Source organism: Phyllostomus hastatus, unplaced genomic scaffold, assembly GCF_019186645.2.
Source record: "Phyllostomus hastatus isolate PE091 unplaced genomic scaffold, TTU_PhHast_1.1 phas_contig_86, whole genome shotgun sequence".
NCBI lineage: Eukaryota > Metazoa > Chordata > Mammalia > Chiroptera > Phyllostomidae > Phyllostomus > Phyllostomus hastatus.
The window spans coordinates 43,696,535-43,840,713 of record NW_025333977.1 but is presented as its reverse complement, the minus strand read 5'-3'; the positions used below and the strand labels follow the sequence as shown (position 1 = coordinate 43,840,713).

At 35.1% G+C, this 144,179-nt stretch overlaps 1 pseudogene; it reads left to right on the top strand.

The window, feature by feature from the left end:
- The first annotated feature begins 97,420 nt into the window (after positions 1-97,420).
- LOC123827352 lies at positions 97,421-97,942 on the top strand (annotated as a pseudogene).
- The last annotated feature ends 46,237 nt before the right edge of the window (positions 97,943-144,179 follow it).

Sequence of the window (144,179 nt, the reverse complement as noted above, 5' to 3'; positions counted from 1 at the left end):
CTTATGTGTTCATGTGAATGCAATACTAGTTAATACAAAAATATGCTACAATCAATATTAATATTATAGTTTTTACAACAGTTTTCTAGTGTAAGATGTTTAACTGTTAACTGGTTTAAATAGTTCTTGTTTCACTTATGATGTTTAATACAGACAATGTGTTCTCAATTATCTGGGCAAATTTCCTAAATGTATGAGGAAATTAAGTGTATAACACTGAGGATTTTACCTAAAATTGCTTCTCTAATCTTTACTGAAGTATAGTGCTGTTCTATTGTGAACAGAAATTATATCAGAATATGAAGTTTTATTATCAGCACAACAAGTCGTTTCTCCTATATATATTGTCTGGAGAAAAAGGCTTCCATTTTAACCAATAAAATCTATAATGTAGTACTTTTAATTAACTGATGTGTGGGTCACAGGCCAGCAGTGATCACAGAATGCTGTGGATGTCTCGTCGAAATGCGAGAAAAAACATTCACAGAGACAGACTAGTTTCTGTGGAGAAGTAGAGATGGAATGGCCACCCCCTCTAGTGGGGAGTGCGCCGATTTACCATCCAAACCTGCTTTCATTGGGCTCGTTTTGCATAATAATTCAGGTAAAGTACAGTACTCCTTACGAGGAAATAAGGAACAATAGATAACAAGGAACTCTGCCCGTCTATTTTGAGTCAGGGTCAAAGAGCTGTAAGACTTTGAGGAACAAACTAACTTCCTCCTTGGACCCTTCTCATTCAACTGAGAGCATTCTAAACAAAGAAGGTTTCACAGGAATTTACATGTTCTTTCTTAGGCCTGATCACCCGGGAAATCCGCCCTTTTCAGCACAGAGCTGCACCACCCTGTCATTGTTTCAGACTTAGGTGGAGCAAGGGAACTAAGGCAACCAAGAGATAAGGAGATTTTCTCCCAGAGGATGAGGACTCAGGCTATATCAAAGCTGAGGAGCGAGGGCCCATCACCCCCTTTTGCTGTAGCCCCAAAAGTCCTTCTTTGGGGGCCTCCCAAGTGATCATGCCAGTCTTAGGTCGTTCCCCCTTTGGGAAATCTTACCCATCTTTGGCTAACCAACCAAGCTTTGGGGTTCAGTTATGAATGAAGCAGCAGAAGCAGTGCTCCTGCCAGGGAGATAAGCTTTTGTCTCCTTGCTGGCTTATGGTTCCAAGGGCATTCCCTTAGCCTTAGCCTAGGCAGGAGGTTACAGCTTCTGATACCAGGCAGGGTGGTTCCCAACAATTAACAACTCAAACACACATTGCATACAAGGCATTGTTTGGCCAAGCTCAACAAGAAAGGCTGGCGTCTCCCTAAATGGTCTGCCATAGATGTTGCATATGTCATTTAACCATGCTTAAGGTCTCCAAGCATGTGTTCCTGGATAACTAGAGTGCCACAATGGCAATTGCGCATTAGAAAAACCTAAGCTGTTTTACGGTATAATATAGACTTACACAGGATAGGTATGAGAAATACTTGTTTCCCTCTTTTCTAAAACTGCTTTTGAAGACACTCTTCGTGTTTGCTAATATTCTTTTGATAAGAAACAATATAATAAGCAATGGCATACATTTTGTTTAGAAGTGGAAAACATTTCCTAAAATTTAACTAATTTGTGCCATTTTCTGTATTGGTCAAATGAGTTGATGAGTCATTTTTGCCATAGCTACAATGAAGCTCAAATCTTTATTTCAGATACTAACATTATGAAACTGGTGCCTGGCAATATCTACTTCTTTTTTTTCCTTCCTTCCTCCTCCTCCACTCCTCCTATCAACTCCTATAGAACTCCTCCTTCCTTCCCTCCCTCCCTCCTACCTCCCCTCTCTTTTCATTTTTTCTTTCTTGCTTTTTTCCTACTGATACAGTAAATCTATAATTTCACAGGTATTAGTGATCTCATATATTAGTCAAATTTCTCAATATTACATTTAAAATGTTAGACAAACTCATAGATAGAGAGTGGGTTGACAGCTATGGGGTAGTTTAGGGGATGGAGGGATAGAGCAAAAAAGAAAAAGGGCTCATGGACATGGACAGCAGTGTGGTGGTTGTTGTGGGGAAGGAGGTATAAGGGAGATAAGTGGTCATGCAAAAATACAATAAATAAATAAATAAACAAACAAACAAATAAATAACAAAATAAAATGTTATATAAAATATGTAGTATTTTACAAGCACATGTATACTCCTTGTATAAACTAAATCATTACAGCTGAAGCTCATGAATCTACTGATCTCCTTGGCCTCCCCTCCTACCTCCTCCACTTCCCTTACTGGCTAGTAGTTATCAGACCAGTCATCATTATTCCATATTTCTATTGACTTCCCATATCTATTTTGCTTCAATACAAAATAGTAATTTTTGTGTGCATTTTAAATCATAAACATAAAAATACCATACATATAATTCTGTGAACTTTTAAAAGATCCAGTGTATCAGGAGAATCTTGCCATAAAAATCTATGCCACTATAAATCTCTCTAATAATATATAATATGAATATATAAGATTTGTTTGGCAGGATGATCCATGACCTGTTCAGCCATTATATTTTAAAGAGATTTAAATTGTTTTCAACTAAAAATATGTACAATAATACTCCTTCAATATAGGTGTAGATTTTCTCTATGAAAGATATTAAGCCATAAAATTTTGGGGTTATTGAATATTTATGTTTTAATTTCAATGAACTCTGTCAAATTTGTTTTTAAAGTCTGTAAAATTCATATCACCAGCTTGTATAAAATTGAAATTACCCATTTTACAATTCCATGAAACTCTGAGCTTAATTTTGTTTTAAAAATTTCATCAATCTAATGAGAAATCTATCATCTGTATATCTGTCTATAAACCTACATAACTAGAATCTTGATTGCTTCTCAAGATCATCTTCTTTTCAAATCATCATTGACTTTTTGTATTTTATTGTTTGTAAGTTGCCTATACATATCCCTTCACTGTGCATTATTATTTTGTGTAATTTGCAGCAATTGAATTTTTAATCAAGATATTAATCTTTAGTCTGTAATATTAATGTATTGTACACTTTCTTCATTGCTTTTGGGTCACCTCACACAAGTTTAAACATTTTAATTTAGCATGATGAAGATGTCCAATTATTTTGTTATGTGCTTTATTTGTCTTGCTTAAAAATACTTTCTGTTCTCCATAAATACATTATTATATATTTTTGGTAATATTTTATTGTCTTGTAGAATTCTTCATATTTTTGGCACATTAATATATATATCTTTTTTACCTGGCATGGTATAATACAGAAAATCTAATTATATTCTTTTAACTTGGATTTACCTTGCTTATGAAATATAAGTTTTCCCAACATGAGGATAAAACATGAAAATGTTAATATCCCATATATATATATATATACACATATCTATGTACATATATGTATCCCTAATTATATTTATTTTATTGTATTTTTATTGTTATTCTTCAAGCACATATAAAATGATTTATATATAATGTACAGTGCATTCTAAGAAAAGGGTTTAATATAATGGGAACTAAAATAAAAATTGATATTTTTCTTCCCACCTTCTAAATTCTTCTGTCTAGGCTATAAAATTAACAAACAGATCAATGGGAGAAAATAAAAGTTTAACACATGTACATGGGGAATTTGCATAGACATAATAATTTCATAAAAATCTAAAGACAGTGAGGCAATATTGGGTATATAAAACATTTTTGGAAAATGGAGAAAGAGAAAAATGGAGTATTAGATTTTAGAAGTGAGAATGGGCAATTTACAGATAGCTAAGGTAGAGTGGAACACACGTGTCAGGAAAATCTATGCCAGGTGACCCAGAAACAATGGAATGCAGTGGGGATACCTAGCTAACAGGCACCTGCCTGAAAGCCTCTTATTTACTGTACTTAATTTAGGCCAAAGCAAACATCCTAAAATTTCCTTCCTGAAGCAGATTTCTCTGAATCTGTTGGGCAAGAAAGGAGGCAGGGGCAATTTATTTCTGAATCTTTTGTGTTTTTTTTTTTTAAATAAATAGCTTATACTCAGTATCTCAGAAAAGCAATTTCAGGGTAGTAGAATTTCTGTCCCTTCAATATCATTATCCTATACATTTCTGACTAACATAGTTTTTTTTGGTAAGTGTGAAAAGTTTAATTAATGTTTAATTATGTCTTGTCTAACTTGCTGATGCATTTAAAATGAACAACTGGTGTGCAGCTTGAATTGTTTCCTTGGTTAGTGCTGACTCATCCTATATATGCCCTGGAATTAATAATTCTATGGCAACTGAAAAGAACTGGAATAGAGAGCAGCTGATTTTCAAAATTTAGTTTCCTGTTTGATAACCTCACCAGTATACCACCAGACTTTACAATAATTTTCTTCACTGAAGCAGCTGCAATTTTTATATGGAAAACCTAATTGGTCATCAAGAGGGCTATATTACTGTCAACTGCAAGAAAAGTTATTAAAATAGGATATAAGAACTAAATTATTTCTACATAAGGTCCCTAAGAAACTCTGAGCAGTCTTAATTGATTTGGAATGAACAAAGCAAAAAACAGCTAAACAAGTCCAAGGTTGTGTCTGTTCTTCATAGCGTGCCTTGTAAGAGTCAGTTGTGCTGCCAGTGGAAGTAGGGCTCTTTCACCATGTCACAAAGAGAGCATTCCAAGGACCTGTATAGAAGGCATGGTCTTGTGGTAAGGTTTATCGAAGTTGAAGTGAACACAAAGTGCTGTTCTGGCTTCAGCTCCAGATTCAGCTCTGTCTCGCTGTGTAGAGTCCAGCCTCCTCTCTATCAAGGGCAAAACAAAGGCCAGTATCCAGAGAGTCTGTGCCATATTAAAGTTTAGTCCAGTCCAGCATTTTTCATCATCCAGCTGGCTTAGCTTGTGTTCCCAGCTGCAGTCCATTACTGTACTGCCTTATCCAGGCTCCCACCTGAAGCCTATGTTTGGAACACATGCACACATTGGCCACATGGCTGCTAGGGACACATGGTTACGGAGAGACAATGTGTGCGAATGTATGGGGCAAGTGTGGATCATGGAGAGAAAGAGAACTTTTGTTTTCCTTGGGATCACACAACTTTGGGCTTGGAAAAGCCAAAGCAATTTTTCAAAATAAACAATCAACTTCCTAATCTTTCATGGCTTCTGGTATATCCACTCCCTAGCCAACTGATTTCTCTTTCAGTTTAGACTGATAGGCCTCTGTGGTCAAGCATCTCCCCCTGTGCCACTTTGACTTCCATTGTGCATGTGCTTATTTCCTTCTGCTTCCCACCACGGGTCTGGTACCAGAGAGGGGAAGGGAGGATGTTAATCCTTGGTGGGACAATGCTGTGATCCCCTGGATTGTGTAAATCTATAGCTTCCTGATGAAGCAAACAGGCTTATGCTCCCCAATTGATTATGCACAACAATATCCAATTCCCTTTGCTTCCTTCTTTATTAGTAATCAGTTAACTTCTATGGTAACAGTTGTAGCATAAATAGATTGTCCTGCAAAATATTTTGTAAATAGATTTTTGTCTATACAGATGTAACTATCTGTTGTTTCTAACAACATACTACATTTCTGGTTTACTGAAATGTATTCATGCTCTAAAAGTGAATATATGAAGCAATGAGATCAGTTAAGTTATAGAAGGTGTTAAAATTATTTATACCAAAGTTTATGCCTGTGCATTCTTTGTAAATAGGCTTCACATGTGTACAATCTAATCAAGGTTTAGGGGAAGCAGATTTAACAACATCTGAGACTTTCTTTTAAAATAAAAGACTATATTCAGCATTGAAAAAATACTTCCCATGTAAGTGTCCTGTAATATTTTCAATCCCAAGAAAATCAACTAGGATTTAAGTTGACAGATAGGTAGCAGAAATAATTTTTAGATAGAAAATAAAACAGAACAACTTAATATTTTCCCATACATGAAGGAAAAGTGATCATATTCTGCTTAAGTGATAAGTAGAAATCATCTATTGAAGTCAGTTTAAATATTTCCCCGAGAGACCTTACTAAAGGTATTTATTTAGCCATTATGACTTTTCATTGACTACATTGCTTGTAAAATGTTATTTATATGATCTTAAGAATGAAAATGAAACTTACAATGGACATTTATTTTATTTTTCCTAAGATCTAAAGAGATATTCTTTTGGAAAAAGCCATTTCAACTCTAGTAAACTTTGAATACCTGTCAGAGAAATTAACTAACAGAGATGGTTTCCCAAGATTTACTAGCCAAAGCAGAACATATCCTCCTTTCCACCTTCTTGTATTCTCTTTCAATTAAGGAATGCTTCATTCTCACACCTACCAGGTTCAGAAACTTGGATGTTGTGGTGATGATTTTCCCCACTACTTCAACTTCCCAACCAGTTAGGAACTGTTATTTCTATATATCCTATCATTTCCACATCTGCAGTTTCTATTACTGTAATTTATTTTCATCTGAGGTAAAACAGTAGAATACTAAACTGTTGATGTCCCAGTATTACTGGAAAAAATATGTTCTTCTGCCATGTCACAGGAAATAATTCAGGAACACTCACATAGGAAAAGTTTAAGTGGCAGTGGCAAGGTTTATTAAAGCAAAAAAAGGAAAAGTACACTCTCAGAGAGAGACAGAGAGCAGGCAGGCTGGAGAGAGCAACTGCCCTGAGGTCTTTGTTCAACTTTCTTATGTTTACCTAGGTTTGGGAAACAGCAGACTTTCTTTCAACCTATCCAATCTCTTTCCTGAATTTTCCCAGACCATTGCCCTTCCCCCTTTACAGTTGCCATTTTGGTCCCCTATTGTGCATGCCTCATAGTTCTGCTTCCTCATGTGGCTCCTGCTGTGCATGCAGTCAATGAAAGGAATTCCCTCTGTGACATTTTCTCCTGCCCTTTAATCAGGTAGACTCCCTGGGATTACTGAAAAGCTTTCTTTTCTACCTACTAGGATGTTTTGTTCCATTTGAAGGAACAATGTCTGTTACTCCCTAGGGTGATCGTAAAGCTGTTTTTTTTGTTTGTTGTTTGTTTGTTTTTTCCCCTACTTAATCAGATGCCTTGTTTCACTTGCTCCCTCTTTTTTTGTTAATATCTAACTAACTGCCAACTTAATACCAGTTAGAGTTCTATCTTCTAATTTAGACATATCATTTTAAAAGCACAGGCCACCACTAGCTTTTTAATATTTGCTTTAAAGCATTGGCTGTTAGTGGTGAAATGGTGCCAGATAGCCAGTTGTTAGACCTCGGTTCAGCAACCTCGGTATTTGAGTTTTAGCTAAGAAAGAATTCAGGGCCAACACAAAAACTATAAGAGAAAATTTATTTAGAAAGTCACAGAGGTAGAATACATGAGCTGTAGAAGACGTGGGCTTGGGAAATGAATAATAGAGGCAACAGAAGGGACTTTGGAGCTCAACAGGGGTGGAGGTGGGGGGGGGGCGAGAGAGAGATAGAGAGAGAGAGAGATGGATGCATCTTGAGAGACCAAAGTGGAATGAAGGTGCAAACGTGCTTGGAAAGATAGAGAGAGAGAGAGAGCACTCCCTGGGGAAAGATGGGAGTGGGAAAATGCATGAGAGTGACCCATAGAGAGAGCCATGCAGGGTCCTCCATCCTCAGGTCTCGTATCTGGATGTTTCAGGGGAGATACTAAAAAGACTATTCACCAGCTTCCCAGGTATGCTCCCTCGTGGTCTCCACTGATTGGTCAGCATATATCATTAGTCAATGTAGCTGGACTTGATGTTAGCCATAGCATTGCCCTGTCTGGTTTTACTGCTTCTCTGGGCCTGGACCTGAAACACAGCTGAGGCCTAGATGTCATCTCTATGGTATAATGCTTAAGAGAGTGGTCATGTAAGGGCTTGTAGTTTTGCTCATTGATAGGCAAATGATAGGCTCTCTACCCTGGTAACCCTCTGCACCTGGGCCTATTGTATCTACTCTTCTCATGCTTATCCAACTACCTACTACATAGTGATAGAAAATATTCCTTACCTAATAAAGGCACAAATACCATTTTAATTTCATTGAAATTGCTCCAAGTATATTCCCAATCTAGCTTTCTATACATAGTTTGCTTTATTGCTCTGCATGTCCACTATTGCCTTCACATTTGGACTATTATTCCTAAATTATCATTTATTTTTAACCCTCCTGATTTTGTGTATTCCCATTTTTCAGCTTAGAATTCTCTCCCACCACATTCTCTACTGTTATAAACTCTTCTTACTGCCCATTAAATTATTTCAGATGACATATCTATAGGTATACCTACTGACACACATACACAGTTAAAACCTGTCTTTAGTTTTGCTTCTTTCATAATATTTTTGGGGGGAATTTTGGTATAATCAAAAGCAAAAACCATTTTGAAACAGATACCTCTCTGTATATTTTAAAGATTTTGTCTCTTGCATGCCCCTACTGGGGACCTGGCCCACAACCCAGGCATCTGCCCTGACTAGGGAAAGCAAACTGGTGACCCTTTGGTTTGCAGGCCAACACTCAATCCACTGAGCCACACTAGCCAGGGCATACACCTCTCTGTTTTAACCTTTGAATTCTACTTATGAAATGTAAACAAAGCTCACCTTAAGTAAATATTTGCTGAAAGAATAATCATATAATTGCTGGTTAATAACAATGAATTACTTATTTAATTATGAAGATGAATAAACAGGACAAAAGATTAGTGTTCTTTACTTATAAAAATTACTATATAAATGCTAGGCTACTCAAAACAAAAATGAGGAGGCCACACACACAAGAAAAACATATCAGTAAAAAAGATCAATTTTAGCCCTGGCTAGTGTGGTTCATGGATTGAACTCTGACCTGCAAACCAAAAGGTCACCAGTTCCATTTCCAGTCAGGCACAAGCCTGGGTTGCAGGCCAGGTCCCCAGTTAGGGGCATGCAAGAGGCAACTGATCGATGTATATCTCACACATCAATGTTTCTCTCCCTCTTTTTCTCCCCTCCAAAAAAAGTATAAATGAAATCTTTTAAAAAATCAATTTTAATGTCAATGGAGAAAGTAGACATTTAATTCAATGATATAGAATATGTTATTTATCAAGTCTCAGAGCTCAGACAGCTTGGTGAGGGTGACAGAGTAAGCATTTTCACACACTGCTAGTAAGTTAGGTAAATTGGTACAACCTCTCTGGAAAGTTAGTTGGGAAGATATATGGAACCTTATAAGTAAGCATTTTTCTTTTTGCAGTAGTCTAACTTCAAGAATCCAGTTTTTGATATCTCCCTAGTTGCTGTCAAACATTTATGTATAAAAGTGCTCAATGTAGTTCTGAAATAATATCTACTTTTAAGAATGGTTATCTCCTGGTGTTACAACTAGAGATTACTTTTTAAATCTTCAAACTTTTTATGTATTTTCCATAATCCATCATTTAAATTTTATATTCAGAAAAATAGCCAAACAGCCAAACAGCCACTGTGGAAAACAGTATAAAATTTCCTCAAAAAGCTAAAAATGAAATCTTTTGATCCAGTAATTCCACTTCTGGGATTGTAACTTAAGAATCCTGAAACACCAATCCAAAAGAACTTACGCACCCCAATGTTCATAGCAGCACAATTTACAATAGCCAAGTGCCGGAAGCAGCCTAACTGCCCATCAATAAATGAGTGGATCAAAAAACGATGGTACATTTACACAATGAAATACTATGCAGCAGAAAGAAAGAAGGGGCTCCTGCCTTTCACAACAGCATGGATGGACCTGGAGAGCAGTATGCTAAGTGAAATAAGCCAGGAGATGAAAGACAAATACCATATGATCTCATCTATAAGTGGAGCCTAATCAACTAACCAAACAAGCAAGCAAAATATAACCAGAGACATTGAAATTAAGAGCAAACTGACAGTAGCTAGAGGGGAGATAGGGGGGATAATGGAGGGGAAAATGGTAATGGTTTTCAGGAACAACTATGAAGGATACATGGATAAAGCCAAAAGGGGGTAGGATTGAGGGCAAGAGGTGGGGGTGGGTGGGACAGGGGAAAGTGGTGGTGGGGAAATGGAAACAACTCTACTTGAACAACAATAAAAAACTAATAAAAAATAAATAGATATAAATTAAAAATGAGAAGTTTAATTCTTCCTTACTTTTAAAATAATGCAATAAAATAAAAATAAAATAATGCAAAGAACAGAGTAGCAAAAAAAGGAAGATAAAGCCAAATCTATTAACCAGCATGATAAAGTCTATTTAACATGTGAAATAGAAATAAAATTACTGATTCAGTATAAAATTCATACTTTAAAAGACTTTCCTCCTAAGTATATACATATTTAATTACTTGTGTGAAAATGAAGGTTGTAATTTTTATGTATAATGAATTTTATGTGACATATGTAATAAGTTGTTTTTCTTTAATAGGTCTGGATATAATTCTAAAATATTTCAGTAATGTCCACTTGGCCATAAAATAGTATTTGTAGTATTTCAATTTTATTAACATTGACATTTTTTATGCACATATTACATTAGAGACTCTGTAATTTAAATAAAAATAACACAATATTTAGCATTTTCCATTTCTAGGTGGTTATAAATCCTAGAGAATATCATTTAATAGCATTACTGTTCTCCATATGAAATGAATATGGATGTAAATTTCCTTCCCAGTGATGTAATTTCAGTTGATACTTTAATAGGATTAATGCTCTCCACATTAGCAAGTGAGGCTGCTTAAATAGTTGTTAAACATTAAATTTAGGTCTTGCTGAATAATGGGAGTTTTGAAAACATATGGCTTTATAAATATGCCCTGTATTTCATCAAAATTGCTAACTTTCTCTTTTTCTACAAAATATATTTAGATATCATCATATTTCTCAACAGCATTAAAGTAGTATTTAGAACTCAAAAATGGTGGTGTTTTTTGTGCTGGCAGGAGAGAATAAGTGGAAATGTCAGGGATAGTCATAAAAACATATAATACCTTACAGTTCTTACAAAAGAAGTCCATTTGCTATAATGGCCATATGTAAGATCAGGCTTGACCAGAATATGTGTTTAGCTAGGTCTACTATTAGTGTTTTTGCTGACAGTTAATTTATATGTAGTTATAAAAATTTTTTTTCAGAAAACACTGAACTCAAAGCTTGCTTATTTATTAGTTCCAAGAAAGGTCTGGAATGTTTTGGTCTTTTTTGTTGATGTTTTCCCTCATTGCTCTTTCCCCACCCCACCCACCCATCCCTGTTCCCACAGTCAGTACACACTCCACTGTCCATGGGTCATCCATACCCACTTGTTTGATTAGATCTTTCCCCTTCTTTCTTCTTCTATCTCTCCGCTTCCCTCTGCTCACTGTCAGTCCACCTGCAGTTATTTTGCTTGTTTGTTTTGTTCTTAGTTTACTCTTATTGGTAAGATCATACAATATTTCTCTTTCACTTCCAGGCTTATTTCAGTTGTCATAATGCTCTTTAATTCCATCCATGCTGTCTTGAAAGGTAGGAGTTCCTTCTTTTGGCTGCGTAGTATTCCATTGTGTAAATGTACCATAGTTTTTTAATCCACTCATTTATTGATGGGTATTTAAGTTGCTTCCAGCACTTGGCTATTGTAAATAATGCTGCTATGAACATAGGGGTGCATAAGTTCTTTTGAATTGGTGTTTCAGAATTATTAGGATATAGTCCCAGAAGCAAAATCATTGGGTCAAAAGGCAGTTCTCTTTTTAGTTTTTTATTTTTAAGGAAATTCCATATGGTTTTCCACAGTGGCTGCACCAGTCTGCATTCCCACTGACAGTGCACTAGGGTTCCATATTCTCCACATCCACACCAGCACTTGTTTTTTGTTAATTTGTTTATGATGGCCATTCTGGAAGGTATGAGGTGATATCTCAATGTGGCTTTAATTTGCATCTCTCCAATGGCTAGTAATGCTGAGCATCCTTTCATACATCTATGGGCCATCTGTATGTCCTCCCTGGAGAAGTGTCTGTTCAGGTCTTTCGCCCATTTTTATAATTGGATTGTTTTTCTTCCTGGTGTTGAGTCAAATGAGTTCTTTATATATTTTGGAGATCAAAGCCTTCACTGAGGTATCATTGGCAAATATGTTTTCCCATATGGTCATTTCCCTTTTCATTTTGCTGATGGTTTCTTTAGCCATGCAGAAACTTTTTAATTTAATGTAGTTTATGTCTTATAATTAAAGCACACCAAGTATTACATGTTTAAGTGTAGCAGTAAATCAGAGGCATAAATAATTTTTAAGAAAGGCAAGGTAGAACAAAGAGAGGAGGCATTTTCACCACTTTAAGTTTTTCTTCTATTTGGGGTCCAAAAGGAATTGTCCTCACTGTGATTCAGATGGAAGCATTTCCCATCAGAGAGCCTGCAGAAAATAAAATTACTGCAATGTTGTTGGCATCCTTGCCATTATCTAAAGTTCAGAGTGCAAAATGACACATCTTCCTATGGAGAGCATACAGTAAAACACTATAAAAATAAATTAGAAGTGTTCAATTTTAACAATGTCTGGAATACTATAGAAATTCCTGATAGATAAATGAAAGATGTCTCTGCAACTCTTTTTATCCAGGAGAATAAGATTCATCTTTGATTCTTAAATACTATCAAACCCATTCAAACTCAATTAGGTTATTTTACTTCCTTATTATATGATAAATTATAAATATATACGGTTCAATACTCATGGCTTTTGGCAACAACTATCAGTGAAACTGCTTTAGAAACTTTGTTAATTTATTACATTATTTAAATAGATGTTTCCAGAAATGCAGTACAGAGACAGCTGCAAAGTGGATTCTGAAGTAAATAGGTTAATTCAATAGAGCCTATTTTAATTTCCATAACCTATACACATCTATGGACTGGCATGGAGAATTTTTACCAGACATTTAAACCAACAAATGAGGCCTGTGCACTGGGTATAATAAACAAGGAATGAAGATGTCTCACTACTTGTCCCTCTGATGTCCCATCCCTAAACCCAGGACAAAGTAATCTGTTGTGATGGTGGCATACATCTGTTCAGACTGGGTGCAATGACTAGAATGCAGACTTAGACATTATTTTGACCACAATAACAAGACTTCTTCTAGAGTTAGTGAAAGGAATAGAGTTGTGTGTCATAGGATATTATTCAATCATTAAGTTATTCAAAGATTTTACCTTCTGCTTGCCATGAGCCAGGCTTGATTTGAGGGGGAGGTATAAATGAGTTGAAATGCTCTCTCAATGGTGGAAAGTCAGTCCTCTCATGGGCCCTGCAGCCTCTTTTTCACAGGTCACATATTGACATATTGTTCATGAAAAGTGGACTTGTTTTTTTATAGTCTTATTTTAAGGCTGTAATTTCAGCAGTGAAGGCTTAGGTTTCATCTAAGACTCATTTAAAAAAGAAGGGGGTTTTGAGTAATATACTGCAGTGGATAGGAACCTGTTTCTCATTATTGAAGAAGGGAATAATAAATTTGAAAAGCATGAAGGCTGGAAAATACTAATAATGCTCAGTTAAAATGGGATATTACTTTAGTACCACAGACAAGCCATTTAATCTGTCCATTCATTCATTTATTTATTTGTTTGTCCACTTATTTACTTAGTAAATACTTAGTGGTTACATACTGTGTGGCAGGCGCTGCTCTACGTGTTGGTATTCGGCAGTGAGCACAACATGCAAAGGGGTCTGCCTTTGTTTATCTTATAGAGTTGGGAAGATGCAAAATTAACAAGAATGTTAATTAAATGTAACTTGTGATAACTTCTTAGGAGAATAAAAGCAGGGTTGATCACGTGAAGTGTCAAGATGGGGTGAAATTTCAGATGAGATAGCCATTGAAAGCTTCACTGAGAAGGTTACTTTTGAGAAAAGACCTGAAGTAATTAATGATAAGTTCTAACAAGCATAATTCAGGGCTTGGCAAAAGTAAGTTTCCAGTTGTAAATACATGAAACACAGAGCTTATTCTTGTATTATTAGATATTAATTATTATATTATTTTCCATACAAACAACTGTAAACCTACTTTGCTCACCGCTGTACTTACATGTTGTAACACTCAGTTTCCTACATCTCATCAAGTCCTTCAAGAATTCAAAGAAATATGATTAACCCCATCAAAACTGAGACTTCTAGAAGTCGAGTATAATCTTGTAAAACCTAGAGCTGGATCATAATCATTTGCCATACTCTATGCCCTCTTCCCAAGAAGTGTTCTCTTAGGTCTCTGTGTACTGTTCAGAAAAGCACTTGCCAAATGAATTAATAAACACTATTCTATTTTCAGCACCTAAGTGGTCTTCTTCACCACCCCCTTGGTTGAACCTTTAGCAGTTTTTAAGTTGTCCAAGGCTACACAGTTGTATTATAATTGTTGTTCAATCTTTAGAGGAAGTCCTCAGGCTGAGGTACTTGAAGCCATTGATTCAATGCCTCTTTGAAAACAGTTTTGATTGCATTACCTCAATGTTTTTCAGGGAGAGGGTTTGTCCTTCAGTTCTTATCAACCTATCATGAATTCCTTCTAGAGTTTCAAAATCTCCAGATGTTTACAATGTACCATTCATTATTTTCCTTTAGAAGATAACTGTGATGCATGAAAAGAGTTTCAAACATTTTTATGTATGTGGGCAAGCCTATAGTATATTCTGAAACTTAACAGCCTAACTGCCCATCAGCAAATGAGTGGATCAAAAAACTATGGTACATTGACACAATGGAATACTATGCAGCAGAAAGAAAGAAGGAGCTTCTACCCTTCACAACAACATGGATGGATCTGGAAAGCATTATGCTAAGTGAAATAAGCCAGGCGATGAAAGAGAAATATCATATCATCTCACCTATAAGTAGAACCTAATCAACCAACCAAACAAGCAAGCAAAATATAACCAGAGACATTGAAATAAAGAACAAACTGACAGTAACCAGAGGAATGGGAGGAGGGCAATAGTGGGGGAAAGAAGAAGGGTCATCAAGGAACATGTATAAAGGACCTATGAACAAAACCAAAGGTGGGTAGGATTGAGAGTGGGAGGTGGGCATGGATGGGGACAGGGGAGAGTGGTGGGGGAAAAATGGAAACAATTGTACTTGAACAACAATAATAATAAAAAATTACCTCTAAGCTATCCTTGATGGGTGGTTTGGTTGGAGTGTTGAATCAAAGGTTGCAGGTTCAGTTCCCAGCTGGGGCACACACAGGAGGCAACTGATAAATGTTTGTCTCTATATAGATGTCTCTCTCTCTCTTTCTGTCTCTCTCTGTCTCACACTCTTCCTCTCTTTCTAAAATCAATAAATATATTCTAAGGTAAGGATTCAAAAAAAAATCTTCAGGCTTGATAAGCTTAATTTTTCCCCAATAATGAATCTAGCTCATATTATGATTTAAACTTATTATTAATTCCTTATTTTTCTCACTGTTATTCTAAAATAATAATGGGTTTTAAGCCAACGTGAATGATACATATTAGAAGTGATGTTTATTCCATATATTGTAATAAGTTGTAACATTTCCTCTATTTTTTGTTACTATTTTTTCCTTTACACGCTTTTTTTTAAAATACTGATTTTGGTACCTAAAAGTTCTCAGTAATTGTATTAACTTAAGGGCTATATATTCCATAAAAATATGTTATTTTTGTAATGCACTTCAGTGTCCCCACCCAAATCCTAACAATATGGATATATGTCTTTTTCTCCATTTATCTCTTCTGATGCATGCAATCTATTATATAAAATAACTCTTATCCTCTCAGCAGCTGAAAATATCATTTGTAAACCTCATAAACTATTATTAATCCTCTTCAAAATTGATGAGTAAAATAGTCTGTATACTCTCTTAACATTAATATATTTGCTAGTAAAAGCACTAACTGATTTACATAGAATGACAGATTATAACTAAAAATAAATATTTAAGTGATTATTAATTTGTTATTACAACCATAGTCCTTAATAAGCTAAGTTCCTGAGGTCACCTTATAAAAGGAGCAAAAAATCTAGTTTTCATTAGCAAAACTTTTGAATTTAACTTGCTTGATAATATAGTGGTAGCTGGACTTCTTTACTTATAGGATCAATGCCATTCCTTTATTTTTCTTGTTTAATATATTCATGGATTTTTTTTCCCATTAACATTTACACTGCCTTAACCACTACTCATTGGTTGGATTTCTTTGTCTCTTCATCCTCTGTAGGAGACCATTCTGCATGGAGCGGGCCCAGCTCCCAGTGGAAAGCAAGGTCCAATACACAGGACCCATGCCTATGAATAGGTTCTCCCATAGAGAACAAGGCCTGCATTGTACCTAGGCTGCTTTGAGACTTGCTTTTGCTAAAATTCCCTCGCCCTGAATTGAGACAGTAAATGCTTACTGTAACTTCCTAAAAATCTATGCTAAAACTCCCCAGTGTGGAGTGTAACCAGTTCAACCACTTTTCCCTCTGCATTTGCAAATATCCTTCTTCTATGATGTGATTAGCGACATTGGCTCCTTTGTTTTCTGTAAAAGGTAATCACCTAAAGCCAACCTGTGCATAGTAAATGAGGACCATCATGTAATGTGCCCAGAAAAACCTAATAAAGGCCTGTTACAGCAAGGGCTGAGGCTTTCCTCCTCTTGAGAGAAAAGCCATGCTGTCCCTTTTCCTCCACAGGACTCAGTAGTCCATGTGAATTTGTCTCATATCTCATCCACAATGTAGCGGACCCCACTAGCCGAGGTCCACATCAATCCTCTGTCCACACACTAGAAATGCATTGTTTTGTCAAAAAAAAAGCTTGTATACAATTCTGTCTGAATATTCTCAGTAGGATTGCCTTTATGATAGGTGCTACTGTTGGCTATATTCATAATTGTAAAATTTATCATTTCAACATTTGAAATGAAAAATGAATGTGCCCATTGTTATTCTTTTGGGGACATTATTTCAAAGAAAAATATAAAAATATTCCATGTATTTTCATCATTCAAATATGTGACAAAATTAACTTATCAAAGAAAACTAGAAACTAAAAAGCCCTAATTGCTCGGAGTTCTTATTAGTCATATGTTCTTTCTGCACAGGACGTGGAGTCAGATAGCTTTCTTGATTTGAAACTGAACTGTCAGACCCTACTAATATGTTAAACGTGCTTGTTACAGGGTGCAGCCAAGAGGGGGGACCCCAAATGGGCATTTGAAATGGGGTCCAGAACTTTAGGTGTCCAGGAGATTTTAAGATGTCTCCATCCCCCCAACCCAGGGTGTGGGTTGGGGGAAGGGACAAATGGAGCAAGGCCACTGAGATCTGTTTTGCATAGCAACAGCCTTGCAGCTACCCTCTGGTGTGGTCATTTAACATATCTATAGCCTTTGGCTGGTCGCGTAGATATGTTAAATAGCTGTGATCATCTCTGAGCCAGGGGAATGGAAGTAACTTCCCCACCAACACGTGACTGGGGGCAGATCCCCCAAGCTACAGCACCTGCGTGGGAGCTCGGAGAAGATTGGCTCCAGGACATGGGGCCACACCTGCCCAGACTCAAGATGGCAGCCCAGTAAAGCTGGAAGGATACGAGTTCCGGCAAGTGAAGCGGAGTGTGGGAGGAGTCGGAAATGAGGCTGCAGAGGAAGATTGGCCGAGGGGATTTAAAAACCCAGACTTGGTGGCCATAGGAAAGAGAACCGTGTGGCTGTGGAGGTGCAGAGAGGATCATGGCCATTGTGGAGAGAGACACACAGCTTTAGCAGAGTGGAGACTCCCGCATCCCTGAGAAGAGAGAACCACGCGGTTTTGACGGAGTGGAGACTCCTGCACCCAAGAGAGAACCATGCTGCTTTAGGAAGGAGAGCCATGCACAGCCCTGAGAAGGAGAGAACCACGTGGCCTGTGCCAGAGTGGGGACCCCCACAGCTTTAGAAGGGGGAACCACCACCTGGTTTTAGCAGAGATCCCGGCGACTCAGCCGAGGGTACCGGGAACCCAGGGAGGTCTCCCAGTCGAGATGGAGAACTAACTAAGAACCAGAGGACTGCCTGAGCCATGGACTTCGTTTTCCTTTCCTGAGATATGGTACTCTGGACTGGGCAAAGGGGGAAGGAAGGACTGTGACTGTGTTTGTGGGTGCTTTAAGGGACTTTAGGATTTTTGATAAAGACATTAGGTCATTACTTGAAGTTTGTATAGCATTAAATAAACATTTCCTTTCCTTTTCACGAATCTCTGGCATTGAGAGACGTCTTTCCTTGGGCGGCGGACATGACGGACCTGGGGGCCTTTTCAATAATAGTATATCGTCCCAGGCCCCCCTTGTTCTGTTCTGTAACATGCTGATATGTAAAATTCTACACGTAAGCATTTGCATTTTGATGGAAGTTTTCTGAAAATCTGGCATCTAACCGAAAGCTAGCCTTCAACTGTGAAATGTAACAAGCCAATAGGGGTAATATTGTGTAATAAGAAGCCAGATTATTTTTCTTTCTTTTCCTGTTCAAATCAAATCATTCTTTTGGCAATTTAACTCCATGTTGCAGTTTTGTTTTCAAACTGGGCAGAATTAGTGAAAAACAATCTAGTTCTAGATCATCCAGTTCAAGCACCTTCATTCAACACATAAAATATTCCATAAAATGCACTAGCCCCAGAATCATCAAATGCAATCTGGATTAATGAACTGCACTTGCTAAATCAAAATGATAATTCACCAAACCCAAAGATTAATTTTCACCTCTAATGTATGGTATATTTTGTTCACCCACACTGTCCCTATCAATTCCTCTTAGTACTCCAACGTCACCCCATACTGAACTATCAGTACTCATATTTCTGAATCACACTTTACTGATCTGTTGGGAACCGCCCTGACTGGTATCAGAAGCTGAAACCCCCACCTAGGCTAAGGTTAAGGGAATGCCCTTGGAACCGTAAGCCAGCAAGGAGACAAAAGCTTATCTCCCTGGCAGGAGCGCTGCTTCATTCATAACTGAACCCCAAAGCTTGGTTGGTTAGCCAAAGACGGGGAAGATTCCCCAAGGGGTAACGACCTAAGACTGGCACGATCACTTGGAGAGGCCCCCAAAAGAAGGACTTTGGGGGCTGCAGCAAAAGGAGGTGATGGACCCTCACTCCTCGGCTTTGACATAGCCTGAGTTCTCATCCTCTGGGAGAAAATCTCCTTATCTCTTGGTTGCCTTAGTTCCCTTGCTCCACCTAAGTCTGAAACAATGACAGGGTGGTGCAGCTCTGTGCTGAAAAGGGCGGATTTCCCGGGTGATCAGGCCTAAGAAAGAACATGTAAATTCCTGTGAAACCTTCTTTGTTTAGAATGCTCTCAGTTGAATGAGAAGGGTCCAAGGAGGAAGTTAGTTTGTTTCTCAAAGTCTTACAGCTCTTTGACCCCAACTCAAAATAGACCAGCAGAGTTCTTTGTTTTCTATGGTTCCTTACTTCCTCGTAATGAGTACTGTACTCGAATTATTATGCAAAATGAGCCCAATAAAAGCAGGTTTGGACGGTAAGTCGGCATACTCCCCACTAGAGGGGGTGGCCATTCCATCTCTACTTCTCCACAGAAACTAGTTTGTCTCTGTGCATGTTTTTTCTGGCGTGTTTTCGTCAAGCCATCCGCAGCGTTCCATGATCACTGCTGGCCAGTGACCCACGCATCACTGATCAATGTAAAATGTTGAGACATAATGACCAGATTCTCCTTGTTTACCTGTCTCAAGATTCAGCATAAAAAATGTATCATCTTAGTAATAATTTTTTTCTTATCACAGGATATAGTCTTCTGTGCCTATACATACATACATACATATATATATATATGTATAAAAGATAGAGTGTACTATATATATATATATATATATCCTGTATTTTATATAACACTTTTAATTGCATAGAACACTTGCTCCCCTAATAAATGGATACATTTGATAAAGCATAAAAGCATTTACCTAGAATGCAGCTTGGACTTTGACATGAGTGATCAGTAAGAGAGTAAGAATATTTAATTTCTCATTTAACATTCTTTACACCACATCTTGTATTTGTCTAAATCTCCCCAGCAAAAACAAAGTTGCAAACCTCATTCTAACCTCTTGGTTCATACAATAATCAGTTGCTAATCTCTGCCCTGAGCCTGTGCCCAGCAGCCCAAAACAGGACAGGCAAGTGCATTGGCTTTCCTCTCTGGTAGTAAGACCAGTGCCTCACTTCCCTTTACACAGTGACCTGCACATACACTTTTTTGTTTATTCATAAAAAATTATTCTGCATAAAGACATCCAGAAAATAAAGTTTCCATTGTGAAATGTGTTACTCTAGAAAGGCCCAGTTTGGGTTTGCAACCTTTTCTTGAAGGAAGCCCAAATCTTAAATAAGGTGTTACATTTTTGCTGAATGAAATCACTGATTTATATTCAGCAGGAAGGGGTGTCATCAAGGCAATCAAGTTCCTATGTGGTGTTGCCTCTAGAAACATATCAGGGGGCGGTAGCTCTTTACTTGTATAGCCTACTCCTTCTCACATTTCCTCGCCAGTGGGCCTGCTTGACATATGACAGGAAAGTTTGAACAATTTTCCTAATGATGTCTTCTAGTGATTAACTTACCTTTTACTGGTATAGCTAGGCTTTCTGGTATTAAACATTCCACACATAATCTAACCACTTTAACCTACACTTTTTCTGAAGGATAAAGTAACTCATTCAAAGGAATTACTGTGTTTAGTGGAGGTCTAGATTGGGAAGCTCAGTGTTCCTATTTCCTAGTACATAGGCTGTGTGAATTCTATGCCTTGGTTTTGATTGCTTATATTAAAAAATCTGAGGATTTTTTCCCTAATTTTCTATGGAATTTCACCTAAGGAATGCTGGAGAATGCTAGTCCAGCAAAAGGAAGCATGCTCAAGATAATTAATAACTCCCTTTGGAAGCAAGGCTTCCATTGATAGCAGTTACATAACTTTGCCTGTCATTTTTTGACAGATGGGGAACAGATGGTTATTAATTTCATGAAAATAAAAAGTGGTAGCATATAGTATTAAAATATTTATTGGGCTTCATACAAAATTCCAACACCATACATGTTACTAGTGAAGTTGTTTTGTTGCAGACATTGCACAGAGAGTCAGCCTCCTTAGCCAATGATGCTTCTGGCAAAGAAATATAAATGCTATTAATTTTTAAAGAGATGTTCTAGACTCAATTATAAACATAAAGCCATTAAAGTATTGTGCATGCTCACCTATGAAAAGAAACAATGTTTTCACCCTTCGGCAGGTTCAAATTTGTAAAACCATCTTCACTACATGATTCAGCAAGTGAGATTTAACAATTATACTTAGTCATAGTGCTTGTAGAGTTTTTTTAAAGAGATGATCTGTCTGACATGATATGTCCAAAGAATGTGCTTTACATGCCCTAGATAGGTTTGAACTCTAGTCAGTTGTTAATTTTTTGGCAAATTGTTTCCGCATGTATTCTAGACCATTTATATCTTTGATAGATTCTTTAATAAGTCTTATCTTTGGCAAATCAACTTATCATATATTTTTAATTTGTGTATTTGAGAAATACTTCAAATTTTTGTTTTCTTTATTTGTGAAGTCTTTAAACTGGTTACAATGGGGAGGTTACAAACACAATTCTCATATAACACACACCTTTCTACATCTTTGAGTAAAACCATTCAACAACAGACATTCTTTATTTATAGAGTTGATTTTGCATGAGCCCAACCAAAGGCTTCTACAGGAGCCTCCATTATTCACTGCCCAGCGTCTTATAAGCCACAAGAAAGCCTATTCCAGTGTCGAAGAGCTGTGTGCAGAGTTAACTGTGTGCATGTGTTATGCCAGCTTTAATTCTACCTGGTCTCTTGAACTTTCAAGATTACAGTTTATTCATCTGCAAGACTGGAAGCATTTCACTCAAAATTTTATTTGTTCTATTAAAAATATAACTTTTAATGTATTGAAAATGAGACTAGATAATCTTTGTTTTTAAAATATGAGGCCAAATCATAATAGAATCATTTAGCATGCCCCCAGTACAGTGCATGTATAAGAATTGATTTTGCACACGTAAAGTGGTGTCAACAATGCCTTGTGTGAGTCCTGCAGGTCCTGGCTAGTTGTATAAAAGATGCAGTTAACTGAGAATTATAGTAGAAAATGTTAATTTTTAACTCTTTTAATATAAGATGCTTGTTAGGGAATTTGCTTTGTTTTTTATTTTATTTTCTTCTCTCAGCTCTTATTACCCTCCTGCTCCCTTTTATGATCTCTTTCATATGTTCAAGAGTTTATAGCAGAGGGGAGTTGAGAATGATCTGGGGCCAGTGGGACACAAAAATTGGAGAAACATGTGCTTTCACCATAGAGATTGAGAGTAGCTGTAAATGTTAAAGCTTTAAACAATAAAAAGAAAATGAAAGAATAAATCTAAGACCAATACTTTGCTAGAAATTATTCACAGATATGATAAATAGGACTCTAAAATGTAAGGATGTACTCATAAAATTATTTATTCTTTTGTATGTGTGTACAATTACTAGGCACATAGTGGAAATTCACTGGTTCTTTCAAGAAGAAATGAAAACCATTTGAAAGGTATAGGAAATTATCATTTAATAAAAAGAACTACTCTGGGCTTTGCATAGTAAAATAATGACATTCCACTCAATGTTTCTGTTCTTTTATTTTTTCTTTCAAAGCTGCTGGAAGTAAAAAAATATAATTAAAGAAAAAGGGTTTTTGTGTAGGCTTGTCATGTGAAATTTTATTGAAGGAGATGGCTATATACATTTCTCTTATAAAGAGTTTATAAAGTGTCAGAAAAACTTTTGAATACTGAAACAATAGTATGGGTTTTTTCAAATGTTTTCCTGATTAGTGTCATGCCACTCAAGCAAAAATACAATAGTTCTAATTTGCCTAATTATGCTGAAAAACTGAAAATTTCCAGGTACATTACCTGCCTTTTTTTTTCTCTTTTAGAAAACAAGTCATTGAATTTAGTAGAAAATCGAATCAGACAAGCAGTTGATAGGTACTTATTGTATGTGTTCAATGATAAAAGCTTCCTTAGAAGGGAAATGAAAAGCAAAATATAACTGTCTTTCCAAGTGTAAATTGTGTGTATATTTACTTAGAAACAAATCAAATGTATCTGAAGCAGTGCTCACAGGGAAAAGAAACTACCTCAATTTCTATCATAACTAACCTATCACATTCAATGGTTTATTATTGTAATTCTCACTATAATTAAATGCAATTTTGCCTAAAACAAACTACTAAGAAAAATACATTTTACTAAAAGGTAGTTTAATGTATTAATTTTCTTATTGTATTCTCAATCCAGCTCAACAAGCTGAGCCTGGATCCTTATTAAAGATGTATCTACTTAAACATGTACTTCATTATATTGGAAGAATGATCATTAAAAATAGACATTAAAGATCTGCTTTAATCTTTGCAATTTTCTATTTAATATTTTAAATAATCTCAATTGTCTTCTAATAATATTACATAAGTATAATATATTTAGATCATCATTATTTTACTTCTAGGCTTCAATGGAAAAATAAATAGAAAAATGTTGCAATGATCACAAACTTATATGGCATATGTATATCTATCTATACCTATACCTATACCTATCTATCTATATCCTTTTTTTACTATACATTCATTTCATATTACTATACTGACAGAACTATTTCTTGGCCTATAGTAAAATCTTTCTCTAAATCCATTCTCTTCTGTCTTAATCAGTTATTCATAGAATGGATACTGCCATACTTTGTAAAAATCCCTGTTTCCTCTCCCTTGGAGATATTTTATTATTGTTCTCCCAGAGGAGAACTTAATGAACCTGGCTTGCATACATCTCTCTGAGGATCACAGTGTAGGTGGGATCATGTAAATCTGAAGTAAGACTGGTAGGTGACTCCATTTCTGATTCATGGAAGCTCTAATCTTATGCATTTTCAAATACAAAGAAATATTCAGTGATGATGGTAACCCAAAGAAAATCAGTAATGTCTTTCAAATCTTACCTTCATTATGGAGGAAAGACATCTGAGTCAGGAGACCCCATCCCCTGCCTCAGTTCTTGTCTCCTAACAAGAGACTAATTCAAACAATAGACAACATATACAGTAGAAATGAGATAGCAAGTGTATTTATGAAACACATACAAGTGCAAAGCTGCAAGCAGGTACCCAGTTAATCTAAATGCCCTATGTATAGAGGAAATAAAATTGTTAGTAAGTTTGTTCTATACACTTGATCCAAGGTTACATGTGGGTATTTAGCTAATCTAAATATGCCAACTATTGGGTTTCAGAGATTATATACCTTAGTCAGTTTCTAGGTTCTTCCTCTTCCTTCCCCTTGTGTATAATGTACAACTACAAAGGCTCTCATTTTCAGTTAGTAAAGGCCTTTTGTTTTAGTGAAATTGTTACAAAGGCTTCCCTTCTTAGCACAGAGTCTCAAGGATTCTCCTCCTTCTGCGTAATTTTTGCTTGTGATGCTCAGGGCACCTGACAATCTTATCAAACTGGGCTCAGGCCTGCTGAACTAATTGGTAAGACTTGTCTCCTTTTTCTTCTAGCCTCAACTGCTAAGTTCTTTGTTAGAATGTAATTCAAGACCCTGCTTTATTTCCCTCTGGCCACTTATTCTTAACACCTTCAGTGATTTTCTCTGTCTCTGCCTTCTTTCTTCAGATCCATCTGAAAATGAACCCTGACAACTTTTTTCACTCTCAACTTAAGATCCTCTCTACTTTATCATTCATAAAAACTTAATCTTTCATTATACAGAGATGGGCAAAGTAGGTTTACAGTTATTGTATGGGAACTAATATAATTATTAGTAACTAATAATACAAGAATAAACTCTGTTCCACATACCCACAGTTGTAAACCTACTTTTGCCCAGCCTTGTGTTTTCTGGCAGTTTCTTTGCAATTTCTTACTTAATTCATTTTCTGTGACTGTATCTTACTAGTGCAATATTTCTTAGGAGTCTACATAGGTCATTTCAATCTGTCAAAGACCTGAATTTAATTAGCTAAAAGATGCAGATGACTATCTCCCTAACCTAGATTCACTTCATGAGTTTCAAGACTGTAGACTTAATATACTTCCTCTGCATCTCTATGTGATGCTTAGTGTGATCATTGAGATCAAGTTCATACATAGAGTGTGTTTACTGAATAAATTTAATTACTATAGAATCTACAGTTGCAAAGTGTCCTAAGTACAATTAATTGAATAATTTAAAATAACTCAAATGTGGTGAGTCAGACACTAGGATCTGCTCATAGTAGTAATATGATGAGAAGAATCCTAAAGAAACTTGAGTTCCAATCTTGACTGTAATATTTGCAAGGAATATTACAATATTCCAAGCCATATGTTGGGTCCTCTTAACAAAGCAGAGCTGATAATACTAAACTCAATCCTGTTTTAAGAATGAGTATTATGAATGGATCAAAAAACTATGGTACATTTACACAATGGAATTCTATACAGCAGAAAGCAAGAAGGAGCTCCTACCCTTTGCATGGATGGAACTGGAAAGCATTATGCTAAGTGAAATAAGCCAGGAGGTGAAAGGCAAATACCATATGATCTCACTTTTAACAGGAACCTAAACAATAAAACAAACAAACAAGCAAAATATAACCAAAGACACTGAAATCGAGAACAGGCTGACAGTGACCAGAGGGGAGAGAGGAGGGAATTTCAGGGGAAGAGGGGAAGGGTTTACAGGAACAAGCATAAAAAACACATGGACAAAAACTAGGGGAGAGTGGAAATGGGGGGGAGATGAGGAGGGCTGGGTGGGTGGGCTGGGATGGGAGTAAAAGGCAGAAAACTGTACTTGAACAACAATTAATAAAAAATGAGTATTAAATATGCACATATGTGTAGTAAATGACTACTTGAAAATAAATATCTTCACCACTGTTAATGTGTACTCAATAAGTAACAATTAAGTGATTCAAAATACAGACAAATAAGATTTAGAAGCATTATATATATGAGCATTGGAATAAAAAGGCAGTGTTATCATGCCTTGTCATCAGATATGAAAAAACCTAGATGTGTAACAATAACTGTGACCATTAAACATTTGAGTTCTTCATTTTACTATTATTATTATTTATTAAATATATTATATATCAGTCACAGTGTTAGGTTTTGAGAGTAAAGTGGTGCATAAGATAAACAAACCCCTGACATTAAAGGTCTTAGACACTTATGGGGGTAGAGTTAAGTAAATATAACATTGTGATAAATGCCATAGAGAGCAAGCACAGAAAAGTGCATTGAAACATCCTCTTAACTTTTACTTGAGAGATTATTTTCAAGAAGTGACACATAAGGTAAGATATTAAGAATCAATAGCCATGGTCCTGACTGATATTGGATGAAGATTGGGAAAACCATTCTAGTTACAAGGTTTAGATGTGGAACATGGTATTGATTGTTTTAGCTGATCCAGATATAAAGGTTACTATTCAAAACTGCAATGATTTATTACTGGTAAAATTGCAGAGTATTACCCATTTTCTTTATCTAGTACCATCATTATATTTGTGGTAATCACCACAGCAAAACAACATATATTTTAAAGCAATAAAAAATGCTTGTATTATCCTACATTTCCTCAAAGTTGCTAATAAGTATAAATTAATTCCTGCCCTCATTGGGATTTAAGTTATATTCTAAGTGAAAGATACCTAAAGATGTTCTTTGCAAGGATACCAGGTCCACAGCTTTCTCCTCTCAATGCCTAGCAATGTATCTGAAATATATAAAAGGAGACCAAAAATATGTATTGTATTATAGAAATAATTCTATCTAGGTAATAGAATATTATTCAGCACTAAAAGAAATGAACTAAAAAAGTTATGAAAATAAATGCAGAAACCCTAAGTGCATATTACTAAATGAAAGAAGTCAACGTGAAAAAACTACATACTGTATGATTCCAACTGCATGACCGTCTAGAGGAAGCAAACCTGCACAGAGTAAAAAGATGAGTAGTTTTCAGTGGGCGAGGAAAAAAGGTGGATGAATAGGTGGAGCACAGACGATTTTTAGGGCAGTGAAATACTCTGTTTTCCAATATAATAATGGGTGTATGTCATGATATATTTGTCCAAAACTCTAGAATGTTCAAGGCAAAGAGTGAACTCTAAGATAAACAATGGATTTTGGGTGATTGAAGTGTGTCAATATAGGTTTATCAATTGTAAGAAATGTACCACTCTGGTGGAGGGGGCGGATAATGGGAGAAACTATGCAGGTGTGGGGACAGGGGCTGTTTTGGGAAATCTCTGTACCCTCCTCTCAATTTTTTATGAACCTAAAACAGCTATAAAATAGTCATACCTGTTTGGGAAATCTTTAGTAAATAAAGCTTAAAAATATTTTTATATGAACAAATGAATAGATAGGTGAGACTAAAGAAACTATTCATTCCAAGATATATACCATCTATGGAGTTTCTTCAATAGAAACTCTGTCCATGGGAGCAAATAAAAAAGCAAATCAGTGGCTGTAAATGGAAAATTAACTTCACAACAGTGTAGACAATAGAGTAGAGAAGAGTAAGCTTTGAGGCAAACAGTCCTGTTAGAAGATTTATACAATAAGCTATGGATTATTGTGCTTTCTCCTGCCACATAGCAAAGTTGGTTAGCATAACATTATAGGTATTTCTTTGCTGAAGCAGATTCAGTTAGTAAGATGAAAAGTCCATGGTTTTTCATTTAAAATATTTGAGAAAAATTAATAGGGTCTGTGGCTTGTTCCCATCTTATAAAAGGTATCATTTTATGTAGGTAGTATGATAGTCTAGTATGAAGTCAAGATGTCATTTCTAATTGCCTTTTGCATAGTGTTTGCTGAATTATCTTCTTTTGAACTTTCGGACATTAAAACAAACTGTTGCTTCAACATAATTTTGTTCTAGCTTTAATGAACACAAAGATGATTGCAGAGTACTCTTACAATTAGATTGGAGTGATAAAGCAACCTAAAACCATTTTTAAGCACTGGATGAGCCAAATATACTTGATTTCTGTATGTGAGCAGTACATTGAGGAGGAATTCACCAGCAATCGAATACTGTTCTTTTCTAAATTAATCTTAATAAATAAGGAAAAATCATAGCTTGCTTAGTGGAAAAACACTGGAATAGAAATGTGTTCACATGAGAGCAAAATGCTTTTAGTCTTTGTTCTGAGGGAACTTACTCAAGGCTGATGTAACTATTCTCTGAGTGTAGTATCTGTAGTATCTGTGTGTGTGTACATTTTTACATGGGTTCTTATAAAATTATCATGATGGGAAGTTTCTGTATCTCAAACTTGATTTTCTTTGTAATTCTTATTAAACAATTTAAGCTAACTCAAAAAAATTTATGTGTTAAAAGAGCTTTTTTCTTTATTGCAGAAGTATGCCTTCCCTCTATTTCCTACTCTCTATGCCTTAATGTCTTTTCTATCAAGCATTTTTAGAAAATATGTGTTCCTATAGATAGATTACATTATGATGTTTAAGAATGTGAAAATGAAAATGATTAAAACTAGACACCTGGCTGGCATAGCTCAGTGGATTGAGCGAGGGCTGTTAACCAAAGCATCGCAGGTTCGATTCCCAGTCAGGTCACATGCCTGGGTTGCAGGCCACGGCCCACAGCAACCACATGTTGATGTTTCTCTCTCTCTCTCCCTCCCTTCCCTCTCTAAAAATAAATAAATAAAATCTTAAAAAAAACTAGACAGCACCATTTATCGAACATGTGCAGAGTACTTACTAAATATTATAGAAAAAAAGAAAATTTGAGTCAGGATATTTTTGCTGGAATTTCATATGTTACTTTTGACAAACAAGAGTGGAATAAACAATTGCCCACAGGACATGGTTATTATTCAATGCTGTGCTACACCAGCATGTAACAGTTTGCAAAAGTTGATTGAGCACATCAATTCCCAACTCCACACGGTATCCTTTTAGTAATCTGAAATCAGTCCACTGTGGGAGTATTTTCATTAAGAAGATCAGCAAACACTACAAATCAGAGCTTCCTCCCACCCCATCCTGTTTTTAAACCTTCACCAGCACATTCCAATTTTGTTTTGGATTTAATAACAATAAGTCACCCACTTCTCCTATACAAGCCCCTCTCATACTAATGAGTTAACTTGATTTCTTCAAGAGCATAGTAAACTATGTCAGTAGCCTCCACACTTTTTGAACATGCATCTGACAAATATAAGTTATATATTTCCTAATATATGTAAATTTATTTAATTATATTTTGGAGAGTATATATGGCAGGGGCTGTTCAGAAAGTACCCAGCAGCCATGCGATATGAAAAATAGAGACATTTCTGAAGAAGATACAAAATATAAGAAACATTTTACATAGGACAATGATACCTCAGTCCCCTTCAAAGTAGACACCTTGGGACCTCACACAGTTCTCCTAATCACCATCAACTGCCTTGTTGTATTTTTCTGAACCTCATAGACCATCTGAAATCTTTCCCCTTTCAAAGATGATTTTAGTTTTAGGAAATACCAGAATTCACAGGGTGCCAAATCTGAGCTGTAAAGGGGCTGTGTGACCTGGGTGATTTGATGTTTTGCCAAAAAAACTCTGCATGAGACATGATGCATAAGCAGGCTCATTGTCATGATGAAATTGCCAATCACCAGTTGCCCATAGCTGCAGTCTTCTGAATCATCTGAATAGTTTTTGCGGGGGAATGTTCGAGTTTAATGCAAAATTTCATGCAGATTTGTTGCTCTACTCTCTCAGTCATTTTGAATGCAATGGCCACACAGTACACATGCTCCCTTAATAATGTCTATCACTCCCACTAACTAGTACAGTGAAGTCATCATTGCTCACACATGCACATTCGAGTCTACTCTCCTTTGCTGCCAGTTTACATCAATGTCACACAAACTATTCTCATTATATTAATAATGGCTGGACTTTTACCAGACGGGACTCATATATCCCACACCATTAATAAAGTTTATATATTACATGTAAAAAAGCAAAAACCAAGATATATAGGAATGTGTCAAAATAAATAAAATTTTAAATTTGTGATTTCTAATGCATTAACTTTATAAAATGTTTTGGCCTTTTCTACATTATAGAAAATCTACATTTTATATAGCAACACACTTTGCTTTTGCTTTATAATTTCTAAGTATTCAGTTTTGATACATTGGGAAAATACCTTGAAAGAAATTTTTTTAAGTTTATTTTTTTATACTTGGTTGAATTAGCTATGGTACCTGGAGATGAGACTTCAAAAAGATACATGGGGCTGGCCAAAAGGTTTGTTTAGTTTTTTCCATATGATGGTTCTAGTAGTGCTTAGTTGCTTTTAGCTTCATTTGAAACAATTTTGTTAGCTTGTATTGTGATAGATGTCATATCAATGTGCATTTAGAAGAAAATTAAAATTGGTGAGTTTTTGCACAGCCATTTTAATACTGACGATGGAAGAAGATATGCAACATTTTTGGTGTGTTATGCTTTATTATTTCAAGAAAGGTAAAAACACAACTGAAATGCAAAAAAAAGATTTGTACAGTGTGTGGAGAAGGGGCTGTGACTGATCAAATGTGTCAAAAGTGATTTGTGAAGTTTCTTTGTACTATTGACATTTCAGCCAAATAATTATTTGCTGTGGGGCTGTCTTGTGCATAGGAAGATGTTTAACAGCACCCCTGACATCTACCCACTAGAAGCCAATAGTGAGAGATAGCCACCGACATACTCAAAATATCCAAATCACTAAAGTTATTGGTGAAAAATGTGTATTTTATTTTACAGAAAAAATTAAACAGATTTTTTTTAACCAACTTAATGTAATATACACAAATAGAAGGAAAGTGTTAGCTTAACTTCAAAATATTACTTTTTCAATCTCTATTTACAAATATACTGAGACTTTTGTTAAAATTGAGAGGTTAAAAGCCTATCTTCTTTAATGTGGCTTTTATAAACTAATCTGAAAATGTGTTTTATATAAATAACAAATGGCTTCAAAGAGTATTAAACATTAGTTTTAAAACACTTTAAATAGATTAGGATATATTCCTATTTTTCTACCTTTTCAAGAGTATAGATTTAAATGTGTTGTTTCAAGTTGTAAAAATTATTTTAGGTAATAAAATTATAAAATGTTTGGAAATAATCAAATACTCATATTTCAAGTGTTTCTTATTAACAGAATTTTTCACAGAACATTTTCTCCTTTATTTTAAAATAATAACCTTTACACATGGATAGATTGTATTATATTTTCTAAAATACCTACAAATTAGTATACTACTAACAGATACTTGTTATAAAAAACAGTTGATAAATTTAGAATACTTATATTTATTTTTTAAAATTGCCCCTCATTATTATTCCATTATTTTAGCTACTTTGCCAAAGATAATCAGCATACTTCTTTGTGTTTAAGAAGATTTTCATAGCTGTTCTCCATGTTATCATAAAATATTATAAAGGCTCACTCTACACTTATACATAAATCTCATTCTGTGAAATTAATGGCATGGATGTTTGCAAGTATAATTTGTGCACACCAATTTCCACCTATTTAAAGGAACAATAGCTTTCCTCTGGAAAACACTGTGAATGAAATTCTTGCATGGTATAATCTTCAAAGCAATAGCCTAGAATATTTAACTATTTTTCCCAAAATATTTTAAAAATATTGTTTACTTTTAAAGGCATACATTTTCCAGTATACCTCTTCTTTAGTAGTTTACAAAAAATACTTTTTGATATATTAGTTTGTGAAACAAAATCTAGAAAATAATAGGAGACACTTTAAATAATCTGGACTGTCATACAACTCTACAGTAAACTTCCCACAGTGTATAATTTTCCTGAAACTTCATCATTAATACATTCTGACACCTGTCAACAGTGCATACTGATAAAAGAATGCAGTTTTATTTGTCTCTATTTTGATTTCTGTGGACATTGTGACTAATTTTACTGCTTCAGTAGAGCAAACATTTCAGTGATGTTATATGACTCTTGTTTTCCATTACTAAGTAAGAAGTGTGGACAGAAACTGCATTATGTTCTGAAATATTGCCACTGGGTTTTGTTTTCTTTTTAAACTTAATAGTTAACATTCTGAAATATTTATTGCTATCCTTTATTACTGATTTCTTTGTAGGAAGACTTAAGTCAATTTTCCATTTTCTAAATATTGGCTCAGTTAAAACTAGGAAATATAATCTGCAAACCAACTGAACTGGATACATGGAGACTGTCTTATGATACAACATGCAGAAAGTGAGGGAGATGACTCTCATAAACACTGCTTTGCGCAAACCCAACATTTCCTTAACGATATCCTACACGCCAATAGGCCAGGTCACTACCTAAAGAAACTAGTCTACTCTATGCATTAAGTATTACTAAAGCATAAGATTTATTGTATTTTTAAGTGAAATAGTAATAATAATAATAATAGAAGGCCTAATATTTACTCCCCTATTCAACAATGATTTGCTTTGCTCACTGAAAATACCCTGTTATGTAATTGAATGAATTGTGTGATAATTCAAAATGCATAATCTTAAGCCCCACTTTAGTTCCGCTACATCAGAACAATTGGGAGGTGAGCAAATGTTATAACCAGAGAGCTAAATTTGAAAAACTTTTCAAGTGAATCGTTTTTAATTGAATTTATTGGGGTAACATCAGTTAATAAAATTATACAGGTTTCAGGTGTACAATTCTATAATACATCATCTCTATATTGTATTGTGTGTTCACTACATCAAGCCAAGTCTCCTTTCATCACCATTTCTCCCCTATTCTACCTACTCCCACCCACCCCTTTCCCTCCAGTGATCACGATGCTGTCGCTTGTGTCTATGAGGTTTATTTGTTTGTTTGTTTGCTTAACCCCTTCATTTTCTTTACTTAGTCCCCACCTCACCTCCCCTCTGACAACTGTCAGTCTATACTTCACAAATTATGCAGTGATAGATAATTGACATAGAGTATGGAGAGTTAAATCAGTGGAGTGGAACACATGAGTACACATGACTCCTCTGAAATGCGAGGGTCAAGTAAAGATAGGTTGTTTTCCTGATATATATTTGTAATGTGCTCCTCTGTGGAGTGTTATAGCTGCACAATATAAATATCTTCAAGAATGCTGTCTGTAAAATCAAAGTGACAGTTATAGTACCTAGCATTACAGGTTACTTTAGAGATGAAAAGGATCATGAGATACAAAAATGTCACTCAAACAGAATTATTTAGTTCTTTTCCACTTTTTTACTGGTATGTGTATTTGCCATGACACATTTAAAATTTACTTTAAAGAATTTTGCTTTTTTCTCCCTCCTTTAATGTTATATCCAGTAGTGAAATTTTCACAGTGTTTTCCTCTTCAGTTGCTTGGGCTAAAAGATAGCATATTTAATTTAGTCTAGATTACTCTAAGATAATTAGACTTGGGATATGGAGACTGGGACATTGATCAGTTCCACAGCACTGATGAGGAAAAACTGATACAGATGTGATTGCAGCAAAATATTTGTTCACTTCAGACAGACTCAGGGCGCAGCTTCAGAAAAGAAAATAAGTTTTGAAAAAAGAGTCACTGAAAAAGAATTGAGATGCATGTCGGAGATGAGGCTTGACAACCTGCAGCAGCACGCAAGGACCCTGAAAGTTCAGGCAGATGACAAGATAAGAGGGTTCCCCAAAGACCAGGTGCAGGTAAAAAAAAATGGATTAGGAGTTACTAATAAAAGAGATCCGTAATGTTAAAAGCAAGAATAAAAATCTGTCTTGCCACGATATCACAATTGGCTTGACCTTTAAGGTGGATATTTAATATTAAAAAATACAAAAGACTCTAAGTTTAAGCAAAGTGAATTTAATACTTTCAAAGGCTAAACTATCAGATTGGAAATTAAAGATTGTATGCTCAGATTCTTTAACTCTGAATTGAGTTTTCAACCTCAGTATGTTTTTATTTTAAATCATTTCTTTATTTCCAGTATGAAAGGGTATGACACATTCATGGAAAATGTATAGTGATATGAAATACTATAATAAAATGTGTAGTGATATAAAAAAGATTCTGGGAATTTACTTTTATGCATAGTACAAATTTCTATCTCCCTCTGCCAAAAGTAGTCATAAAATTAGGTTAAGGATTAGTTTTGGATGAACAATTAGAAATAAAGCTAAAATTGACCAATCTTCCACGTATTTATTAGTCAGTTGTTATTCTTTCATAAAATGTTCTTTCATTTGCAAATATTTTCTTCTTTTCTTCTATATTTTGTGTCCTTTACTTGTGTTTCAATTTTCACTTACATGACCATTGACATATTAGGAGTAAGATCTTTTAACTGTAGCAGATGTTGCAAATTAAATCTCCCACTCTGTCACAGTTATTTTTTGACAGCTTTTACCACATAGTACATTGAATTTGTTAGCCTTTTATACATTGTCTCATGGTTTTGTTTCCAAAGAAAACCAAGTTGTCATGTTCTCCAATGTTTAGAATCACTTTAATCTCTTGAATGGAACATAGATTTTATCAAAATTTCATATCACTCTTTATTTCATTCTATGCTTTTTGTCTTGAAGTTTTTTTTATCATATTGCCATTCTAAAAATTATCATTTATATTGCCAATATTGTATTGGAAGAAGCCAGTTGTCTACAAAAGTCATTTTTATTTTCTGCTACAGTACATGGTTAATGGCTATCATATTGCAAAGCCTCACTCTCTAACCTTACACATTTTCTTGTTCTTTAAGCACACACCTACTGAGATTATCTGTTTACTTGCTTATTTTAACATGTGTACATGTGTATCATGTGTATTATTTCCAATTGATGCTGTAACAAATTATCACAAGTGAGTGCCTAAAAAGAATTCAAATTTGTTAGTTTATAATTGAAAGGTCACAGTGAGCTAAAGTCAAGTTGTTAGTAGGGCTGTGTTTCTTCTGGATGATCCAGGGAAAATTCTGCTCTATGCCTATACTGGTTTCTCAAGGCTTCTCATTTTTCTACTCATGATACTTTTCCATCTTCAAAACTACAATCTTATCACTTTAACTTCTACATATTAGTCACATCTCCACATTATCTTTTTTGCCTCTGACTTTCCCACCTTTCTCTTTCACATAAAGGCCCCTGTGATTATATATATTGTGCCCACCCACATAATTCAAAATAATCTCCCTAACTTAATATTCTTAATTATTTCTGCAAAGTCTCTCTTGCCATTTAAGGTAACATATTTATAGTTTCTTGAGATTAGGACAGGGATATATTTGGACATCAATTTTCTGCCTAGCATTGTACATAACGTAGTACATAAATGGGTTCAAAATGTGCCTTCTGTTTTATTGCAAGATACATATCACATAAAGCTTTTAATAGAATACTATTGTTCTATTTCTTTAAAATTTTAGATATATTTTTGAATATTTCAAAGCTGGAATAAAAACTCCAAAAAGTAATAAGGAGAAACTTTGCACAGAAGTATACTACATGAAGTTAAAGAAAATCAATCAAGATCTCCTCCCCTTCACCCTTAAATAACTTTTTGTGCCATGAAATGCCCTGTAAAAATTAAAAAATAAGTTACACAATGGGAGAAAATATTTATGACACATGCCGTGTACAAAGAATTTTTTTTATCTGAATACTTAAAAGATCCTTGGAAACAATGAGATAATGATACTTAATCTCAGTAATGATCAGAGAGACAGATATGAAAACAAAAAGGTTTATACAAAAATATCATGGAATTTAGTGTATGGGGAGGTTGCCCCATTAATGTGATTAATTTACTCACATACCACTAGGGGAAGTCATTTGAAAGAAATACATCTTCTGGGGATTAAACAAAATAATACCTCTACATTTAAATAACTATTCTAGAGACATAGTCACAAATAAGCAAAAAGAATCATATACAAGCATGTTACTAAAACATTATTTCAAATCAGTAATATTTAGTAGAGAATATAATTGCACAGCATTAAAGACATGATTACATTAATCTGGTTACACCTATGTAACTCTTCAGAACTGAAAATAATGAGATGCAACCTTCTGTGTATCAACATGGAAATATCTGACAGTCTCCCTTCACCAGGCTGTCTCACCAAGGTAAGTGGCCCCATCTCCACAGACTCGGTGGAGCCCATCTGTCAGCGTGATGTGGAACATGGGGCTTCAGGATGAGGAACCCAAAAGAAGGCCCCTGCTCAAAGACCCAAGACCTGGGGAAATCCAATACCTTGCACACTGATTAAGTCAACAGCAAATAATCTGTGATTCTCAGTCAAGGGATCTTTTACAATATTTAAGCATTTAGCACAATATTTCTCAACTAACATATTTTACTCTAGAAAATCTAATAAAATACATAAAAATTCAGATATAAAAGGATATATATTTGGAAAAACATTTGCCATAAAAAACTACTAAGGAATTATGATTTTATAGTATCTAAAAGATATCGTTCAATAAAACTAAAATTTAATTTAAAAGTAACATTTAATGACTATAATTTATCATAAATATTTCAGATTCATTTTTTTGTGTAAAGCAAGGTAAGCTGCATTTAAAAGCCTATTGTTTTTACCCCATATTTATGGGGTATGCCTAAAATCCTGTTGTTCACAACATTCCCCTGAGTAACTCTTGGCTTTAAAGAATACATAGCAAACAGAGAATTGGAATAATCTTGAGACACAAATGAATTTTGAATGTTAAAGCCAGACTTGCAGTATAGTCTACCTGAGACCTCCCAAAGCAACTATTTTGGTTCCTTTGTAGTAGAAAACAATAGTGACTCACCTGAGAGACAGAAGCTGAGTCAGTGTGAAGCAAGATGAAAAGAAATTAGGGAAAGCTCCCAACAAGGGAATGAGGAAGTGAGAATGGACACAGAGGCTCATGAACCCCTACATCCTTCCACCCAGAGCTTGCCCCTGACTCCCTGCTTGCCATGCATGATCAAAGAGAAACAATTTATGACAGGACATTCTTGTGGTGTTTGCAGAAGTCAACAGTAAGAACTGGCTAAAACCAGATTAATTCAAGATAGCAGAAAAAGTGACCAGAGATTGACCCAAAGCTCATTATACCATCATTGTAATGAAAACTGACACTACAAGTGGAAGAGTGGCAGAGGGGAGATGAACTGCAATACTTCTGGAACAAACCATATTGGAACCAAGACCCCCTCACAACCAGAAGGCAGAGACAGAATTTGGTGCCACAAAGTTCAGGTACAACCAACCCGTGGAAACATAAAATTGCAAGAACTAACTGACTCAGCATGTAACTCACTCATGAGTTTACTCTTGTCCACTTGGACATGTACTTTCACTTCTTTCAAGCAGCGCCCTATGACATTTGCAGCTAGAGGAGTAGCAGGCGGTAGCAGCCAGTCCCAGGCTGACCCCCAATCCTGTCTCTGAGAACCCACATCTGGGCTTCCTTCTCTCAACCGAGGTAAAATTTGATTTTGCTTTCACTTGGATATGATCTTGAATTCTTTCCTTCATTGTCAAGAACCTGAAGATCATGGAGTGCTTAGATACACCATTCCTATAGTGACTATAGCTCTTGTCTGCCTATAGTGACAAGAGCTGTATTTTAGTTTGTTGGTTCCTGTCTGTATATGACTCACTAAGGGCTTACATTTAATACAACACTGAAGAGTATCTGTTGTTTAGTCTCATGAACCCTGGCTGACTGGGAGCTGCAGCTAACTGCCACTGCCCAACCTCAGGAGAAAGTGTAATTGACATCATTAGCCTAGAAAAAGATTAAAATTCAAAAATTGAAGCGTGGCTTTTACAGAATGTGCATTATTTTCACACCAGCATAAAGTTGAAAACCTGTAAGTTAAACTATCTGTAATTGGGGACAACTGGGATAAAGCTCTATGTGACTTGATTTGTTAAATAGGATGTCAGTGGCCTTATGTGATAGGAGGAGAGTTTATGTTGATGTTCCTCACTATCTGTGATAAGCCATGTTAAAGAGAAAGACACAGATCCAAAATGGCATCACCTGTGCTCATGATTCAAAGTCTAGATTTAATACCTGATGTGGTTGCTACTTTAGCCTCTTTTAGAAATTTAATTTTAATCAGCCAGACTGGAGTTTTCTGGTCAACCCTTGCCCCACTCACTGTTCTTCCTTTACAATCTTTATTTTTTTTAAGAGAAAGGAAGTGAGAGAGAGAAACATTCATGTGAGACAGAAGCATCTATTGGTTGCCTCCCACATTCATCCATACCAGGAATCGAACCCACATACGTATGTGCCCTGACTGGAAATTAAACCTGCAACCTTTTGGTTACAGGACAACACTCCAACTGATTGAGCCACACTGGCCAGGGCTTCCTATACAATCTGTCCATTTTGTACAACCCCCTGGGTCTCCTTCTATCTGCTGGGTGAGATGCTGCCTGATTCATTGTTTACTTAATAAGCCAATTGGCTAAGTTTTATTCTTTATCAGCCATTAATCGTTTATTATATGCAACACCTCCTATTTCTGACAATCTTATATTCTCAGGAGGCTTCATCTAGTTTTTCAAAAGTTTGAATTCAGAATACCTTTGAAATGGTATTCAGGTTTTTAAAACCTTTCCTCAACAAATTGATTTTCTAGTCCTTTGTTTTATCTATCTCCTTCTCCCTATCTGGCATAGCTTTTCATTTTACTCCTGTGCTTGATGACCATCATCTTTGATGAAACTATTTCTTTTTTACTTGTGAATCCATCTCTATTTTTGTAGCATTTGTTGTAGAACACCAGACACTTCAATCATGTCTGTCTTCCATTTCTACATCTCATTTCCCTCCCTCTCCCCACTCTTTCCTTTGTTTTTTCCTCTCCTTATCACTCAACAGAGCAATGAATTGTGTAGGGTGTCAGCACTTGCACGTCAGAAATCCTCATTTTGTTTTGCAGTTTCACTTTCTATCTATCTATCTATCATCTATCTATCTATCTATCTATCTATCTATCTATCTATCATCTATTTATCATCTATCACCTATCATCTATCTATCATCTACCAAGAGAGAGTAAGGGAGGGAGAAAAAGAGGAAGAGAAACACTGATCTGGGAGAGAAACATCAGTTAGTTGCCTCTTCTCTTATAGATACACCGACTGGGGACCAAACCTACAACTATGGCACGTGTGCTGACCAGAATTGAACCTGCAACCTGACCTTTTGGTTTGCAGGATGATTCCCAACCAAATGAGCCATTCCAATAAAGGCTTAACTATCTCTTTATATTGTTGATGTTACTATGTTTTTGTTTGTTTGGTGGTGTTCTTTTTATTTCATTTTTTACACTTTAAATTTATTTTGTCACTTTTTTCTAGCTTGCATCACTTCTCTGTGTAATCCCTGGATTATAATGGAATGCATTAACATTTGGGAAAACAATTTGTTCTTGTGTCATCATAAAAGTTTTGTTAAGTTTGTTTTTTAACTTTCACTGCTTACAAGAAGTTGCATATCATTGAATGTCCTAAATAATATTCTTGATATGAATAATAAATGTCATTACATTTAAGTAAATATTTTGATATATATAATTATCAAGCCACTGTCAAATATAATTTATAATTTTTGGAATGTATATCATCAAAACTAATAATATTAGTGTTTGGTTCAGTTAATGCTATTATAGAATATATTATTTTTAAAATTATTTTGCCTTATTTTATTAAATAGTAAAATGTAAAAATTAAGTATTCATTGAAACTGCATTTGTAATACACATTAGTAAAGTGAAGTTCTGATATTTTATAATATTTGGGGGTCAAAAAGCTCCAGGAACTATGCCAGAAGATTCATAGACAGACCTAATTTAATCATGATGGAAATCCTGGAGCATGATCTTAGAGCTTCATTTAAAAAAATTATTTATGAATGCTGAATTATGGAGAGCTTAGTTAAGATATTTCTTCAAAGGCCCACATATAGTAAATGTCAGCACACAGATCTGGGAGCCCAGACACATTCTTTTTTTTTTTTTTTTAAGATTTATTTACTTTTAGACAAAGGGGAAGGGAGGGAGAAAAAAAGGGAGGGAAACATCAGTGTGTGGTTGTCTCTCACATACCCACTAATGAGGGCCTGGTCAGAACCCTGGGCATGTGCCCTGACTGGGAATCCAACTGTCAACTCTTTGGTTTGCAGGCCGGGCTCCATTCACTGAGCCACACCAGCCAAGGCTTTCCATCTTACTATAACTTTCACTACTGTATTTTTCAAATTGTATTTGCTTGATATGTTTCTTAAATCAACTTTATTGGAAACTAATTTTTAGAAATAAAAATGAACCCATTTTCATATACAGAGGAGGGCAAAAATAGGTTTATAGATGTTCATTTGGAAAATGTCACGCAGGTTATATTACAATAAATTCATTAACTTAAAAGAATGTCACACTGGCACAGTACACTTAGGTACAATCTTGTAAGTGCTCATATTACCATCCTTTATTATTTACACATTCTGCAGTCTACTTGCTATACTCAAGCACACATTGACCCAGAGTTCTTACCTACTTTTCCCTACCCCTGTACATAGTAATTTACTCTGACAAATGCATATACTGGTATAACCACCGCCAATCAAGGATATTGAATATTCTGTCCTTTCTACCAGTTCCCAGATGGCCCCCCAAAATCAATCCCTCCTCAACCCTTGCTCTAGGCAATACTGATCTTTCAGACACTAGATCTTTTTGTTTCATCTTTTTAGCGTTTCTTATAAGCTAAACAACAGAGTATATACTCTTTTGTCCAAGGCTTCCACTGCTCAGTCATTTGTCAATGTCAAATGGATCAATACTTTGCTCCTTTTCATTGCTCAGTAGTAGTCTGTTGAATAACTATGACAAATTTTGCTTATCTATTATCTAGCCGATGGTTGTCCATTTTTGGTTATAAGGAATAAAATTGTTAGGAACACTCACTCACATTTTTCATGTGTTTCTTCTTTCTTCTATCAAAACCTAAAAGTAAAATGCTGTTTCTACATTTGCATAGAGTTAATTTAATCAGGACCTGCCAAACCATTTCCAACATGGTTGTTAAAGTGAATGTAGTCTTCAACTCCCGTTCCACATCTTGGTTTTGCTGATCTTTTTAAGTAAAACTTTTCCAGGCAGTGTGTAGTGCCATCTCACTGTGCATCTGGTTGTCACTTCTTTACTGATAACAATGTTAGATATTTCATATATTTACTGTACTTTTGTGTATCTTCTTTTGTAAGTGCTCAAATGTTTTACCTGTTTTATTGTGTTCTTTGTATTTCTGTTATTGACTTGTAAGAGGCATTTGTAAATATAATAAAATACCAGTTTCCAACTGTCATTGTCAATAATTTATTAACTAAATAAATGGGACAAGAAAATCAACAGTAAATGATTTTTCATTTTGTAATTTTTTCATGTTCTAGCATAATAGAAGACAATATCATTTCACTCCATTACTTCAACTAGATTTTTTAAGTGATCTAAGGTACTAAACAGTCCTAATTTGGTAATGCACAGTTCACAAATTACACAAAACTGCTTTGAAACCTTGCTACCTAGTGATACTCTGTAGCAATTTACTTAATCTGTCTGGAACTTAATTACTTCACTTAAAAGAAGTGAGTTTGAACTTTTAGGTGGTTTTGAAGATGAAATGTGATTGTGTTGTGTATGGGGGAGTGGATCAGGGAGATCTTCATTTCTGATACTTAAGTATTAAGTACTTTTAGTTTCATTTCTTACCCCTCAATACTAAAAAGCTAAGGTAAGTAATAAAATCTAAGTAATTTAAATCAAACATAGAATGAGGAAATCAATGAATTTGTGACTCATTGTGTTTTAAGTATTGACAAATCAATGAATTTGTGACTCATGTTTTTAAAAAATATAGACAAGAAATAGTTAATCCTTTAGCCATTTTAGTTAGCAGTATTGGATAATTTTTTAAGATATGAAAAGAAAAAATGTCTTAAGTTAATTAAGATTTTAATCACCTTTGATAAGAAAAGCACACATGCTCTTTGAATTTTGAACTTCTCTTAGTACACAAACCAAATTATATCTGTGTAAGCAAATCCATAATTGCATTACCATAAAAATCATACATGTAAAGTTATAATTTTATCTTGAAATACATTTATATTTGTTTACCCACACATTTTAAATTATTCATACTTAGTTATGTAAGTAGTTTATTATCTTAAAGAGTATTGATTTAATAAAATAGGTAAATTACAGTTTGCAGAGCTAAAAACAAGATTATCATGTTTAAATATAAATTTTGCATTTTTGACAAAGAATAAAACTTACATTTATTCTAACTCCTGTAATATTTCTATTCCTTGATGATATATTAAAAAATCTTAGAAATAATAAAAATTCAAAAAACAAACATTATTCACAACATTACAGATCTATTAAATAACAAATATATAACAAACTTTATAGAAGAAAACACAGGACAATAAATTGGACTGCATAAAAATTAATGTGTTTCTGAGCAACTGACCTTATATACTCTCCACATTTAATAGTAAAAAGCAAGCAAGAGCATTTAATAAAAAAATAATCAAAAATTTAAAACACCTCTTTATAGGAGGCTACATAGAGTATATATAGAATATATATAAATAATATGAATAAACACAATATTTTCAACATTATTAACCATTAAAAAAATACAAATTAAAACTCCAGTGACATATTACTACAGACCTATCAGAATGAATAAAATAAAAATTACCAATGGTCCCAAGTGCGGGTGAGGATGTGGAACAGCTGACTCTTGCATATATTGCTAGTGGGAAGATGAGTGGTACTAGCACTTGGGAACATATAGTGTGTGTCAGTTTCTTATAATATTAAACACACTACAAAACTTAGCAATCATCCTCCTTGGTATGTATCCTAGATCAGCGATTTTTTACCTTTTTCATCTCATGGCACATATAAAATAATTACTAAAATTCTGTGGCACATCAAAAATATATAATATTTTTGCCATTCTGACAAAAATACATATAATTTTGATTCATTCATAATGGAGGGACATTGATATGTTGGCTGTTGTCATTTTTTTTACAGTCTAAGAGAAAATAGTTCAGTATTCCTGACTAAATAGTCAGGTATTATTTGTTTTAAAAAAGTCTTGTAGCACACCAGTTGAAAAATTGGTGTCCTAGATGAATGTACATTTTTTATTCATACAAAAACCTGTATATGAATCTCTATAGCAGTCATATTTGCCATTATTTCATATTGGAAACAACCTAATTCCTTTCAATAGGTGAATGGATAAACAAACTCTTACATCAATATCATGGAATGCTATCTTTCAATAACAAAATAATGAACTATCAAACAATTTGGATGGAACTCAAATCCATTATCATGCTTCATGAAATGTGTCAATCTCAAAGGTCATGTACTGAAGAGTTCTCTTTATGTAATACTCACGAAATGCAAAGGAATAGTGAAGGTGCATTGATCACTGCTTGCCAAGGGTTTGGGTTGGGAAAAGACATGATTATTAAGAAGTTACTTAAGGAACTTGCTGGTGGGTGATGGAAGAACTGTATTCTTCTGATTGTGGTGATGGTTACACAAATCTGTAAGTGTGATAAACTTTCAAAAAACTAAACATTTAAAAAGTACCTGCAAAAACTGATGAAGTCAAATAAGATCTATAAGTTAATACTAATTATTAGTCAATATCATGGATTTTTTAATAATGTGTTATGACCATGTCAGATTTTCTCATGAGGGGAAGCTGAGTGAAGAGTACGTGAAAACTGTGTATTATTTTTTTAACTTCTTGTGAATTTTTAACTAATTTAAGGTAAAAAGTTAGAATACAGGAGAAACTTTTAACCTTAAAACAAATACTATCAATTGCTGGAGGATCCAGGCATCACAATTCCAATGCACATTCAAAGTCACAGTCCGACTCGTAACCTGTGCTTGGAGAATCGAGATGCACGTGGGCCAGGTGTTCATCGGGACCGGTTCAAAAGAGGCAGGGCTTGCAGGGTGAGGGTGGTGGTGAGAGCAGCAGCCCTGGAGAAGGCTGGCAGCAGGCCAAGGGAAGCAGGGTCCTAGTGTGGAGCCAGAAGTTGAGTTAGGTTTCCATTCTCCACTGGTAGTCACAAGAACAAGGCAAAATATTCTTTGGTGTGATATCAGGACAAACCATCAAAGTCAGATAAAAGCGGCATTCGTTTTTCTGATGCTAAAGTCTTAACCATCCTATACGACAACGCATAGTCATCAAACTTACTGCCATTTGTATTTTAATTTCCCTCTACCTATGCTTAAACTAGCCTCAGATTCTGGGTCACAAATTGGGGGAGAAAACAAGCGACTTGTCCAGAGTTACACTGATTGTAAGAATCCACAGTATTCCATAAAATAACACATACCTATATTTTAACTGTATAGCTAAACAACTCTGCATAACAAAAGGAAAATTTAGGTAAGTCAGGCAATAGGAAAATACAATTTGCAGTTTTGTAATCCAATATTCAGATGATTGCTTTTTCTGAATTATTATTTCCATTGTTACATCACTTCTGTGTATTTGATCTATCATTAGGAAAAATATACTGTGATTTATTTAATCACTTACAAACATTAATAATAATGTCTCCATATACAATTCTACTTTGTTTGCATGGCATGCTCTTCTTATTTACCTTTTGGTATATATAATATACTTGAAGGTAATGAAAATAGAAACACTGACTAGCCTAACGGTTTTTAAAAATAATTTTACTATCTTAGTTTCCTAAACTGTTTGAATGAAATGTCACATCAAAACTAAGGTGCAGCCTTGGCTGGTGTGGCTCAGTGGATTGAGAGCCAGACTATGAACCAAAGGGTTGCTGGCTCAATTCTCAGTCAGGGCACAGCACACATGCCTGGGTTGTGGGCCAGGTCCCCAGTGGAGAGCATGTGAGAGGCAACCACACATTGATGTTTCTCTCCCTCTATTTCTGTCCCAAAAATAAATAAATAAAATCTTTAGAAACTAAAGCACAGCCCTGGTGGGTGTGACTTAATTGCTTGGAGCTTCATCCTCAAGTGATCCCCAATAGGGGCACTTTTATGAGGCAATCAATCAATGCTTCTCTCTCACATCACTGTTTCTCTCTCTTCCTCTCTCCCTTCCTCTATGTTTCTAAAAAAGCAGTGGAAAAAGTTTCCTTAGGTGAGGGGAAAAACAAACTCAAGTACAATTAATCTGCTGTGCACTGACAACAGCATTTGCTTCAGAATTACAGAAGGGCAAGATTTCAATACCTGCATTAATCCTGTGATAGCCCAACTCCAGGAACATTTTTCAAAGGCTGTTCAGCCTCATAGAGATACATATAATTTAAAACCAACATGTTTTACTTTGGAAAATGAATCTGAGTGGTATTATTAGCCATTCAAATTACAAGTCATGAAAAGATCGATTGAGAGTGTAGTTACTAAAGATAAGAAAAAGTAATTGTAAGAAAAAAATAAACAGCACATATGTTTCTTTCTAGCTATCTGTTTTAAATCAGGAGAAAAATAATAAATGGTCTCCCTTTTGAAGAAGATAATAAGCTTTTAAAAATACTTTAATTATTATGCAATAGTTCTAACAAAACACCCATTTAAGCATCTTGTGGGCCTTGGCTACCAACTCCTGGTCTCAAAGTCAGCTGGACTACTATTGCCCACAGCAAAAAACTATTGGAAACATGTTCTTTCCTAAAGACACAGTAGCTGTTGTGTCATTTTCCTCAATCATTGGGCTTTAAATACCTTTAAACAGCCTGGAATGGAACGAAAGGGGAATACATGACTCAAGGGGCAGTCACAGCCGATCATTATCTTGTCATCTTGTAAATTCACAAGCAGTTTTTACCCCCTCAGTTTGGTAACACTTGTATTCAACAGATATTTCTAAACAACGAAGCTGGCAAAGAAGTTCCCTTTAACAAAGACACTATCCTTAAGTTGACAGATGGGTCCTGCAACAGAGAAATATTTGTGACACGGCCTTCTCAGTCCAGGGATTCTCTCAGCATCTGCTATGCTCTCATGTTACCCATGATGACTGATATCTTCTATTGACTCTCAGTTCCACTGAAAATATTTATAACTCCTCCACTAGAGAGGAAGTCCATGCAGACTGAGGCTGCTTTTCATCTCTGCATTCCTGCAGCCTAGTGAAGTACATGACATACCAGGCTTGTAATGAATGTTTGTTGAATGGAGAAGCAGATTTAAATAAAACAATAATTTATGATACTACTGCTGTACTCCTCATATCCTTGCTGGTCCATAAACAATGTTGCCTAATCTCACTGAAGAATACTATAATTGATAATGTTTTAGAACTCGTATAATGAATTGAAAGGTCATTTATTTAAGTTTATTGACTAATAATTTTAAAATGTGCCTTGTGTATGTCTTTTTAAATGTATTTCTCTGGTTACTCATTTTTATATTTTTAAAGTATCAATTGGTGACAGGCTATAAATACATTTGAAAAAATAAAACATCTTTTATAACTGAGAATTTAAGAAAAATGTTCTTAGATTATTTATATCTGCCATGAATAAGCTCCATAAAACTCTGTATGCCAGAAGAATGATATTAATGCTAATTTAAAATATGGTATTCTGAAAAAAATCTGTAGGGAGTGAATTTAGGAAAAAAGCTTTTAAGAAATGACAAACACAGGCAATTCTAACTTCACTAATGGAAAACAACAATCATATTAAATTTTTAAAAAATTGTTGATTAAGCTGCAAATACATGTAGAGTCATTTCCTTCCCTCTGAGCAGAGGGAACACATTCCTGTTATTTTTGTTTTCAGCACAGAGCTCAAGATAGTTACTATTGACTGGAGGTGGCATATGAGATAGATTCTATTTGTCATTTGAGATCAGATAATTTAAGTGAAAGAAAAGTTAACGCAGACTATCTCAACCTTGGTACCAGTGACATGTGGGGCCAGAAAATTCTTGGTTGGCAGGGCTGTCCTACAGATTGTAAAACATTTAGCATCAAGCAGTTGCTAGTAGCAACCTTCCCCTCTTCCTCCACAAGTTTGCATTTGTAACAATTGAAAACAAACTGACAGTAACCAGAGGGGAGGTGGGAGGGGATAATGGGGGGAGGGAATGGGAAGGGTTTTCAGGAACAACTATAAAGAACACATGGACAAAACCAAGAGGAGGTGCAATCAGGGGAGGGAGGTGGGGGTGGCTGGGGTGGGGGGGAATGCAGACAACTGTACGTGAACAACAATAAAAAATAATTTAAAAAACATGCCCCAGACATTGCCAACCTCTCCCTGTGGCTAAAATTGTCCCAGTTGAGAATGACTACCTGATGACAATTTGGGACATTTGCAACTTCTGGGAAAGGAAGTTGGAACCACAACAACTATAGTGTAAGTTTCCCGTTTGAAATGTATTTTTATGTTTGAAGCACAAATACTGCAAGGACCTGACACAGTAGAAAAGTTATAGAACTGGAAAAGAGAAAACTAGAGTTCTCACCCAATTCACTGTGATTAAGGTACAGCAACTTTAATTCTGACACAACCAGACCTCATCTTTAACACAAGTATGTTCCAGTTCTGAAACTTCATGTTTTCTGACGTTGTCTAGAATAAATGTGTTATTTTTATTTCTTTAATTTTTACTTTTTACTTTATTTTTATTGTTTATACTCTTACAGATACCCTGCTCCTGCCACCCCATCCCCCAATTCCCCTCCTTCCTCATCCCACTCCCTCTGGCCACCACCACACTGTTGTCTGTTGTCACAGGTCATGTTGTCGTATATATTATTTTGCTAATCCCTGCACCTGTTTTCATCTAGTCCTTCCCCCACCTCCTCTGACAGCTATCAGTCTGTTCCATGTATCTATGCCTCTAAAGCACCTGTAGTATTTATAACCTAGTGCATTAATCTGCCCTCGAGACGATAATACTCTGTAAAGAAATATGGCTGTCTTAAATATTAGAGTTCTTAGTAATCCCTGATAAATTTTCATTTCAGGAGACCAGAAAAATAACCTACTTGTTATTGGCTTTAAATCATGTTATAATACATGAGAAGCATGCTTAAAGGCTGTATTAAAAAGTTATTTTTCACATATGCATTTAACCTAAATCATATCTCTGTGCCAATGTTCTAAAAAGAAATAGCAATCATACCAATAGCATTCTTTTCTGGAATGGACATTATATGACTCCAGGAATTTATGACCTGAAAACATCTCAAAAACTCTTCTGTTTTATTCATTAATTGAATTTATCAAAGATGGAAAATAATGTCAAAAATTGACTGGGGTTTCTGAACCATTAAATTGCCTTCTAAACTGTCAAAGCAAAGCTAAAGGACATTTGTATAACATTATCTTTACTGTTAACAGGATTTTTCAAATGTCAGCTTTTATCTGAAAAGTGTATGCTGGAAAAAAAGACTTGATTTGGGATAGTGAACACAATACAATATACAGATGATGTATATAGAATGGTACACCTGAAATCTATATAATTTTATTACCTAATGTCACCCCAATAAATTCAATAAAATAAAAAAAGAAAAGAAAAAAGAAACAAAAACAAAAATGTAATAAATGCTCAAAATATTCTACAAACTATAAATCTTTAACAATTAACAACTTTTTGTGACTACGACTTATATATTTGTACATGGAGGCTATATAATTTTGATTTGTAATTGGCTGAGCTATGTTTTTCTCTTCTTTACTACAACAATGTACATTCGGAGCTTGAATGCTGGGAGGAAGGGTCAAACACAGTCACCCTTGATCACATCACATAAATACAAGCACACACTCAAGGCATGTGGTGCTTCAATTTATAACCAAAATGAATGGAGATTTAGGCCATTACTACCAACACACTGATCCATATGCATAGTGGTCCAAGGGTAGGGAAGCGGAGGTACTTCATGGGAGAAGTACCTCACCACATAGTTTGAAATTGTTTTCTCTAATAAAACATACTGTGGGTCAGAGAGCAGTAATGACAATGACATTATTGGGTCTAGATGGCTTGTAAATGTACTGGAATGAGAAGATTGCCATATGTGTCAGAAAGGCGACAGCCTAAACTGAAAAGCTAATTTGTTTAAAGACTAGGACTTTTTTTTTGTTTGGTTTGCATAGTCCCTGAGAATAATAAGAAATTTAATTCCTCAGAGATCTAACTTGCTAATGTAATCAGGAGCCTTATGAACCGAGGCCAATGCAGTGGATTGGCAGGAACCTTCACAGTAGGTGCATCTTCCAGCTTTGCTGCACAACTGAATGAGAAGACAGAGTCGATGTCCAGCTCTTAAACTAGACTTAGAGGCAACACTTTTGAAGGAACTGTGCCTATGAGAGCTATCAGGAAGCAGAAACTGTGTGGTTTTATTTCAAAAATAGTTTCAAATTATTTATTCTCCCAGCAAGCTGCAGAAATTCTGAACAGAATAGCATTAGCTCATATGAAGAGACGCTGGGTGTTTGGGGACAAAGAAAAGCACCACTGAACTGGAATCACTGTTGCTGAGGTGGGTATGGGCTCAGGGTCATTGATATTTATTGGTTTGGTACAGAATGACATTTTTATCTATAGATTAAGAGTGCCTGGAAACATCAAGTTATAGTGACTTGATCTTCATCAACTTTAGGTGTGAGAAAGCTTCACAATGTCTCTTTCAGTGTAGAGAGCAGAATTATTAACACCCGTTTATCTAACCCAGCCTGAATAAAAGGTGCCCTTACAAAATATGTAATCTAGTAAACTTTTACTGAATAACTCTAAGGATAAAAATACTAATGAGTTGACCATGTTCTCCATAGTAGCTCCATAATCTGGTAGTTTTTCTGACACATTTTTTTTTGTTTTGTTTTGTTTTTTGTCTGGCACATTATAGTGCTTCTACAGTGGTTCAGAAATACTACCGACTCTAGCCAACTTGCTATGCACCAGAGCAACTGCTGAGCTACCATTCAGCAACATTACACTTTCTTCACATTGAAGCCCAAAAGGGCACATTGTAGCTCCTGTACTTGTATAGACTAATGATTCCTAACCTGTAATATTTACAGAGAATCTTATACACCTAAACGACTACTAAATTCTGGTCATGCGGTCACATCTACTTATTCACCGCATGCTGTAAAATATTGGAGGGATTGGGCTTTGTCAAAAATGAATGGACCTGAGAGACAGATGATCTCAGGGTTCCGATCTTGCTGCCTCAATCTCCCAGGTGTATTAGCCGAAAAAGATTACTAACCCTCCCTGAGCATCAGAATTCTCATCCTAAAATACAATTAAAAAGCCTTACTTCTAGGTTTAATCCATATTAAATAAAAGTATGTGTGAGAAACTACAGCATACTCTCTGATGCTTTCCTGGTATTCAATAGTGCTGTCACGATATGCAAGCAAAACCTGTACCAAAGTGGGTGAATTTGATATATTTAATGGTTAGAAAATAACAGCCACAAAATTAGTTACTGAACTAAAAAATATTACTGAATTTTGATAATGGATTTATTCAGATCTGGTCAGATTTTTGAATTGTAAAAAAATTAAAGCTAATTAATAACTCCTGGACTCCATGACAAAACACTTCAATACTTCATTGTAAAAGTGAAAATATATACATCAATGCTGGAACTTCTATAGCTCCTTCTATGAACCTTTAATTTAATTCCTCAAATTAAAGAAGTTAACAGCATATGCACTCTTATTAAATGTTTAATGCTGTTTATTCCATGCTCTTGTCAATTAAAATTTTATCATTAAACCTAGATATATTCACTAGCTTATGATGTTTTATAAATGTATGCTTGCATTTGCTGTTCTCTAATGTACAGAAGAATTCAAGTTCAAGAGCACATTTTTAATAGCAGCTTTATTTTAATGACCCTTTGGCTAAAACTCTTTAAGGATGTCTTTTATTGTGCCCAGGCTATCTCAGATTATAAATGCTATTACTGGAAGTTATTTTCATTTTTCCTGCTGACATTTAGGAGACAATTATATGAGTAGTTTCTGTTTTCCCTCTAAACCACAATATAAAAATACATATGGAACTGTATTATGTGTGTGGTTAAATCTGTTTTCCAATTGTTGGTTTTGGCCCATTTAGAATAACTCCTCCTCTCACTATGAGCAATATTTTATTTCATAAGTTATTGCTTCTATGCAGAAAACAGACTAGAAAATTAAACTCAAGAAAGGATTTGTCAAGTTCAAATTTTGGTTCCAAATTGCTATTATTAAAAACAATACTTCCCAGTCAATGTTACTGTTTATACAAATTGTTTAGAATGTGCTTTATATCTACCTGCTTATGCTGGCTTCTCTTGATCAGAATAAAATTCCATTAAATTGAATTATTCAAATAGTTGTTTATTTCCCCTTTATTCAAAGGAAATACTAATCATGTATTTAATTCAGATAGCAACTAATTATGATTTTTATATAACTGTGGAATACAGTTATATAAAAATCCTATATTTATCCTATTGTTAGCTCCTTACATTAGTGAAATGACACACTTGTTATACTTAATGAACCTATAGCAATGCAATGTTATTAACCAAAGTTCATACTTATTCATATTTCCTTAATTTCTACCTAATAAATTTTTCCTGTTTTATGAATCATTTCAGGTTTTCATAGTACATTTAATGGTCATGTCTCCCTAGGCACTTGTTGGCTGAGATAACTTCTAAAATTGTCCTTGTTATTTTTAGACTTTGATATTTTGGGGAATTATTACTTAGGAGTTTGGTAGAATGTATCTTTATTGGTGTTTGCATTATACTTTTTCTTAAGGTTGGGCTGGGTTTTTGAATTTCTGGAAAGAAGACTCAGAGGTAAGGTGACATTTTCATCATATCACATTAAAATGATTTATCACTGTTATTCATCTCAATCAACTGGCTGACATAGTGTTGTCAGGCTTCTTACTGAAAAGTTACCTTTTTCCTCCCTTCTCATACTATAATATTTGGAAATCAAGCCAAAAAGGAGACAAGAGGGAAAACCAAAACAAGGACTAGAGACAGTTCAAACCCCTTGCACAGCCAGAGCAAACATTTAACACAGCCAGATCTCCACTTGGGTCGCATAAATCTACAAACTACAGGCCCATTTACTTTTTAGTTCCTGTGACATGATAAAACATGCCCAGCTTCTAACAAAAAAGATAAAAGCATGTTAAAAGACAAACACACACAACAACAACAAGAAAATCCAACAACTAAAAACATAGTGTGAAGAGACAAGAAATGAACTACACCCCAATATGACAAAGATGTTAGAATTATTAGAAAGATAATTTAAAATAATTAAAATGAATAAAATTAAGATATGTAACAAAAAAGTAGACAATATGAATACAGAGCAGAAAGGATGAAACTTGATGAAAGAATTGAAAGGAAAATCATGGGGTAACTGCTTCACAGTGCACATCCCAGGAAGCTCTCCTCTGGGCCTCTGCCAGCTCTTGGACTACTCACCTGGTGTTGGCCAACAGGCAGCATGGTTACCACACCTGTCTCAGCTCTGCTCTGGCCTCTGTTTCAGCAATGGGGTGACTGCACCTGGCAACACAAATATTTCAAAAATTTATATGGAACTATAAATGACCCCAAATAGCCTCAGCAATTTTGAGAAAAAAGAACATAGTTGGAAGGATTATAACAAATGAAATCAAACAATACTACAAGGCCACTGTAATCAAAACAATCCCATACTGGTGTAACAACAGACACAAAGAACAATGGAACAGAATAGAGAAACCAGAAATAAACCCATGTTTCTATGGTCAATTAATTTTTGACAAAAGGGACAGAAGCATAAAATGGAGTAAAAACAGCCTCTTCAAGAAATGGTGTTGGGAGTCTGGACAAGTACTTACAAAAAATGAAACTTGATCACCAGCTTACACCATAAACCAAGATAAACTCAAGATGGTTACAAGACTTCAACATAAGTCATGACACCATAAAAGTCCTAGAGGAGAACATAGGCAGAGAAATTTCAGATATCCTACGCAGCAATATTTTTACGGATACATCCCCTAAGGCAACGGATATAAAGGAAAAAATAAACAAATGGAACTACTTCAAATTAAAATCTTCATGGCTGAAGAAAACATCAACAAAATGAAAATGGAACCAACTGTATGGGAAAACATATTTGCCAAGGATACCTCAGACAAGGGTTTGATCTCCAAAATATATAAAAATTCACATGGCTCCACACCAGGAAGACAAACAATACATTTAAAAAATGGGAAAAGGACCTGAATAGACACTTCTCCAAGAAAGACATACAGAAGGCCCAGAGGCATATGAAACGATGCTCAGCATCACTAGCCATCAGAAAGATGCAAATTAAAACCACAATGAGATAGCACTTCCAACTGGTCAGAAGGGGCATCATATCCAAATCAATAAACAAGTTGCTGGTGAGGTTGTGGAGAAAAGGGAACCCTAGTACACTGTTAGTGGGAATGCAGACTGGTGCAGCCACTGTGGAAAACAGTATGGAATTTCCTCAGAAAACTAAAAATGAAACTGCTTTTTGATCCAATGATTCCACTGCTGGGATTATACCTTAAGAATCCTGAAACACCAGTTCAGAAGAACCTATGCACCCCAATGTTCATAGCAGTATTATTTACAATAGCCAAGTGGTGGAAACAGCCTAAGTGCCCATCAGTAAATGAGTGGATTAAAAAACTATGGTACATTTACATTATGGAATACTACATAGCAGAAAGAAAGAAAGAACTCCTACCTTTCAAGGCAGGATGGATAGAACTGGAAAGCATTACACTAAGTGAAGTAAGCAAGGAAGTGAAAGGGAAATACCATATGATCTCACCTATAAGTGGAACCTAATCAATAAAACAAACAAACAAACAAGATATAAATTTATTTTATATTATAATATACATTTATTTTCATACATGAAAATAAAGAACAAACTGACAGTGACCAGATGGGGGAGGAGGGGGGAGATAATAGGGGAAAGAAGGGGAAGGGGCAAGTCAAGGAACATGTATAGAAGACCCATGGGCACAGACAATGGGCTGGGGATTGACTGTGGTAACGGGGGAGGCAGTGGGGAGGGGAAGGGGGCAGGGCAGAAGAGAGCAATGAGGAAAAATGTGTAACAACTGTAACTGAACAACAATTAAAAATAATAAAAATAAAAATAAAAAAATAAAGAACACACAATACAATATATAGATGATATATTATAGAATTATACAACTGAAACCCATATAATTTTATTAACCAATATCACCCTAATAAATTCAATCAAAAAGAATACCTAGAATTATTTCATCAGGACACTAGATATGACTGATGAAATAATCATTGAACTTCAAGGCAGATGAATAGAAACTTCTCAAACTGAAAAGACAATATTGAAAAAATGAAGAAAAAATGAATGGATCATCCAAGAACAGTGGGAAATTTTGAAAGATTTATGATATACAAAATTGGAACATTAATACCAATAGACCACATTCTGGTCCATAAAATACATTTATCAATTTTAAAAATCATGCAAAGTATGATCTCAGACCAAAATGGAATTAATTTTGTAAGGACAGCAATCACAACCTCCAAATTATTTATATTATAGAGATGAAATGAGAAAATAATCATTATGATTTTTAAAAGTGTGTAATGCTAAATTCAAAGGAGATATTGGTTGTAAGCTAATATTTAAAAAATTTCAAAATAATAAACATTACCATACAATTTTTATATTCTAAAGTGAGAGGAAACAAAAAAAGGCCATTTGTAAGGAATTTGTTTCACACATTATTTTTGTCTTGTTTCATTTTTTTTTGCTTATATGATGTAATGTAGCCTCCAGAAATTCTGAATGATCATTGATAAGTAATGTAGTATGAGAATTTCATACTAAAATTTGGGTGAGTAATGGGATATTTAGATTTTTGAAGCTTTATGAATAAATATGAAAGCACACTGCCTATTTGGATATTTTTACTTAGGAAAAATGAAGACTTTATGTCAAATACTTATTCTTTTAATCTGAAGAATAGACAGGTAACAAGCTCGCTCACAGGTGAATACCAAGTTGATGTGACAGTGACAGAGTCAAGACCAGCTCTCTTTCTCTGACTTTGCTTTGATGTTAAAATATTGTATAATAGGTAGAAATCCTTTTTTCAAAAATTTGTTTTGCTTTTTTTAAATAAAGAAGGGCGGATATTTGTAGAAATTATATGCTAATCCCTGGTAGCCTTGGAAACAAGATTTTTCAAAAAAATATTTTCACAAACTTGTGAAATAAATACCTCAGAAGTATTGTCTGAAATCGTCATTCTCAAACTGTGTACTGAGAAATTCCAGGATGTTGTAACGAATGCTCAGAGGTGTCCTGGATGTTATAAGTTTTGAGGGTATCAGTGATGCTTGACCTCTAGCACACACCCTGTGTACTTCGTTTCCTATCTGATTCTAAGGTATAATTGTATGTATGTTGCCCTGCATGTATACACATTCCATTAGTAAACAAGTGTGGTTATTTTAGAATGAGACACGTTTTATTTTCAATTAGTGGGTATTCTTGTTTCATATAGCTACTATGTTGTTAGGTATAAATACTTAGTTTAGACCTAACTACTTCAAAAAAAATGAGTATTATAGGTATTTATTTTGGTCTCAGGATAATATAAAATAATTACTGAGACTGGGGATTCCAGAAATCAAGAAAGTTGAGAACTTCTGGTCTAAAACATAGAGTATCATGGATTTAAAGACAAATGATTGAACAGTAGAGATACACGTGAACTAAAACAAGGAGTTTAGACTACAATGTGTTGATTATATTTTTAACAATAAAATGGAATGAGGATGGTGCTTTGCAAAGGGCAGGGTCAAGCCAAGGAACATGTACAAAGGACCCATGGACAAGGACAATGGGGGAGGGGAGGATTGAATGTGGAAGGTGGGGGAAGGACAGGGCAGGGGAGAGGAATGGGGGAGAAATGGGACAACTGTAACTGAACAGCAATAAAAAATTTTTAAAAATCATCTTCAATATCTAATGGAAAGTAAACTAATAGTTACTGGGAAGATGACACAATACGGAGATTGTTAATGGTCTAAGTGTAACTCTAAGTTTGATTTTAAAAGCTGCAAATTAATTTTAAAGATATACTATAGTGTACATTTTTGTTCCACTAGATGACCAGAGAATGTCTTCACTTCTACATATGAAGTCATACAGATCAAACTTGGGCCCACAGTGTCACTGGATGTGTGGTGCTCACCATTTCTGTGTTTCCTGCACTCTTATCACAGGCCAGTCTTTTGTTCTGGGGGCATCAGAGATGTTCATGTTATTTAGAAATAGGTTTTGTGTTTATTGCGTTTTGTTTAAATAATTAGTTTTCTAACTGCACACATTAGTTAGCTGACAGGTCTCCAATTATGTGTCTAAGATGTTATTTAGGTTTTTGGTGCTTTACTATAGTGGTTATTTTTCAATGAACATTTCCAATATTGTTTCTAAAGAAATCACTATGAAAAAATTTAACATAGTTTGTAAATACAGAATACAGTCTCAGTTATGCTTGATCATGTGTGATTTGACTATTTTCTTTTTTAATCAAGATATTTTAATGCAGTAGCTTAAAAATAAATATTAATCAAGAAACATCTACACTGAAACAAATAGCATGCTTTGAAATGTTCTCTTCTCAGAATTTTTCTTCATTTGATGACTGACAGTCATGAACTGGCCATAATGAGAAAACCTCCCTCCTGAGGTTCCCCAGGGAAAGGTCCTAGAGGTCCCGTTGCTGTTTCGTCCTTATTTCCAGTCTTTTGAGTTGTAGTTTACTATAGTGCTGGGTTTTAGTTTCCCCTTCCAATTAGATTCTCGGGGCACTGTGAGGTGGTCCTTCTGCCTCCCTAACCCATAGAAACAGCACCTGCAGCCTGCCTCTCCTTGTTGCTCAGGTGCAGGCCTGTCATGCTAGAGTCCTGCACATACCTGATTCTGGGTTGCGGGGGAAGCAAAGGTAAAACTGACCCCAATGCCCCCCATGTAACTTCCTAGTCAGATTGCCTATAGAAGAGGTGGCTATGGGAAAGGGTAATGGGGGTAGGGGTGGAGGGCTCAATGGCATTGATCCCTGCACTTCATGTTTGGTTCACCTGAGAGCTCCTGTCTTTGTCATTCTTCACTTCGTAGATACCTATTAATGTACAAAGAAGACAATCACAATGTGTGAGCCTCTCTCCTTTAAGGATAGGGTATTCTTGCTATAAAAGAGGGAATAGTGCAGATTTCCTTAAGGGCTTTGAAACCCTCCCATAAAGAATCATACTGCCCCAGCTTCATCTTTAAAGTCAGCATCCTGCCTGCTAACTCCAGCCACCGGATGTTCTGTGGGGCTCACTGTCTCCCTGGAGCCGCAGACAAGTGCTGCACGTGGTTTTGTATGATGTCACCTATACTCCAGGACCTCTTCACCAGGGAGCCGCTGTTTGCATGGATGCACATGGCCCAGTGTTAGAAGACCATCTCCTGCAAAAGGTCACTTCCTCCAGGAGCTGATAACTGCTGGAGTCTGGAGTCTCCCTGGCATTTTTATCTATGAATCCTCTAAATGGGAGGAGGGGGCTGTGAATCTTATGGAAGGATTTGAATAGTAGGATGCAAATATAATTTGAATTTCATTAAGTGTTTTTTAAAAGGTGAGTTATGGTCAAAGAAGATTTGAAACTAAGTAAGTCTTTAAATAATTTAGCTATTACAAAAAATATTACATACATGTAGACTTCAAATGTATTTAATTGGTTAATTATTGGTACTTCAAGAAATTTTACTATTCTCAAGCTGTTATTTACTAGGATTTTCAGAGAGCCATACTATTTTCTTTATTGTGATAAAATATAAGACATAAAATTAAGATTTTAACCATTTTAAATTGTATAATTCAGTGTCATTAAATAAATTTCTCATCATTATGAAACCATCCTCATCATCTGTCTACAGAGCTTTATTATTCCATACTGAAACCCTGTGCCCATTGAATAATAACTTCCCATTCTTTCCCACAAGCCCCTGGCAACCACCATTCTATTTTATATCTCTATGAGTATTAGTACTCGAGGTACCTCATATAAGTAGAATCATGCACTATTTGTCCTTTTGTGTGTTTGGCTTACTTCACTTGGCATGTTTTTCTGGTTCATCTGTGGGTAGCCTGTATCAGAATTTCATTCCTTAGTAAAACTTAACAATATCCCATTATCTATCACATTTTGTTTATTTATTCATCCATCGATGGACATTTAGGTCATATCCACCTTTTGGTTCTTATGAATAATGCTAAATTGGTACAAATATATTCATATTGTTTTACACATTATTGTAAATGAATAGAAAACATTAATTCAAGGAAATGCTTACTTAAATGTGATATTTTGGTTATCATTTAAAAAAGAATGCTAGTTAGGACTTCAGGCCAAGATGGAGGTATAAGGTGGAGATATTTTGCCTCCTCCCCAACAGCAAATTTGAAGTTGAAGGACAACAGCAAACTTTGAAACAAAAAACAACCAGAATTGCTAGAAAATTGAACTGTATGGAAGTCCAACAACCAAGGAGTTAAGAAATATTCATTCAGACTGGAAGGAGGGGCAGAGACATGCAGTTGGGGCAAGAAGATTCCCAGCAGGGAGGTGGCTGGCAGACTGAGTGGTCCCACATTCACATATGGATAAACCGGGAGGAACAACTGGGGAGCGAGAAAGACGCACAACCCAGGGTTCCACTGTAGGGAAATGTCTGGCTATAAAGACCTGTGGGAATTTTGATGGCAGGAGAAACTCACAGCCTCACAGAAGAGTTTGTTGGAGAGACCCACAGGGTTCTAAAATGTACACAAGCCCACCCAGCCAGGAATCAGCACCAAAAGGGCGCAATTTGCTTGCCGGTAGTAGGGGAAGTGACTGAAAGCCAAGTAATCATCATTGTTCTCTCTTGGGCCCCTCCCCCACATACAGCACCACAACACAGCAAAGTGGGTTGCCCCACCTTGATGAATATCTAAAGTTCTGTCCCTTAGAATGTAACAGGCATAATAAGAAAAAAAAATATGCCCCTAATAAAAGAACAGATCAAAGCTCCAAAATTAGAACTAAGAGATGAAAATATAGCCAACCTGTCAGATGCAGAGTTCAAAACACTGGTAATCAGGATGCTCACAGATATAATTGAATATGGTCTAAAAAGAGAGAAAAAAGTGAAAGCTATGAAAAGTGAAATAAAGGAAAATATACAGGGAACCAACAGTGATGGGAAGGAAACCAGGACTCAAATCAATGATTTAGAGTAGAAGGAGGAAGTAAACATTCAACCAGAACAGAATGAAGAAACAAAACTTCAAAAAAATGAGGAGAGACTTAGGAACCTCAAAGTCAACTTTAAATGTTCCAATGTCCAATCATAGGAGTGCTAGAAGGAGAAAAGGAAATGCAAGAAATGGAAAAGTTATTTGAAAAAGTAATGAAAGAGAACTTCCCCAATCTGGCAAAGGAAATAGACTTTCAGGAAGTCCAGGAAGCTCAGAGGGTCCCAAAGAAGCTGGACCCAAGGAAACACACACCAAGTCACATCATAATTACATTACCCAAGATTAAAGATAAGGAGAGAATCTTAAAACCAGCAAGAGAAAAGGAGACAGTTACGTACAAAGGAGTTCCCCTAAGACTATCAGCTTTTTTTTCAGAAGAAACCTTACAGCCAAGAAAGGGCTGGAAAGAAGTATTCCAAGTCATGAAAGACAAGGACCTACATCCAAGATTGCTCTATCAAGCAAAGCTTTCATTTAGAATGGAAGGGCAGATAAAGTACTTCCCAGATAAGGTCAAGTTAAAGGAGTTCATCATCACCAAGCCCTTATTATATGAAATGTTAAAGGGACTTGTCTAAGAAAAAGAAGATGATCAAAAATATGAACAGTAAAATGACAACATACACAACTATCAACAACTGAATCTAAAAACAAAACAAACTAAGCAAACAACTAGAACAGAAACAGCATCATAAAAATGGAGATCACATGGAGGGTTATCAGCAGGGAGGGGAAGAGGGAGAATGGGGAAAAGGCTACAGGAAATAAGAAGCATAAATGGTAGGTCCAAAATAGACAGTGGGATTTTAAGAATATTATGGGAAATGGAGAAGCCAAAGAACTTACATATATATAATCCATGGACATGAACTAAGGGGGGAGTAATGGTAGGAGGGTTGTACAGGGCAGAGGGGAATCAAAGGGAGAAAAAATGCTAGTTAAAATACAAGACCTCCATAAACCTGTCCTTTCTGGGAACACTTTTGACTAGAACTGATGCAAAAGTTTCAGGTTGTTACAAAATCAAGTACCTCTACTTGATAGCATTTATTTTGGTTGTTTTTAAATATTTGTTTGTATGATTATTTGCTTAATATAGCTTTCTCATTTCCTCACAATACTTTAATCTTTATGAAAGTAGAATTTATGTCTCATTGTACTTTACATGAAAATATAGCACAAGACACACAAAATACAAAGCCAAGAAAGTAATAATCTCTAATAATCTAAAATATATACACATTATACCAGCAGCCTTTCAGTCTTCCCAATTTCAATTTGCACTTCATACAAATGAAAACTATTCCTAGCATCTTAATTCAAAGAATGAAGCAGAATCTATCTGCACAGAAGGTCAAACTTACTAGTTTTAACAACCTTCACTCTTTGTTCTTTGATGCCAATGTTCATCTTTTCTTTCTGATACTTGGGACTTACTAAAATTCTCATTGAATGATGTTAATGAGAGAAGATAGTTGTTAGATCAACTAATAATGTCTTCTAACTATGGTATAAAAAAGAATTTTAATTATAATATTTTAAATTATAAAATATTATAAAATATAATATTATAATTTTAAATATTTTTAAATAATTTTATAAATTATAAAATATTACTATTTTAATTATAATATTTTACATTATATTTTTATTTATAACTGTATTTTTAAGTTATCTTTAGCTCAGCTGATTTAAACATTATTATAAGAAATGTGAGTGATGATTGTGCCATACTGTGCCAGTATGTAGAAAGGGTAGAAGCCTACAATAAATGCAAAGATTTGACCTGAATATTTTCCTTAAATATTTGCTTTTTGAAAGAATTAAGATTAATAATATTGTTGCAATCTTATGTTGTTTTAAAACTGTATGCTGTGAAAACAGAATATAATTTGAGAACAAAGCTTATTTAAACTATAAAGTTTATTTAAAATAAAGCAGGAATCAAAAAACAGTATTATTCAGGCATATTGTTTTAAAAAGGTACATGTGTGTCTATATTAAAATATAAATGAGGCAGAATTTATTTAATTTAATTAAGGATATTATGCATTTTGTTAATAAATTAATTACTCATATATGTATGTGTGTATATACATATTGTACATATATACACATGCATACATATATACACATATGTATATATATGCTCTCACTCTTTTAGTTTTCACATAAATTATTTTAAGCAGCATGTACCATCTGGTCAAGTGAGACCATTCTTGTTTCACTAAGCATCACATCAATATACGCATATCATTTTTATGGACCTTGGAAAGGCTGAATATTATATATTTTTGATAGCTTTATGGGTCCCAAATTCTCAAGTGTCTGAGTTTTTTGAATTGTCCAGTTTATATTAAGTAAAGGACATCAAATGCAAAGTTTTCAGTTGAAATAACCCAGGGTGAGAAATCAGAGTCCATGTTTTAAAGCTTATTAAGATTAAATCAGTATTTGTCACCCACCTATTTAGTCAAAAAAAGATCAAGTGACTTAGTTGGCAGAGTAGCTAATATTTAACTTCCTAGTCTCCTGAGTACCTGAGAAGTCACTCAACAAGACCAAAACTTATATGGAAACACAAAGGACCACATAGCAACAGTGATCTTGAGAAAGAAGAACAAAGTTGGAGCAATCATGCTACCTAATATCAAACTATATTATAAGGCTGTAGTAATCAAAACAGTATAGGACTGACATAAAAACAGACACATAGATCACTGAAACAGAATAGAGAATCCAGAAATAAATCCATGACTTTATGATCAATTAATATTTGGTAGAGTAAGCAAACACATACAATAGACTAAAGATAGTTTATTCAACAAATGGTTTTCAGAAAATTGGACAGATATGTGCAGAAAAATGAAAGTAGAGCCTTTCTTATACCACACACAAGAATAAATTCAAAATAGATCAAAGACTTAAATGTTAAACCTGAAACCATAAAAATTATAGAAGAAAACATAGGCAGCAAAATCTCAGACATTGCTTATAGCAATATTTTATTGGATACAACTCCCCAGTCTAGGGTGGGGGGGGGAGGTAAACAAATAGGATCTCATCAAAATAAAAAGTTTTTGCACAAAAAAGGAAATCAACAGAATAAAAAGACAACCCACAAAATAGGAGAACATATTCTCCATACATCTGATAAAGGGTTAATATCCAAAATTTTTAAAGAACTTACAAAACCCAACACCACAAAAACAAACAACCCATTGAATGATCAAATGAAAAATGGGCAAAGGACTTGAACAAATAATTCTCCAAGAACATACAGATAGCCCATAGACATATGAAAACATGCTTAATGTCACTAATCATCAGAGAAATGCAAATTAAAATAACAATGAGATATCGTCTCACAATTGCAGGATGACTATCATCAATAACTTGACAAATAACAGGTGTTGGCAAGGATGTGGAGAAAGGGAACACCTTGCCACTGTTGGTGGGAATGCACACTGGTGCAGCCACTGTGGAAAGCAGTGTGGAGATACCTCAAAAAATTAAAAATGAATCTGCCTTTTGACCTTGCCATCCTGCTTCTGGGAATATATCACAAGGAACCCAAAATATTACTTCAAAAGAACCTAAGCACCCTATTTTAATTGTGGCATTATTTACAATCACCAGTATATGGAAGCAGCCCAAGTGTCCATCAATAGATGGGTAAATAACACAACTATGGGACATTTACACAATGGAATACTACTCAGCTATAAAAAAGGAAAAACATTACCCTTTGAGACAGTATGGATGGACCTGGATAATATTATGCTAAGTGAAATAAGCCAATCAGAAAAAGACAAGTACCATATAATTTCACCCACCTGTGGAATCTAATGAACAAAGTGAACTAACAATGAAAATGGGGACAAGATAGAAAGGATCATTCTGTAGTAGTAACAAGTCAAATTCACCATAAATATATAAGGGCCATAGAATGTTGTGAATCAAATTACATTGTGATAGTATTCAAAGCAAAGCCATTTCTAACAAGACAAGACTTCAATACAAGTGTTTAACATGAAGATAATCATAAAGTATATCAATGAATGATGCAAAAAAGACTAGATACATACCTGAATGTACACATTTGTTTTCCCTTATATGTATAATTCCTCTAAAATTATACTTTGCAATTTGTTGTGATACAATTTTATTTTTATATTTTTTTATATTTCTAGTATAAAGCATGGCTATTTCTGGACAAGTAGTTGTGTGTTATCCAAGATTAATGTTTTAAGTTTTTTTAATTTTTACTACATGAAATTAAATTTAAGCAGCAAGATGATTTGGATACTTAAAAGCAGGGTGTACACTGTGGAATCCAGAAGACTGTCAATGGTCAGATTTTTAGTTTCAAACGGTCTTAATCCTTGTTAATTAAAGCACCACTTATACGTGTAAAAGGCATACACCCGTGTTTTGTTCAATGCATTTTGACAATTGTACATATCAATATTTTCACCACATCTCTACACCTTTTTTCCTTTAGAAAATTCCGTGAGTACTTGCACTCAACACACCTACACCTGCAGAAACACTACTTTAGGATTTCTATAATTAAGGATTAGTTTGTCTGTTTGTTGACTTTACACAAATTTAATCCTACAATATGTAACTATTTCTGTCCAAATATTTTCCTTCAGAATAGTATCTATGTGGGTTTTCCCCATCATCATGTGCTCATAATCAAATCCCTTTTATTAATGGGTAGTATCCCATGGTATGCGAGTAAATACACACAATGTGTTTATCTGCACTCCTATGAATGAGCAGGTACGGCTTTTTGCTATATCCTATCCAATACATGTTTGTGTACTCTAGGTTCATAATGATTTCTCCTAACTTTGCTTCAAGAGCTTTAATAGTGCTAAAATTTCAGATCCATACTTCATTTAAAATTAATTTTTGGGTAAAGAATGAGATAGTTTGGAATATATTTTATCTGAAGAGATATATAGTTTTTCCAACACCACTTATTATAAGAGAGAGAGATTTTTCTGTACTGACCAATGATGAATTGAACTATAATCAAATTCAGTATCACAATGCCTTGATTATTGTAGTTGTAGTATATTTCTTATAGTCAGATAATTTAAGAATGAAAATAATTTTCATTACCAAGATATTTTGCTGTAAGAGATAGTTTGCATTGCTAAATAATCTTTAGAAATGGTATCAAATTTTAAAAACTATAATAATACTCATTGAAGTTGTATTAAATCTATAAAATGATTTGGGTAGATTTAAGTCCTTAAAATTATTGCTTTATTTTTTGTCATTGACATAGTGTATTTACTTATTTATATATGTCTTTTATTTTATTTTAGTTTAGTTTATTTTAGTTTTCAGTATAGAAGTTTGTAACCTCATGTACAAGATGTGTTATTTCTAAATATCTGGGTTGTTTTATTCTTTTGAAATTTTATTTTTGTATTTTATAGCTCTAATGAAAATACTATTTACTTTTGCATTTTTACATTATTTGAAATTGCTAAATGTATTAGTTCTAGGGGTTATTTCATAAATTTTTAAGTGATTCTGTGCATTGTTCCCATAATATGTTATTAGGAAAGTTGTCATTTTTCAAAAGTTTCAAAATTTAATCATGCTGAAATAATTTATGATAAACAAATTAATGAAATACACAAATATTTTTAGAGGTTGAAGAGCTTTTCAAAAATACTAATGCTTACATTTTAATGTTATATTCAAAAGTAAAATTTGCTTATATTATGAGGTTCTATGTACTTTTTAATTTACAATAAAGTTATTTGGAGGTGCATTTTGTAAAACATAAAATTCCTTGTCCCTACATTAACCTTGTCAGTATCACTTTAGTTGTTCAGTGGGAGCTCTTTCAGCATCAAAGTTAGACAAGTAAACAATTATGTAGATAAGAAAGATATTGTATATTGATGAACTGATAATTCAGGAAAACTATGATTTAATATAGGTTAATATTTTAAATATTTTACATTACCAAGATGTAAACATCACCTTAGCAATGGAAAATGAAAATCATCTATAACTGATATAAAATTGTCAGCAATCATCTCTTAAGTGGTACACATAGTAATCTTTTTGTATTTCTCATTTTTATAATCACCATATAGAATTAAAAATTGAAACAAAACAGGGGTAGCATATTAAATAATTCTTTAAGAGCATAGTTTTAGTTTCAAAAATAATTTTTATATGATAACCACATTTCTTATCCTCTAATAACATTTATATTGAAAGCTTGTAAACTAATTAAGCAAGAATATACCCTAGTGTTATATGTGAAGGCTTTGCTTGTTTCATCATCTATGCAGCAACTATTTGGTGAGCACTTTATAAAAAGTGCTGGTACATACTAAAGTATAACAGGCATGATTAAGCCTTAGGGATAGATACATGCTCACGAAACGTTTTAAGTCATTATGGTTCTAAAACATACTTTTGTGGCCTTGTCTAAACCGTCATTTTGGTCATTCATTTAATCAATGTTCACTCTCAGCTGTCATTCTCTTTTGTTGAATCTTTATAAAAGTGTAAATTATATTCATAACCATCTCTGCAAGCCTTCAATGATCTTTCTCATTTTTAAAGATTATTGCAAGCCCTCGCTGGCATAGCTCAGTGGATTGAGCACAGGCTGGGAACCAAAGTGTCCCAGGTTCGATTCCCAGCCAGGGTACATTCCTGGGTTGCAGGCCATAACCCCCAGCAACCGCACATTGATGTTCCTCTCTCTCTCTCTCTTCCCTCCCTAAAAATAAATAAATAAAATCTAAAAAAAAAGATTATTGCAGGAATTAAGCAATAAGTAAGCAAGGAGGACTATTTTTAAATAAGAATTAAGTTTCAATAAAATTTAAGAAAGTTTAAGAATACACAAATTCCACTGCCCAAGCTAAGAACACATGATATTTTATTTTAGAATTCATTGTTAACACTTTATGAAAAAAGCTAAAAACAATCTAATTAACTAAAATATATAATCTTGGAAAAATATAACTCTAAAGTACTAAAATATATCAACATCTCACAATACAGGAAGAACTGAAGTAATAAATGTCAAATACTAGTTTAAAAATGTGAAACTTTATTCTCAAAATTATGTTAAGGTATTTTGAAAATAAATGCAATGACAAGTATTTAGCTGGCAATTATGTGAATTAATGTGGGAGCTCCCTGCATACTACTTTAGATTTGGGGGACAAGAGAGTTCTTCTGCTACATGTTACTATAGTCAAAGCAACTCTGAGCTGTTGAGTTGCCTTTTTTTTTAAGATCTTATTTATTTATTTATTTTTAGAGAGGGAAGGGAGGGAGATAGAGAGAGAGAGAGAGAGAAACATCAATGTGCGGTTGCTGGGGGTTATGGCCTGCAACCCAGGCATGTACCCTGGCTGGGAATCGAACCTGGGACATTGGTTCCCAGCCCGCGCTCAATCCAATGAGCTATGCCAGCCAGGGCTTGAGTTGCCTTTCTTTATACTGAATGGCATTATAAGGTTATTATTATGATATATATGGATATATATTACATATATACAATACACTGACATTTTTGTCTAATTAGTTATCTTTGGTTCAGCATTCATAGTATTAAGTTGTAATCAATATTTTTCATTTTTTGAAATCAGGATAGAATCAACTTATACAGGTATAAATGGGAGTTAAGGATTCCTATATGGGAGATGAAAGAAAAAAAAAGAGACTACCATTATCCTATGCTTACAATGTTCCCAATGTCCTTATTTGAAATTAGATGCTTGTGTGTGCTTTCAAAACATTTGGAGTCATAAAAATCCTTAACTGTTACTTAATTTCAAATCTTCATTTTAATGATTACTGGAATTAATTTAGCATGAGCTACATAATTAAAGCTATCTCAGTATTTTAAGACTATTTGTAGAGCAGTTTTGTTACAGAGCAAACAAGGGGGGCCTGAGACAATGTACTATTACTGAAAGAAAACCCCAGGTCCGTTATGTCCACCGACTATAGGAAAGATGTCTCTCAATGCCAGAGATTTGTGAAAAGGAAAGGAAATATTTATTTAATGCTATACAAACTTAAAGTAGTGACCTAATGTCTTCATCAAAAATCCTAAAGTCCCTTAAAACACCCACAAACAAACACAGTCCTTCCTTCCCCCTTTGCCCAGTCCAGAGTACTGTATCTCAGGAAAGGAAATAGAAGTCCGTGGCTCAGGCAGTCCTCTGGTTATTCCCAGTTAGTACTCCATCTTGACTGGGAGACCTCCCTGGGTTCCTGGCACCCTCAGCTGTGTCGCCGGGATCTCTGCTAAAGCCAGGTGGTGGTTCGCCCTTTAAAGCTGCAGGGGTCCCCACTCTGGCAAAGGCATGTGGTCCTCTCTCCACCGCTCCAGCTGAGTGGTCCTCTTTCCCAGGGCCACGGGAGTCCCCACTCAACCAAAACCGGCTGCTTCTCCCCACAAAGCTGCAGGGAGGTGTGGGGGGTGGGGGTCACCATTCTGCCAAAGCTGAGTGGCGATTCTCTGCTAAAGCCACATAGTGGCTTTCCCTCAGGGCTGCAGGAGTCTCCACTCTGCCAAATCTGTGTGGTTCTCCCTCGCAACGGCTGCCGCATCTCGGTTTAAATCCCTGCCAGTCTTCCTCTGCAGCCCCATTTCTGACTCCTCCCACACTCAGCCCCCCATGCCAGCACTCATATCCTTCCAGCTTTACTGGGCTGCCATCATGAGTCTGGGCAGGTGTGGCCCCATGTCATGGAGCCAATCATCTCCAAGCTCCCACACAGGTGCTGTAACTCGGGGGACCTGCCCCCCAGTTACATCTTGGCGGGGGTCCCTTTCCATCCCCTTTGCCCACAGCATGGCCATAGCTATTTAGCATATCTAAGTGACCAGCCAAAGGCTATAGGTATGTTAAATGACCATGCCATGGATTAGCTGCAAAACTGCCCTGCATGTTCTTTATCTGTGTGCCCCTTTCCCCAACTCACACCTGTGCGGGAAGGGGTGGAGACATCTTAAAATCTCCTGGATACCTTGAGTTCTGGACCCCATTACAAATGCCCATTTGGGGTCCCCCCTCTTGGCTGCACCCTGTGACAGTTTAAGATTTACATATCGAGAGGAAGGAAGATACAGATGTACCTGTATAATCCCTGTCCTCATTCATGGAGAATAGCACCCTTCATTATCAACATCACTCACTGGAAAGGTGCTTTGTTTCTCCTTCACCTGAGGTCTTTTTTTTTTTTTTTTTTCCTGAGAGAGAGAGACATCGATGTGAGAGAAAAATATCGTTTGGCTGACTCTCTTAGGCTCCCTGATAAGGGATGGAACCTGAAACCCAGGTATCTGCTCTGACAGGAAATTGAACCTGTAAACTCTTGGTGTATGGGACAACACCCCAATCAACTGAGCCATACTGACCAGGGCAGAGTAATACATTTAGCCTAGAATAAACCAACATTGACACATCACAATCACCTAGAGCCAAGAGTTTACGTTAGGGTTTCCTGTTGGTGTTGTAGAGTCTATTGGTTTGGACATATGTGTGAATAAAGAGTATCTGGTATATGAAGTATTTTTATTGTCATAAAACCCTCTGTGCTTTTCTTATTCAACCTTCCCTCTCCCCCAATCCTGGCAACCTTTGATCTTTCTATAATCTTCATAGTTTTACCATTTCCAGAATGTCATATAGTTGATATTATACAGTATGTAGCCTTTTCAGGTTGGCATACAAGGAGGAACTGAAGTGTCTGGCTTCAGGGTGAGGGGCAGCTTTATCTCAGATAGAAGTGCTGACAGAGGCCATTGTGTCATTTCTGAGACTTTCTGCCACAGAGTTGGGAGACCCACTCCATATCTGATAGCACTAGATAGCATCAGAATAAGATAGCACTAGAAACTGATTCCACACAGGTATATTATACTTCCCATTGAAACATAGTTTTTCCTTTATAACCATCCTCATTTTTACCAATGATAGATAAATTAAGACTAATTTATCTAACTTCAAGAAACTTGGCCTAATTATTTGTAGAAACCCAACAAGAAAATAATTAATTATATAGGCACTGTTAAATCATCTTAGCTGGAATTTTCCAAAGGAACCTTCGGATGAGACTTTAAATAGCTTTTCAAGTCTAAGAAGTCAAGCTACTTACTTGCCATCCAACTTCCCCTACTATACCTAGAGATTTGGGTGAATTATTCTCTTCTCGAGGTCCCTAATATATCCTGAAGTACTTTCTCTGCATCTTTCAGGGAACAACCTTTGTTTCTAACCTGGAAAGCCTTAGTAACCAAGGTACCAAGCTGTTTTCCCAAAGGGGCTTTATTGGCTTGCAAAGTAAATTTTAATGACTTAAAAATTTCTGGTCATATCTGGAATTTATGCATTTCTAAAACATGTCATTCCAGTCAAAGCATTCATAAAAAAAAACTAGTTTAACAGATTCTCACTGAACTTATGAAAGTAATCACATTGCCATAAAAGTTAAAATACTCATTACTGAATTCTGGAGAAATCATATATGGAGAAAACTAAGTGTTTTAATTTTGCTCACAGCAGTATAATTTACCAAATTGTTAAGTCATAGGTAAACAAGTTTTCTTTCATCTGGAAAACAACGTGATTTAAAAAATCAGCAACCTCAAACAGAAAAAGTCATAAAATTGTAACCATTTGCATCAGTTCATTTAGTCCTGTGTAATTAAACTTGCTCTGCTTGAACCCACTTTTTCTAGTAGTTCTCAAAATTTTGCCTGATTATTGAGAGGCATAGGATCAGTCATAATTCCAAAAAGTTTGTAAAGCTGTTCATCAAGGTTTGTGTAATTGGCTCAGTGAAGTGGGTGCCCCAATCATTAGACATTTTGGAAGGTATGCTCCATGTGGGAAACACATTTTTCTAACAGTTTCTTTGTCACTGTGAGGAAATCAGCCTTGTGGCAGGGGAAAGCTTCAACTTATCCAGTAAACATACACAGAAAAACTAGAACATATTGCTAACAAAAACTAAATGGTAGATGAATAAAATCTAGTTCAAATATACTATGGTGAATAAAGAAACGTAAAAACTGGAAAAAAAAATAAAAGCCAAGAAGCTGAATTAACTAAGCAGTCATCTTAGGTATCCCATAGCTACTATTCATTTAATTTACAATTCTTGTTTACCTATCTTAATTTCTCTGATTTAGCAACAGATTATTGTCATGTCTCAAGAACATCAAGATAGCAAAAGCCTGGCAATGAAGGGTCATTTTTGCAAAAAAAAAAAAAAAAATAGCATTAACTTCATCTGCATGGCCCACAATTCGATACTCAGGTTCAGTTATTTTAACACTTCACTCAATTTTGATGACAGCTTATAACAGGATATCTATCCCAAATTTCCAGCAATTTCTTATATATTTCTGGACAATTACAACATATTGTTATTTAAATACAACATAAGATGGTCTATTTTTTATTTGACTGTTTACCATGTTATTTCAACACACCAAAATCAACATAATTAGTTTATTTTTACTTTAGTAAGGAGATAAACCTTTTGTGGTGTTCCAGGGGCCCTTCTGGAATACCTCAGTTATTCCCTGGTCAAAACTCTTTTTATAATTTATATTTTGGAAACTGTGTCAAAATACATCAAAAGGTATAAACAGTGGAAGACATTCAATTGTTTTAAGTAATCAAATACCTGTTTAATACCTGATTAAAACAATACCGCAGTGTCAGTAGCAGACCCATAGTCCTTTCTGGCAGACAGAAAACAACTTAACTCTAATTTTGCATGGTTACTTTTTTAAAAAAAATCTCACCTCAAAACATGCTTACTGATTTTAGAGAGTGGGGAAGGGAAGGACAGTGAAAGAGGGAGGAAAACATCAATGTGAGAGACAGCCATTGAACAGCTGCCTCTACTATGTGCCTCGAGCGGGACCAAACCTGCAACCTAGGCATGTGCCCTAATCAGGAATCACACTCATGACCTTTAAGCTCATGGCACAATGCTCCAACCAGCTGGGCCACACTGGCCAGGGCTTATGTCAATAACTTTTGATATTAAATTTACTAGTTGATTAAATTTATTTATATAATCTTAATAAGCTTGACCACACATACAACTTTCTTTCCTAGGCTTCTCATTTAGTAATGACTTAAATATTCAATGGCTATCTACCATTTTCTTTAGGTAACAAAACTTTAAAATTCCAAGTTACCAAAGAGATTTAGAAAGCCATATCAATTCAAAAAAATTTATTTTATCTTACTTATACTCATTTTATTTTTCTTGCTAACAAATTTTGCAACAGAAATAACATGACCTATTCCACCTACTCAAACTCAAAATTAGCTTTAACATCAAATATTTTCCCAGATCACTTGATTATGAAAAGCATTTGAGTTAGTTTCTATAATTCTAAGAATTTTAGAATACCCAACATTTATAAATGTTTGCCTTTGTATTATCTGGAGGTAGAAAATCATCTCACATTTACATTATATATCAACATCCAGACAGGTACAAAGACTTTTTAGCCATAAAAAAACAACAACTCACTAGTATATAAAAGAAATACTAGATCCAAATTGAGTTTTGGAGGCATTTAAAGTCTGTATCCATTTTTGACAAGTCAAGTTCTAAAGGCCCTTCCTCTTTTTAAAATAAGGACATTTTTAATACTTTAAATTACTGAGGTGATCCCCGGCTGGTGTGGCTCAGTGGATTGAATGCCAGCCTGTGAACCAAAAGGTCACTGATTCAATTCCCAGTCAGGGCACATGCCTAGGTTGCAGGTCAGGTCCCCAGTTGGCAACTAAACATTGATGTTTTTTTTCTCTCTTTCTCCCTTCCTTCCCCTCTCTCTGAAAGTAAATAAAATCTTTAAAAAAGAGAGAATTGAGTTGACACCTAACAATATTATATCAAAGGATCCCAACCTATCAGATGCACAATTCAAAGCACTGGTGATCAGTATGCTCACAGAATTGGTTGATTTTGGTCACAAATTAGATGAAAAAATGAAGGCTACACTAAGTGAAATGAAGGAAAATGCACAGGGAACCAATAGAGATGGGAAGAAAACTGGGTTTCAAATCAATGGAGAAGACCAAAAGGAAGAAAAAAACATACGATCAGAAAAGAAGGAAGAAACAAGAATTCAAAAAAATGAGGAGAGGCTTAAGGACACCTCCAGGACATCTTTAATAAACATCCCAATATTTGAATTATAGGGGTTCCAGAAGGAGAAGAGGAAGAGCAACAAGTGGAAAAGTTATTTGAACAAATAATAAAGGAGAACTTCCTCCATCCAGCAAAGGAAATAGACTTCCAGGAAGTTCAGGAAGCTCAGAGAGTCCCAAAGAAGTGGGACCCAAGGAAGAACACACCAAGGCACATCATAATTACATTACCGAAGATTAAAATGAAGGAGAGAATTCTAGAAGCAGCAAGAGATAAGGGGACAGTCACCTACAAAGGAATTCCCATCAGAATGTCAGCTGATTTCTCAAAAGAGACCTTACAGGCAAGAAGAGGCTGGAAAGAAGTATTCTAAGTCATGAAAGACAAGGACCTACATCCAAGATTGCTCTATTGAGGAAAGCTTTCATTTAGAATGAAAGGGCAGATAAAGTGCTTCTCAGATAAGTTCAAGTTAAAGGAGTTCATCATCACCAAGCCCTTATTATATGAAATGATAAAGGAACTTACCTAAGAAAAAGAAGAAAAAAAATATGAACAGTAAAAAGACATCAAACTCACAATTACTAGCAACCACACCTAAAACAAAAGCAATCTAAGCAAACAACTAGAACAGGAACAGAACCACAGAAATGGAGATCACATGGAGGGTTAGCAACAGGGAAGTGGGAGGAGGAGAGAGGGGGAAAAGGTACAAAGAATAAGTAGCATAGATGGTAGGTAGAAAATAGGGGAGGGCAAGAATGGTATGAGAAATGTAGAAGCTAAAGAACTTATGACACATGGACATGAACTAAAGGGGGGGATGTGGGTGGGAGGGGGTGGGCAGGGTGGAGGGGAGTGAAGGGGGAAAATGGCACAACTGTAATAGCATAATCAATAAAATATATTTAAAAAAAGAATCTTCTTGACTATCTTAGTATTAATAAAAAGTTGATTTCTTGTGGGGCTTTTGGGCTTTGGAGGAATAATTCCTTATATTTGTTTTGAGATTTGTAAAGTCTAAACAAACTTCAAGGTAAAGCCAGCCTCTATGTGCAAGTCTCCAGATGAGCCAAATGCAGTGAACATTCATATAGAACTGCTTTACACTCCAGAAGAGTTTTTATTCAGACAACCCACAAAGATTCGTAATCACATGATAATACCTAAGCAAAAGCCAACAAGAGTTTTCAGGACACAACCAGAACCAGGATGCTATCCAAGGCACATGCCCATCTCTCGGGCTCCTCAATCAAAGTGAACCCATTTCAAGGCATTCTCTTTTTTGCTGGGGATCCCACCAGCTTCTCTGGAATTGGCTGCACTAGTTCACGGAATGACTCCTGGTGCCCATCTATGCCACTCTAGATTCAGAATCTGAACAACTATTAAAACCCTATTAGCTTTTCAGGGTTGGGATGCAAGTGCTCATTTTCTTTTGGAGCTAAAGAGATTTAGTCTTTTATATAACCAGCAAAATTATACTCAGTAAGTAATCCAAATAAAGCTAAACTTAAAAGTAGCCACCCACTATTTTTTGCTTTTATTTTAAAATGCTAGTTTCTATCTCCCAAGTACAACACAAAATTCAGCAACAAAACTGCCCAACTACCACATGTCTGCACAAGAATATGGGTGCCAAATAGCTGCTGATGAAGAAGACGGCGGGAGGGGAGAAGTCTCAGGCACCATTTTACTTGTTACTTCCAAACCAGTAAACGAAGAAGAAACCTCCGATTGACACACAAATGACACACACAAAAATAAATTAAGTACTCTCTTAACCAAGCTTCACATAAACTAAACAAGTTACAAATCTCAAATGCAGATAGCCAAACAAATAAATGCTAACAAACTCTCACAAATCAGGTAAAAACCTATGGCCATTTCCCTCTCCAACAAGGAACTCCAAACAAATGCAAAAAAAAAAAATAGTTCATCACAAGGGAAAAGCCTAAACTGAGGTAAATTGAGATGAGCAAAATTCCTGGCTGTACAAACCAGGGTGACCTTCTGTACTTCTGAACTGAGTATGTCAGCTTGCAGGAGACACAGAAAACACAATTAGACAGAGTTAAACAATCCTGATCTTTCTTTCAAATGTAGGCCCCCAAAATGCAAATGGGTTTGTCCTGAGGGTCAGAAGGCACAGACAGAAAAGGTTCCAACAATTCTGATTCTACTCTCAGACAAGGATCCCAAAATTAAGATGGCTTTGTCTCAAGGGAGACAAAAACCAGATAGAAAGAATTTCCAGTGATGCATGCTGGAGCAAGTTACCCAAAAAACAAAACCAGCATTTACCTGAGGTACAAAAAATTTTCTTATTCCAAATGAGCCATGTACTGAGCGCAGCCTGTAGTATTGAGGAAAGCCCCTTCTGAGCTCCCAAAGAAAATGGCCACAGTAGCTGTTCAGACTCAGGAAAGGGAACCCAGCTGGGCCTGCCACAAGCACCACCTACTGGCTAAGGCTTGCCAACTTGTTGCTGGTGCAAAGTCCGAATTCCTGATACTTATAAAAGCCAAAATTCAATATGTCAAGAGTTTGAAGTAAAGAAACATTTATTGATTAAAAAGGAGCCAACTGAGAAGATGCAAGACCTAATCCTTAAATTTATTTTAGAAAAATACAGAGCTAGGCTTCTATTATGTCAAGGGAAAGAAATATGAAAAGCAAAATTGGTGATTGAGGACCACAGGCATCTGGGTGCCAGCAGAGAGGTTCAAAGAAAATTGTGCTGTCTGTTGACCCTAGTTGATATGAGTTTGGTTTTGAGGTTCTTTCTAATCCTTGACAAACATACATACTTTCCTTATCTCCTTAGGAGAGTGGCACTTTGGGGTAAGAGACTGCTTTTTTAAAACTTAAACTGCAAGCAGAAATTCTGGAATGATTAGCATGTCTATATCCAAAACTTAGCAGAAGCTATTAAACAAAGTGGGCTCGGAGTCAGAGAGGCTGAGTATTTTACTCTGTTATATATACGCATAATATTTGTGTCTATGAATATGACTGAAATGAGCATACAGAAGAACAAATATATCAAAAGGAAAAATTGTGATATATTTTATTTATAAAAATATATAATTTTGAACTTGTATCATATGTATACATATGTATGTGTATGATACAATGTATATTCTATTTTCAAAATATTCTTACCTGTGATGCATACTGCAAAAAAAAATACTGCAAAGATGTAGAGTACTTTTAGTCCAAGATTATTTTGACAGCAATGTTGTCCATATTTAAAAGTGCAAATAAGCCTTCACTTAATGTGGTTTTGTACCTTCTCTGACTTAAACCACTTCTAGTAATATTAAACCATATATTTCACCTCGTAATGCATAAATTATTTGTACCAGACAGAATTTTCCAAAAGACACATGTGCAATTGCCCAACACAAGATCTAATACCTTCTCCAGAGATGATTCTAAGTCTACATAGTAAGATGTTGCTCACTTCTTTATAAGCCAGGAACTAGTTGCGGTGTGACAAATGTTTAGTTGTATATTTTGTTGATGATCAATAGAGACCATTAGCCACGTCTCTCCACCTGCACATTCTTTTCTAGTGTCTCCTCACCACCATCTCAATTATGTGTTGTTCAAGGGAAATATAGTACATGGTTTATTAGTTTCTTCATCACATTTTATTACAATTTCATTATATGGGAGATCATTGAGAGGCTTTATTTATAGGAGTAGGGAGATGGAGTTCTAGCAGCTCTGCTCTTGAAGAATATAGAATTGAACCCTTTCCTACCAGGTTATTGTGTGTGATTTTACTCCTGAACAGTATTTTCCGTTCTTAATTCAGATCATATTTTTCTAGAAACTTCTTAGTTTTTTGTATATATCACTCTTTCTATACAAATACAGAAACACATTTAGATACATATTAGAAATTGTCACGCACATAATAAAATAAATAGTTTATATACATTTATAGGAAGATGCATTTCTATTTTTATGGAAAGGTATATATCTAAAAATATATAATAATCATCTATACTAACAATCAGGAAGTGTATTCTAATAGATATTTCATCACAACAAAATGCAAGAAAACTCAGTGAAACATAATTTTAATAGTATTCACTATATTAGAGTTATCAAGTAAGTGGATCTGGAATCACAGTGCTTGGTATTGGCCTTTCTAATCAATGGCATGAAAGTTAATTTAGAATCGCTTGATTTGAAGATGGTGGCAGAGTAGTTGAAAGCTACATTCACCTCCTTTCAGGACCAAACTGAAATTATAACTAATTTAAAGAACAATCATCCTGAATAACCAGCTGAAGACTAGCTGAAGAGAAGTTTTATAACCAAGGATTTATAGAAGAAGCCACATTGAGACTGGCAAGAAGCAGGGAAATGCAGAAAAGCCTGGCCTTGCTTTAAAGGCAGTGGCTGAGATGCTGGCGGGGTATCTCAGCTGTGGGAGTTCCCCCTGATGAAGTGCGGAGTGTCAAGCCCAAGCCAGGCTCCCAGACAAGAGCACCAGAGCTGGGAAGAAGCACCCATATGACATCCAGCTGTAAGAAGCAGCAGGGTTTCTGCCCACCAGAAAAACAGGAGTCCTCTAGAGACACCTTGTACCCTCTTAAGGGGCCAATGCACACAATTTCCTTTGCAGTCACTCAGCCTGGGCTCTTGCAAAGGGATGGCAGAATAGTCTAGACTCATATGAGGACAGCCTGAGATTTGTGCCACTGGGGACAGCCACCAGGACCTTGAGCTAAGTCATTCTCCAATACTGCACATGCCATCTTTTTTGGGTGGATCACTCCCCTTTGTGTGGCACTAGCCAAGGGAATAGCAGTAGCCCCACCCTCTGGACTCCCTCTTACCTCACTGTGGAGCTTGGACTCTGCTGAAGGTGTCAGTGACTGAATTTTTTGACTTTGGAATGAAGGCTGTTCCCCCTATTTTCCTGTGAATGTGGCTGGAGCTTCCCCTCATGAAAGAACCAATAGAACAACCCTCTGGCTTCCAGAAGACCCAAACTCTGGGCTCTGGAGGTTCCACTTCCTTGACTCCTAGTGGCTCTATTCTACTGAGGCATAAGAAAAATCCAAGACCGACTGAGTCATTTAGCTCTGAAGCAAAGATCACAACCACCAATTTCCCTGAAGTCTGACTGGCACCTCCCCCTCACAAGAGATCCACTAGCCTCATCCTCCTGACTCAGCCAGAAGCTCCTTGAATGAATGAGCCTAATAGTAAGCCAAGAGGTTAAGGAAGCTGGAGATGGATCTCGTGGTACATTGAGACTTTTGCTGACATGCCCCCAAGCCCAGTGCTTAAAAAAGTTAAGCTTGGAGTGCAGCTTTGGTCCTTCTCATGTGTACCCAAGCAAAAGCAACCACAAACTATGGATAGCTTTTAGCTTCAAATTGGTTGCCCAGGGCCAGGTACAGACAGCATCTGTCATTGATCTGTACCAAAGCCTCTTCCAAAAGTCCCCAAACCAACACACCCAGTTGCCAGATTCAGAAAACATCCGAGCAGGATCCAATAAACTTCACAAATAGCATATCTGAAGGAAAATCTCAGCAGGCACCAAACCCCATTAAGACAGATTCTGCTTTGGGTGGTCAGCAACTGGACAGCAGTCCACACACTGTGGCTGAGGCAGAGCCTCACTGTCAGTCAGAAAGCCCAAAGTCAGTCTCACTCGCAAATGGGACAACAGCGATCAAGGCCTGGTTACTGCAAAAAGATCCACATAAACCACAAGAGAAGACATTCCTCGAACACCCAGTGCAGGTGATCAAGGAAACTCACCACTGGGTCCCACAGAATACCTACTGTGTAAGGCTACCCCACTAAGACTGGGAGTCATAGCAAATTAATCTAATACATAGAAACAAAAACAAAGAGATTATATAAAAGTAAAACAAAAGAGTGAGAAAATTAGAAAGAAAAAATTAAAAGGAAAAAGAAAAGAAAAGAATATATGAAAAAAGCATGGATCGCCTCCACAGGGTTTAGTGCCTGCTGCTATCTCCCTTTGGGTTTGCTGTTTGTGACGCCGTTGGATCCCATCCTGATGTCGGCTGAAGATGGTCACTCGGTATGTTGGTTCTAGACCTCTTTAGAGAAATAGTGTACATCAACATCAGATATTGTCCATGCCAAGCCCTCGGCAACCTGTCTGAGGCTGAAAGCAATCCACAGCTTGTGGATGCCTCTGCTGGGCTTGGTTGTAAAAGGGAAGGACCAAGTTGCACTCCATGGCCAGCTTTTAATAGCATAGGGCCCAGGAGCAGGTTAGCAAATGTTTCCATTTATAATCAATTAATAATCAATTAGTATTCAAAAAAGACGGCAAAAACTTACAATGGGATAAAGATATTCTATTCAATAAATGGTGTTGAGAAAATTGGACAGATACATGCAAGAAATGAAACTATATCATTTTTATGCCACACACAAGAATAAATTTAAAATGAGTTAAATACAAATGTTAGACTCAAATGTATAAAAATATAGAAAAAATATAGGCAGTATATCTCTGACATTTGTTTTTCAATATTTTTTTGTGATACATTGCCTCTGGCAAAAGAAACAAAATAGAAAATATACAAATAAGATTACATCAAGCTGAAAAGTTTTTGCACAGCAAAGGAAACCATCAACAAAATGAAAAAAACAACCCATTGAATGGGAGAACATCTGATAAGGACTTAATCCCCAAAATGTATAAGGAACTTAAAAAATTCAACAACAATCTATCAATCAAAAAAATCAATCTAATGAGGAAATGGGCAAAGGACCTGAATAGATACTTCTCCAAAGAGGACATACAGATGGCCGATAGACTTATGAAAAGATGCTCAATGTCACTAATCGTTAGAGAAGTGTAAATTAAAACCACAATAAGATACCATGTCACACCTGTCAGAATGGCTATTATTAATAAGTCAACAAAAAACAAATATTGGTGAGGATGTTGAGAAAGGGGAAACTTTTTGCACTACTGATGGGAATGCAGGTTGGTGCAGCCATTGTACAAAGCAGTGTGGAGTTACCTTAAATTAAAAATGAAACTTCTCTATTACCGGTGATTTTACTTCTGGGGATTCATCTGAAGAAACCTGAAACATTAATTTTAAAGAACATGTGCACCCTTATTTTTACTGCAGTGTTATTTACAATAGCCAAGACTTAAAAGCAGCCCAAGTGCCCATCAGTAGGTGAGTGGATAACAAAGCTTTGCTATATTAACACAACAGAATACTACCTGGATAGATAAAAGAAATTTTACCTTTTTGTGACAGCATGGATGAACCTGCAGCGTATTATGCTAAGTGAAATAAGCTAGTCAGAGAAAGACAAGTAACATACGGTTTCATTTACATGTGGAATCTAATGAACAAAATAAACTAACAACAAAATAGAAACAGACATAGATACTGAGAAGAGACTGACATCTCTCAGAGGAGAAGGAGGCTGGGGACTGAGTGAAAAATGTAAAAGGATTAAGCAAATAAAAATAAAACTCCTTAATACAGACAACAGTATGGTGATAATGAGAAGAACAGAAGGGTGGGTGGAGGTAGAAGAGGGTACAGGGTGGGGATAAATGGTGATGGAAGGAGACTTGACTTAGTGTGATAAACACACAATACAATATATAGATGATGCTTTATAGAACTATATACCTGAAACCTCTAATTTTATTAACGAATGTCACCCCAATTCATTCAAGTAAAATATAATAAAAAAATTAAAAACCAAATTTGAAGCTTGAAGTGTGTTATCTATTTAATTAATCTGTACTTCATTATATGTATCTTTCACCTTCAAAGTGTGCAATATTTTATACAATGTTTACTTTCTAACATTATTGTTTCTCTACATTATGGTTTCCTGGGGAGCATTTGAAACGATATTATAAATTCTGATACAAACAGAATATTTTGCCATAAGCTTTTGTGAAACTAGAAAACTATCTTTAATTTCAGATTCTAATACTTCCCCAAGGAACTCCTTCTGAGCAGATAAGCAAGAGGTCGTGGAATACTAGCACTTTTGAAGATAAAAGGATATTCTTTGCAAGTCAAATGAAGATAAACTATTTACAATTTTATTTTTACTTCACAGATGATTTGGAACTTTTCTAAGTATAAATTAAGGGAGAAAATAGCTTCAATTTATACTTCAGTCAAACAATAAAAGGAGGATTATCTATAAGTAGTTCCTTCTGTATATCAGATATAATTTAAAATGTATTAAAATAAAAAGATAATAGCATTGATGTTAGCATTAGTACAAGAAACAGCTTTTCCTTTCTAAATCCAATTCTCTGTAAGCTTTAGATAATTTTGTTTTACTGAACTATGCTTAAATTTTCAGGGGAGTTTTGCTTTGTTTTGTTTTGTTCTGTTTTGTGTATCTTATTGCAGGACTGTCTTGTGTATGTGTTTAGACAATGCAAAAAACTTGAGATTTTTTTATAGCAAAAAGTAATCTTTTAAATTTTATGTAGGGTAATCTCTTTAAAATAGACAATAACATATATACCAAGCAACATTTGATTTCTTATCCATTACATAGAAGGAGTTTCTGGGTATATTTGGGGAGGTCAAGCACTGAGACACACAGTGCAGTGACAAGTACACGGGTGGTAAAAAGGGAATGACAGTGAGCATTGCATAACTGTAAAGATGTAATCCTGAAGGTTCCTTAGATGCACTTGCTTCATACAGAAATCTCCTCACAAGCTTATCCATGAATGGCTCTTCTGACTCTGTTTGAACATTTTAGTTGCAGGAATTATAATGTTTGCAAACCAATATTTTCCACACTTGAGTTCTCTAATTATTAAAATGTCCTTTCTATTACAGTAATTCTTTAATATAAGACAATATTAAGCTCCTGTTAAGTATTACTAATGAATGTATCAATGCAAATAAAATACATTAACCCATTTATTTTTTCAGATTAATTTAAGACAGATGAACCTAAACTCAGTGTATTTTGTATTTTATTGTTACAATAAAAGAAAACAATATTTTTGAGAAAAATAAAATTTATTCTAACACCCCACATTTATTTTAAATTATGTGTATTTTTTTTTGTTTTAAAGATTTTGTTTATTCATTTTTAGAGAGGCGAAGGGGAAAGAGAAAGACAGGGATACAAATACCAATGTGCAGCTGCCTCTCACATGTTATTCATTGGAGACCTGGACCACAAACCAGGCATGTGCCCTGATTGGAAATGGAACCTGTGACCCTTTGGTTCACAGCCAGCACTCAATCCTCTGAGCTACACCAGCCAGGGCTTTTCTTTTCTTTTTTTAGTCTTTAAGTGAAAAAAAGAAAAACAAAACCAAGAAAAGCCATTTAATTCTACTGTTTTATAATTCTCCCACTTAGTTTTAAACCATTGTTATATAGACACAAAGAATATGTGTATCCTTTTTCCACAAGTCAAGCCTTCAAATGTTTAAGTAACATAATAATATTCCTTGGTCAAGCTTCTCCTATCCAGTTTAAGGTATCCAGTGATGAATACAGATGAGTCCAATGTGATTTCACAGCCCTCCATATTCCTAGTCGATCTCTGTAAATGTTCTGGTTAATCAGCTATTAAGGTGTTTTTTCAAAAGAGAGCAGTGCCAAGATGTAACCTGGAGACCACACAACTTGAGGGCATTTTTGTTAGTACAGCTTGCGTGTTTCTCACACACACACACACACACACACACACACACACACACACAAGCTTAATGTCACTGATCATCAGAGAGATGAACATTAAAACCACAATGAAATATCCCTTTACAGCTGCCAGGATGGCCACCATCGCTGAATCAGGAAACAGCGAGAGCTGGTGAGGGTGTGGGGGAAAGAGGGTGTGACAGTAGGATCCAGACTGGTGCAGCCACTGTGGGAGGCAGTGTGGGGTTTCCTCAAAACATTAAAAAAATGGAACTGCCTTTTGACCCAGAAATTTCATTTCTGGGAATATACCCTAAAAATCCAGAGACAACAATACAAAAAAAATGCACCCCTATGTTCATAGGAACATTATTTACAATAGCCAAGATCTGGAAACAGACCAAATGCCCATCAGTAGGTGAATGGATAAAAAGGCAGTGGCCCGTTACACAATGGAAATGAAGATCTATATGTTTATATTCAAATAGTAAATTCAATATTTCTCTAGAAAGGGCTAAAGACAATATATGAAATGACATTTGCTAGTGGCACTACACTAAGTGGAGATAAACTTCATCAATCACCATTAATCAAATGCCAACCATTTTATACATGCTTATGTCAACTGACACTTCAAATTGTGTTTTAGGTAAAATTAAATCAATAAATTACAGTAACTTTATTTAAGTTACAATAAAGAAAATAAAATTATTTTGAAAGTCTGTTATCTTGATGATATCTCTGATAGTTTTAAGTAAGCCCTATTTTATTTTAATTACTACATTCTGGGTTTTAGAACTGCTTTGAGAAGATTGATATATTGTAGTGCTTATTAAGTAACAAATTTGCTAACTCAAGAATGTTCACATAGGATTTTTTCTTCCTCCTCTCCTTTATCATCCTTGAATCCTTTCCTTATTGAGACTCTGTTCAATCTTTTGAGTGCATGCTCTATTGTCCTTTCAGTACCATGATGTGGGTGGAATTATCTCACTTATCTGAAAAGAAATGAGAAAACTTGGAGTCATATCCACAGTTACTGGCCAGTAAGAGACATTGATTTGAACCCACATTGTTCTCTTCTGACAATACTGGTTTTTAGAAACTTTCAAAGACAAAAGACAACTCTCTTCCCTTTGTTATGCTCCCATTAGTTATTGGATTCTTTAAAAAAATAGTGAGACAAAACTCTACAAGCAGGGAGGTAGCCATCACAATGGTTTTTTTACACACCCTATTATTTCTCACATCAGGCTTGGTCATCACAAAGAGAAAATAGAACAGTTGTTAAAAAGTTGTCAAAAGCATATATTTTAGTAACAGACATTACCTTGGATTCAAGTCCAGCTGTCACAGTTGCACATGGAATTAAATAATATATGTACCACTTTAGCACAGTGTCCAGCAGGCAGTAAATGCTCAGTAGCTATTTGCTAACATGTGGACTATAGAACTTTTAGGACGAACATTTTTGGATATTATAATTCCATCCTTATACTTTCCTAAATATAAATTATCAAAATAAGAATATTAGTTTAAATATTAGTTTAAATATCATAAGTCCTTCAATGATTTCTGACTGTGTTATTAAATTATTTCTAGGAACTTTACACCCATCTTTATTGCTACTAAAATGTACTCTAATTTTCCTTTCTTATGTATCACTTTCCAAATTTATTTTCTTATTTTAATTGTTGTTCAAGTACAGTTTTCTGCCTTTTACCCCCATCCAGCCCAACCTCCCAGTGCTCTCCACCTCCCTCCCATTTCCACACCCACATTTTTATTGTCCATCTGTCCTTTATACTTGTTCCTGTAAACCCTTCCCCTTTTCCCCTAAAATTTGCTCCCCTCTCCCCTTTGGTCACTGTCAGCCTGTTCTCAATTTCAGTGTTTTGTGTTATATTTTGCTTGTTTGTTTGTTTTTGTTGATTAGGTTCCTGTTAAAGGTGAGGTCATATGGTATTTTCTTTCATCACCTAGCTTATTTCATTTAGCATAATGCTTTCTAGTTCCATCCATGCTGTTGTAAAGGGTAGGATCTCCTTCTTTCTTTCTTCTGCATAGAATTCCATTGTGTAAATGTACCATGGTTTTCGATCCATTCATTTACTGATGGGCACCTAGGTTTCTTCCAGTGCTTGGCTATTGTAAATTGTGCTGCTATGGACATTGGGATGCATAGGTTCTTTTGGACTTATATGTCCCCTAGAGCAAGGGACATAAAAGAAGGAATAAACAAATGGGATCTCATCAAAATAAAAAGCTTCTGCACAGCTAATGAAAACAGTACTAAAATAAAAAGAGAACCAATCATATGGGAAAACATATTTGCCAAGGATACCTCAGACAAGGGTTTAATCTCCAAAATATATAAAGAACTCACATGACTCTACTCTAAAAAGACAAGCAACCCAATAAAAATGGGCAAAGGACTTGAACAGACATTTCTCCAAGGAGGACATGCAGAGGATCCAGAGACACATGAAAAGATGCTCAGTATTGCTCACTATCAGAGAGATGCAAATTAAAACCACAATGAGATACCACTTCACACTGGTCAGGATGGCCATCATGAACAAAGGAACAAACAAGTGTTGGAGAGGTTGTGGAGAAAACGGAACCTTAGTGCACTGTTGGGATTGCAGACTGGTACAACCACTATGGAAAACAGTATGGAATTTTCTCAGAAAACTGAAAATGGATCTGCCTTTTGACCCAGCAATTTTACTGCTAGGTTTACATCCTAAGAACCCTGAAACAAATTTATTTTCTTATTTAATAAGCCAAATTTTAGATTTTAAATTTTTATTATATTTGAATGTCCTTTTTACCTTTGCATATCAAACATGAAATTTCCTTTTATTTAAATCATAGGTTTATGCTTTTATGACTGTTATCAGTTTGGATCTTTGTGGGGGGGTCCAATTTTTCTTTATGTTAATAAATATACACAATTTCATATGACTTAATCTAACAATAATTCTGCCTTCATTTCTCAGGAACATTTTTATTCCTGTCAGAAACCTCTATGATTTGTTGAACAGTCAACCTGAGAATTAACCAGGCAGGAGATCATATAGGATCTTGTGAAATTACCTTAAAATGGCTTTATAATAAACAGATCAGCTTACCTAGCTGCTTTAGACATTTCTTGAAGTTGGGTAGATTACTGAATCTCATTTATTTATGTCTCAAGTTTTAATGTGAGGGTCAGTCAACAAAGAGGCAAAGAAAATTCAAACACACAATGAACAAGAGATGTGGCATAGATTTCAGGGTAAAGAAGCAGATCTTATGGCCTCACTCAAGGTTGTTTCCCATATCTTCAAAATGCCCAACGGTTGGGATACATGTCACAGATTGTGTCATCCATTGTTTTATTTTCTTGGGTCCTAATTTATGGCATCACATTGACATAGGGAACACTCCAAGTATTCAACTGCAAAATAAACCTTCTGCTTCAACAAGGACAAGGGAAATTCCCACAGAATTTAAAGTCAAATATCTAGTTATTTAGTTATGAAGATCAAATGAAGACATATATGTGAGGTACTTAACCCATAGAAATCTCTTGCTATGATGGAAGTGCAATCCTTATACAGTTACCAGGCGTCTCTTTGGATTACTCTTCCTGATCATTATTCAAGATATTCTCATATTTTTTAAAGATCCTTTCTTTACATTCTCGATTTAGAGATTCCTAGAAAACTCTTTTAAAAGTTTAAATTTGCTTTTTAAAATACAGGCTTGGCAATGCCAAAAATATTTTGTTTTCCAATAAAGAATTTCACTGATCCTTATTTGAATCTTTGTTAAATTATGATAAAATGTCATTGTTAATATTTTGAATTCACTGTTATCCTCTTGTACTAACTGACTTCTAATTTATATAAACCTTCTATAACTCAAAGAATGTTTTTTAAGAACATTTTATTTATTTATTTTTAGAGATAAAGAGAGAAGGGGAAGAGGAGAGAAACATCAATGTGAGAGAAAACATTGATTGGTTGCTTCTTGAATTGCTCAGACCGATGATGGAACCCACAACCCAGGCATGTGCCCTCACCAGGAATTAAACTTGTGACTTTCCACTTTGTGGGATGATGTCCAACCAACTGAGCCACAACTGTAAGGGCTCAAGGGATATTTTTGAAAAATATAATAATTTATAAAGTTGCTGTGAAAATTATTTGGTTAATATTTATAAAGTGTTTTTGCACTGCACTTGGTACATATTAAGCATTCAATAAGATAGTAGGTATTATGGTAGGTATTATAATATACTAGGTTTATAAATATACTTGTATTTTATTTTAAAGCACTTTAATGGAAAACATATCATTGCAAGTAAGTGACTAACTAGGATTAGACTATCAATGTAAATATTTTTAAAAATATACCTTTTATTGATCATTTACACTCAATTGCTGAAATAAATTTATTGGGTTATATCACAGTTATATATAGTGTAGAGAGTTGAGAAATTCTCCAAATATATACATGTTACCAAAGCAAAAATTGTCTTGAGGATTGATCCAATAAATATAAGAGCAAAATGGCATATGCTCCCAATACGAAAAGTAATCCACTATTTGTAACGTATAGTGAGAAAACATTAAAAGTAATGTACAGAACATGTAAATTGATTGGCTGATTGATCAATATATTCTATCCAAGGGGCTATGAGAAATTAAAATATTGATCTTGTTTTGTACAGAAAACAATTAACATTTTAAGTTGAAGATACTAGAGAACACAGAAAAGAGACTGCAGTATAATATGTACAAGGTGAATTTGGTAGGTCATAGAAAATGAGAACATTAAAGTTATACAAAGCAAGTATTAAGAACATGCATTTTGAATTAATAAGGATATATCAGTCAAATAAAATACTTCTCAAAATAGTACATATGTAGTATAATATTCTATGACAATTTTCAATGTCTTCCTTTTACCAATGCCTCATAAAACAGTCTGAGATGGACTCCAGACAAATTTTTCTCTAGGAACATATCTTGCTTACTGCATAATTTTAGTCTTCTAAATAGATGCCTTTTATTAATTCTCTTTTAAATGAATATATTTTTAATTCATTTAAACTATTATCAGTCTAGAAAACCACTTCTAGAACAATAGGATTAATATAATCTCAGATAATCATATTCAATCTGAACTCCTAGTGAACTAATTTAACTTAATTTTTTTAAAAGATTTTATCTTTTTGTTTTTTATTTATTTATTTATTTATTTATTTTTTCTCTTTTTGTTTTTTAAAGAGGGGAAGGGAGGGAGAAGAAGAGAGAGAGACATCAATGTGTGGTTGTCTGTCAAGTGCCCCCTACTTGGGACCTGGTCCAGGACCCAGGCTGTACCCAGACTGGGAATCGAACCAGTGACCCTTTGGTTCACAGGCTTGCACTCAGTCCACTGAGGTACATCAGCTAGGACTTTCTTTTCTCCAACTGGAGGCCTCATAGAAGAGGAAGTATGTAACAAACACAGAATTAAAAACTAAAATATAGAAACACAGGCCAAACATTCTTTGAGAACTTAATCACTGTGTATTCCTGAGACTGGCTCTATGTTATTTTTTATTTGGATTGGCAATGTGAAGACTGTTTGTTTTGTATTGACTACATTAAACATATTTTCACATGACAGTTAAGATAATTAATGTAAGGTTTTATATTTCTATTATTGTTAAATTTATCTTCTTCATTGCTTCTACTTAGAACTTTATTTTTTATTTTCTAAAACTCTGTTTATATTTCCATTATCAAATTTCTAGTTTTTCCTCACCTAAAATTATATATTTTTCTGAGCTAATTTAAATTTTAACTTCTAATGTACATATAAAGGTTGAGAAATTACATTCATATGTTTAATATATGTACAAAATGTATTTATTTGAAAAACAAAGAGAAAAAATAAAAAGTGATTTTAAGAAGGGTAGTATGAAAAGCTCTAAATACCCTCTTCTCAGAAAATGTGTGTTAGTAAAAATTATTTTTACTTATTTTTATTGTGTTTTTCTATTACCCTTATCCCTCTTATACCCTAACCCCCTGCTCCCCCCACATTGGTTTTAATTAAAGCTTTTCAGAAATTCTTCTAAAGGCATATAACAAATGAAAAAAATTATTTAAAATAATCTGCTACATCCCAGTAACAAAATGTCTGTGGTGTTGGAACCATGACTCACTCACTACCCACCACCCCAGCTCAGAATGACAGAAGTTCTACTCTGAGTAAGCAGAACCAAGGAAACAGAGTTTCTATTTCCCACACAACCCCTGCTCCCAGTCAAGGCCTATGCTGTCTCCCACATAGAAACCGGACACCAGAACTTCTCATCCCCTTAAATTCCATATGGCAGAAGCTGGATTTCAGCAAGAATGTCTATATATGCGGCTCTGTTCCTCCATCCAACCCACACTGGTAGGACAAAAACTATAACCCATGCAAAGCAGGTTAAAAACATTGAGGTCCTGATTGCCCTTGTTCCAGCTCACTCGTAGAGTGGAAATTTCAGGGGCAGACAGGCAAGGCAAGTAGGCCAGAGGATATTTCTCCTAGTTGGTGCCCTGCTCAAAAAGTAGGATTAGCATTGTTAGGTAAAAGTGTTAACTGTTTCCATCCTCAGCTCAAGGGCAGTTTGAGGTATTCCCCAAACTGAAAGCCTGATCATAAAGAGAAGGACCTCTGAAGCTCTGTCCAAGAGAACTGGCTTTATTCCTAACAGAATATAGGGAAGCTCACACTTACCAGCATTTTTTAGGACAATGGAATTATGGTGGTATTGTAAGAGTAGGCTGGTAGCTCCAGGAGAGCAACAAGCCGAACACTAGGAGCTTTAGTTTGCCAGAGTGCACTAGGAAAAATACAGCTAATAACAACTCTCTTGGAGTCAGAGAAAACCTGGAAAACTTGCTCCAAGACCATCCCTGAAGCAGGGACCAAATTAAATTGGATAAACTGTGAAATAATTTATGCCCTAGGTCATTGTTGAAAGCAAAGAGAAGAGCAATTAGCTGACAGTTAATTAAAGCTAACAGCTGGTGTGACACCAGATGTATTAACAGAAAGATCACACAAAAAGACAAAGGAAGCCCTACTAGGACCATGGTCAGCTACCTAGAGTGCCTTTTTCCCTGCCGAGGCGGTGCTCTGGGCTGCAGAGACTACAGACTGCAGGGCGAGTGGGTTTGGGCTTCATTAAAATAGTCGAGTCAAGTAATACACAACAACATGAAGTCCCAAGGGGTAATCAGGATCCAGAGTTGCTACAACATATTACCTAAAATGTCCAGTTAAAAAAAAAAAAGGATGAGAAATGCAAAGAAAAAGGAAAGTATGGCATAGAGAAAAATAAAAGCGGCAGCACAAACTGCCTATGAAGGGGCCCAGATGGTGGACTTAGCAGAAAATGTCTGCAAAGCAACTATTATAAAAATGCTCAAAAAAACAAAAGGAAATCTTGCTATAATAGAATCCAATCCAAGCATTGTCGTTCCTGAGCCAATGTTCCAAAGCACCTCCCTGGGCTGTTTCACATGTTGAAGACTTTATATATGACACAATCATGATGATTATGGGAAATGCAAGTCTGTAATCTTTATAGGTTCAGTTTCTGTGCATGTAAAATATATAAAAGTTATATAAAAGGGTTTTCTTAAATGCATGCTAAAGCCCCTATTGTAAACTTCTATGATTCTTTTTCAAGCAGGCAATATGATTCTTCAATGAATGAAGCTTTTCATTTTTGAGTGTCTATTCGAGTCCTAGTTTTCAAACATGGGAACAGTTCACAAGCTTCATTGCTTTAACAAAATTTCTTAATACTCAAGTTAGTCACTTTTTTATGTTACTAAAACCATAGACTTTTAAGCTTTGTGGTCTCTTTGAAAGACTATAATAAAGATATAGAACTTTAAATAATAGCATTTCTTAAAAGCTAGAATAATTTTGAACTCAGGAAGTACTTTGAGTTCATAATTGTTTATTAATCAATTACTGATGTCACATACAGGAAATCCTCCCACTCACCTACCTCTGTACAAATTCTTGTCATTCAGGGATCATCTTTTAATCATACTTCTTCCTCCTATAAGCTTTACTTGATGACTCTAATCTATCAACCAATATCATTCTGAGCAAAATTACCCTGCAAGGCTGAACCCATTGTGCTTCATACAATGTAGTCCCATACTCTTCTATTGTATTCAATCTTTTGATCACGATCCTGCTTTGAGAATTTCACATACATCAACCACGTGGGCAGATCCAGTGCTGAGACTGCCCTATGCCCCCTGCTGTGCCTTCCTCCACTCACTGTCTCCACACACAGCATAAGGTTTTAATAAGAGACCCATGCTTTGGGCCTCTCAAAAACACACAAGAGTAATAGAGAAAAAGCTCACTACATAGTTCAAAATATCAGAGGCTATTGAAAAAAATAAGATGACTCCTTCAGAAAAAAATTAAGCTTTATAAAAATAGCTAGATATTGAGAATCATAAAAGAGGAAAAGCTCTATATTATACTTGCTCCATTTCTGGCAAAATAAATTTCTAAATGAAAAGATCCTCACAAAGCTACTTTATCAGTATTTACTGACATGGGAAAAATAATTCATTTTCTCAACTTATTTATCTGCTACAGTATTTGATTTTGGATCCCTATGAAACTTTTTAAATTTAATCAATTTAATATTTCTAAGAGCTATAACTTTATTATGACTCTAAGATGAAAATAAAAATAGAATGTTTTATATAGACATAATTTTTTTTCCTAAAATAAGTCTGTAAATCATTTAGGTGTTAAGAAAACTGTTCACATAAATGAAGTTAAACACAACCAGAAGATGCAGCAGTATTAGCATACTTAATGCTCTCATGCTGTATACTTTATTATAGTTGGACCTTTGTTTCTAAGAATAGTAAAATAAATGTATCATTTATCAGGGGCTTAAGAGTGTCTACTTGGCATCTAAATTTCATTAGGACAAACACTGTAAAGAACACTGGAAATAATGCATTTAATTTCATTACACTTATATTTTATAATTATTAAAACCATACATTTTTAGCTCTGCGTGTTATCTGAAAGTGATGGTAAAAATGAAGCACTTCCTAAAGCTGGAGTAATTTTGAACTCAAGATGTTTGCATCAAAATAAGTGCTTTTTCTAATGAACATAAACAAAAATGCCTAAAAACTCCTACTGTCAGTTTTCCAAGCCACAGCCACTGCACCATACCCAATACCCAATTTCTAGGGTTAATCTATATAATTGCATAAGATACAGTCATCGAATAAAAAGATTGCTCATAAGATTTACATAATCTTCCCCTTCAGGTCTCTTAAAATATGGCTTGGTTGTTTAGGGATGCATTATTTTCTACCATAATTTTCCAATTGTGCACAAGAGATTAAAATGTACAGAATTTTAATACACTAAAAGTTTCTGTATGCTTGACTCACCAGTTAAACACATTTTACATAGATTAAGTAATTTCACAAAAAAAGCCAGCATTTTAACATCATTAGAGATGAAAATGCAAGTGATAATAACATTTTTATAAGAGGTGAACAATCTGCATCTCTTTACACTCTTAGAAGCACCTAAAAATATTGCAGATCAACATTTTCTAAAGTATCGACTATCTTATTTTTATCTCTATCAGTCTTATGTTTTCATAATGTATTTGAAGTAAAAAAAGTGACACAAATAATTATTAAGGAACTGGGGCAAGAAATAAGGGAATTTATGATAAAATATTACTATGTAGCATATTTGTTTATAAAACAGAAATTATAAATGAGCATTATATATATATGTTTCCCAGTAGCTCCTTTTTAATTTTATTTTGTTTATGTATTTAGTTATTGATGCTATTATAGTTGTCCCCATATTTTTCTCCCTGTGTCCACATTCACCAGACTGACAGCTGGCAGATGGGGTGGGGCAGGGGGAGTGGGTGAGAGGTGAGGAAGGGATCAACCAAAGAACATTTATGCATGGCCCATGGACACAAACATTACTATGTTTTATGAGTAGTAAGGAGATTGAGAAGGAAGTTTGCTTAAATAGAGTCAAAATAAGATATATACAACTGATATTCTTTCAAAATGGAAAATTAAGCCTATATATTGAAGTTTTTTGATCTTCCAAAAAATTTTGGTTACAGTTTCTGTCATTACATAAGATAGAATTATTTACAAATAATGTGACCCCTGATATCTAATAATGGTCTTCCAAAGGAGGAATATACATTAACCAACCAATGTTCTCACCATCCTTAATGGAGCTGAATAAAGCATATTTGGGCAGACAACTGAATTAATTTGACAGAGGATTTCCTGCAAAGAGCAGTGCTCCATACTAAAATAAGCCATTAAAGGATGGTGAATGTCTGTTTCTGGAAATTCTTTGCTTTGTTTTTATGACTATATATCATATAGTCATAAATTTCTGATATACATAATTAGTTATGTCTCTAATATATGTTTCCATATCCCAGCCACTGTCCAATTCCCAATTTTCCAGAATAAAAGACTTGAATTTAGTAGATATCCGTGCCTGCTTCTAATAGAAAAATTTATCAAGCAGTAGGAGCCTTTAGATGTCACTATTTCAGCTGCTTGTTCCTGCAGGACATTGCTGTAGCTTTTTCCCTTATCAAATAAAGTCGGACAGTGGCAATAATCTGATTGCATTCAGCATGGTGCCTGCAGAAATATCTTTGCTTTCTGAACTGCTCTACTGTAGTCATCTTTGTTAGATTGCATCCAGTTTCATTAAGGAACTTTGCTGCAAGGTTTATTCAGGACACCACAGAAAAAAAAAGCAAAAGCAAAACACTGGAATTGTCCTGAGAGACTGCAATAACATCAGTTTAAATTTGTCATATGCAAAATAAATTCAAAGAAAACTAGTGAAAAGAGTTGGCAGGAAATTGTTGTTTCCATAAAATACAACTTTCTTGTCATGCACAAGTCATGTAGCCTTTCTAAACTGTATTTTCACTAACAAATAGGAATGAAAAATATGTTAAAGAAAAGAGCTGTATAAACTACTATGTCCTTCAGATAGAACCCAAATATGTATAAGCCTATAGAGCTTGTGATGGCAATGAATTCATACTAGCCTTAAGTAGTAATATTGCTGACTGCTTCCCCCAACTGCACAAATAAAAATCTTTAGAATCCCTTACCCAACCCCCTTTCCTCAATCTCGTTCCAATCCAATTATTTCTCAGGAAAATGCTCTGTTTTTTTAATTGTTCGCTCTTCTCTGTGGCTACTCCCAAGTGTTCCCTCTTGTCATTTTCATGCTACTAAAGGCATGCTTCATTTTGTCAGAAATTTGAACCTGAGGTCCCAAACAACTCTGTCTGTTTCCCAGTGTTGACATGACCATTTGTAAAAAGAGCTGCTCTATCCTCTCTATAGATGCAAAACTTCGAGTGGTGGCTCGAGCGGTGCATGCCAATTCTCTAGAACCCACTCTTCTAAGTTTTCAGGACTTTTGGGAGCCAATCATTAAACATTGATAAAAATTAAATTATACAAACTACAATTAAATAAATTACTTTGAAAACAAGGGCAATAAATACTTTAAACTTACCACTTCCTAATTTGTCATTGTTATCGGTCCTATTATGTTGTTAATGCCTGGTGTGCACTATACAATGACATGCTACACTGCTTAGTTCCCAACTCCACATTTAATGATGTCATTCATTCATGACATCATTCAGCTTAAAGTCACTCATGGTGAGAGTATTTTAGTAGTGTGCTGGTAAATACTTCACAGGCATGTCTTTAGAAGAAGAAAAGCCTGATTTGTAGCATTTGTCAGTTGTTATAAAAATATCCCCAGAATAACTAACTGGCTTGGATAACTGAAACTTTGACAGTTTCCTCTGGTGATTTTGTTGGAGCTGGCTCAAACATACCGCCGATTTCTGATGCCAGAGAAAATAAAACTGACAAACATTAACAGCTAGGTTTTCATTGTTCTGTTTTCTCTGGTTTTTAATTTTCTGTGTTTTTTGTTCTGTTTGACTGTTTTTCTAAACCTATAGTTATCTCCCAGTACAGAGCAGTGTCAGGTAGAGTTTCTGAGACCCAGTGTAAATCAGGCCCTTGACTCAAGGTGGTTTTTAAGACCCAAGGCTTTACCTAAGGAACAGTTAGGAAAAGTATGGCTCTATATGACCTGCAGTTTGTTTTTCCATTGCCCTGAAACTGAAAACAGTATACATTTTGAGAGGGTTGTAAAATAAAACAAAGAATGTGTGACAGGGGTCCAATGTGTCATGCAAATTTTAAACTATGTGCTAAATAGCCATACAAGAAAAATTTTGCAACTTCTGTTCCAGTCCCTTATTCTTGTGACTATAATTTTGATTTTTTTGTAAATATCAGTGAGCACAGGTGAAATATACTGAATCATAATCCTGTCTCACATTTGTTGATGTACATCAGCTATTGTACCTACTCTGCCTTTTTATTGTGTCAGGCTCAACAGCTATAGAATTGGTGGTCACAGAGTCAAAGTCAGATCTATTTTTAAATTTTTGATGTATCTCCATACTTCTGTCCACAGTGGCTGTACCAGTCTGCATTCCCACTAACAGTGCAAAAAAGTTCCCCTCTCTCCACACCCTCGTCAGCACTTATTGTTTGTTGATTTATTGACAATAGCCATTCCAACACGTGTGAGACAGTATCTCATTGGGGTTTTAGTTTGCATCTTTCTGATGATTAGTGATGCTGATCATCTTTCCATATATTGCTTGGCCATCTGTATGTCCTCCTTGGAGAAGTGTCTATTCAGGTCATTTGCCCACTTTTTAATTTAGTTGTTTGGGGTTTTTTTTTGTGTGTTGAGTTTTGTAAGTATTTTTAAATTTTGAATATTAAACCCTTATCAGATATACCTATGAGTATGTTCCCCCAGTCTGTGGGTTGTCTTTATATTTTATTGATGACTCCCTTTGATGTGCAAAAAATGTTTGATTTGATGCAGACTCATTTGTTTACTTTTCCTTCTGCTTCCCATTACCTGGGAAGATAAACCCAGTAAAAAGTTGCTACAAACACTGACCAAGATTTTGCTGCTGATATTTTCTTCTATGATTTTTATGGTTTTAGGCCCAACATTTAAGTCTTTGATCCATTTTAAATTTATTCCTGTATGTGGTATAAGAAGGTGCTCTAGTTTCATCTTTCTATGAGTATCTGTTCAATTTTCCCAACACCATTTATTGAATAACCTATCTTTAGCCCATGGAGGGCCTTCAGATACACTGCTGGTTTCACAATGAATTGCAGTAATTTTGGAAGGTCATTGTCAGTATCTATCAGAGAGTTTATGTGGCACAGAAAATTCTGCCTGTACCAATTTGTCCTGTATAAATAAAAGCAGCAGTGTGTAAAGAAAAACATACAGAAATATAGGTATGCCAACACCTATAACAGCATTATTGATAAATGACATGAATTGGGAAGCAAACTGTATGTACATCAATAGAAGCATAAGTGAACACATTACAGTTATGCATTCTACCAAATGTTATGAAGCTATACAAATAATTATAAAATAATGAAATAAATAAGTATAGAATGTTTCTTAGGAGGCTAAAGAAATTTGATAGTCCTTTAAGAACACTTAAAATAATTTTTATTCAAGTGGAAATGTAATAAAGTGAAAAAAATAATTTTGACTAAATGATCCTCTATCTCATTAAAAATGTTTGATAAAATCAAATTTTTATAAAATATTCTAAAGTTGATACTGCGAAATTTCATCTCATGGAAAGCAACATCCATAAGAGAACCTCAGGTATTATGAAGATAAAATCATCTCTATAAAAATATAGCTGTAGAAGAGAAATCTGAGTAGTCAACTGCTCACAATATATATCTCTATGGGGAGAGATATTTTTACTTTTTCATTTCATCAGCTAAGTCCTATGCTGGCCCATCAGATTCTAGAACAGAACAGGTGATTTTAAAAATAGCTGTAGTTTAAGCCTTTTGAGGGTGGTGGGGAAAGCGGGGAGGACATCAAGGAAGGCTTGTTGGGAACTGCCCTGACTGGTATCAGAGGCTGAAACCCCCGCCTAAGCTAAGGCTAAGGGAATGCCCTTGGAACTGTAAGCCAGCAAGGAGACAAAAGCTTGTCTTCCTGGCAGGAATGCTGCTTCTGCTGCTTTATTCATAACTGAACCCCAAAAGCTTGGTCGGTTAGCCAAAGACGGGTAAGATTCCCCACGGGGGGAACGACCTAAGCCAGGCACGATCACTTTGGGAGGCCCCCCCAAAGGAAGGACTTGGGGGGGGCTGCAGCAAAAGGGGGTGATGGACCCTCGCTCCTCGGCTCTGACATAGCCTGAGTTCTCAGCGTCTGGGAGAAAATCTCCTTATCTCTCGGTGGCCTTAGTTCCCTTGCTCCACCTAAGCCTGAAACAATGACAGGGTGGTGCAGCTCGGTACTGAGAAGTGCGGATTTCCCGGATTTCCCGGGGTGATCAGGCCTAAGAAAGAATATGTAAATTACTGTGAAACCTTCTTTGTTTAGAATGCTCTCAGTTGAATGAGAAGGGTCTTAGGAGGAAGGAAGTTAGTTCCTCAGTCTTACAGCTCTTTGACCCCAACTCAATAGACCGGCAGAGTTCTTTGTTTTCTGTGGTTCCTTACTTCCCCCTAATGAGTACTGTACTTTACCTGAATTATTATGCAAAATGAGCCTAATAAAAGCAGGTATGGACGGTAAATCAGGGCGCTCCCCACTAGGGGGGGTGGCCATTCTGTCCCTACTTCCCCACAGAAACTAGTCTGTCTCTGTGCATGTGGTGTTTTTTCTCGCGTGTTTATCGTCGAGCCATCCACAGCGTTCCGTGGTCACTGCTGGCCGGTGACCCACGCGCAACAAAGGCTTCCACATGCTGCGAGAGTAAAAGGTGGTGAGACACTGCTGGCCCACCCCCGGGAGCCAGCACACTGCCCCTGCATCACATGCGCATCTTTGCACCTACACATGTCTTTGCTGAGTCCTGTTTCTGGTATGTTTTGTCTCAACTGATGAAGATGAAGGAACCTTCATGGGAAATTGTTTTCTGTGGGCAGGTGTTTGAGAACTCCCCCTTTCGGGTAAAGAACTGTGGCATGTGTGTGTGTGTGTTACGATTCCCACAGTGGCACCCACACCATGTGCCGGGAGTACGGGGACGTGACCATCGCGGGTGCTGTCATCTAATGCTACAGAGACATAGGGGCGAGCACATGCCTGTCCCCACTCGATCCAGATGGTGAAGGTGGAGGAGATCGTGGCCAGCTACTGCCACCACCCACCGACAATCAAGCAGTTCCATGACTCCAAGTTCATGTTTCCACTGCCTAGACTGGTCCTTCATCTCCAGCAAAAACTGAGCTTCAGGACCAAGAGGCCTAACACATCCTTTTAGATGCACGGCCTCCCAGTCTCCTAGTCTGCCCCAATAAACACTTTATGAAGCCAACATCAACAATAAATATCTGTAGTTTATGCTTAGGGAATCAGAAATGTCTTAGATGAATCCATTAACAGAGCCGGGATGTCCTAGCTTTCAAGCAATACTTATATTTCTTTACATAGTTTTATGAAGAAAACAAACATATAGAAAGGTGACTTTGCTAATAATGGGTTCTTTAGGTCACTGCCTCTCATTAACAAAAATATAAAAATCAAGAGAGGAAGGGAAGGAGAGAGAAACCATTATGGAAGGACCACTATTCCAAATTAATTTTGCAGGCATTTTTAATTCCAATACCTGAACTTGTGTGTGAGGCACATTATTCACTTGATATAATGTGTGTGAGAGTAAGTAATACTCAAATATAACCTCCATTTTACCTAAATACAATTTATATGATTATTTTATATATTTGGTTAAAGTGATAACAAATTTGGATAAAGCAGATATGATAAGGTAATAAGGGGCCCAAATGAAGCATCATTTTAGTAACCTTATAGGTATCCTTAAACTAATAATATGCCATACTTAATTACTGATTGTGAGAATCAGTAATCTCACAACTGAGATTACTGAGTCACAGTTGGGATAACTCTCACAGAGTTATTGAAAGGATCCAAGTATATCCTAAATACATGGTCATTTTAAATTGCCATCTCAGGCCTGGATGGTGTGGCTCAGTGAATTAAACATGGACCTGCAAACCAAAGAGTCACCAGTTCAATTCCCAATCAGGGCACAGGCCTGGATTGTGAGTCAGGTCCCCAATAGGGGGTGCATGACAGGCAACCACACATTACTGTTTCTCTCCATCTCTTTCTCCTTCCCTTCCCCTCTCTCTGAAAGTAAATGAATACAATCTTTAAACAAATTACAATCTCATATACATATTTCAGTTTCATTTGCCTATTACAATGTCTTTGTAAAAGGGTATTAATTTCTAGGGAATAATATCTTGTAAATATATTTTCTAAAAAATATTTTATATGTAATCACTTGTCAAAATTGAAATGTTTACAATTTGACTAAAGTGACCAGTTTAACAAATAATACCTATAGGATTATTTTTCTTTTAAAGGTTAGAAAAGATTCAAAATGTAATTTTATTTTATATTTTGTGTAAAATAAAGATCTTGAAGTTAAGATCTTGAAGTAACCTAGCCACACCTGAAATGCAAATACTCTCAAACCTACTCATCATGATAGTTCTTGAGCTCTGTTAAAAGAGTTGATCAATGAAAATTATCTATTAACCTACCTGGAAAAAGCCATCCATAGTTAATGTCTGCAGATAAATAGCATCCACACTTTGACAAAGAGCATCAGCACCAATAACTCTTCCACCTAGACAGTTTTATGTGTTTTCTCTTCATAATTATCATTTTTATAAGGTTTCAAGTGATAATTCTTATTACAGTAGAATAATTTCCTGATAAAATTCTGATATATGTGTCCTTATTTAAGGTGAGTTCTAAGATGTCTAGGCCAAAGCTAACAAAGTCAAGTGTACAAATTTATAGGTATCCGGTGGAAGGACTTTTGAAGTACATCTAGAAGCAAGAAACCCCTTACCCATGGAAATTATTTGTCCCTATAAAATATACTTTCAAAAGTCAAATTATCATATAGATGTGAACATATTACTTTTCTTGAATATATTTTACATTTTAGTGTTTAGATCTAGTCATTCTTTATGAACCTGGTGTTTATAAACACACAAGAGATTGCTATTTGTGAAATGAGGTTCCAACACGAGATTAAAATTAAACACGCCTTGAAGGCAAACTTGATCCATCATTTTTCTTTAACTTTTGGGAAATAAAACATATTTGAGCTTTACATCAGGAAAATGCTGAACTTCTTTCAAAATCCACAGACATGGCTTCATTATCTCTCCATAGTATTTACTTTTCCCTATTTTACATCTTCAAAATTATGTCTATTTTTTGGAAATTTTTGCAAACTTGTTAATATATCAAATAAATCACTTTATATTTCACTTTATAAATCACTTTATATCACTTTATATATCACTTTATAAATCACTTTATATATCATTCTATTAGTTGTTTGTTATTGATATAACAAGAAATTTCTAGGTATATGTGATTTGTAATTATTTTACTTTTTCTGATGTCCACACACAGCCCCTATAGTCATGCTGCATAGATTATCCATTTATAACCTAACTATTAGTAGAATAGAGTCATCTTTGGCAACTATCCTGAATTCAGCCACCTGTAAACCACTTGATGACATGTCATAAAATGTTTCATGTGCTAACAAGATCATTTCTTGTTTTTATTTCATTGTAATGTCATATTATAACAATTTATGGCAGATCATTGAAAGTGTTGCAACAGATTTAACTTTAAATCTCAAGTCTGTCAAAATACCAGGTAAAAAGGATAAACAGACAGAATGTCTTATCTTGAAAAATACAACCTGAAATGTGGACTATCTCAGATTCAGTAACAGTTTGATTGTTATGAAGGCCGACTGTATCCTAAGAAGTAGTCAAGCACATTAAAAAAACTTTGATATTTATTGTTAATTATATATAGTTTATAGAGGAATAATTTGTACATTGGTAAAGTCTTAATAAAATATTATGGTAATATTTTAAATAACCGTAAGGGAAATTATATTCTTTATCAAAATAGACTTTGTATGTAAGAGGAAGTAACAGGGTAATGCTATTTTATCATCAGTTTTTTAGTCTCCTGCATTTAGTTACATATATCTTATGAAGTGTCAGAAGCCTTCTCTGTATTCCTCTTAGTAAAAGTGAATAGGAATTTATCTAGTGACACCTACAGAAATGAAGTCAATGTATGCTATCAAACATGTCTCCAGAAACCTGGAAGGCACAAGCAAAGCAGTTGGCCTTAAGATCCCAGCCTAAAAGGGAGCACCTGCTTCATTCAGTGAGATGACCCCATATCTGAGGGCCCACTGAAGACGCTGCTTTGGCTGGCTGGACCTACATGAGATTATCAAATGTCTCTGCCGATTGAAATTGGCAGAGACACTCCCAAACCTCACCCACTCCAAAAAGCTCAATCTTGGGAGCTGTGATTGGCATTGGACCTTTGTTCTTCTGGTATTATGTTTTTAAAACAGAGAGAAATAGGAAAGAAAAACTTATCCAGGAAGGAAAATTGGATGGGACCTGTAACATCTCATACTAAGTCTAGCAGTGATAATTATATATATTAGTGTTTCAATAAATATTGTATTAATCAGTTAAAAAACAAATTACAAATGTCTAAAATAATTCATTCTAATTAAATTTAAAACCTGAAATCTATATAATATAGTTTTATTTACATAAATTATAAAATAATAACTCCAAAAGCAAGATAATGGGTATATTATGATGTAATGAGTATATTATGATGCAAAATGAAAAAATATATATGCATTCCTGCATCATATATAGATTCATATATATATTCATTCTTAAAATGAGTTTTTGTGTGTTTTACACATTTTTTGGAGTGCTTTATTTAATTATAAATTTAAAATGGAAATTAAATTTAAAAACCTGTATTAATGGTATTTAATATCTATGATTGATACAGGTGCCTTCACTGAGTCATGTATGGTATTCAAGGAAGCTCAGGATGGAATAGTAGTGTTATAACCCCAGGAGTGTTAGTTTCTATTGCAAAATGTTAACATGTTTCTCATCTCCTTTTGAGTCCTAGACAGCACTGCCTTACAGTCCAGAGTTCTATTATCAGACTGCTCAAGGTGATTTAGGCTTTCTCTTTCAGGACTTCCACAACTACCATGAGGGCTGAGCCACCATATCTCTCACCTGGATTTCTTCACTAGCTCCTCAGTCTGCATCCTCCACCCTTCTCCCTCTCCATTTTATTCACAAACCAGAAACCAAATAATTGTCTTTAAACATTATCGGGAACATCGTCTGGACATGCCAAGGTTTATATGTTCAATCCCCAGTCAGGACATATACAAGAATCAACTAATGAATGCTAGATAAGTGGAATAGCAAATTGATATTTTTCTTTCTCTTTCTCTCTCTCTCTATCTCTCCCTTCCTCTCTCACTGTAAAATCAATAAAGAAATATAAAAAAATATTAGATTTTGTGATTTCTCTCTTCAAAACACACCAATGACTTTCCACATTCTTTGTCTGGGCTGTTTTTTTCCCCTTCTGCCTGGAATGTGCTTCTTTTATCTACTCACTTGATTAAATCTTTCAACTTTTCAATTCTTTGCTCATATCTCACATTCTCTGTGAGACCTAGCTTCATCACATTATTTAAAATCTTAACCCCAACCTCATCCCCAGAACTATCGAGTTCTTGTATCCTGATCACTTTTTTTCTCTCAGAGCATTTTATTTCCTAATTTACTACATAATTTACTTATACATATGCTCCCCTCTAACACATATCAGTCTGTTTTCTGTACCTATAAGTCTATTTCTGTTTTGTTTGTTAGTTTATTCTATTCATTAGGTTCCACATGTGAGTAGAGTCATATGGTGTTTGTCTCTCCCTGACTGGCTATTTCACTTAGCATAATAATCTCCTGGCCCATCCATGCTGTCACAAAGGGTAAGATTTCCTTCCTTACCAACACTTGTTGTTTGTTGATTTATTGATGATGGCCATTCTGACCAGTGTGAGGTGGTGTCTCATTGTGCTTTTAATTTGCATTTCTTTGATGGTTAGTGACATTCAACATTTTTTCATATGTCTATTGACCATGTACATGTCCTCTTTGGAGAAATATCTATTGAGGTCCTTTGCTCATTTTTAATTTGGATTGTTTTTGGTGTTGAGTAGTATAAGTTCTTTTAAAATTTCTTATATTAACTTCTTGTCAGATGTATTAGGCCTTTATGGTCAATCAATATTTGACAATGTAGGAAAAACATACAATGGGGTAAAAATAGGCTATTCAATAAATAGTGTTGGGAAAATTTGACAGATATGTCAAATCTTCTTATACAAGAATAAAGCCTTAAATGTTAGACTCCAGACCATAAAAATCCTAGAAAAAAAAAACAAAGGCAGTAAAATCTCAGTCATTTCTTGTAACAATATTTTTTTCATCTGATACTTCTTTTGTGGCAAGAGAAACAAAAGAAAATTAAATAAATAAATGAGGCTACATCAAACTAAAATATTTTTGCACAGCAAAGGAAATCATTGACAAAATGAAAAAATAACCCACTGAATGCCCCCATATTACCTAAACAGATGGATGTAGACACTATGAATCCTTAAAATAATATGAAGAGAAACACTGAGTCATATATTCTCCAATGACATTTAGCCACCTGTGAACCTCAGTGATGGTCTATTTGAAAATATATTACAATTGTCATCAGCAAAATGTCTCAGTTTGAAACACATTACCATCTTCATTTTGCCTTTAACTGAAATTTTTTGAATGGATACCTCAAGGTGGATTTCCAATTCAATATGGTGCTGGTAATGCTTTATGACATTAAAAAAGCCTATAACCTATTTACAACAAAAATGTAACTCAATTACATACTCATCCAAAGTTTAAATTAGTACTTTGATCTCATGAATATTCTTTTAACAATGCTACTTACTAACAAATTACTTGACTACCAAAGAGCATCAGTCAGTAATTCTAATTTGCAGTTCTATAATATGCAAAAATCATAGAATTTTGCAGAGTAACAAATATTTTATTACTTTATCTCATATAAGAGTATAAATTTTTGTAAATTAAAAATATTTATATAAATGAGAATTTTAATTTCTATGTTGTATCAATCAACTTAGGAAACATGAACATCAAGCTAATAAAATTCGTCCAGGTATATGAAAACATTTTTGTGAAAAGTGTAGTCTGCCTGCAAGAGTTTGCCTTTATAATATTTTTAATTTCTAATGTATTCTAATTGCATACAATTTCAGTGTGAAACAAAATAAAATTATATTTATTTCTTTGTATGTATGTGTTTATATATTTGTACACATGCAGATATATAAGCTATTGTGAAATACTGGGATTCTTCTGTTTAATTTTTTTAAAGTATGACTATAGAATTGTCTTAATGACTTAAAAAATTCTTATAACTTTTGCATTTAAAAGATTGAAATAAGAAGACTCTATATTACTAAGATTACTAAGAAATAATGTTAAAATAACCAAGAAATGAAAACATTTCTATATATACCTGTTAAGGGATCAATTCTCTTCCTCACCAAATAGATGAATTAATATGAAATCATTATAAAACCATGACCTATTAAATATAAGGAAGAACATTAACTTGCTTGGTAATAATATGGGGACTTTCAAATTAAAAAAATGTTGTAAAATTGCATTATACATTTAACTTCATTTGGATAAATTTTTCTCCCCTCCCATTAGATAGACTTCTATCAAAGGGTTTTACTCAATTAATGAGTGTTCTTCTGTTGTTCCCTGGCTACCCTTGAACCCAAGTCAGAACTTGACATCACATTGATAAAGGTAGATTCCTGTGGCATTATCAATTCATTGAGGAGAGAATTGGAAACAGATATGTGATATGATTAATACATACAAAGTTTTTATATATGTTATATATTTGCTTAAGTTGACTTTCACAGCTAAGGCTTTACATCAGTGTGAATAGTTTTTTTTTAATTGTCAAATAGATGACAATAGCTGCTATGATCTTGGTGGCTTGTAGAAATATTTACTTTACAACCAGAGAAAAGGAGAAATTACCCACCCATCTTTGTATAACTGGTTAATATAATTCCATTGCAGATTTTTATTTGAATTCTTAAAATTTGTTTTTGCAAAATGTCCATTTTTCCATGTATGATCTCATTTATGCTGACCTTCCTGATCACATATGTGATGTATCTGCCTTATTATTAGAGCACATCTGGGAGCATAAGAGAAGAGCAGTAAAGAAATATCTACCAACTCTGTCTCCCTCATAGGTCCCCCAGGGCACATCAGTATTGATTACACTGCCAGATGACAAATGATTAGGAGGATAGGTAGCATTCAATATCTTTCACAACCATTCTGGTGAAAACAAGACAGGACACTGACCAGTACATGGTGGACATGAACCATAGTTGAAAGATTCTCTTTGACTACCAAATAGCATTGAATAGGCAGCACCTGGAATGCTATTTCAGGTAAAGTTATGAATCATATTCTCCTTTCAACAATATCATTTATAAGCATAATAGTGTGGTATGGTAATAATACTAGTTATGGTTCATTAAGTGCTTACTATACCAGAGTCACTCTTAATATATCATAACCTTTCATGATATTGCACCTGATATGAGTCCAAGTTGTATGACCTCAGAATTTATTTTCTCATCTACTACCAACTATCCTACCTCCACACAGACTAGGAGACCCACTTCACTAAATTTATTACTCACTATCATTTTCTGTAAAATGGGGACAATAATATCAGCCTCACAGTATTACTAAAAACAAAGCACCAAAGAAGATCCCTGGCATGTAGTGGATGCTAGAAAAATGCAAGTTTCATTTGCATGAAATAAATATCTCTCATGAAAATATGTGTGGATGAGTCATCTTCTGTACAGACCAGAGAAGTAAACCTGTTCATATTCCTTAGTTTTAACAGATTGATTACTATGTGGTTTATATTTTTCTTTCAGTTTATAAAGGTGTTCCCTGTAACAATCAAATATGCAAAAAGAGAAATATCAAAATTATAATAGCAACATTCAATATTGCTGAAAGAATACACAACATCTTATGAGTTTTATAATGGTATCTGTTCCCCACACATTATCTCATTTAGTATTCCAAACCTATAATTCTTATTAATTGACATTCATATAACAGATAGGGAAACTGACATGGGTGGTTTTAGTAATTTACACAGGAGCCCATCACTGGAAACTAATGGCAGATCAAAAATTTAAATCCAAGTCTTTTGACTCATAAGCCCATGTTTTTCTACAAAATATTTTATTTTTTTTATTTTTAGAGAGAGGGGAAGCGAGGAAGGGAAAAAGAGAAATATTGATGTGCAAGAGAAACCGCAATCAGTTGCCCCTCACACTCCCCCAACTGCGGACCTGGCCTGCAACCCAGGCATGTGTCCTGATGGGGAGTAAAGCTGGTGACCTTTTTGTTTCCAGCCAGTGCTCAGTCCACTGAGCCACCAGTCCTCAGTGCCACCAGCCAGGGCAGCCCGTATTTTTTAACAATCAAAGTTATCTTAATTTCTAGTAGCAAAATATAAGATTTTCAGTGTATTAGCTTTATATTTTTATTTATCAATTTTAATGTTAGCTCTATATAAAAATTTTAAATTAGTTCAAAATGCATTTCATCATAAAATATAGTTATGTGTGTAATTGCATTTCGACATGCAGTCTAAAAACATAAGAAATGTACCCTGATTTTATTCAATTTTGTATTTAATAAAGTATTCCAGTATGAAACACAAATATTAATTGCTAGACTCAGACCCTTTTCTGTGCTTTTAAAACTAGCATCTATTCCCTGTACTGCAATACTTGTGGTTAAATTGTTTTCCAATATCCACTAGCTGCTGTGATTCACTTACTCTGCACATTACTAACATCAGTGATTTGAATACAAATGGATCATTTATTTCCAGAGGATACATTTTTACATGTATTGTTGAACTCGAAATATTTCTTCAAATTATCTGTAAGAAAAAAAAAACATGGCAGTTGAGAAGAAATGTCCAGAAAGCTATGTAGCTTTTAAACATAACAGTTTTAAATTATTTTTTCCCTTTTACCTAAAAACTCTCAGCACTTTCTATCTCACATATGGGTTGCACATTTTGTTTTTCTGTCCTTAAAATAAGATTCATCCATCTAGTCACAAATTATAGGGTGTTGCTATTCCATTCCCTCTTCTATGGTGCAGTTTTCAGCTTCTTGCTTTCAAATATCTGCAATCATGTGATTTACTTTTATCCAGCGTTATCTTCTAGATCAAGGTGATCCACCTGGCATGGTGATATGGATGTATTAGAGTTCCCACTTCTTCTCCCAATCCCGATGGCTGTGCTCCATAAAACAGTCCTCAGCCAGCAGGTGGGCATGTGCTGCACCAGAGGAGGCTTCCTGTTCTTGGAGCAGGATCGGCTCACCTTGCTGGGGTTTACATTTACAAACAAAACTGGACAGTAGCACAGAGCTTCCATATGAATGCTCATGCTGTATTGAATTTCTGGAACAAGGCATGATATAAAAAACAAAGTAAATAAGATATTGTTCATTGTACCTTCCCAGTAAGTCTAGCAAAAATGCAGGACAGATATTAATATTTCTACTGAACACGTGAAAACTGTGAAGCACAAAGATGTTATAGAAATTTTCTCAAGGTTAAATAATTAGTAAACATCAGAGCTCAGATAAACATACCTTCTGAATCACAGGCAAGCTCCTAGCCTCTCTTTGCTTCTGCTTTCTCTAAATAGACATTGTTAAGAAGAATTTAAAAGTTCCTGCTGTCATCAAGTGCTTGAATTCCTACTCTGACCCTGCTGGATTCTCTGGTTGTATTAATTTGGTCAAATCGCTTTACTGCTTGGTGACTCAATTTTTTTCTCTTCTGTAAGTAGAGCTTTTATTGTGCATTCTATGTAACAATGCTTAGTCATTGCAATATATATATATATAAGCAATAATAAACCCTGACCCACCTGTTTTAAGGTCTTCATTTTCCAGTAAAATTGTGTAACAAAAACCAATAAAGGAATACCTAAGTTATGTTAGAGTTGGAAAAGCCCCAGGACAGGTCATTGCCTTGGACAGCCGTGGACTATTCCTGGTACAACACAGGACAGACAGTGTCAGGAGGCCAGGGAAAGGCAAAGAGAATGTCTTAAAAGAAAAAGAAGACATTCAGATAAGTATTAGGTACCTTAGGTGCCCCACAAAAAGCACCCTGGTTCCCAGCACATCATGGCAAATTGAGAAATAAGATAAGGAAGTGGCAATGGCAGTGGAGACAGAAAGATCACCTTCATGAGTGATGAACAAGCAGTTGTCGCTGGGTGTGAAGAAGAATAGGTCTGTTACTGAATACAGAATTAGACTGATTTACAAATCTGGACACAGATACACACTCCCCCACCCCAGGAGGGAAGGGTGTAGAGTGTCCATCTCCAAAGGATCATCAAGAAAATTTTTGGTCCCTGCACTGGACCCCCAGGAGGGAGAGAAGGCAGGGCTGAACCTAACATGCTGGAAGACTCCTCTGCAACATGATGCTCAGAAAGAAAAAAATCACTCTATGAACCCTGGAATTGAAAAACAAGCAAAAATAGTAGAAATATCTAGGTGAAAAGCAAAAGGTTTACCAAAAAAGAAAAACGCAAAAACTTCAGTAACAGACAATGTTTGAAATATGGATGTATTGAGTAAATGCAACAGAGGAAATTAAACATGAGTTCTTGCATGGAAAGTCAAAGGCAGGCATTAACTTTAACACAAATAGGAATATTAGAAAGTGAGTGTTCCTCTGATGTGTCAGAAGACACTCAAAATGAAAGTTGTTATTTTTTTTAATTCCCATAACAACAAGGTGCAACAGGTCATAGTACCTTTATTTTGCCAATGGGATGGGAAAATCGGAGAAGTTCAGTTGTTTCCCACATCCTAAAACTAGCTCATGGAAGAACTGGGAATGGGACCCCACGCAGTCAGCCTTCAATTTCTCAGCAGAAAATATCACATGTGGCAGCAGAACCAGTTCTCTCACTAGTGTAGGTATCACGCTAATGTCGCAGTTTGTTTGTAAAGCAGAATATCAAACTAAAGAACATCTAATAACATGAATGGGAAATAATGACAGCTTAATGTTCTCTCCATTATAACAACATATTAAAGTACAATTTTCAAAAAAGGTAACATTGTGATTCTCATGCAAATGTAAAATGAGGCTGCACCAAATATTGTATTATGCTCATTAATTAAACCACTGGTAAGATGTTTAAAATGATTCAAAGATAATTTTAGAAATGGTATACATGGGCAATATATCAGAAAATTAAAAAACAATTGCTATATTAGATTACTGTTAAAGTTGCTAATATCTAATAGAAAGAACTATAAACCATAATATTTTATGTTTAATCTGTTTTACTGAAGACAAATGAGTTTCATCATCACTGGACATAAATACCTACGATTTGACTTTTGTCCTTCCCTTAAGGACAAGGATATTGTCTGGTCAATAAAAAGTCAAGTCTGTGGCTGCAGGAAACAAGCCCCCAGTAATCTCTTTCATCTATTTCCAATATTCAAATAGATATTCTGACAGATACATGGAAACAGTTGCTACTTATTAATTAAGGTTAATGTTTTTCTCTTGGTCACTCAAAGACTTCTCTGCAACCTGTTCAGTACAGGAGACAGGTAGAAAATTGTTCATCTTTGGCCACTCACTTTCATAACCATGCCACTGGTTCAGTCACCTTGTGTGATGTCACTTACTGGGCTGAAGTTCTCTTTTACATCCCCACTCTCTTACCTGACTTGGTTGTCTCAACTAGACTAGAAATTGTACTAGTGTATTAACTACAAAGGAAATATCTAAATCTAAATTAAAACTAAAAAAATAAAACTAAATGAACAAAACAATACACAGAATTATTCCCCAGGACTTTTGTGTCCAGGTCCATAGACCTTCCATGGGCCACAGTCAATACATTGGCATTGACTTTCTCCAGTGAACTGGGACATGAGTGAGGGCCACAGGCAGCTCCTGGCTGACTCTGCTTTAGGGCAGCACCCAAAGTCAGCCACAGTTTGAGATCTTCCTACTTTCCCAAAATCTCTTATCTCTTTAATCTTCTTACATTTTCTCAAACATGCCCTGTTTTATTCAACTGTGGTTATGCACTTCTCTGTGCCTCTTTTCTACCTTTCTCTTACTTACTCTCTAATCACAATTGTTCAAATGTCTCTCCACTGGGCAGACAGTCCAATTCTTCTACTCACTTTTCCTTTTATACTCACGTTGCCTTTAACTCACTTCTGCATTAGAAGCACAATTTTATTTTTTATTATGTTTTTTGTGTTAATTATATAGTACATCTTTCCATGCCCTTCGCACAAAACATATATAGTTAATATAAAGTGAGTAAATGAATTAATCAATGAATAAGTACAGATGGAGTAATTAGTTAAAAAGACATTTGCAATTTATCATAAATGTACTAGTAATTTATTATGGGTGAATTGTAGAGAGATGTACATATGGGTATTTATATAAAAATTTTATAAGTTCCAATCCCTTTTATTGTCAAGATTCTGTTCAGGGGTGATCTTCATGAAGTCTTCCCTCATTTGCCAAAAGAAAACATCTTGTCCCTGTGGGGTCATAGGGTTAGTAGAGTATGAGATCCTGGAGGAGTGGTGAGGAAGAGAAGATGGAGTGGAGAGTCCAGTGTTTTGCTTAGCAGAATTAATAACAGAATTTTTACTCAAAATTCCCAAGTGTCAACCAGGTACATTGGTCATATTCAGAATAGCTTAACACAGTTGCAAAAAAATTGTTTTCTCAAAAATCTCATAGTTCTTTTGGTAACTTTCCTATAATACTAGATGGTACATAAGGCTGAAGACATCTTTCCAAATAGATGTGTCACCATGTTAAAGCAACAAGGTCTATGTATGTGATTATACCCTAAGAACTCTGAAACACCAATCCATAAGAACCTATGCACCCCAATATTCATAGCAGCACAATTTACAATAGCCAAGTGCTGGAAGCAACCTAAGTGCCCATCAGTAAATGAATGGATTAAAAAACTATGGTACATTTACACAATGGAATACTAGGCAGCAGAAAGAAAGAAGGAGCTCCTGCCTTTTGTGACCGCATGGATGGAACTGGAGAACATTATGCTAAGTAAAATAAGACAGGGGGTAAAAGACAAATACCACATGATCTCACCTTTAAGTGGAACCTAGTCAACAAAACAAACAAGCAAGCAAAATATAACCAGACACATTGAAATTAACAAGAAGCTGACTGTAACCAGAGGGGAGGTGGGAGGGGAAAATGGTGGGAAAGGAGGGAAGGGTTTTCAGGAACAACTATAAAGGACATATGGACAAAACCAAGTGGGGATACAATCAGGGGAGGGAGATGGGGATGGCTGGAGTGGGGGGAATTGGTGGGAGGAAAATACAGAACAACAATTTTATTGAACAACAATAAAATTAAATTAAATTTAAAAGAAGGAAACAATGTCTATGTATAACCCTCAACCTGAAAATAAAAAATTCTGCATGTCTTATATTTGGCAAAGGTTGATGAATGTTTATATGGCCCATAAACTAATGTGATTTTAGATAGCTTTCTGCAGACTATAATCCTTAGAATTTCTAAGACAATGTTTTCCCATCAAATGTTATGCAAATTATAATGAATTATGATAATTAATTGTAAATGCAGATTTTCTGCTGAGAAAACTCATTCAAACAGATGTCTTTTCCATGTCATTGGAATCATAAGCTACAAACAAGTCTAGTAATTTACTAAGAGCTTTTTATTTAGATTGAATTGTTCGAACACCAGCTGGTTGTTGGAAAGCTATAACAAATGGTTTTCATAGAAAATCATAAAATTCTAGGGCTGCAATTAATTGTATCAGTAAGTACTTCTTATTATTATCTGAATAAGCCAACCTATGTCACTGATAATTTTAAACATTGTGAACCCTGAAGTCTATATATAAAATATTATATCATTAGTGTGTACTGCTAGAACTTCAGGTGAGGGAATATTTATGTTTCATTCAGGAAAATACACAGCTCTTTTCACACAGAGGCATGAGAACCCCTTTTTTTTTCATTTGCTTGGGATGACTTGTTTAATTGTTTGTAGTTCTTACCTCATTTACTTCAGGCTGCTGCAACTCATTTTTTTAAAACTAAATATGCAGTCTAAAAAGTTATACTTAAAGAATCTGGTGGAGATTTATGATGAAAGTAGAAGACATGAACCCAAGAAAAGGCTCAAAACTTTGGTAAATTCAATTAATAAAAATGAATTTTTGAAATTCTGTCTCAGGCTGCATACTTCAATCTACATCCATCCAGTTTTCTAGGAGAAAATGTTCTTAATACAGTTCACACACATACACACACAGTGAAAAGAATATTTTGTGCATATCTTCTAGTATGCTCCTAATCTTAGTAAAGTATAATACTGAGGTATATTTATTTTTTGACATATAAACACAGAAAATAACTTCTTATGAAAAACTAATATAAATCCAGAGCACAAACTCACTTTAGTTTCAGTTATGTATATTAAAAAGCTACAAAATTATAAAAATGCAAAAATATGGGATCATACAAATTCACATCTACTTAGAACTTCAACAGCTTACTAACTTAATCAATAAGTATTACTCACACCATAGATTTTCTTTAAAAAGCTTGAAAACACCTGCATCATTGGAGGATAAAATAGTTAAGAATAGCACAGAATGGACTGTCCCTTAATGTAGCACTTAGCTCTGTCATTTTGCTCAAGGAAAACCAATAACAATATAGCACCAGGGAAACAAAGATAATCTGCCAAATGACTTTGGGGCACAAGTTAGTAATATTTCCAAATAATTGGCTAAAATCTGAGTGACTTATTTAGGCACAAGTATAAGTTTAAATAATGCGTGAGGAAAGAGTGCTTTAAATATATTTTGAAACTTGCAATCAAAACATTTATGGTGTTTTTCAGAGCTATGGCTGAAGAACAATTTTCAGAAAATATCCATTGAACCTACTTTGTCTATAAAGACAAGGAACAGTGAATTTACAATTTAGTAGTAGAAGAATGATAAATACACAAAAATAATAACACGAGTCAGAGAATAACACTTGTCATAACAGAATGTAGAATAGATTTCTATGGAACATGAAAGAGGAAATGATTATACTCCTTCTAAACCACAGGGGTGTCAAGTTCACTTTCACCAGGGGCCACATCAGCCTCACAGTTGCCTTCAAAGGACCGAATGTAATTTTAGGACTGTGTAAATGTAACTGCTCCTTAAAAGTTAAGCAAGAATCTCGGCACTGTCGCCAGGTAGAAACAAGGTGCCAGGCTGGGGAAAAAAGAAAAAGGTGGAGGGCTGGATACAGCCTGTAGGGCTTGTGTTTGCCTACTGTGATCTAAGGGATCCAGAGTCTTCCCAGAAAAGACTGTGTTCATACTGGACTTTGATGAATGGGTTAAAGTAAATCAGATAGAAAGGTAAGAAATTTCATGAGCAAAGCAATAAGAGCAAAATCACAGACACTGGAGTTGAGGGATCACACTTGAAAAAGAGCAAGGATCCCTCTTTGGGCAAAATCCAGGCTCTCTGCAGGTGGTGGTTGGCAAGTAGGTTGAAATGGGATGCTGGAGCCATGCTCTGAAGATCCTGAGATCCCATGATGAATTGTTTGCATTTAATTCCATAGGTCTTAAAATTCTCTAAAGAGTGGATCATTATGTTTCAAATTCTAAAAGGTGTTGGAAACAGACAATTAATAATCTTGATGCACCAATATTCCTTTAAATTTTAAAGTGAAACTAAGGATACCATCAAAGAAATATGCAAATAATTAACATATTAATGTTGTACTACATAGATACTATTTATAACTATTTTTATTAGAAACAAACATTTAATGCACTTACCTGGAAATTCTAACAAGGGGGAGAAAGCGTACGTTTTAAGGTACATGACAAGATTTGATGAGGTTTGTGAATATTGCAGTTTCTGAATTTGGTTATAATGCTTCAGGGAGAACAGCTATTTTGGAGAAAAATAAGAGTAAAGTAACTAGGAATGTAATCTTTAAATTGTTGAATATATTATGGCAAAAATATGACTGACAAAACATATGCCTACTAATACCAAAGTCTCCACTTTTGAAAATGCAACTTAAAAAAATATGTTCATTAACTCTGCCTCACCAATCATAGTGTTACATTAAATGCAAAATGGAGACCAGAGTTGAGAATTCCCTGAGAAGACAAAACCATTTAAGTCACGTAAGTAAAAGTAAATCTAGCTTGTTTCATGAACATAACCAAAACTTAACTACGGTTATTTTTTGTGAATACCTCTGACCATTATAATAAAAACTTATCATTTTCTAATTCCCTGCTGTCTGGAATTCCTCACTAATAATCTATCATTGTAAATGTTATCTTCCTCATTTCCATGTTAGAAACCATTATATAACTTCATCTTCTGACCTTCGTGTCAGTCTTTGAATGTGCAAGCTCACAGTTCTAGAAATGTTCTTATATACAAATAAATACTCACTGTATTCTATTTATTGATTTGGTGATTTTTTTTGCTACTCCTGTATATTTTTTAAATTTTTATTTATTTAATTTTAGAGAGAGAGGAAGGGAGAGAGAAAGAGTGGAAGAGAAACATCAATGTGTGGTTGCCTTTCGCACATTCCCTACTGGGGACCTGGCCTGCAACCCAGGCATGTACCCTCACTGGGAATCAAATAGGTGACCTTTTGGTTTGCAGGCTGGCACTCAATTCACTGAGCCACACCAGTCAGGGCTGGATTTTTGAAAATAGTACACTTTCAGGTAGATCACAAAGAACTGAGGAAAGTATAAAAGCAGAATACGGACACCAACTTTTTGTCTTCCCAATTAAAATTATTTAAGTCAAATAGTTGATGTCAGTTAAATAAAATGTAATTATATTTATATTGTTAGATATACAAGAAAAATATACTTAGCATTTTATTTTCAAATTAAATGGCAGATTGAAAGATGACCATATATATTTTATACATATAATGTTTTAACTATATATGTACAAAATATATATTCATGCATTTTTGTTTTTAACAAATGCATATTTATGGATTGAGCGCAGGCTGTGAACCAAAGTGTCGCAGGTTCGATTCCCAGTCAGGGTACATGCCTGGGTTGCAGGCCATGACCCCCAGCAACTGCACATTGATGTCTCTCTCTCTCTCTCTCTCCCTCCCTACCCTTTCTAAAAATAAATAAATAAAATGTAAAAAAACACAAATGCATATTTACACATATTTGCATAAAGTATGATATTCATTGAATGACTCTGTATTCTATTGAATAGTATGAAAAATCATACTGAATAATTAGTATTTTCTACCAAGACATAATCATGTAATTTCACAGTAAATTACCCCTGAATTTACCCCTGTATTCTGGTTCTAAATCAAAATATCTTACAGTTTCTAACTTCTTACATTCTTGACCTCCTCCTCAGAGCAATCTTTGCTAACTGCCTCTGTACAGTAGGTCCTCCCAGTAACTCTGTTACAGAACTCTGCCCTTGATAATGGTAGTCACAGTGCAAACCCTCTTTTTGTGTGTTGACCACATCTCCCAGTAGATACAGGCTCCCCAAGATAAGGGTTTTACCATACCTGCTGTATTATATCTCTAGGGCCCAGAACTGATTCATACATAATAAACATCTGTTGAATTAAGATATATTTTTAGAGATCCATTATTAATAGGGGAAATTTTTTAATCAATTACTTGGATGTCTATATATTGCCAATACCTAAAATTTTATAATTCATAATTGATATAAACTATTCCTTATATATAAATAATAGGATATTTTTACATAAAATCGGGAAAATACATACAAAGATTTATATTTAACTTGATTATTTGTTGGAAAATTGAAAATATAAAACATAACCTTTATTTTCATTTGTTCTACACACTTTCTATTAAATTCATACTATGTATAAGGCATTATACTAGCTTTGATGGGAAACACAAAGATAAAATGGATATAGTTTCTTCTTGCAGGAATGAATTACACAGTACAGATATTAAATACAAATACTGTAATTCAAGTAGAACATGACAAATGGTGGTAGAGATTTGCTGCAGTGCTATTATTTCTCAAACTTTGTTTTACTACAATCCATAGTAATAAGCTCATTTACACATATAATAAGCTCATTACACATAGTAATAAGCTCATTACACATGTGTACATATAAAACTAAAACAAAGGTGTCACTTTATCATAGGATAAATACTTTCTCTTTATCCTGTGCACCGTTCTGTAATATGACCTATTTTATTGTATACCTTTTCATTTAATATTGGGTGTTCACTCTTCAAGCTTCTGTCAATACAACAATAGTTAACACGCAGTTCAAAACTACTGAGCTATTTGGAGAATCAGTTCCATCACTAAAATGATGTTATGCTAACTGTTAAATTCTTAAACTATAATATTTATACATGAAAACTTGAGAAAAATAATCATTCTAGATGGAAGGAAGCACACAAATAAAAGTATTGAGAAAATGTGTGAGGCATGAATAAGTGAAAGCAAGTAGTTCAGTCTGGCCGGTGTGGTAGCATGGTGTGACATACTGTGTGTAACATGTCCCTCTTCACCATGGCAGAACCTGCGAATATAAATGCATACCATTCCACTTATTTGTATCTTCTTCAATATCTTTCTTTGTCATAATTTTCAGAGTACATATTTTTTACACCCTTGGTTAGGTTTATTCAAAAGTATTTTATTCTTTTTGAAGGAATTTTGAATGGAATTATTTTCTTAATTTCCCTTTCTGATAATTCATTATTGGCATATAAAAATGCAACTGATTTCTGGATATTTATTTTGTATCGTGCTACATCACTGAATTCATTTATCAGTTCTTGAAGTTTCATGGTAGAATTTTTAGGGTTCTCTGTGTACAGTATCATGTCACCTGAAACTAATGACAGTTTTACTTCTTCCTTTCCAATTTGGATGCTATTTCTTTCTTTCTTTTCTCTCTTTTTTTTGTCTGATTGCTATGGCTAGGACTTCTAGTACTATGTTCAATAAGACAGGTGAAACAGACCTCCTTGTCCTGTTCCCAATTTTAAGGGGAACACTTGTATTTTTTTATCCATTTAGTAGGATGCTGGCTGTGGGTTTGTCATATACTGCCTTTATGATATTTAAGTATGTTCCTTCTATTCCCACTTTGCTGAGAGTTTTTAGCATAAATGGGTGCTGGGTTTTATCAAATGCCTTTTCTGTATCTATTGTTATTATCGCATGGTTTTTTTCTTCACTTTATTTACATGATGTACCACATTTATTGATTTGTGAATGTTGTACCAACTGTGAATCCCTGGAATAAATCCCATTTGATCATGGTGTGTGATCATTTTGATGTACTGCTGTATTTGGTGTGCTACTCATTTTGTTAAGGATTTTAACATTTATGTTCATCAGGGATATCGGCCTATAATTGTCTTTTTTTTTTCTGTAGTGTCTTTATCTGAATTTAGAATTAAGACAATGCTGGCCTCATAAAATGAGCTGGGGAGTCTCCCAGCCTCTTGAATATTTTGGAATAGTTTAAGAAAGAAAGATGTTGATTTTTCATGGAATACTTGATTCACCTTTGAAGCCATTCAGTCCAGAGCTTCTGTTTATTAGCAGTTTTTTTTTATTACTGCTTCAATTTCACTAGGTGTAATCTGTCTATTCATTTTCTCTGACTCTTCCTAATTTAGTTTTGGCAGATTGTATGTTTCTAGGAATTTATCCGTTTTATCCAGGTAGTCCAATTTGTTGGCATATAGTTGTTCATAAAATTTTCCTACAATCATTTGCATTTCTTTGGTGTCAGTTCTTATTTATTCTTTTTCATTTCTGATTTTATTTATTTGGCCCTCTCTCTTTTTTTTTCGATGAGTCTGGTTAAAGGTTTATCATCGCAGTCATGGATAGGAAGAATTAACATCATTAAAATGACCATAATACCAGAAGCAATCTCCATAGTCAAAGAAATTTCTATTAAGATACCAATGGAGTATCTCACAGAACTAGAACAAATGTTCCAAAAATTTATATGGAAACACAAAAGTCTCTGCATAGCAACAGTAATCTTAGGAACAAAGAGCAAAGTTGGAGCAATCACACTACCTAATATCAAACTTTACTATAAGGCTTAAGTGATCAATAGAGCATGTCACTGGTATAAAAACAGATACATAGGTCAATGGAACAGAATAGAGAGCCTAGATATAAACCCAAGCCATTATAGCCAATTAATATTTGACAGAGAAATCAAGCACATACAAGGGGCTAAAGATAATTTATTCAATAAATGGTGCTGGGAAAATTCCACAGATATGTGCAGAAAAATGAAATTAAACTGCTTTCTTACACAACACTCTATAATAAATTCTAATAGACTAAAAACTTAAATATTAGACCTGAAACCATAAAAATCATAGAAGAAAACTTTGACAGTAAAATCTTGGACATTGCTCATAGTAATATTTTTTTCTGATATACCTCTTCAGGCAAGGGAAATAAAAGAAAAATAAACAAATGGGATCTCATCAAAATAAAAAGTGTTGGCACAGCAAAGGAAATCTTCAACAAAATAAAAAGAAAATTCACTGAATGAGAGAACATATTTACCAATACATCTGATAAGGGGTTAATATCCAAAACTTGCAAAGGACTTATAAAACTCAATACCAAAAATCCCCTAAACAAACCAATCTAAAAATGGGCAAAGGACCTGAATAGACATTTCTCCAAGGAGGACATACAGATGGCCAATATACATGAAAAGATGCTCAAGGACACTAATCATCAGAGAAATGCAAATTAAAACCACAATGAGATATCACTTCACACCTGAGAGAGTGACTATCAACCATAAATCAACAAACAGGTGCAGGTGAGGATGTGAGAAAGGGAACACTTTGGCGCTGTAAGTAGGAATACAGGTTGATTGGTGCAGCCACTGTGGAAAGCAATATAGAGTTACCTCAAAAAATTTAAATGGAACTGCCTTATAACCCAGTAATTTTACTTTTGAGGATATATCCAAAAGAACCCAAAACACAAATTTGAAAAAATACAAGCATCTGAATGTTCATTGCAGTATTATTTGGAAGCAACCCCAATGTCAATCAGTAGATGAGTGCATAAAACAACTATGGGACATTTACACAATGGAATACTACTCAGCTGTGAAAAAGAAGAATATTGTATCTTTTATGACAGCATGGGTGGACATGGAGAACATTATGCTAAGAGAAATAAGCCAGTCAGAGGAAGTCAAATACTATATGATTTCATTCAAATGTGGAATCTAATAAACAAACTGAACTAACACGCAAAACAGAGACAGGCTCATACATGGAGAACAGATGACATCTAAGGGTGGGTGTGTGAGTAGGGGGTGGAGGGACTGAGCAAGAAGGAAAAAGGACTAATGGATATAAACAACAGTATGGTGATTGCTAGGGGGAGGAGGGCATAAAAAAAATTTTAAAAGCCTATCATTCTGATGATCATATTACTTTCTTTCTTAGAAAAATTGATTTTTGCATAATTAAAGGCTTATCTGAGTTAATAAAAAAAAAGATTGTCCTGAGTGAGTCTGACCTAATCAGATAACCTCTTCAACAGCAGATTCAAACTCAGAAATACACTTTCTTGCTGGCGATGAAGACCCATACTATATGAACTTTACACCTACAAAAGAATGAATTCTGCAAACACTGTTGGAAATTCAAAGAGAACACTGATCCAGCTCAGCCAAAATTCTACATTGTAAGACCTTGGGCGGAAAATCCAGCAAAGCCCACCAAACTTAAACTTCTTTCTGAGTTTGGCATACTTTCTTACCCAATAATAGTGAACGGCTGAACTGTGTGTGCACCAAAAAATGGTAAAAGAGATTCTTGAAAAGATAACTGAAATTCAGATCATTAGGGTCCATGAGAACTGGCTAAGAGGTTTCTCCTTTAGGGAATATGAAGCTAGAGAATAATTTTGAGGAGGAAATTGCTTGGAAAGGAAATACTGAGAGAAATGTCTCTACAATCACTTTATTCTCCAGTTATTTAAAATAAACATTGTTTTAATATCCAAGTGGCTTATTTATAAGAAAGATATAACCATAGACATAGGAATAGGACTAGGTAATGGTACAGTTATGGGTGTTGCTGGCAGAAATATAAGCACACAGTAGTCTCTCCCTTATCTGAAGTTTTCCTTTCTGCAGTTTTAGTACCTCTTGGTCAATTGCCATCCTAAAATATTAAATGGAAAATTCCAGAAATAAACAATTCACAAATTTTTTATCAAACAACTTTCTGAGAATCAGGATGAAATCTTGTGCCATCAGCTCCATTCTGCCTGGGATGTGAATTATGCTTTTGTCCAGCATCTCTGTACTATATACACTCTCTACCTGTTAGTCACCTAGTAGCTTCTGGGTTATCAGATCCACTGTCTCAGTATTGCTGTGATTGTGCTCTGGGAGCCCTTATTTTATTTAAAAACTATCCCAAAGTGCAGGAGTAGCGATGCTAGAAATTTGAGATATGCTGAAAAGAAGCTGCAAAGTCCTTCCTTTAAGGGAAAATGTAAGTAGAGAACAATAAGATATTGTGAAAGAGAGAACACCACATTCATGTTTATTACAGTGTATTGTTATAATTGTTGCATTTTATTTTTGTTATTGTTGTTAAACTTTACTGTGCCACTTAGCAACAATGATACATGCTGGAAAAAGCATTATAAAGCAATCTCATCATTGTGGGCACATCATAGAGTACATGTACACAAACTTAGGTAGTATACCCTGCTACATACCTAGGTTCTGTGGTATAGCCTATTGCTCCTAGGCTACAAACTGGTGCAACATGTTATTGTACAAAACAGCATAAGATTAAATCAAACACAAAAAAATGATGCAATCAAGAGAGTGGTAAATAAGAGATGTATGAGGCTGCTTCCTGCATATCACTGCATAATATTTTCCTGCATTTTTATAAGTAGAAAGATGGTACTCTAACAATAAAAAGTAAGTGTAGTAACTATATAAACCAGTAATGTAGTTATTTATTATTATTTACAGGTATTATATACTTACATGATTGTATACACTATACTTTTATCCAGCAGACAGCATAGTAGGTTTGTTTACACCAGGTACCCCACAAACTAATAAGTAATGTATTGCACTACTATATCATTAAGCAACAGAAATTTTTCAGCTCCATTATAATCTTATGGGGCCACCATTGTGTATGTGGTCTGTACTTGATCAAAACATCATTATGTGGCATGTGACTATATAGAAAAAATCACAGTAAATATTGGGTTAAATACTACCTGTGGTTTCAGGCATCCACTGAGGGTCTTGGAATACATCCCCTTGGATAAGGAGGGGGATCTGCTGTGATGGACAAACATGTCACCAAATGGCTGTAGCCTTGGTAACCCATGAAATATGGTGAGGACTAGTTGTAATTATACTGTAAAAGAGGTGTCCTCTTCTTCTCTACATTTGGATACTGAGAGAGAAACATCTGTCACCACAGATAGAGAAACAAATACCCGTGTTAGAGTAAAAATTATACCCTGTTCAATAGCAGCAACCATAGGATCAGAGAACAGGGGATTTATAGACTACTGTACCATCTTCAAATAGATGGTAACCAGACCTCAGTTCTTGTCCTTAGAGAGCTCTTATGGGTCTTGAGCTTAAGAGGGAAAAAGTCTTCAATATAGAAACAAAGCTATCATGTACTAATAGAGAACTCTCATATTAATTTTAATTTTAGAAGATTTATTTTTATATACTAATAAAAGAGGGCATAAAGATTATACTATGTGTGGACAAGTATGTTAACAGCAAAATTTGTAATAATTTCTAGATTATTACTAATATTTTACATTTTGATTCAAAAATTAGAATATCAACCAGATACATGAAATTTCTGCTACTTTGAAGACAGGCAAAAAATTGATCATATAAGTTTCTTTCACTAATATTTTGTTTCTTTTTTTGACAGGAGCATAACATTAATGATTCATCTTTTTGACATAACATTTATTTATTTCAAAATATGATTTTCTATCACAAGAATATATTTCAATCATTACTAAATGACTGAAGTAGACTTGCTTGAGGTGTAGAAACCCTCACACTTTGAGAAAGCTGGGTGGGGACTGAAATGGCCAAAACTGTCATTTTCACCCACAAGCAGTCTGGTCCTTGTGCACCCAGCTGCCACATACTTGTGTCTTATCATTTTCTCTGTGTCCTATGATGGGAAATCCTGTCTTGGGGCCTGTTTTGCTGTTGGAAATACAGTTAGGGTTTCTACATCTCTCACTAAGCATTTTGGACAGGTGACATTTTCAGAGCTCTGTCATTCAGAAGCTAGCTCACCAACTATGGGACTCATACTTTGACTGTGTGGAGTGAGCCAAAGTGTTTCCACAAATACACAAAGAATAACTTCAGAACAAGTGTCTCTCAGGGCATACTAGCATTTTACATGTTATTCTTTTAATATTTGTAGGACTTTTTATATGTAATATGTGTAGAATTCTTTATTGAATTGATTAAGGTTATACTGGGTTACAAAATTATATAGGTTTCAGGCATACAGTTATATAATACATCATCTGTATATTGTATTGTGTTCACCACCCCAAGTAAAGTCTCTTTCTATCACCATTATTCCCTCTTTTACTACCTTCTACTTCCCCCATCTCCTTTCCCTCTGGTTATCAAAGTGTTGTCTGTCTATAAGTTTTTTGTTTGTTTGTTTTTTGTTTGATTTTTTGCTTAATCTCATCACCTTTCTCACCCAGTCCCCAACCCTATGTCCTTCTGACAGCTTTCCATCTGTTCTCTATGAGTATGTTTCTATTTTGTTTGCTGCCTTGTTGATGATAATCTGTTAGTATTTACATCATACTAATTTAAAATGGTTACTGTATCACTGAAATGAAAAAAAAAGGAAAAAGTTTAGAAGTTTTTATTCCACAACATGCAATGATATAAAGCCATTATTAAATCACATTTTAGTTAGAATGTCATCAAATTACATGCTTCACACAGTGAACTGCATTGTGACATTAAACAGCTAAAATGCAAATTCATGCATTCTGCCCCTCATACACACCTAGCCAGATTTTCTTACAATTAGTAATAACATCATGAAGAAAAAGGAAGTATATTTTAGATTTTTTCTTTTCTTAAATCTAAAAGAAACTCTATTTTTATATCAACTTCTCCTCATTAAGACAATTTTACATTATATAGCAGGGAAAAAATCAAAGTATCAGCCAACTGACAGCTCCACTTATTATGTGGGGTAAATAGGTTTTATTGGTGACTTTAATACCTTTTTCAAATAATGTCTGTAAACTTCTTAATTTACAGTGGCCAAGTCAAATTTCCTCTTCTAAATGTCATGAGGGCACTTCCCCCTTTGCTAACAGCAAGGCAATTTTTGCAGTGGGCCAGAGACTTTGTCTGTAAAAGAAATAATAACATTTTTATGTGTTAAAAATTGGAGCTTGGGGGTTGCAAAGCATGTTGGATGCCCCTCTTTTCTTTAGATAACACAATGATTAGGAAATGGTTTAGTGCATTTTAAAATTTGAGTATGTGGTCTTATTAGTGATACCAATTCCCAGTGCCTATAATCATGCTTAAAGTATTGTCAATTTTAAATACATAAATTAAATCAGTGTGTATAAGATTAAAATTGGAAGAAAGCTTCAATAAAAAGGAGGTAAAGCTGGAAGAAATTTTTATAACTTTGCAAAGTCAATATAATCAATTTGGTTCTCTCATTTGATATTTTAAAAATATCAACTACATAATATCTCTCAAGTAGCTATTCACATCATGTTTTATATACTTTACTAACAGCAACCTCAATTAGCCCACAAAGTGTCTGATTTAAATTTTACCTTTGGAACAAAAAACCCACCTACAACCCTTTAGTCCATGGAGAACTGTATAGAAGACTTTTCAGATCCTAGATAGAAATCTTTGATCATTTCTGACTGCATTTTATGTACTCAATCTTCTGCTACTAATTTAAAATAGTTACTGTATCACTGAAATGAATAAAAATGGAAGATTTTAGAAGTCTCTATTCCATAACATGAAATGATATAGAGCCATATTAAATCAGATTTAATAATGATGAGAGCACCAACTTGGTTATATTGAATTTATAAAAGTATTAAATGTGATTTAATAATGTCTTATTGATTCTTTCTCTGACCTTTTAAAATTTTTTTATTCACATCATTAACTCTGTTAAGAGCCTACCTAGGTCCAGCTGTTCTCTCCAAAGTGTCTAGATGACTACAACAGTCCCTTAGCTAAATTGACTAATGAGCCTCCACGTGCATAGTTATATAACTAATCTAAAATATTGCTCATATGACCAAATGAGGACAAGAGTACCAAATAATACTGCCCATGATGACAAAACTCAAGTTCACATTCTAACTTCAGAGTCTCTATGCTAAGCATACCTTTACTTACTTAGTTATATCAGTAATTTTCCAAATGAACTCCAACACTGTCAGACTGGATTCTTTATCACCATAATTCCTAACCATGATGTATATACACATAAGGATGTATTGAATAAATAGTAACCAAATGCTATGAATAAAATTAAGGTATAAAATGTTTCATTGATAACACAAAGCCTCAAATTATCAAATCAAATAAACAGATATATTTCTTACTGTAAAACTTTACTAATAATTCCAATGACACATATAGTGAGACACAGGCAAAAGCTTAGAGAAGTCTGAACCTGTCAACCTAGTTCTCCAGACCTTTTCTCACTATGTCAGAACTCACTCCGGTCCATCCTTAACCTATGAGGTTCAAAATGATAAATGTGGGATATCACTTACACACACAAAAAAGCTGCTGCAGTCATGAAACAGCTCCAATAATTATATAAAAGATTGGACATTCCTAGCAGGTTATGACTCAGAAATTCATAAATTCTAGATTTATTTGCCATAGTCAAGCTACAGAGCCCAGGCATTCCTGTTAACTTTGTTTTATAGTTGAAGACTCCATTATCTATTGATATCAAATATCTTCAGATATATGGCATGGCCATTTCATTCCTTTCTTCCCAGAAACATTAATCCCCTGGAAAGTACAGCCACTAACTCTTTTGGTTCCAGTTTGCTAGCAGTTCACCCTCACATTTCAGTAAAGTCTCTTGGCTAGGAAAGAAAGAGGCAGGTTACAGGAAGACTCCTGGAAATAGCAAATAACTGAGTTCAACCATCATGTTCATGTGCATGTCCTTTCACACACTCCACTGAATGTCTGTGGCATCAAGAAAAAAAGCTGACAATGGATGGTTTTCTAAAAGTCATTTTTTTTGTACTTTCAGAATCTACATATTTAATGGAAACATATGAAATTGCCCAGTATAATATAACAAAATGGGGATTAGTGGGCTATGAGGCCCATGAAAGGTTCATGCTGCATATGGAAGCAGACAATTTTAAATAGTTAAATGCTCTGCTGGCCACCCAAAATATTTCTATAAAATGTTTTATTAGTGAGACAGTAATAATTTGCCATTTTGACAAAGCAACCCTTTTTTTTTTACCTTGGCCTCCATTAGTTTAAAATTTTTTCAGAGGCTAATTAAGAAAGCATTTATTCAATTATATAAAAATGAGTAAGACGTGATCCCTCATGAGAATATAAAGATATTTTCACACACCTAGAAAAAGGCTAATTGTTCTAGGACCATGACACCAATTAGCCCTCAGAACTGGTTTAAAACCTGTCTCAGCAATAAATGACATTTTTATTTTGTTTGTCCTTTAGATTGGCTGCAAGTTGGTCAATGATCAGCCATTGTTTGACCAGACTTTTTACTAAGCATTTGTTTGTGAATATATTCTAAGATCCTGGAATATGTAACCAAACAGATTTTTGCATAAAATCATTGTTTGTTCCTTATAGCTGCTGTGACAAATTACCATAAAGGTAGTGGTTTAAAACAACAGAAGTTTATTATCTCTCCAACCTGAAAATCAGAATTCCAATATTAAAGTTTCAACAAGAATAAATTGGCAATTGGTCTAGCTTTGACTTCAGTCCCCTACAAAATTTTCACAAGGGTGCACCTGTCAACCTGTGAAAGAAGAGCCACACAATTCAGTTCTTATTTTGGGATCAAAGGCTGAACTGTTGGTTATAGGATACTTTCCTAGTGTCTGCCTACCTAAGTATGCTGAGGACTGTTCATAAGCATACATTTTTACCAACTGTGGTAGTTTCTTTCTTACTTATCATAAATTTGTTAATATCCAAACTATCTGGAAGAAATTCTGGTTCTTTATATAAACTCATAGTATAATCAAACTTTTGAACTTATTGTGGTAAAAATTATAAATTTTGTCTTAAAATAAAAGTGGATGTAGCTAGTCATTAAAAACCCATAATATGATTCCATTTATAAGAAATGTCTGGAGTAAACAAACATATAGAGATAGAAACTAGATTACAGGTCACTTAGGGCTGGGCAGGAGAGAGGGAAAATATGAAATGATTGCTCATGGATATGAAGGATGTTTTAGAAAAGATCAAAATGTCCTAGAATCAGTGTTAATGATTACATAACCCTACAAATATATTCAAATACATTGAATTATACACCTTTAATGAATAAATTATATATATGTGAAATGTATGACAACAAAGCTGTTTTTAAAACCAAAACCTAATTGACAAAACAAACAAGCAAGCAAAATATAAGCAGAAACATTGAAATTAAGAACAAACTGAAAGTAACCAGAGGAGAGGTGGGAGTGGAAAAGAAGGAAGGGTTGTCAAGGAACATGTATAAAGGCTACATGGAGCTAAAAGCAGGTAGGATGGAGGGTGGGAGATGGGGATGGCTGGGGCTGGGGCTGGGGGGCGGGATTGTGAGGGAAGATGGAGACAACTGTACTTGGACAACAATAAAAAAATAAATAAATAATAACAGTGGTCATTACAGGGAAATTTTGACATGTGAAAATCAACAAACTCATACATTGAAAAGGGAATTCTAGGAAAATTAGAAAACAAAATGCACAATAGTGGGCTTCTTTAATCAAATCATGAGAAATATAACTCCACAATAGTCTCTCTCAATCATTCTCCTTTTAATCTTCTGAATCCTACCCTTCCTGCATTGCTTTCTCCCACAGCTTTAACACTGCACTCCACCCGTGCTCCTTCTTTTGCCTATGCTTCTTCTTCTGACCTCCAAACAGAATTATTCTTTCCTTAGAGTCTCTGCAGGAAAATAACAATCTGCTGTAAAATCGTTACACTCTAAGGTAAATCTTTATAAATTGAATTCAAACCCAGCTCTAGCCCTCAGTGAAGTGCTTTAATTGAGCGCTTCCTTAAACTTCAGAAAGACAGAGAGAAAATTATTGAAAAATTCAGGATTATTTGATGTCTAGTGTCCTGGATCTTAACCAATTAAGTCATTAAATAAATAGCCCTGCAAATTAGAAGGAGAAAGGGAAGCAGGGAGGGAGGGAGAGAGTTATATAGGGTTGGGAGGAAAGGTGGTTTAGAGAAAGAGAGAGAGAGAAATGTTTAAGATAATCAAAGTAAGAAAAAGGTTAAAAATGCCCAGCTAGTTACAATTTTTAAAAAATGTATTAAAAAGGAAACTAAAAGAAACATACTAATTCCATTTCAAAACCTTTTCACTTAAGGGCATATTCCACAAAATTAGAAAATTAAGATAAGAAATTGACTACAGGAAGCTTTCAAATAGTGTTATGGTGTATTCTGCTGTGAATTTAATAACTGAAGTAAAGGGAGTATTTGACTCTGTTTTCAGAAATAGGAAACTAAAAAGCTAAAATCAAAATATAAATATGTAGCTGAATGGTTTTAAAGAATTCTTAGTAAACAAGATAGCAACAAAAACAAATTATGGCATGCTAGATAAAACAATTTCTCCAATAAAATCAAAAACAGCTCTGGCTGGCATAGCTCAGTGGATTGAGCACGAGCTGTGAACCAAAGTGTCGCAAGTTCGATTCCCAGTCAGGACACGTGCCTGGGTTGCAGGGCACGGACCCCAGCAACCGCACATTGATGTTTCTCTCTCTCTCTTTCTCCCTCCCTTCCCTCTCTAAAAATAAATAAATAAAATCTTTTAAAAAATTTCTTTAAAAAAAAGTATTCTGTTCTTAATATTTGTGAGCCTGTGCATCAGAACCTGTATGGAACCACAAATTCCCATTGGAAAAAGCAGTGTCCCACGTTGCATAAGAAACAAAGAGGCATCTGTACAGAATTTGCCCAATTATGCTTTGAAGGCAATATTAGCACCCAAAGTTTCTATATTTCTCTAAATTTCCAAGAAACATTATTTGTAAATATAGATGGACAATAATTCAGCATTCTTACTGACAGGATGCCACTGCCACAGACCACCAGATTTGCAGAGTAAATTTTGAAGTGATTTTAATGGAAAGTAGGGAGGCAAATTAACCAGTATTAGAAAGAAAGAAAGAAGCAAAAAGGATTTTCTTTAAAATAAACATGCTTAATTGTGCCAGAATATGAAGTAATAGAGGAAATGATAAGCTTGAATATGGATAGTAAGTTGTAGAAGACTTGCCAAGAAAATGAATTTGTTACCTTTGTTTGCTAAAACATTCAAGTAGGTTGAATTTCCACTTTCTTCCCCAAGTCCAACTTGTAACACTTGTAACACTTGGTGACAATTATCAAAAAAATAATTGTCATGTGATGTAACAACCAAAATGTAATAGGTAGAATTTATTTTTAAAATAAACACTTCCAATAATATACTATAGAAATATGAAAAACTTTAAAAAAAAGTTTTTCTTAAACATGATCAGATTACTGCAGATCTTCATATTAATATATGTGATTCAAAAATAAGCAAATGAACAAAACAGAAGAATTGCCTATGGCTCCAGAATCTCTAAGGTAAAAAGGTTCTATGGATACAAACAAAATATGTGGAGTAGTGCTTATATGAATCCAGGTTTATCTTCCCAAGGTTATCATAATAATCTTTTCATTTGAATGTGCAAGGTTAGGCTCTGATCTAGGATTACTACCAGCATGACACACATTGGTGACCTGTTGCATATCATAGTCTATCTTTTGATAAAGTAGCCACAACTCTTTCTCCTTGCCTCAGAAAAACTATGGCCTTCTCATACTAGAAAATCATTAAGTCTGGTGGTACCATATGCAATATAACTCCTATTGCTAACTAAAAACAGTCAATGTGCTTTAGCTAAGTGACTGACCACGTGTAAAAAGTAGTTGCTTTTTTTCCCCTTCTATTGCCATCCACAGGTACAATACTCTCAACCCATCATTTCTTTCATTCTTTTACCAAAGAAGGATTACTTTGTAATTAATTTTCTTTCTGAAGGTTAGGAACTATCCATGCATATACTATGATATTTTCAAGACTATCAACAAATTCTGAAGTAATTTTTTTTGTTTTGATATCTTATTTTAAAAATTAAAAGTGGCAATGCCAGTTTGGGATACAATAACTAATATTTTATAAATTCTATTCTTTACCAGAAGTTAATCATTCCAATAGCCACAATTATGGCCTTTTTAAGAGCATGCCAAATTACTAAAAAGTGTCATTATATACACTAATCTATATGCAGTGTACCATCAAATGATTATTGCTTGATGCTTTGAGACTACCAGAGAAATTGTTCCAATAAAGGTAGATGATCACAGTAAAAAGACACCATGTTATCTATAGAAAATAACTTAGATAATCACACTAAAAAGGTACCTATAACTAAAGCTACATTGAGGTAATAAAAGAATATACCCATATAGAAATTTAGGGATCTTGTTTATACACACAATATGTGGTCTCAACTCAATAAATATTGGAAAATGACTGCATTGGTAGATTCATAAAATAAGATCTGTCAAAGCCAGAATGGCTGCCTAGTAGGTAGCACTGGGTATAACTCCTAGTTGTCATTTGCTAAAAATTCTCCATGAGATTATGTGTCACAATTGGTACATGATATTAAATAGTAATAAGGAAAGATTTTTAAATAATAGAGAATGTAGTCATAATATGTCACAACTTTAATTATGTAAAAACCCCAATGGTGGTGCATAGAATGGAACCGTATCTTAAAGGATACGTTGGGCCTCTCTAGATGGAGTTTATGTAATTGCTTCTTTCTGTAAATTATGAGTATAGAGGCATCTAGTACCTCATTATATTACTTTTAGTTTTCTTGTTTGTCTCACAGTTTTTCAGTTTCTGCATATGCAGTCTTAAATACATCTATATATTCACAAAAGACAGAAACAGAATACAATTATGCTGGTAAATACTGAAGCATGAAATCAGTCCTTTATCAACAACAACAACAAAACAATCATTCACACAAAGCAATATTCAGATCATATATTTATTTTATTATTTTATTTTATTTTATATTTTAGAAAGAGGGGAAGAGAGGGAGAAAGAGAAGGAGAGAAACATCAGTGTGGAAGAAAAACATTGAGCAGTTGTCTCTGATAGCGCACACTGACTGGGGGCTGAACCCACAACCCAGGCATGTTCCCTGGCAGGTCATCAAACCAGTGACCTTGTGCTTTGTGGGATGATGCCCAATCAATTGAGCCACAATGGTCAGTGCCACATCATGTATTTCTATGATATAACTTTGAAAACTAATGATCTTATAAACTAATAAGATCATACTAACCAGTAAGAGCATACCACCAATAAATTTAATTTAAAAAATCATGCTCAAACAGAATTGACAACAGTGATTAAAATTTAGTTCATCATTAATATTCTCTACTGCAGTTTTAGCAAAAGAAACTTGAAAAAGAAAGGGGTGAGATTATATAGACATTCCTATGCCCCTAGGAAAACTGAATGCTATTTAGTCAAGATAATTAGTAAACACTAGTTAGATGCCTGTTTAATTAACAAATTTTAATTTGATAATTATAGAACTACCAAATCCAGTGTGAATTGCTATTTAACCAATAAAAAATTTATCTCAGTGAGCAAGACTATGGAAGCCAATTAGTCAGTAACAGCACCTAATTTATTTGTTTGTTTGTTTAAGTCAGCCAATCAGAAGTGCATTGCTTCCAATGACTAGGCAACTGTAGCACCTTGTCAGTAACAGTCTCACCTGAGTAATCACACTTCTACAGCTGGCAATAACTCATGCCCCTGAAAATCAGCCAATCTCTCATGTAAATAGCCTCAAAAGCCATTTGAGTTTCTTTACTAAGAATTATAAAGTTAATTTTTTCTGTTTTTTTAAGCAGAAGAATTACAAGCAAATTTACCATCAAGTCAAAATGGTAACTGTGAAAGAGAAATTGGAGTTGGGAAAGATAAGAGAGAAGGAGGTAAGTTAAGAAGTTGATGCAACAGACTATGTGGAAATTTATTAGACTTTGAAGTAAAGTAGGGAAATGCAGATAGATAGGATGTTGTGCACTTTAATTATTTATTTGTTTTTTACATTTCAATATATTTTATTTATGAATTAATTTTAATTAGCAAAAAATAAAGGAGTGCTAGTGATACATTTTGAATGAATTGACTTAGGAAAGTTCTTACTACTTCTCTCTAGGATACACAAATCATTCAAAACAGCCTGAAATCTAGCTGAGATATAACTAAGGATGTAAAGAAAAAGCTACATCGAGGATGGTAGAAGAGGATGAGATGAGGGAACACTTGGTCCCAAGCCCACGTGTAGTAGATAGGAATTGGGAGCCATGTCTCAGCTGCAGAGGTCTTCCTGGAAAAGCAAGGGGTCCCAGGCCCATACCAGACACCCCAGCCCAGGGTTTCAGTGCCAGGAAAAGAGTCCCCATGACTCCTGGCTGTAAAAATCAGTGAGGATTAAGGCCAAGGAAGAATGAAGCTTCTGTACCACATAGAAATCTCTAAGACATATGCCAGGGACTGCATGTTTTTGGGCAAACTGCATGTTATTTAAATTATCATAACTACAGATCATAATGCACTTTAGGTGTTGTTTTTCAATAATTATAACATTTTTATTTACAAAAACAAACAACTAATTAAACAATTAAAATTCCTAGTACTTTTTTAACGTATGGTACTGTGTAAAACATTTTCCTCTATGAAGAGGGACCAAACAAAATTTACATAACTATCTAGATTCGCTCCTTTTTCCATGGGCGGCACAAACTCTGCAGGCTCTCGTAGGAAATTTTTTCTTTCCACTCGCTGGAATACACGTAGGTTCATGCTGCTTCATATCACCTGACAACCTTTTGGGTGGATCTTTATGAAGTGCTCTCCTTGCACCCCCAGGGGAAGGGCTGAACAGATTTGTCTCTGGTTCCAGAGAGCCTTCATTATTGTCATCCATTATATAGTCTCTTGCCACTGATAGCAGAAACTGTTCTTCATTTCCTGTTGGCCCTTGTTGATAGTTCCTATTTCCTTTTTCATGTTGATATCATTTGCAGTGAGCTCATTGTAGCTTCCCTGTAGTTTCTGGTAGCTCATTGTGAGCTCATTGAGCTTTCTGACAATCACTGCTTTGAACTCAGTATCTGATAGTTGAGTTACCTCTATTTCATTTAGCATTCTTTCTGAGGGTTCCTCCTTTCCTTTCATTTGGGGATTGTTTCTTTGTCTTCCCATTGTTTGTGAGACTCTTCTGATAGCAGAAACTGTTTATACTTCATTTTTGTTTGTGGATTGAGGCACGCAAAACACGAGAAAACTGAGAAAACTCGTGAGCTATACGCAATGTGTTAAGAGGCCTTCACACAGACCTACCCAAACTCACTTGCTCTGAGCTCCAGTGCTGGCTGGGGCAGCAGGATGAAAGGCACCAGGAACATAAGGGGAGGAACTACAGTGTTAGGCTTCAGATGAAGGCTGAATGCACAGCCTTCTCCTAGACAGAAATTCTGGCCCAGGTCATTTCTCCTTTGCTGAGCCCTTTCCCCACAGAGCAGGCAGTCAAGAAACATAGCTGACTCCATTAACTTGGCTAATACTGTTCCCGAGCTTTGGTGATTCCCTGAGACACTGCCTCACTCAACTTGCAGGCCCATGCAAACTGTTTTAAGTGGCTTTTCCAAACAAGCTTCTCTCCTGGTTCATGCTTCAGACTTTAATAACATCTCTCAAAGTTTTACAAATATTTAAAAAATCAGCATATGGCCCCAGCAAGCAGTGTATCTCTCCCTAAGTGGCCCCAGGCCCAGCAGTAACAGCAGCAGCAGCAGGCCTTGATCAGCAGTATGGCTTCTCCCAGGCACCTTCACTTCAGCACAAGTAGTAGCCATCTGCAAATCGCCTTGTATTTCAGGTTGGGTGGCCCTGGGCAGAGCACAGGAAGCAGCTGACCTTGACCTGCACCTCCTGAGAGTCTCCAGTAGACAGATTCAGACTGTAACAAAGCACCACCTAACCACTTCCACAGTTGGCATACTCAGTGTAGGGACTAAGCAGGCACTAGAGCCCTGCCGAAGCTAGTCCTGCTCCATGGGGTAGCCCCTATACAGATCCTCTGCTGTTGTCACTGCCTCTTTGCAAACAAAGAGCATGGGGTTAAATCCCTCTCATTGATGTGCCAACAGCAATCAAGGCTCAACTACAACAGAAGGGTACACATAGCCCACATGGAGGCAGACCTGAAGAGCCCAACTCAGGTGACTAGGGAGGCTGTGCTGCTGAGTCCCACATGATACTACATAAAGCTACTCTACCAACACCAAGAGACACAGCAGCTCTACCTAATACATAGAAACAAAAACATGGAGGCTGCCAAAAGAAGAGCCACAGAAACATGTCCCTGATGAAGGAACAGAACAAAATTCCAGAAAAATAACTCAACAAAATCAAGAAAGGCAATCCACCAGATGCAGAGCTCAAAACACTGGTCACATGGACAGTCAATGATCACAGTTGAGAACATCAACAAAGAGATAGAGCACATTAAAATGAGGCTAAAATACATAAAAAAAATCATAAATGAAGGATACACTAACTAAAATGAAGAATACATTACAGGGAATCAATAGTAGAGTATATAAAGCAGAGGGCCAAGCTAGCAATGTGGAAGATAAGGAAACATAGAATGCTGTTTTATGAACAAAAGTACAAAAATGAACCCAAACAAACAAAGATAACTTAAGGAGCCTCTAAGACAATTTCAAGTGTGCCAATATTAGCATCATGGGGGTGTCAGAAAGAGAAAAGAGAAAGCAAGGAATGGAAGACTTATTTGGAAAAAAAATAATAGCTGAAAACTTCTCTAACCTTATAAAAGGAATAGACATACAAATTCAGAAAGTACAGAGTCCCAAACAAGATGAACTGAGAGGTCCACACCAAGACACATCATAATTAAAATGAGAAAGGCTAAAGACAAAGAATCTTAAAACCAATAAGTGAAAAGCAGTTTGTTACCTACAAGGGACCTCCCATGAGATAGTCAGCTAATTTCTCAACAGACTTTATAGGCCAGAAGAGATTTTCATAAAATATTCCAAGTGATGGAAAGCACATACCTACAACCAAGATTACTCTACTCTACAAAGTCATTTCTAAACAGAGTAGAGTGTCTCTTATTTAGACTCTAAGGACAGATAAAGCACTCCCCAGGACACAAAAAGCTAAAGGAGTTCATCACCTCCAAGCCAATACTGCAATAAATATTAAAGGGTATTCTTTAAAAAAAGATTAGAAATATAAATAAAATGGTAATAAATGCATATCTATCACTCAGATGTTCATTGCAGCATTATTTACAATAGCCAATGTGTAAGCAAGCTAAGTTTCTATCAATGGAGGAATGAAGAAACAGTCAATAGATATATGAAAAGATGTTCACCTTCACTAGCTATTGGGAAATGCAATTCAAAAACCCATAATGAGATACCTGTTAGAATGGCTATTATCAACAAGACAGGTAGCAACAAGTATTAGAGAGATTGTGAAGAGAAAGGAATCCTCACTCACCACTGATGGGAATGTAAATTGGTATAACCACTATAGAAAACAGTATGAATTTCCTAAAAAAAAATTAAGAATAAAGTTACCATATGACCCAGTAATCTATCTTCTGGGTATCTATCCCAAAACTTGAAAACATGTATTTGCAAAGATCTATGCACCCCTATGTTCATTGCAGCATTATTCATGGTGGCCAAGTCATGGAGACAATTTGAATTGTCCTTTGAAAGGTGATTGGATAAAGAAGATGTAGTGTATATATATATATATATATATACAATAGAATACTACTCAGACAAAGGAAAAGGTGAAATACTGCTGATTTTGACAACAGATGGACCTTAAGAATATTATGCTAAGTGAAATAAGTCAATCAAGAAAAGCTAAGAACTATATAATTTCACTATCTATGTGAGATAGAAAATTGAAACTCATAGACACAGATAACAACAGTATGGTGGTTGCCAGAGAAAAGGGAGCTGGGGATAGTGAAGGTAAAGCAGCCAAAAACATAGTGACAGAAGATAATTTAACTTTGGGTGGTGGGCACACAATGCAATATACATATCATATCGTAGAAACACACTTGAAATCTGTATGACCCTATTAACCAATGTCAAGCCAATAACTTCAGTAAAAAGATAGATGAGTCGATAAAAAAGTGCATATATACAGGATTGGGCAAAAGTAGGTTTACAACTGTATTAATAATACAATTATTAATAAATGATAACATAAGAATAAACTGTTTCATGTAGTCACAACTGTAAACCTTCTTTTGCCCACTCCATTCAATGGAATATGATGGAGCCATAAAAAAGAATGAAATCTTGCTATCTTCAAGAATGTGGAAGAACCTAGAGGGCATTGTGCTAATTGAACAGAGAAAGACAAATGCCTTGTATATTCATTTATATGTGGAATCTAAAAAACAAGATAAATGAACAAGTGGAAGAGTAACAAGTGGAAGAGTAACAAGTGGAAGACTCCTAGATACAAAGAACATTTTGACAGTTACCAGAGCAGAAGAAGATGGGGGTGGGTGAAAAAGTGAAGGGATTAAGAAATACAAATTGGTAGTTACAGAAGTCGTGGGGATGTAAATTACAGCATAAGGAAGATAGCCAATAATATTGTAATAACTATGTATAGTGTCAGATGGATACTAGATTTATTGGGGTGATCACTTCAGAAGTTCTATATAAATGTCTAATCCTGGGCTGTATACCTGAAACTAGTATAATATGCATCAGCTGTAGTTGAAAAAATAAAATTTATTAAATGCAAAAGAAAAAAAGGACAAAAATTACTTAGCAGCATATGATGTGTACCTGGACTGTTTCATTTGTTTTCACAACTAGTTATTTTAAGAATAGCATTTCTACCTACTATTTTAAATTAGTTTGTAAATTATTTTTATATTTTTCAAAAATGGTTTACAATCAATTTTATTTTTATAAGTTTCAGATGTGCAGCATAGTGGTTATATAATTGTATACTTTACAATGTGTTCCCCCTGATATTTCCAGTACCCAACTGACACCATAAATAATTATTAAAATATTATTAACTATATTTCCTATGCTGTACTTTTACATCCTCATAACTATTCTGTAACTACCAATCTGTACTTCTTAATCCCTTCAACTTTTTCACCCAGTTCCCCAACACACCTCCCCTCTTGCAACAATCAAACTGTTTTGTGTATCTATTAGTGTGTTTATGTATTGTTTATTTATGTTGTTCTTTAGATTTCACACACAAGTGAAATAACATGGTATTTGTTTTTCTCTGACTGACTTATTTCACTTAGCATAATATCCTCCAGGTCCATCCATGAAGTTGCAAATGCTAACATTGTGTTCTTATGTATGGCCAAGTAATATTCCATTGCATATATGTGTCAAAGTTTTTTTTTAATCCAGTCATGTATTGATGGACACAACTGAACACCAAAAAACCCCCAAATCCCATTAAAAAAATGCACAAAGGACCTGAACAGACACTTCTCCAAAAAGGATATATTGATGCTCAATAGGTAAGAGAAAATACATCCAATGTCACTAATCATCAGAGAAATGCAAAGAAAAACCACAATGATATACCACCTCACAGCCGTCAGAATGACCGTCATCAATAAGTCAACAAACAAGTGTTGGCAAGAATATGGAGAGAAGGGAACTCTCGGGCACTGTTGGTGGGGATACAGACTTGTACAGTCACTGTGGAAAATAGTAGAGTTTTCTCAAAAAATTAAAACTGTGACTGTCTTACGATCCAACAATTCTACTTCTGAGAATATATCAGAAGAAACCCAAAACACTAATTCAAAAAAATATATGCATCCCTCTGTCAGTACAATGTTATTTATAATAGCCAACATCTGGAAGCAACCCAAGTGATGCACTTTAAAAAGGAAGCAATAAATTGAGTTCATGAATAACTTAGGAAGTTTTCCTTATTCAGATTTTATCCACACAGTGGTAGTTGGAGAAAAAGCACAAAATTAATACTGATCAATATCCTCTGTCAAGATTAATTGCTAAGACCGGAGCCAGTGTAGAAGTATTAATGTTCATTTATTCTGTAAAGACTTGGACTCCTGCACAAAGTGCAGCACATTCTGCACATCTCAGTCTGAAGTAATAGAATTTGTATTATGTCTGGGTCAGAATTTGAATGAAAATTTCCTATAAATAGTTGCATTTTTGCTATTTATATGCATGTATAAATGACTGATACATTAAGGAACTTATATAATACAAAGAGCAGTTTACTCTAAATATAAAAATTGCTGACCTGACTCCAAGGGGCAGAAACTACTTATTTCTTTCAAGATGGCTATTATAAAGTCCTAGGCTGCACCAAGCAATTCATTATGTTAATTAACACATTCCATTTCAAAAATTAGGAGGCATTGGTGGAATCCAGGCTATCCATCAGAGATATCTTCATTTATAAATTGAAAGTAGTTTGTAGTATCTATATGTGTGCATCCATTTGCCCATTTAGGAGTTTTCTCAATGATTTTCATTTATTTTGCTCACATTCTTAATATACAAACAGAAAGTCCTGTTCAGTCTACTCTGCTAAGTTCTGGAGTTAGTATACTGAGTTAGTATTATATTTTCCATTCTTGATGTACTAATCTAGTTCATGACTTTTTAATTTTAAAAAAGAAGCCCATATTATTTTACTAACCTCCTAATTAGCCTCCTTAATGTTAATGTATTTAGTAGCCCTGCATATTTTCTATACTGTTACTTGAATTATCTATGTCAAAGCAGTTGAGATCATGTTACTTCTATGTCCTCCACAAGCACTTTACAGAATAATGTTCAGAGTCTTCAAGGTCATTGTCAGGTCCCAGTGAGGGTACACTGTAACCAAGTGAAGCTTGATGTCATATAAGAGGGTGTGATGGAGATTATGGGAGCTGAAGATCACAGACCAAGAGTGTAACCATTTAAATATTTTCAGACCAGACCCTGGCCTAGTGACTCAGTTGATTGGAGCAGTATCCCATACACCAAAAGGTTGCAGATTCGATCCCTGGTCAGGGCACATGCCTAGGTTGGGGATTCAATCCCCAGTCAGAACATGTATGGGAGGCAACTGATCCATGTTTCTCTCACATTGATGTTTCCTTTCTCTCTCTCTCTGCCTCCCCCACTACCTTCCCTGTTCTCTAAAATCAATGGAAGTATGTCCTTGGATGAAGATAAAAAATATTTTCAAAACATCTTTAAGTCACATTATGTATCCATAAGATTAATTACAGTCCTCTCTGGACCTAGTAAATCTGGTTACATCTTTTTATCCTAGTTTCTATTCTTCCTACATATTTTTCACTGGGCCAAACTGAGATGTGGGTCCTCTCTATATATACTCTCAATTTCACTGCATTCATGCATCAACTCACAAATATTCTGTAGCCAGAAATGGCCTCTCCACCTATCTGACCTATAGAGATAATTCTTTCTTTTTAGATTGGGCTCACATGAAACTGTCACTGAAATTCAGAATTTATGTGCCTGTTCAGAAATTATTTATTTTTTCTTTGCCCTAAATAAATTATTTTTAAATATACTCTGACAGTGCTTTTTCTGTACATACATTGGATATATCTGATGATCTTGTATAATTCCTACTCTCTGATATAGTGTCTTGCATATACATGGTCTCAGCAAATTTTTATGGAAATAAATTTGTGGGAGAGAAGACTTTTAGTACATAAAATGCAGGACTTTTAGGTCTAAAAAGATTTATACTTTATTTATAAGATTTCACTTATTAGCTATATAAATCTATCCTTTTGCCAAATTCCCTGTCTCAATTTGTTCAGCTCTGAAATGATAATAAAGTAGACTTTACAGAGTTCTCGTAAGAATTAGTCATAATGGACATATAACATCCGTGGATTCCAACAAGGTACCTTTCACATTCAAGTCATGGGAGGTAAGCAACATGGTGCTGCAGCCTGCCTACACTGTAGACCGTGACCCCAGTCATTCTATGACTGTTTTCACACATTGGCAGAAATGTGCAATTATTGTTATTTTTGAAATGTTTGCTGGTCCAGTTCATTTATTTTTCAGGAATTATAAAGTCTTCCTAACCTTGCATATCTGGATTTAAAAATATCTTTACCAGCACCCCCCCCAAAAAAAAGTTACCAGCATCAGTCCAAAGTAATATACACTTGTTTAAAGAAGACAGTTCTGACTGCGAGGAAATGTGCCAAAATGTGGAGCATAGGGAGTGGTGGGAGAATCGCCACACTCTGACCCAACCGTGAGTGATGATGGATCACAGCCCTGCAGGGGCCACAGTGCTCCTCAGCGGCAAACACAGTGCTGTGTGAATACGTTTCCTGCTCAAATAATAACTCATGTTTCTGGTGTCAAAATGTCTAAGGAGCCATGTCATTTCCATATTTGTCAAAGCTTGTAAGAATTAAACCAACACTAAGGCCATTATAAATCAAAGCTCTGCTGAGGTAAGATCTAAGACCTATATATTCCAGTAGCTACATAAATTAGGGTGTATTTACAATTTTGTTTGATCATCTGAAATTTAAAGAAAATAAATTTTTTGAGATAATACATGAATAGGGAGAAATCTGATTTTTCAAGGCTTCTATCAAAGATCCTCATAGTCTCTCACATATCAAAAGGAATCAAAAAAGCCTGTTTTTCGACCTTGTATCAATTCATCACCATATAAATCAGCTCTTCTTTAAAGGAAAAGAGCTGGATTGGTAAGTACATTGAAATTGAAGAGGGATATTTTAAATCTGCGCTTTATTTAAAAAAGCATTTTGTGCGTTCATTTTTGGCAGTTATGTCAGAGTTGTGTACGTGTATGTCTGTGTGTGCATCTACAAACACCAAAAAATGATTGTAGCAATCTCTTGTCTCAGATGGAGCTACCAAATAATCACCTAGTATACAAATTGGAACAATTTACATGCCATTATTTTTATTAAATGAGGAGTGAAATAATACAGTGATATGACTCCCTGGGAGGCAAAGCAGGGCATTAACTGTTGCTCTAGCAATTCCTATCTACTAAACTCTGTTAGTATTATGTTTCTGATTTCTTTCAGATGGGTAGACCAAGCCACGGCATTTTTTTTCTACTGATGCTCATTTCAATAGAGTGTATAAAGGTTAACTGCAGTTTTCTGAATTGGTGAACACAGTAAAATGTGGGACTTCATTAATATTAGCCAGAGATGAGAAATGATTTTTATTATTATCACTCTATACAATATTATTGCAATCATATGTTGTGTCAGTGTGGCCTAGTTGTAAGGTAATAAACTGACTTACAATAAAATCCTTGGCTGCTAGGTGAGGATAAAGAGGTTATACTGAAAAATTCTGCATAGAATGTCACAGTCTCAGAAATTTATGTATAGGGGAAAAAAGGTTTTCCAAGGAGCATTCAAAGTAGTCAGACTCCCTGAGAGCTAGAATTATAGACAGTGAAAAATGTTTTTATTCAGTGTATAAACTGGAAATAGTGTTGCTATCACAGCCGCAGGTTTGTACAATCTCACTTTACACCACCCCCTTCCCTTCCACTTCACTTTCTTTGTCTTCTCTCTCTGCCTCCTCTGTCATCACCACCACTGCAGGAGTGTAGCTAGTGAGGTAGAGACAGGCACCAATCAGGGCCAAGGAGAACGGCCCCAGTTGAACACAGAGCAGACACTGAAAGAAGACAATTCCAGGAGGAAGCCCTCATTTTGAAACATGTATCACAGGAAAACGAAGCTCTTTCTAGCATCTCATGGACTGGAAGAGAAAAGCCAGAGACAACAATAATGCTGAAGAATCTCCATTTAACTAATTTCAGATGCCTGAGTAATTGCACCAAATAAACATTTTCTGCAATTTCTGGAGAGAAAAATACAAGCAAACTGTTCCTTGGCACCAATAGACATGGGGGATGAAAGAGTTTGGGTGTTTTAAACAATTTTATTGCCCTGAAAGATGTGGCTCAGTGGATTGAGTTCTGGCCTGTAAACCAAAAGGCCACTGGTTCCATTACCAGTTAGGGCACATGCCTGGGTTGCAGGCCAGGTCCCCAGATGGGAGCATGCATGGAGCAACCAATCAATGTGTCTCTCGCACATCAATATTTCTCTCCCTCTTTCTCCCTCCCATCTTCTCTCTAAAAATAAATAAATAAAATCATTAAAAAATAAACAATTTCATTAACTAACATCATCAGTAAAGGAATCTTCATGAACGTAGAGAAAGATTATAGAACCTTGAACCATTCCTTGGATGCCCTCATTTCTTGCAGAAGAGGGAAAAAGAGAGAGAGGAGTTTTGAAGAACTCCTGAGTGTTGCTAAAATGGGGATGGCATTACAAAGCCATGTGATCAAGAATTATGCTGCATTATTTGCTCTAGAACCATCTTTTTTCATACACAGGATCCTAAATATAGTACATTGCTTTGGTGAGCAAACAATGATGTGAGCCAAGATCACATATACGATGTGTTCCCTTCATTGTCTTGGCCTTCTTTTGAGATGTGCTGTGGTAACAAGGTGAGAGGAGGCATCTGACACAGGGCAGCTGGTCTGGCTCATCAGCAGTTCAGCACTATCATACTACAGGTGCAGGAATGAAACTTTCAAATACTTGAGAACAGTTGCCTTTGGGCCAGTTATGAACTTGACCTCATTTCAGATAGCAGTTTTTTCTTTTCACCCAGAGCACAGGTGAAGTTTAGAATAGAATTCATTTAGCTCAACTTTCAAAAATAAATTGATTCAAGGCCTACTTTCCTAAGTTTTCTTTGAAGACAAATGCCGTAAGTTTTTTCTTTGTTGCTTAAAAGATTTATGAAGATTTTTCTTTAACAAGTAAAAATAATTTCAGTGCTTCCGTATCTAGTATACCCTTTATTTATTTCAGGCATGAAGTGTTTTGTGAAATTTTGTAAGCAATTTCTTGGGCATTATTTTTTATTCTGGTAAGATGTAGTCATTGACTTAAATAGAGATGATGTCTTTCTGCTCATTTTGTTTATTCAGGAAATTATTACACTGAATTGCATAGTCCAAAAATGTGACCCCAGCAATTTCAACTTCATTATTTAGAGGTATCTGGACACCTTTCCAAAATTAGAAATAACATGTATAAATATTAATACATATTTGAGAGGTCTGAAAATATAGAAAGTCAATTAACTCTGAAGAATCATTATTTGCTAAAAATATACCTTACCCAATAACAAGACAAAGAAGTACTCAGTGATTATTAAGCCAACCACTTTACATAATTTATAGGTAAAAATAATCATGTTAGTAAAAGCTACTCGACCTGGATCCTAAAGTGATTAAATGGGAAGGGCAATAGGACGACTCTGAGGTATCACTTGATGGGATGGCTAACGGTCCTGGATGAGACACGATGTGGCCCCCATGATAGTATGAACAAGCAATTTTGCACTAGAAATTATTTAGATTATTCTGTTTCTTGTCCCTTCTAACCCTTACTAAACAGAAAATACTGCATATGCCAGAGAAGAGAAACACCTACTTCTCACTTTGTTTTAACTTTTTTAATTAAATCATCACCTGGGGATGGATATATTCACTGACTCCAGAGAAGGAGGAAGAAGGGCAGGAGGGAGGGAGGGAGGGAAAAAGAAAAAGAGAGGGAGGGAGAGGAACAGAGAGGAAGAGAGAGGGAGAGAGGGAGAGAGAGATCTTGATCAATTATATCCTGCCTAGGCAACAAACCCAAAACTGAGATATGTGTCCTTATCAGGAATCAAGTCCACGATCTTTTGGTTTATGAGATGATTCTCAGACCAACTGAGCCACACCAGCAGCCAGGCTTAATTTTATTTTCAGTACATATGGCATTGCTTCTTTACATAATTGCTAAAATCAACAATCATGTGCATCCACAGTGATCCCCTCTTACCTGGTATCCTGTCCTCGACTCATACCTTTGACTGCCACACAGGACTGTTACATTGGGCCTGATCGTGTTCTAAGTTTAGGTCACTAAATGAGGAAAACTTAACCCAACAAGTATTATTTAGTCCCCAATTTGACTAAAGAACTGGGCAAGGATTTATGATATGAAGATAACTAACATGCTATTATAACTGATCATGCTATTAAAGAGGTGGTCACCTGAAAATAATATGATATATGCACAGTTCATACACCAAGGATGAACCATGTATAGGGGCAATGAGATGAGGTGAGAGGAAATTCTAATTCTTGGATGTCACCATAAAGAGCTTCCATGTGAAGTAGCTCTGAGTAACTCCCTGGGACTGTCAAGTGGGGATTGTGGTGACAGTGAAGGGAAGGCCTTTCCAAACAGAGACACAGTGTGATCAAAGGCATGGAAGTGGGAAAGAGAGGGAAATTCTGACACTACATTAAAACTCTCTGCTATGACATCATCTTTTCTCTCACCCTACTTCTTCTTCAAGACTTAGCTCATAAATCACCCACCGAAAGAAGTCTCAGAAAAATAGACACCACTAGGCCAACTACACATTTTTAATATAATATATTTCAGATGTATACATACACTGTGTTATATTCCATTCTGAGTACATAACTGACTTAATAATTAAACTGTAAATCCTAAAAGGACAGATTTCATGATTTAATCCTCTTTCTTGAAACAATAGTCCCGTGCCTGGTACTTTGCAAATATTTGTTGAACTAGTGAATGACTGAATGTTCAAATATTTTATATTAAGATACCTATTCACATCTATCTTCTCATTCAATTTCCATTTA